This window comes from Oncorhynchus keta, chromosome 34 (genome assembly GCF_023373465.1).
Source record: "Oncorhynchus keta strain PuntledgeMale-10-30-2019 chromosome 34, Oket_V2, whole genome shotgun sequence".
NCBI lineage: Eukaryota > Metazoa > Chordata > Actinopteri > Salmoniformes > Salmonidae > Oncorhynchus > Oncorhynchus keta.
The window spans coordinates 11,043,325-11,187,503 of record NC_068454.1 but is presented as its reverse complement, the minus strand read 5'-3'; the positions used below and the strand labels follow the sequence as shown (position 1 = coordinate 11,187,503).

Below are 144,179 nucleotides of genomic sequence, written 5' to 3'. Positions count from 1 at the left end.
TTTCCAGCCTTATTTCAGTCTTCATTTAGGAGATTGATTTGTCTTCATTTAGGAGATTGTCTTCATTTAGGAGATTGATTTCCAGCCTTATTTCAGTCTTCATTTAGGAGATTGATTTCCAGCCTTATTTCAGTCTTCATTTAGGAGATTGATTTCCAGCCTTATTTCAGTCTTCATTTAGGAGATTGATTTCCAGCCTTATTTCAGTCTTCATTTAGGAGATTGATTTCCAGCCTTATTTCAGTCTTCATTTAGGAGATTGATTTCCAGCCTTATTTCAGTCTTCATTTAGGAGATTGATTTCCAGCCTTATTTCAGTCTTCATTTAGGAGATTGATTTCCAGCCTTATTTCAGTCTTCATTTAGGAGATTGATTTCCAGCCTTATTTCAGTCTTCATTCAGGAGATTGATTTCCAGCCTTATTTCAGTCTTCATTTAGGAGATTGATTTCCAGCCTTATTTCAGTCTTCATTTAGGAGATTGATTTCCAGCCTTATTTCAGTCTTCATTCAGGAGATTGATTTCCAGCCTTATTTCAGTCTTCATTTAGGAGATTGATTTCCAGCCTTATTTCAGTCTTCATTTAGGAGATTGATTTCCAGCCTTATTTCAGTCTTCATTTAGGAGATTGATTTCCAGCCTTATTTGTCTTCATTCAGGAGATTGATTTCCAGCCTTATTTCAGTCTTCATTTAGGAGATTGATTTCCAGCTACATGAAAAAAGGAAAAGGGCCCATCATTTGGGGAGATTTATGTTGACCGGTGCGCAACAGACAAACAGGCCTGTTCGCCTCCAAAATGGGCTCTACCGGGAATGATAGTCTAAATGAAAATAGTCTCCTAGAACTAATTTACAGCCGGTGTAGAATAACTTCTCTTCATTTAAGCAGCTAGAACAATGTTATGCCCACTCGCTGCCAAAGACAACCTGTGTGTGCGTGTGTGCGTGCACGTACATTTGATGAGTGTACCAGGTTTGACTGAGCGTCGGGGGATAGACTTCTACTGAAGTGTTCAGAACCTTTTAGGCGGAGGTAGTAAATGGATAATGACTGTTACGGGAACAAAATGTCAAAGAAATGGAGAATTGTCTGAAGAAGTAGGGTATTTTCGCTGATTTGCTCCCAACACACACACACACACACACACACACACACACACACACACACACACACACACACACACACACACACACACACACACACACACACACACACACACACACACACACACACACACACACACACACACACACACACACACACACACACACACCTTATCTCCACAGAGCAGTGATATTCAGAGAGAAAACGGAGAAAGATATATTATTTTAAAAGAGCAAGGAGAGAGAGATCCAGAAAAAAAAGTATTCACAGAGAGAGAGAGAGAGAGAGAGAGAGAGAGACAAATATAAAGAGTAACTGTTTCCCCATGTGCACCTGGCATTGGTTGACACCTTGAAAGTCTGGTCTTAATCCTGTCCCCCTAGCCCTCCTCCCTGCTCCGCTGCCAACACCTATAGGTACTGAGGAAATACAGGAAGGGATAAAGGAATGAAGCACAGCAGCCAAAACCAGCCTCCTAAAGTCTCTTAATCTCTCCCCTTATCTCTCTTTATCTCTCCCCTCATCTCTCTTTATCTCTCAATCTCTCTTCATCTCCCTCTTTATCTCTCCTCATTAAATCAAATGTATTTATATAGCCCTTCGTACATCAGCTGATATCTCAAAGTGCTGTACAGAAACCCAGCCTAAAACCCATAACAGCAAGCAATGCAGGTGTAGAAGCACGGTGGCTAGGAAAAACTCCCTAGAAAGGCCAAAACCTAGGAAGAAACCTAGAGAGGAACCAGGCTATGTGGGGTGGCCAGTCCTCTTCTGGCTGTGCCGGGTGGAGATTATAACAGAACAATAATCACAGGCAGAACAGTTGAAACTGGAGCAGCAGCACGGCCAGGTGGACTGGGGACAGCAAGGAGTCATCATGCCCGGTCGTCCTGAGGCATGTTCCTAGGGCTCAGGTCCCCCGAGAGGGAGAAAGAAAGAGAGAAAGAGAGAATTAGAGAGAGCATACTTAAATTAACACAGCACACCGGATAGGACAGGAAAAGTACTCCAGATATAACAAACTGACCCTAGACCCCCGACACATAAACTACTGCAGCATGAATACTGGAGGCTGAGACAGGAGGGGTCAGGAGACACTGTGGCCCCATCCGATGACACCCCCCGACAGGGCCAAACAGGAAGGATATAACCCCACCCACTTTGCCAAAGCACAGCCCCCACACCACTAGAGGGATATCTTCAACCACCATGAGACAAGGTCGAGTATAGCCCACAAAGATCTCCGCCACGGCACAACCCAAGGGGGGGAACGCCAACCCAGACAGGAAGATCACATCAGTGACTCAACCCACTCAAGTGACGCAACCCTCCTAGGGATGGTATGAAAGAGCCCTAGTAAGCCAGTGACTCAGCCCCTGTAATAGGGTTAGAGGCAGAGAATCCCAGTGGAAAGAGGGGAACCAGCCAGGCAGAGACAGCAAGGGCGGTTCGTTGCTCCAGAGCCTTTCTGTTCACCTTCACACTCCTGGGCCAGACTACACTCAATCATATGACCCACTGAAGAGATGAGTCTTCAGTAAAGACTTAAAGGTTGAGACCGAGTTTGCGTCTCTCACATGGGTAGGCAGACCATTCCATAAAAATGGAGCTCTGTAGGAGAAAGCCATCAACTTTCTTCATCATCTCTCGTAAATTCATCTCTCTTCACCTCTCCTCATCATCTCTCTTTATCTTTCCTCATCCCTTTCTTCATCTCTCTTTGTCTCCATCTCATTCTCTTTATCTATCTTCATCTCTTATCTCTCTCTTCATCTCTTATTTAATCTCTCTTCATCTCTCTAATTAGCTCTCTTCATCTCTATCTTTATCTCTCTTCATCTCCAATTCATATCTCTTCATCTCTCTATATCTCTATCTTCATCTCTCTCTCAATCTCTCTCTTTACCTTTCATCATCTCTCTTCATTTCTGTCTTTGTCTCTCCATCTCTCTCTTCCTCTCTTCATATCTCAATTCATAACTCTTTAAATCTCTCTTCATCTTTCTTTATCTCCTTCTCTTCATGTCTCATCTTTCTCTTATCTCTCTCTTCATATTTCTGTTCATATCTCTTCATCTCTCTCTTTATCTCTCTCCATCTTTCAATTAATCTATTTTCATCTCTCTCTTCATTTTCCTCTTTATCTCTCTCTCCATCTCTCTCTGTATCTCCATCTCCATCTCTCTTTTTCTTATTTTTCTCAATTCATCTCTCTCTTCATCTTTGGCTTTCTATCTCCATCTCTCTCTCTCTCTCTTTATCTCTCTTTATTGCTCTTCATCTCTCATTAGAACTGCTCCTCTGTTTCAGCTGTAGAATATGCATATAACTAAAAGCATCGTAATCTCTTCTCCAGCAGGGGCCTATTTTATTGAATAGTAATGCAGTTACTAAGGCTTCCCTAAATGCAAAATTGGATGAAAAAACATCAGGCTGGCGTTATTTTGTGACGGTGTGGTCAGGTTGAATGCTGGTTGAAAAAAATGATGTTTTAACTACCACACAAAAATGTCTGACCCAGACTGTAATATGAACTTTCTGTAGTTAGCTATGTGCATATTCCACATGCAGGGCTGTATGTCAGATTAAATATCAGATAGATGAACCTATTCATCGACCTTTGACCTATCCACAGTTATCTGTAGGGCAAGGTGTCACACAAAAATCAGAATCAGCTGGAACGCAGCCTCTCCTTGTGTTTGTCTCCTGTTAAAGGAGTAGGTACTACGAGAAAATAGTCTGTCGTTAAACACGCTAGGAAACTTTCCGCTATCGTTCACTGGGGTCTGTAACGAGTCAGTCCTTCCAACATTGGCCCTGGCAGTATCAGGCCTGCATTCTTCTGTTAGTACATGTAGCTAACACGCACACGCACGCACGTGTTCACAGGAGACCTTTTAACCCCAGAGACTTTTATGACCTTTTCCGGCGTATCGGATTTTACAGTGTTTTACAGCCAGTACCGAGGGAGAGAGCAGGACGACAGTAAAGTTAAACAAGGAAAGGACAACATTACACACTCCCCACCCGGGTATGTTTTCGTCTGTCTTCTCCTTTCCCACTCCCCAGGTCACACCACCATAGCATCTGGAGGGAGGTCAGTCTGACCTGTGAAATGTGACCTGTGCTTTTTCTATGTCCTGGTAACTTTGTCTTTGGTCCAGTGACTGTGTTACATAGTCCGATGGGAGGGGGAGGAGGGAAGGATGTGAGGGTTATTGTCCCTCCTCACACTCTGTTTTGGGATGCAAAAAAAGGCCAAGTATGCACTCAAGCCTCCCCTTCCTCCCCCTTCCTCCAGATGACGTCAAGAGTTTTTTTTAGTTTGTTTAAGCGGGTGGCGGTGGAGGCAGCGGACAGGAGGGTGTGTGACTCGGGAGGGTAATATTTGAGTAGGTGTGAAAGCAGACAGTGAAGACCCAATAATGCCCTAGAGGTGATGTCATACACTCGTTCTGAACTCCGAGGGGGGGATTGCGTGTGTGTGTGTGTGCTGCGCACGTATGTGTGAGTGTGTTTGCGTTGATGGATTGGGATCTCTCTGTTCCCTGTTTAAGATGCGGGGGATTGGATGGTTGATTAGCAAATGTTTGAGTTATCCCCTGGACCAGAGAAACATGTCAGTGACATAGATGAAGGCTCTAATTTCTCTAATTTGGCTCTAATTTGACCTGCCGATCAACCGGTTACTTTTTATACCCCGACACCACACACACACACACACACACACACACACACACACACACACACACACACACACACACACACACACACACACACACACACACACACACACACACACACACACACACACACACACACACACACACACACACACACACACAGGCCGCCCCAGATCCCAAGAATATCATGATCATCATGGGAAATAGAGGGTAGTCCACTGAAACTGGGACGAGGATGAGAGGAGAAGACGAGAGGAGGTGAAAGGAGAGAAGGTGAGGACAGAGAAGAGAACGAGAGGAGGTGAAAGGAGAGAAGAGGAGGACAGAGAAGAGAACGAGAGGAGAGGAGGTGAAAGGAGATAAGAGGACAGAGAAGAGAACGAGAGGAGGTGAAAGGAGAGAAGAGGACAGAGAAGAGAACGAGAGGAGAGGAGGTGAAAGGAGATAAGAGGACAGAGAAGAGAACGAGAGGAGGTGAAAGGAGAGAAGAGGACAGAGAAGAGAACGAGAGGAGGAGGTGAAAGGAGAGAAGAGGACAGAGAAGAGAACAAGAGGAGGAGGTGAAAGGAGAGAAGAGGACAGAGAAGAGAACGAGAGGAGGTGAAAGGAGATAAGAGGACAGAGAAGAGAACGAGAGGAGAGGAGGTGAAAGGAGAGAAGAGGACAGAGAAGAGAACGAGAGGAGAGGAGGTGAAAGGAGAGAAGAGGACAGAGAAGAGAACGAGAGGAGGTGAAAGGAGAGAAGAGGAGGACAGAGAAGAGAACGAGAGGAGAGGAGGTGAAAGGAGATAAGAGGAGGACAGAGAAGAGAACGAGAGGAGGTGAAAGGAGAGAAGAGGACAGAGAAGAGAACGAGAGGAGGTGAAAGGAGATAAGAGGAGGACAGAGAAGAGAACAAGAGGAAAAGGTGAAAGGAGAGAAGAGGACAGAGAAGAGAACGAGAGGAGAGGAGGTGAAAGGAGAGAAGAGGACAGAGAAGAGAACGAGAGGAGGTGAAAGGAGAGAAGAGGACAGAGAAGAGAACGAGAGGAGGTGAAAGGAGAGAAGAGGACAGAGAAGAGAACGAGAGGAGGAGGTGAAAGGAGAGAAGAGGACAGAGAAGAGAACGAGAGGAGGTGAAAGGAGAGAAGAGGACAGAGAAGAGAACGAGAGGAGGAGGTGAACGGAGGGAAGAGGACAGAGAAGAGAACGAGAGGAGGAGGTGAAAGGAGAGAAGAGGACAGAGAAGAGAACGAGAGGAGGTGAAAGGAGAGAAGAGGAGGACAGAGAAGAGAACGAGAGGAGGGGAGGTGAAAGGAGAGAAAAAGAGAGAAGATGAGGACAGAAAAGAGGATGAGAGGAGAGGAAAGAAGAAGAGGGGGACAGAGGAGAGAGGAGAAGAGGACAGAGAAGAGGACAGAGAAAGAAGGAGGACAGAGGAGAGAGGAGAAGAGGACAGAGAAGAGAAGGACAGAGAAAGAAGGAGGACAGAGAAGAGAAGGACAGAGACAGAAGGAGGACAGAGGAGAGAGGAGAAGAGGACAGAGAAGCGGACAGAGAAAGAAGGAGGACAGAGGAGAGAGGAGAAGAGGACAGAGAAGAGAAGGACAGAGAAAGAAGGAGGACAGAGGAGAGGAGGGGAGATAAGTACAGATGAGAGAAAATGAGAGGAGGGGAGAGAAGAGGAGGACAGATGAGAGGAAAGAGGAAATGAGATGAGATGAGAGAAGAGGACAGAGGAGAGAAGTGGAGGACATAGGAAAGGAAAGAAGAGGAAAGGAGATGAGAGAAAAGGACAGAGGAGAGAATAGGACAGAAGAGAAGAGGACAGAGGAGAGAAGGAGAGAATGAGAGAAGAGAAGGACAGAGGAGAGCAGAGGACAGGAGAAGACTGAGGACAGAGGACTGTGGCGATTGTCATAAAGTCATACATCAAGTCTTGCCTGATTATTCATGTCCTGACATTGATTAACACCTGTTAATTTTTAGAAGCACATTTATTGATGTGTGAATGTAGTGGAAGAATGAGAGAAGGTGATATACTCGCAACTAGTGATTTATGACATTGTTTGGATGGCAGACCATCTGTGGGCTATCACTGGGGTCAAACACACCTTATCTGTGGAAATCTCAAGGAAGAGACGTTCTCACGGAAGTCCTGGGGTCACTGACGCTAGGAGAGGTGTGAAGACTGATGAAAATGTGGAATAACAATAACGACACAGGAGGTGAACTCCTATCATTTAAATGGAGTTGATTAGATTACAATCTGGGTGTGCTTGTTTTCACTAGCAAAGTGCTAAGAAATGTTAATTCAGGTTGGGGGTGCATTCCTTTTGGTTAAAAAGGGCAGTGAATTTGTTCATATTTAGAGCTCTTGCTATCAAGCTCCTGTGTGTATCAGACACACATCGTTTTTTTCCTCTGAAGAGATTATTCTGAAATAAAGACACCTGGAACCCACATTAAGTCTTAACCTATTGGTGATAGTCATTTACTCTGAGTAGTCTGGAATGTAGCATGTATTTCATGTACACTGGAATCGTTTGAGCGTTAATTATTTTTAATAAATTATATTAGTTGAATTGAGTAAATGCAGCCCTGGTTTTACAAAGTAATGATTTGATTGACCATAACGCTTATAATTGAGCAGGTCTATTGGTAGTTGTTATTTACACTATACATAGCACATGCTCGGGTTCCACCTTGACGTCTCTGATCTGCTTGCCTCAATAACGCAATGCTAAAACATTGGTCGCCAGGATTAGCTACTTGTATCTAGTCTCTTAATAATTTCATAATGGTGCAAGAAAGACACATGTTCATTATAATCATACTGAGAGGTGATGTAAGGCTATTTTTTACACTGCTGCTACTCAGTGTTTATTATCTATGCATAGTATGTACAAATTACTTAGACTAATCTGTACCCCCGCACATTGACTCTGTACCAGTACCCCCTATATAAAGCCTCGTTATTGCTATTTTATTGTGTTACTCTTTATTTGATTTTTTCCTTTAGTTTATTTAGTAAATATTTTCTTGACTATTTCTTGAACTACATTGTTGGTTGAGTGCTATTGCAACAACACATCATCAGTAGGGTTAAACTAACCTGTCTCACGACGGTCTCATCCCAGCTCACGTTCCCTATTAGTGGGTGAACAATCCAACGCTTGGTGAATTCTGCTTCACAGTGACAGGAAGAGCCGACATGGAAGGATCAAAAAGCGACGGCACTGTGAACGCTTGGCCGCCACAAGCCAGTTATCCCTGTGGTAACTTTATGACACCACTTTTGCTTAAAACCCAACAAGTCAGAAGCATTTCACGGTAAGGTTGTATTCGGCGCCTGTGACAAACACAATTTGATTTGATTGGTTAGGAACTATAAAACAGCAGCCATCCCCCTCCGGCGTCAATTATCCACAGGCAGACAGGCACGCTTCTGATTACACTGGATCCCCTGTATTCCCTCTGCTGTGCCGAGTAGATAAGTGGGGAACGGCCTGATAAGGGATAAGCTTCTGACAAGGCAGAGGCATCCAAACTTAGCTTACAATCCAGAGAGCTATAACTACAGTCAGGCACAGGCTGCGGTCCCATTCTCTACCCTTCTCCCCTATTTTGTGTGTTTTGTCAAGTTGTTTGTAACTTATTCTGTACATAATGTTTCTGCCACCGTCTATTATGACCGAGAAGAGCTTCTGGATATCAGAACTTCTGGATATCAGAACATCTGGATCTTTTTTCCTTTAATTAGTCTGACGCGAAGGATATACTGTTGCTCCGGACCAGGCCCATCCCAGTCATTCGCATGAAGAAAAGATGGAGATACTGGGAGCGCAGAACCGGGTGCTTTGTGAGAATTCCTCAGCGAGTAGGTAACCCGCCTCTAACATCCGTTTTATTGGCCAACATGCAATCACTGGAGAATAAACTGGATGAGCTCCGTTCGAGACTATCCTACCAATGGGACATTAAAAACTGTAATATCTTATGGTTCACACATATAATATACAGTTGGCTGGGTGTTCCATGCATCGGCAAGACAGAACAGCTACGTTCGGTAAGACGAAGGGTGGTGGTGTGAGTCTATTTGTCAATAACAGCTGGTGCACAATGTCTAATATTAAGGAAGTCTCGAGGTATTGCTCATCTGAGGTAGAATACCTCATGATAAGCTGTAGACCACACTATCTACCAAGAGAGTTTTCATCTATATTTTTGTGTAGCTGACTATTTACCACCACAAACCAATGCTGACACTAAGATCGCACTCAAGGAGCTGAATAAGGCCATAAGCGAACAAGAAAATGCTCATCCAGAAGCGGCACTCCAAGTGGTCGGGGACATTAATGCAGACAAACTTAAATCCGTTATACCTCATTTATACCAGCATGTCACATGTGCAATCAGAGGAGAAAAAAAACCTCTAGACCACCTTTACTCCAAACACAGAGACACATACAAAGCTCGCCCTTGCCCTCCATTTGGCAAATCAGACCAAAATTCTATAATCCTGATTCCTGCTTACAAGAAAAAACTAAAGCAGTACCAATGACTTGCTCAATACAGAAGTGGTTAGATGACAGGCATGCTACGCTACGAGATTGTTTTGCTAGCACAGACTGGAATATGTTCCGTGACTCATCCAATGGCATAAGAAGTATACCACCTCAGTCACTAGTTTCATCAATAAGGGTCGTCCCCACAGTGACCGTACGTACATTTCCCAAACAGAAACCATGGATTACAGGCAACATCCACACCGAGCTAAAGGCTAGAGCAGACACTTTTAAGGAGCAGGACACTAATCCGGACACTTGTAAGAAATCCCGCTATAACCTCAGACGAACCATCAAACAGGAAAAACGTCAATACAGGACTAAGATTGAATGATACTACACCGGCTCTGACGCTCATCAGATGTGGAAGGGCTTGCAAACTATTACGGACTACAAAGGGAAACCCAGCCGGGAGCTGCCCAGACAAGCTACCAGACAGGCTAAATGCCTTTTATGACCAACTGGGAAGTGTATTCACTGACATTTTCAACCTCTCCCTGACCGAGGCTGTAATAACTACATGTTCCAAGCAGACCACCATAGTCCCTGTGCCCAAGAAAGCGAAGGTAACCTTCCAAAATGACAACCGCCCTGTAGCACTCACGTCGGTAGCCATGAAGTGCTTTGAAAGGCTGGTCATGGCTCACATCAACACCATCATCCATAGACCCACTCCAATTCGCATACCACCCCAACAGATCCACAGAGTATGCGATCTCAATTGCACTACACACTGCCCTTTCTCACCTGGACAAAAGGAACACCTATGTGAGAATGCTGTTCATTGACTACAGCTCAGCGTTCAACACCATAGTGTCCACAAAGCTCATCACTAAGCTAAGGACCCTGGGACTAAACACCTCCCTCTGCAACTGGATCCTGGACTTCCTGACGGGCCGCCCCCAGGTGGTAAGGGTAGGCAACAACACATACACCACGCTGATCCTCAACACGGGTGCCCCTCGGGGGTGCGTGCTCAGTCCCCTCCTGTCCTCCCTGTTCACCCACGACTGCGTGGCCAAGCACGACTCCAACACCATCATTAAGTTTGCTGACAACACAACAGTGATAGGCCTGATCACCGACAACGATGTGACAGCCTATACGGAGGACGTCAGAGACCTGGCAGTGTGGTGCCAGGACAACAACCTCTCCCTCAACATGAGCAAGACAAAGTAGCTGATTGTGGACGACAGGAAAAGGAGGGCCGAACAGGCCCCCATTAACATTGACGGGGCTGTAGTGGAGCGAGTCGAGAGCTTCAAGTTCCTTAGTGTCCACATCACCAACAATCTATCAGGAACCAAACACACCAAGACAGCCATGAAGAGGGCACGACAATGCCTATACCCCCTACCCTAACCCAGACAACACTGGGACAATTGTGTGCCACCCTATGGGACTCCAGATCACGGCCGGTTATGATACAGCCCGGGATCAAACCCAGGCCTGTAGTGACACCTCTAGCACTACGATGCAGTGCCTTAGAGCGCTGCGCCACTAGGGAGGCCATAATCCATGTCTTTTATTGAAAGAGGATCATATATACAGCGAGCAGTGAGGTGATTGATTTCATAGGCTGATGATCTATCTGTCGGTTTTCTTCTCCATATCTTTGTCTCTGTGTTGCCTGTGTTGGGTCGGTTAGAGTGTTGGGTCGATGTTGGTCTGGACACTACGAACATGTCTTCCAGGAGGACAGAGTAGTTAATGCTCTTCACCTACAGTCCATGTCCAACTGTGGACAATCAATTAAGTTGATTCAATTCAACAATAGCAGAACAAAGGGCTCAAGGCAACACACAATATAGGACTGGACAAGTCCCTCATTGAGGATGACAGTTGACTTGTTTGGTTAAATAAAGGTTCCCACTGGGCACAGATGTCAATTCAACATCTATTCTACATTGGTTCAATGTAATTTCATTGAAATGGCGTGGAAACAACTTTGATTCAACTAGTGTGTGCCCAGTGGGTTAGAAGTCCTAAATTAAATTATTGTCACACTAGTAACATCCCTGAATTTAAATAGATGCAGATTAAATGCATTCGCAAAACATAAAAGCTTTTGCTTTGACAAAGTGCAATGTTAGTGGTAACAAAACTAAATCAAAACTGAAAAAATGTGTTCAAACAGGAGTCCCAGGAAGACATAGGTACTGTAGATGCCAGGCATCAGGAGAAGCGGACAATCAGGAAAATAAAAGAGCCTGGATGATGGGGCAAACAACCCAAAGCAAGTCCACAAGCAGAATCAAGCAACTCTTCTGATGTCATCACTATGAGACAGAGACGTGAGGACGTGATGATGCAAAGTCACGGCAGCCATTGTTACTCTCTGGTGGGTCCGTGTAGCTGGTTTAGAAAGGCAGAGTAGCGCCCAGCAGAGCGTAAAAATCGCCTGTCCTCTGTTGCAACACTCACTAGCGAGTTCCAAACTGCCTCTGGAAGCAATGTCAGCACAATAACTGTTAATCGGGAGCTTCATGAAATGCGTTACCATGGCCGAGCAGCCAAGCGTCGGCTGTAGTGGTGTAAAGCTCGCCGCCATTGGACTCTGGAGCAGTGAAAACCATGCTTCATCTGGCTGTCTGACGAACAAATCTGGATTTGGCGGATGCCAGGAGAACGCTACCTGCCCCAATGCATAGGGCCAATTGTAAAGTTTGGTGGAGGATGAATCATGGTCTGGGGTTGTTTTTCATGGTTCGGGACTAGGCTCCTTAGTTCCAGTGAAGGGAAATCTTAACGCTACAGCATATTCTATGACATTCTAGACCATTCTGTGTTTCCAACTTTGTGGTAGTAGTTTGTGGTAGGCCCTTTCCTGTTTCAGCATGACAACATGTTTGTCGACATCGGTGTGGAAGAACATGAGTGGCTTGCACACTCAACCCCATCGAACACCTTTGGAATTAATTGGAACACTGACTGCGGGCCTAATCGGCCAACATCAGTGCCCGACCTCACTAATGCTCTTGTGGCTGAATGAAAGCAAGTCCCCGCAGCAATGTTCCAACATCTCGTGAAAGCCTTCCCAGGAGAGTGGAGGCTGTTAAAACAGCAAAGGAGGGACCAACACCATATTAATGGCCATAATTTTGTAATGAGATATTCGACCAGCAGGTGTCCAAATACCTTTGGTCATGTAGTGTACGCGTCTCTAATATGGTCATACATTTGGCAAGAGGTTGGAAAGTGCAGCTTGGATTCCACCTCATTTTGTGAGTTGTGGGCACATAGCCTGAGAATCAGGTCTTGCTCACTGAGTCTGTACATAGTCAAATCTTCTCTTAAGTTTGGGTCAGTCACCGTGGTTAGGTATTCTGCCACTGTGTTCTCTCTGTTGATGCTTTCCAATGCTGTCCGGGGGCTCTACAGGCTCTGTTTGTGAACAGAGTATCTCTCTCCCCCCTCTCCCTCCCCCCTCTCCCTCCACCACCCCCCTCAGCCTTCTCTCCCTCCCTCTTTCTACCTTTCCCTCCCTCTCTCCGTTCCCTTCCCTATCTCTCTCCCCTCTCCGTTCCCTCTTTTTCTCTATCCATTCCCTCCCCCTATCTCTCTCCCCTATCTCACTCCCTCTTTCTCTCCATCCCACTTTCCCTATCCACCTTTCCCTCCTCCCTCACTCTCCCCCTTTCCCTCCATGTCTCTCCCGACCAGACGAGCGCAGAGATTAGACAAGGGAGACCAGACGAGCACAGATGAGAAATCATCATTGATGCCAAGCTTGAAAGAGGAGATGCAAGACTTGTGTGCACGTTTTTGTGCGAGGACACAGCTGTTTTCCGTGTGTTGTTGAGGAGTCTGGAGCCAGTCCTTGACATTATGACATACCATCTTCATTACAGCAGCATTGGATAAGGAGGAGGAGGACATTTAAGACAAATCTGAAACTAACCCAGGGTAACCACATGGCCACATAAACAAGCTGATTTACCCTGTGGCGTGGATAGACATTTCCTACATGCTACAATCCACTGTGTGTGTGTGTGTGTGTGTGTGTGTGTGTGGCTCCTGACATGCTGGTCTGTGGGGATCTTCTGGTTCCAATGCTTCACTCACACTGCTGGAACTAATGGCTGCTACTCAAACCCCAAACCCAAACAGACAGAACCACACACACAGGCAGCGACACGGCCTGCCAACAATCACCTGGACAATGGCCCCAGATCCCCAGCAATTAGTTCAAGCAGTGTGAGTGAAGCATTGGAACCAGAAGATCCCCACAGACCAGCATGTCAGGAGCCACACACACACACACACACGCACACACAATAACCAACCAGTAACATTTGATTCAAACACCATAGTTTGTTGAATACTAAATTGGTACTGGGGTTCTAGTTCCTGAGTCCAGCATTTCCTACCTGAATGTTTTCTTAGGGAATCAGTCCAGCATTTCCTACCTGAATGTCAGCAGGCCCTGGCAGGAGCAAAGAGAGTCCTACTCAGAGACAAAACCATTGTAGGAAGGTACAGGCCAGGAGGGCTCAGGGGCAGGGGAGCCTTGTACTTTACTTGACAGAAGTCCTCTGAGAGAGGGGCAGAGAGAGATATAACAGAAAGAAATAGAGAGAGATCGATAGGTAGAATGATAGGGAGAGAGAGAGACAAAACATTTGAAGGAAGAGAGAGGAGAAAGTAGTAGAGATGGAGAGAGAAGGCAACAGTGGGTTAGGTGATCCATCCCTAACAGACCTGAGCCTCAGACAATAACCTACACAACATTTGACCCCCTGATGTCCCCATCAGGTCTCTCCATCATTGGGGGGCCCCTGGGATAGTCTGTGACTAATACAGGGAGCCCCCCCCAGTCAGTTTAACCTTGCCAAGACACCTAGGAGGGGAAGCAGAATGGGGTGGAGTGACCAACACACATCCACAGACAAGAGTTAGATTACTGCAGACTGGTCAAACCCCACCTCTCCTAAACCCTCCCGTCTACAGAAATGTGAGCCCCATTTGGATGGTGCAATACGGCGGACATGTTACTGAAAAAACAAGCGCATGAATCATGATGATAGCGGATTCATTTCAAAGCTTCTCGCTCACAGTGGCGAATCATCAGGTGGAGGTGGGGTATCTACTGTCAGTCAGGGACAGGAGACTGACAGGCCTGGAGCTGCTGCTTTGGTGTTGGAAAAAGTTATAAATGACATCTGGAATTCCACAGCCTCCAGGACTCCAACTATGGGTAAGACTATGTTCACACAGGCGGCTTGAACTGCTGATATCACCATGAGTCAAAGCTTTGTTTACTATGATGTCAGTGCTGGAAACGCCGCTCTATCACCCAAGGTTCCAGGCCTGGTTACTGTAAACGCTGCTCTATCACCCAAGGTTCCAGGCCTTATTACTGTAAACGTCGCTCTATCACCCAAGATTCCAGGCCTGGTTACTGTAAACGCTGCTCTATCACTCAAGGATCCAGGCCTGGTTAAGGTAAACGTCGCTCTATCAACCAAGGATCCAGGCCTGGTTACTGTAAACGCTGCTCTATCACCCAAGGTTCCAGGCCTGGTTACTGTAAACGTCGCTCTATCACCCAAGGTTCCAGGCCTGGTTACTGTAAACGCTGCTCTATCACCCAAGGTTCCAGGCCTTATTACTGTAAACGTCGCTCTATCACCCAAGATTCCAGGCCTGGTTACTGTAAACGCTGCTCTATCACTCAAGGATCCAGGCCTGGTTAAGGTAAACGTCGCTCTATTAACCAAGGTTCCAGGCCTTATTACTGTAAACGTCGCTCTATCACCCAAGATTCCAGGCCTGGTTACTGTAAACGCTGCTCTATCACTCAAGGATCCAGGCCTGGTTACTGTAAACGCTGCTCTATCACTCAAGGATCCAGGCCTGGTTAAGGTAAACGTCGCTCTATCAACCAAGGATCCAGGCCTGGTTACTGTAAACGCTGCTCTATCACCCAAGGTTCCAGGCCTGGTTACTGTAAACGTCGCTCTATCACTCAAGGACCCAGGCCTGGTTACTGTACACGTCGCTCTATCATCCAAGGTTCCAGGCCTGGTTACTGTAAACGCAGCTCTATCACTCAAGGATCCAGGCCTGGTTACTGTAAACGCAGCTCTATCACCCAAGGATCCAGGCCTGGTTACTGTAAACGCTGCTCTATCACCCAAACGTCCAGGCTTGGTTACTGTAAAGCATTTTGTGACATATGTTGTTGTTATATACAGTATATAAACACATTTTGATTTATTGACAGTGATTATTCTAAGAGTTGCATGGTTTTGATGCAATGGAGAGATTTCCATAAAAAATTAGTATCACATTGATGGTAAAAATGATTATAATTATGTTATTATAATCTCCAGCTGGTCCCAAATTGAACCTTCACTAAATATGACAAATATGACAAAATCTAAATTCAGATATGGAGAGCATCTTGGGGTCAATCTAAAACATTTAAAGATGATGGAAATAATTGACATTGAAAACAACAAACATGGATGAACTTGAGTTTGCCAGAGCCATGCAGTGAAGTTTTTATTATACTTATACTGACATCATGTGGTTATACACCAGAACTGCAGGCGATGGACTAAGGTATGGGATAAAACAGATTAAGCTTTGCTGAAGTTGTCACAGATGACCACCCTGCACCCCCACACATTGACCACACCTCCCAGTGTCCCCCTTCTTATAGAACTTCTCATGGACAGCACCCATCTGACAGAGGAGAGGAGAGGAGAGGAGAGGAGGAGAGGAGAGGAGAGGAGAGAGAGCAGCGAGGGGGAGCTAGAGAAAGAGAGAGAGAAAGAGACAAAGTGAGAGAGATACAGAGAGACAGAGGAATACAACAGTAAAATATGATGGATCAAACTGACCCTGTACACTCTAAAGAACAGAACTGTGTTTCTACAACATCCCATACAGGTCACCAAATTATAGGGTTCTTCTCTATTTCACATTCAAAATGTTACTGTGTAAAATCTCCCTAGCAACACCTAACTTTGAGGGGATCCAGGATGTAGCACCCTGCCTGGCCCATAGGACCAAACATGTTGAGTACCCTTCGGTCTGTGATCTCTCCGGGCTGACGCTTGGGAATGGGAGCATGCTGCAGGAGAGAACAGAGAAGAAAACCCACAGATGGAGAAGAGTCAGAATTAAAAACACACACACACTTATACGCACACACACGTGCCAAGCTAAAACCCACACACACAAGTGGCTGGTTCTTGCCCCCTAGTCCTTGGGAATGGAAGCAACATAACAGGGAGAAAGAGAAAGAAGACAAACAGACCAAATCCTTATAATTTGTCTTGAGGGACAGGCTTAATTTTCTATCTGGGGAAAATCCTTTTGTGCCACTGGCTAGGAGGTTCAGATGCAACCTTTCAGGATGACATTTAGAGAGAGGCAACCGAAAGGAACAGCCTGACAATCTCTGGAGAAAAAAATAAGGAAAACAAACAGCAGTGGCCATTTTTTTACGGTGAGTTAGTGTCTGAACAGTGACAGCTAAATGTTTTTTTTTTTTTTTTACCTTTATTTAACTAGGCAAGTCAGTTAATAACAAATTATTATTGACAATGACGGCCTAGGAAAAGTGAGTTAATCGCCAGGGGTAGAAAGACAGATTTTTACCTTGTCAGTTCAGGGATTTGATCTTACAACCTTTCAGTTACTAATCCAACACTCTAACCACTAGGCCAGTCTCATTACAGCACACCTGTCAGGTTGGATGAGAGCTATGTGAGGGTGGTAAGGAGAGATTGAGGGAGGGAGAGAGAAAGTGATAGAGAGAGAGAGAGACCTGTCTGGGAAGGAGTGCGGGAGAAGACATCCAAGCACAGAGAAAGAGGCACTTTTCCTCTTGACTACACTTCTGTCATGATATGACGAAATCAAATGAATATGTTGTGCATTCTACCAGGAAATGGCTTGCTCTTACTCTTTATTTACATGTGTATTGTATGATTTCACTTATGTTTTGGAGTGTCACTAAGTGGATTCACAGGAGCATTGCCTATATTCACTGGAGATTAACAACGGGAGGAAAGCAGAGGAACTCATGGACCTGTTGGCACACCAATCCCCTTGTGAGAATGCAGATACAATCATTCAGATGTATTCCCATTGGTTCACTGCATATTGTAGCCTGTATTTAAACCCTTCTAGAAGCAGCATGGAGGCAAAACGTCTCAGGGCGCCGATGAGGAAGCATCACAAATGAACATGGAAAGGGGTGGAGGCAAATGGAAAGGGTGGAGCGCTCGGCAGATGGAAAGCGGGTGGAGCGCTGGCCATCATTGATGGAAAGGGGGGTGATCATTGATGGAAGGGGGTGGAGCTGCGATGGCATCATTGAATGAACACGATGGAAAGAAATCATGATGGAAAGGGGTGGAGCGCTGGCGGCATCATTGATGGAAGGGGTGGCATCATTGATGGAAAGGGGGTGGAGCGCTGGCGGCATCATTGATGGAAGGGTGGAGCGCTGGCGGCATCATTGATGGAAAGGGGTGGAGCGCTGGCGGCATCATTGATGGAAAGGGGTGGAGCGCTGGCGCATCATTGATGGAAAGGGTGGATGGCGGCATCATTGATGGAAAGGGGTGGAGCGCTGGCGGCATCATTGATGGAAAGGGGTGGAGCGCTGGCGGCATCATTGATGGAAAGGGGGTGGAGCGCTGGCGGCATCATTGATGGAAAGGGGGTGGATTGATGGAAAGGGGGTGGAGCGCTGGCGGCATCATTGATGGAAAGGGGGTGGAGCGCTGGCGGCATCATTGATGGAAAGGGGGTGGAGCGCTGGCGGCATCATTGATGGAAAGGGGGTGGAGCGCTGGCGGCATCATTGATGGAAAGGGGTGGAGCGCTGGCGGCATCATTGATGGAAAGGGGGTGGAGCGCTGGCGGCATCATTGATGGAAAGGGGGTGGAGCGCTGGCGGCATCATTGATGGAAAGGGGGTGGAGCGCTGGCGGCATCATTGATGGAAAGGGTGGAGCGCTGGCGACATCATTGATGGAAAGGGGGGAGCGCTGGCGGCATCATTGATGGAAAGGGGGTGGAGCGCTGGCGGCATCATTGATGGAAAGGGGTGGAGCGGGTGGAGCGCTGGCGGCATCATTGATGGAAAGGGGTGGAGCGCTGGCGACATCATTGATGGAAAGGGTGGAGCGCTGGCGGCATCATTGATGGAAAGGGGTGGAGCGCTGGCGGCATCATTGATGGAAAGGGGGTGGAGGGGTGGAGCGCTGGCGGCATCATTGATGGAAAGGGGGTGGAGCGCTGGCGACATCATTGATGGAAAGGGGGTGGAGCGCTGGCGACATCATTGATGGAAAGGGGTGGAGCGCTGGCGGCATCATTGATGGAAAGCGGGTGGAGCGCTGGCGACATCATTGATGGAAAGCTGGGGTGGAGCGCTGGCGACATCATTGATGGAAAGGGGGGTGGAGCGCTGGCGGCATCATTGATGGAAAGGGGTGGAGCGCTGGCGACATCATTGATGGAAAGGGGGTGGAGCGCTGGCGACATCATTGATGGAAAGGGGGTGGAGCGCTGGCGGCATCATTGATGGAAAGGGGTGGAGCGCTGGCGGCATCATTGATGGAAAGGGGGTGGAGCGCTGGCGGCATCATTGATGGAAAGGGGTGGAGCGCTGGCGGCATCATTGATGGAAGCGGGTGGAGCGCTGGCGACATCATTGATGGAAAGCGGGTGGAATCATTGATGGAAAGGGGTGGAGCGCTGGCGACATCATTGATGGAAAGGGGTGGAGCGCTGGCGAATCATTGATGGAAAGGGGTGGAGCGCTGATGGCGGCATCATTGATTGGAGCGCTGGAATCATTGATGGAAAGGGGGTGGAGCGCTGGTGACATCATTGATGGAAAGGGTGGATCATTGATGCTGGTGGCAGCTGGCGGCATCATTGATGGAAGGGTGGAGCGCTGGCGACATCATTGATGGAAAGGGGGTGGAGCGCTGGCGGCATCATTGATGGAAAGCGGGTGGAGCGCTGGCGACATCATTGATGGAAAGGGGTGGAGCGCTGGCGGCATCATTGATGGAAAGGGGGTGGAGCGCTGGCGGCATCATTGATGGAAAGGGGGTGGAGCGCTGGCGGCATCATTGATGGAAAGGGGTGGAGCGCTGGCGACATCATTGATGGAAAGCGGGTGGAGCGCTGGCGGCATCATTGATGGAAAGGGTGGAGCGCTGGCGACATCATTGATGGAAAGGGGGTGGAGCGCTGGCGGCATCATTGATGGAAAGGGGGTGGAGCGCTGGCGGCATCATTGATGGAAAGGGTGGAGCGCTGGCGACATCATTGATGGAAAGGGGTGGAGCGCTGGCGGCATCATTGATGGAAGCGGGTGGAGCGCTGGCGACATCATTGATGGAAAGGGGTGGAGCGCTGGCGGCATCATTGATGGAAAGCGGGTGGAGCGCTGGCGACATCATTGGAAAGCTGGCGACATCATTGATGGAAAGGGTGGAGCGCTGGCGACATCATTGATGGAAAGCGGGTGGAGCGCTGGCGACATCATTGATGGAAAGGGGTGGAGCGCTGGCGGCATCATTGATGGAAAGGGGGTGGAGCGCTGGCGATCATTGATGGAAAGCGGGTGGAGCGCTGGCGGCATCATTGATGGAAAGGGGGTGGAGCGCTGGCGACATCATTGATGGAAAGGGGGTGGAGCGCTGGCGGTGATGAAAGCGCTCATTGATGGAAAGCGGCATCATCATTGATGGAAAGGGGTGGAGCGCTGGCGGCATCATTGATGGAAAGGGGTGGAGCGCTGGCGACATCATTGATGGAAAGCGGGTGGAGCGCTGGCGCTGGCGACATCATTGATGGAAAGCGGGTGGAGCGCTGGCGGCATCATTGATGGAAAGGGGTGGAGCGCTGGCGGCATCATTGATGGAAAGGGGTGGAGCGCTGGCGGCATCATTGATGGAAAGGGGTGGGCTGGCGACATCATTGATGGAAAGTCGGCATCATTGATGGAAAGGGGTGGAGCGCTGGCGGCATCATTGATGGAAAGGGGTGGAGCACTGGATGGAAAGCGGGTGGAGCGCTGGCGACATCATTGATGGAAAGCGGGTGGACGCTGGCGGCATCATTGATGGAAAGGGGTGGAGCGCTGGTGACATCATTGATGGAAAGGGGTGGAGCGCTGGCGGCATCATTGATGGAAAGGGGGTGGAGCGCTGGCGGCATCATTGATGGAAAGCGGGTGGAGCGCTGGCGGCATCATTGATGAATGGAGCGCTGGCGGCATCATTGATGGAAAGCGGGTTTCAATGGAAAGGGGTGGAAGGATTTGATGGAAAGGGGTTGGCGGCATCATTGATGAAAACACAGACTGGGGAGTAGACTGGACAGGAATGGTTTATGTTGTAAATATATACTCAAAGACAATTGTGTGGCATTGTGCTGCTCAACATTTCTTTGTTTCTCAGGTCTAACCCAGAGGAGGTGGAGAGGACAGAGCAGAAGGAAAACCATGATCGAACTTCCCCACCCCTTAAACTGCACCAAGACCTTTTCTCTTTTTGTGGAACGAAATTCCATTTCAGCCCATTAGTAGGTGGCTTATATTTGTACGTGTTCAAAATAAATGTCCATACTTTTTGCTGAAATCACGCCTCCTTGTGTTTTATGATTAGTGTGGTTCCCAACTGCTCACGACAACCTTATACGTTTAAGAGTCCTGGTCTCCAAAACTCCATCGGGTGGTTTTGTGGCAGGATTGTGACTACTGTATTTGGAACCCAGGACAGTAACAATTAGTGAAATTGCAGAAGAAGCCCCATGAGTGTAAAGGTACGGCTGCACCATTTTTATTGGAGCACCATGGGTGCCAACATTCCAAGGCTCAGATGTGCCCTATGAAGACTGGAAAGATCAGATTCAAGCCATGTTGCGCGCAAATGTGGTCGGAAGCTCAGCAATGTGGTTTCATCATGAGTGCATTGGAAGGAGAGGCCCGTAGAGAAATCTTCATTCTTGAAGAGGACGTACGAGCTACCCCGAAACTCATTTTCCAATATTTGATATATCTACTGGTGCTTTACGTGCTCTGTTTTTTAATTGGAGAGAGAAGCCTGAGGAGTCTGCACGTTCATATGCCCTGCGCCTATGTGAGCTGGCGCAGTGCTTTCAAAACTGAGACCCACAGGACCACTGCCAAGCAGACAGACACACATGACCAGTACATCCTCGGGTCTGCTAGAAAGGTCAGAAACTATGACCCCGACCATAAGTTCCATCAGCTGCGCCAGTAGGCCCTGTACCTTGAGGAAGATGGGCGTGGCCAATATGAAGATGAACCAACCTGCGCAGTGGTTTGGGATCTTCCAAATAACCCAAACATTATTCTTGGGAAAAAGAGCTAAAAAGAGAACCGCTGGCTGAGATGAAGGAGAAAATGGCAGAGCTCAGCTGAACCATCTGGGAAAAGCTTTGAGGAACCAGGGTGAGGTATGAGGACACTTCTTTGTAAATGCACAATGGGTCCCTAGTTACCCTTATGACAGAGGGACCGTGCAGAAAACAGGACTAGTAAGGGAAGCACAAGCCCCAGGGACACACCAACTGTCTTAGTCAGAAAGAAGAACGGAGAACTTTGAATTTGTGATATCAGAAAATGAAAAATGTAAACTCATAAAAGATGCCCATCCGTTGCCCAGAATTGAGGAAGCACCGAACACACTCACAAAAGCCAGTTACTATTCCACCCTAGATTTGGCCAGGTGGAAGTGACAGACCAATACTGTGAGAAAATGTCTTTATGAACCCTGCTTGGCCTTTAGGAGTTTGAACACATGCCCTTTGGGTCGTGCAATGCCCCCGCAATCTTCCAAAGACTAATGCAAAGCTGTTTGGGTTACTTCGTAGCAAAGTCCCCTTTGGTCTCCCTTGACAGCTTCATTGTGTATTTAGCAGACTTTGAAACACTTAACCTGGATATAGTGTTTGAAAGGCTGAAGAAATTTGGCTTGAAACTGCACCCTGACAAATGTACTTTGTTTCACAAACAGGTCAAGATCCTGGGACACATTTTCAGTGGAGATTGGGTTGCCCCCGATCCAGAGAAGATTGCCATCGTCCAGAGCTGGCTGGGCCGTCTCTCAGACAGTAAAACAAGTGCAGTTTTTCCTCTGATTTGCTGGTTATTACAGTAGACCCATACCTGGTTTTGCAAGCTTGGCCCGGCCATTCAATTGTCTCCTAGTCCCACTGTTCTTGAATTCTGGATCTACCACCTGGATGGCGTTGTCCAACAGATAGAAACAGATCTTACACGCAGCCGGTAGAGCATGAGACTCTTAATCTCAGGGTTGTGGGTTCGCGCCCCACATTGGGCGCTCTTGTTTTTTTGGGGGGCGGCAGGTAGCCTAGTGCTTAGAGCGTTGGGCCAGTAACTGAAATGTTGCTGGGTCGAATCCCGAGCTGACAAGGTAAAAATATGTCTTTCTGCCCCTGAACAAGGCAGTTAACCCACTGTTCCCCAGTAGGCCGTCAATGTAAATAAGAATTTTTTCTCAACTGACTTGCCTATGTAACAGTATAACTTTAAACCGTCCCCTCGCCCATACCCGGGCGCAAACCAGGGACCTTCTGCACACATCAACAACAGTCACCCTCGAAGCATCGTTACCCATCGCTCCACAAAAGCCGCGGCCCTTGCAGAGCAAGGGGAACTACTACTTCAAGGTCTCAGAGCAAGTGACGTAACCGATTGAAACGCTATTTAGCGCGCACCGCTAACTAAGCTAGCCGTTTCACTTAACCTTTATTTAACTAAGTAAAACATTTTTTAAAATGACGTGATACTTCTCTCGCTTCTGAGGCACAGCCTCCCAAAATAATGTGTCGAAGCTCAGCACCTGAAGGGGAGAGATGGTGAAAATATAGCAGTCTGTCTGTAGTCATCCTTCTTGACAACAATTAACCACAATGTGTATGCACTTTCCAAGATTCTTTGGAAAGCCCATAACAGTTCCATGACAGACCTGTCAAAAGCCACTCATGACAGAGTGTCACTGCCCTCTCCTTTGGGGAAGACAAGAGTAGTTTGGTTGTGCCTTCTGGCCCAGCAGCAACTCCCCTTCAATGCCTGGCTTCCCTGAACCCACCATCATAGGGACCCCCTTTGGAACAGTCAAAATACTAGGACTTGTGGAATTTGTCTTTCCCCAACTGTAGGATAAGGAAGTCACAAATTAGTCAAGAAAAGACAACAGAGCCAATTGCAGGGGAATATTATGGTTTGTTGTAAGAGGATAAAGTCAGACAAGCAGGAATTCATAACATGCAAATTGCTGCCCTAATTTCCTCGCAGCAAACAGCAATGCACTATATAAGGCAAAGCACTTGCACAATCTGTGGACGCAGCTAATCGATATATAACGTTGGCGTGAGCTGTTTTTTTCCGTTCGCTTCAATTCGCCAAGCATAGAGTATATATATATATATGGTCATTCAATAAACAAAATAAAGTAAAAAATATCCACTACAAACCTTACGTTTTTTATAAGAGAATTGCCAGGCGGCATCAGCAGCGCAATAGAGGCAGTATTTGGAATATAAATGTACTTTATACTTCGTCCAACTCGTGAGAACAACTTCCGTTCTTCACCAGTTTTAGGTTGCCATGGAGCGTGCCGGTTATCGTCCGTTGCCCGGCAACGGTGCAGCGACAGTCTAGGGTTTCAGTTTGATTTTTTTGCAACATTCTTCTCTGAAAATGGTAACACCGCACAGGAACATTTTTGCAATGTTGCAACAACATTTGGAAATAATATACAATTTCAATGACATAGTAACGATGACTTGAAAGATAAATGCTTGCTCATTCAAGTAATTTAAGTCAAATTGGAGGGCAGGAAATGATCTGCCCCCTAAACTCAAAGTACTGAAGGAAGTTTAGTTTATTGGGATCCCTATTAGCTACTGCACTCTTCCTGGAGTCCACATGAAACACTCAAATACATGACAAAGTACAGAACAGTAATAGACAAGAACAATATAAGATTTTAAATTAAATACATTACACTAAATAAAAAACAAGTTATATATAGGAGACACCAAGAGACAACAAAAATAGAATTTACACACTATACATACATATTCATATTCTTATATACAGTACAGGTAAATTCGATCTTTAGAAATAGTGCTGTGGTGCTGTGATACAATGTTTTTTTAAATCTGTTTTTTAAAGCTAAACTTGACACAGACATAGGGCTATTCTTTCATTTGAAATAAAGAAAGCCATGATTGTTGGTTGCATTTGGTATTTTATATTAAGAATATATACACAAACTACAACAGCATTGTAATTCAATAACAAAGGTAAATTGCTTTCCTGTGAAAGAGAAAACACAAAAGAGGCTAAATTACCTCCAAGCAAATATTGCACCGCCCGTAAAGGCAAAATAAAGATAGTCATGTTAATCCTAAATCAATAAATATAATGTGATTGAAGTATTAACTCATACAAATGAATGAAAAGGGCATATATTGTGCAAACATGGTGCACTGCATGACTTGGGTATACTTGCGGAGTAGGACTATATTGACCAGAAAACACTCGAAAGAACTAGACCCAAATGTAATCAATAAGTTCCCGCATTGCAGCCCAATTAGGTGTGTATGTGTAACAAGTGCAACAGTACACTGTACACATGCATGAAGTTCTGCTGAAGACCACACAGTCAATCTGAATAAATACAGCATCAATCTCAGTGTTTTTCATCTTCCTATCCTTTTTTACATATGTACATACGTCCATCTCCAGCAGCAGCTCAGAGCCATTGGAAGTGAGTGTGTTTCTATCTCTCATATGATGAATATATGAATCAGAGTGAGCCAGGAACACCGGATCCCATCTACAGGGTCGCAACACCTGTGTGCTCTTATCGCATTTAGATTAATAACTGTTTTGTAGACCAGCGTTTCCCACACAACCCAAAAGGCTAGTTCCTTTTGGGTTGTACCCAATTGCCTTGAGTTGGGGGCTAAAAGCCTAGCTGGAAACACGGTTTTGTTTATATGGTGGAGCAGCAGGATATCTTGGTTCCAGTTTCTATCAGGTGGTGCTAAAACCATGCAATTACATGGTAGATAGACAGGTGGATATTGTGAAACAGCATAGTAAGTACACATTACAGAGTATTTACAACTACATTACCTTTTTTTGCGGGTTGTGTAATTGGCTCAATTTGATATATTGTGCTGTGCATCTGTTCTTGTTGTTCCCACCACGTTTTAAAAGGGCATTTCACTTCACAGCCAGACCTCTCAAGTGATTCTTATCTCAAACTGCAGGCCCCTGTGGTGTTCTTAGGATGCCAGCCCAAGCAAGAAGCCTCCAAAGAATCCACTGGTGACGATCATGTTTGTCTTCACAAACTCTGTGGACTGGGAGGGATTGAGATAAATAACAGTATTCAAATGTAAGAAAAGTGCAATATCCTTTTAAGACGAATAACAAATCTGAATGCATATGGATAATTGATCCCTTGAATTAGCAGCCTAGTCTGTACAAGTAGGCATAATTTGTATTATGTCAGTATGAATGTAGTTCAATTCACACTGCTTTGTCATGCACAAATCAAATCAAATCAAATGCTATTTGTCACATGTGCCGAATACAACAGGTGTAGGGCTACCTGGTCGATAAAAGAGTTGAGCTCTGGTACAGCCCTGTCGGCTTTCTTCTTCAGGTGCCTCTTGGCTTTGTTGACATCCTTCTCCACTCTCTTCCAGTCCACCTGCACATAGCCACTGTGGTTGGCTATCTGGAGAATATAATATACATTTTTATTTATTTTAGGGACTATTAATAAAACTAAGCAAAAATGCTATGTAAAATAATCCATGACAATAAGGATTTTAGCTAATAGTATTGTAGCTAAAGAGCAAGCTTCTCTTCGCAGTGGGTGACCAGCATGTGAAATAACTAATTTAGACTTTTATACTGTACATTAAAAACTTGTGTTGAGTTCCCACCTGTAACAAGAGGAATCCTCCACCCACAGCGGTGGCTGCGATCTTCCCCACCTTCTGGAAAAGATATCCCGCACACCTGGCAGCGAGAGACAATGCAAAACTCAAATTAAACCCTATCCTGCATGTAGTACACTAAACAGGGCAATAGAATCCTCTACAGAGGAAGCCTGTATTTTGATCATACCATGCATTAAAGTACAGTAGCATTGACTACCATGAGAGAGATGCATCAAATGATAAAGAACAGTCCTGAGGATGCTCCGTTGTATAATCAACATAGGCTACCTTGGCCTGCAGGACTTACCAGCCACTCACACCACCCAGTGCTATTTGTGTGGCCACCGAATACTTCTCAGCCATAGGACCCGAATTGTTCCCACCAAATAGGCAGCCCCACCATTGTTGACGCCTAGCATATTGTGTCAGGTCGACCACCTCATATGTGTCCTCATTCTCTGGGTCTTGGGGCGGGAGACACAAAGTAGAGCACTTTATGTACAAGAGGCGAACAATTGGCAGTTTCACAGGTATTAATATCCCCGTCAGACGTGTTGGATGATTGTGCCATATTCCATTGGCAACAGTACAAATGAAGTCACGTCAAACCATGTTGGAAGGAGAGGATTATGAGTCTAATTTCTTACAGGCACATCTTGGCATAATAATCCATTCGCGTATGTGGGGAAATAGCAGTCTAAAACGTCAAAATTGCATGGTGTTATAACGTGGTAACAATGTTGCAACTGTAGCCATTCCTACTTATCTTGATATAATCTATGACGTTGATACATTGAAACATACCGAGTGAGTGCGATCAGAGACCGAAAGAGTAGACCTGATCGTTTTTTAGCGAGTAGGTTGCCACATATATGACATATATGGGTATGATTTAATGCTCTATAGCGTACATCTAAGATGGAAATATGGGACCAAATATGGAAACATAAAGGTCGTTTTTTGGTTTGAGAGCGACACTTACCCTCTTCACGATCCGCCATTTTGGAGTGTCTTGACTTGAATGTTGTTGACAAATGCTGTCACAGGCGTGATGGGATACATGGTTTGCATAGTTTGTCAGACAGTCAAACAGAATTTCATGCATTTAAAAGAAATATCACTCGAATTATTTATCTTATTAGAATGTCTCAATACAGTTTCTAATGTAATGCAGCTTTCATAAATGTAGGTTGCCTCACAAATAAACAAAACTGACAAATAAAATGTTTTACCCCCCAAAAAATGTATAGTTTGCAAAGTATATAACTGTACACAGTAAATGTAACAGCACAGAATGGGCTACTTCAGTCTGTTATTTTGGAGCAGGATTATAGCTATAATAGAGTCGGGTCTGTAGCCTTTGCAATAAATGACTGATTGTTTTTTGTGCATTTCATATTAACATTCATCAGAGTGATTTATGGATAATATACCCTGTGGTACTATTGTATGGTATGTGATATGACAACTGTACAGTATGACAAGTGACCTGGTATTCTGGGAGATGTTTTAGGATTACACATAACCTAACTCAATGTCTCCGATATCTAAGAGCTCTTGAGCTTTATGTAACTCAGCCTATTCTATGACTTCATGGTCAGTTATTATTTCCTTTATATTGAAAAGACACAATCTGGAGTCTGTGTTTCATCCCTTTGGCAGCCCACACATTTCATGGACAGATTTTATTAGATAAACTCCCATGTGCAAAAGTTACGTGTTTCTACAGTATATCTAAAATGCTAAATGATGTACTGTTGAATCTTGGGTAAAATAATTAGCAGATTTGGTAGGCCTATGTATATTGGGCTTGCTGCCTATGTGTTTGATAACCATTATGGTTCATTGATTTAATTGAAACCAGGAGATTAATTTGATCCCTTTCTTTTCCACTCAAATTACAATGCTTCCTGTTACAAGACGGCGACAGGTGGCCATCTATCTCTGTCACCATGACAGTGATGACAGATTTACAGCCCAGCCTATATTTTGGTGCGGGGGGCATTCCAATCGAACTGGAAAGTGACCTCTGCTCTGAGTTATCAAGTCTGATGGACGAAGCCACACCGTCTGCAGGAGACAACAACAACAGCCAGCAGGATCAAGGCTCCCCATATACTTCATCCAATATCCAAATCTTCACCTTGTGTCATTATGAGTTGAACATTGGTAACAACCCCAACTCCCCAAAGCCTGTTGTGTTGTGATGGAGATGTTTAGTCAGCTCCAATATGAGTACTCCAGCATCAGACCATTTAGAGAAGCTTCAAGTTTCACTGTTACGTGCACAAGTACAGTGAAATGCCTTTCTGGCAAGATCTAGTTTGGCATATGTCTGAAGATACAGCATCTTGTCTACAACGTCATTGGCATCTTGCAAAAATAAACACATTTGTCTATGCTAACACTTGTAACACTTAGCACTTATATACAGTACAAGTCAAACGTTTTGACTCACCTACTCATTCAGGGGTTTTCTTTATTTGTATTATTTTCTATATTATAGAATAATAGTGAAGACATCAAACTATGAAATAATACATATGGAATCATGTAGTAAACAAAAAAGTGTTAAACAAATCAAAATATATTTTAGATTCTTCAAAGTAGCCACCCTTTGCCTTGATAACAGCTTTGCAAACTCTTGGCATTCTCTGAAGTATTATAAACTATAATTTTGTAAATCACACACTACATTGTTATAGCAAACAGCGATAACAAAGCAATCACATCAGATTTTTTTTTTTTACCTTTATTTTACTAGGCAAGTCAGTTAAGAACAAATTCTTATTTTCAATGACGGCCTAGGAACAGTGGGTTAACTGCCTGTTCAGGGGTAGAACGACAGATTTGTACCTTGTCAGCTCAGGGATTACGAACTTGCAACCTTTCGGTTCCTAGTCCAACGCTCTAACCACTAGGCTACCCTGCCGCCTCTACACTCTAACCACTAGGCTACCCTGCCGTAATAGTAATAGCAACACTGGAGCATTCATGCATAATCCTTGGCAACCAACTGACCTGTACCCCATCCCATCCCTGCTCTCCAGAATCCTTGGGACGTCCATACCCCCATGTAGTTTATGTTTCAAATGGTCAAGGTAAGGGTTAACATTAGGGTTAGGTAACTATACTTTCCTAGTAAAAAAAAAGGGTAAGGGTTATGTTAAAAGTTTATAGTAAAGGTTAGGATTAAGGTTTAGTGTATGGGCGCCCCAAGGATCCCAAATTATCACTAACCATACTGGCAACCCTTGAAAATGACAGTTACCTTAACCAATAAGATACCTCAAAGTAGACTTAGAAAAACGTAATGCTTATCACAATACAATATGGGAAACGAATCGAAAGAACCTGTGGAACTGCGTAAAGTTGAGGGGTTGTTATTCGTGTGTGTGAGGAACGACACCCAAGAAAAATGAAGTCACATGATTACACACAGATACATTCGTTGGTCACAGTGAGGAGAGGGCGTTCCTACGGTGGCGGCGTGCATTCGCCTATGTGACACAATTACAACAACTTTGAGCTGGTGTGGGGGGAAGTTTACTATATTACCAAATAACGCCCTATCGTAAAAACCGGCATCAACTCTACTCCTTGCATTATTTGGCAAATACATACATGTAGTATTTTGTGTACAATCATGCGATAAGGCTGTTTTTGGACGGGTCTTGTTTTCCTTCAGGATTTGGCAATCACTCGGCTGAGCTAGCAACGTTTTCAGTACTACATACGGTGGTGTACTTTCGTTCTTATATTTTGGGGGATTTTTGTCGCCCGCTTCCCTGTTCCTTTTCTATGAAATCGTGCGGAGTGTCGCTCGACGCGGCTGCTGCTCGAAGTCTCGGCGCTGCTGGTGATGAGGAAAAGAAAATGGCGGCGGGAAAAGCGAATGAAATAGAATTGGACTTTCTGAAGCTAACAGCGCAGGAGAGAGAGAGCTTGGTCGAAATTGACAGGTTAGCGAATGAGCAATGCATTTGCTTTCTTTGTCTACGTTTTTGTGTATTGAATTTTCGTCCATTAAAGTATTTTAAAACGACCTATATGCCCCAAGTAATACGGAACCTCCTGTGTTGTCCTCTGCTTGCAGTTCACTATTTGGATTTCAGAGGCTTCATGAAGATGGCGCCAGAACGAAGGCCTTGCTGTTAAAGGTATGCCACAGATAGGACCAGAGTCGCCACTCCGCTGTCACTCCTGATTCGTGCATATCTGGAATAAGTGTCAGGGACCTGCTGGACATTTAACCACGAACCCCCTCCATTAGCTAGAAGCCAGGCGCACAAGTGGGTGGATATTACGTTAATGAATTCCCTTTCCAGTCAGTGTGAATTATAGTTGTATCTAGACAAAATGTGGAAAAGTGACACCGGCAGCATTTTAATTTAACTAATGTTACAGGACATTTGAGAAATGCATTGGGTGCGTAACCTGATTATGGCGTCCACCCACGGTGCTCATAATGACACAAGTCACATTTTGATGATCGTAATTAATTTTAACAGAACATGCAACTGTAGGATGCAACTGCGTGCGTCCTTTACCAAATGTCCGATGGCTGTTAGAGTAACTGACACATTGACTTCTCCTCAGCCAACAAGACCAGTAATGCACAGCAAAATCACTAGCCTATGTCAATCTACTATCCCCGTAAGTAGACAAGTTTACACTCTATTGGTCAGTTTTTCGTTATGTGCGAGAAAGAAATATACTATTCCAAACCGACTCAGGGACAGTTGTGGGAAGATGGATCCTAAATTCATATTACCAGAACCTAGGCTACATCTGGCAAAAATGTGACAGCAATGATGCTGATGCAACAGAACATTTAGCTTAAAATGTTGATAAAACTATTATTTCATCTCATTATAAGCGCAGCAATGTGTACAAGTCAGTAGGCTACATACTAATGTGTGTTCCTTAAAGTGGAACTGAAGGCGTTTTAACTACTTTGCAGATATGAAACAGACAATCATATCAGTCAAAAATATACATTTCCCAGTTTATGCTCCAAAACCAACTTTATAAGAGGTTTTAATAATAGGTTCTGTTTTCCTCAACATTCCATGACATACACGAAGGTATTGTGGGCAGAATAGATGGATGTATTTCAATGTTTGATTAATATAATTCACCAATACATTTAATTCACCAACACTATCACTCCAGTGTTTAATTGCTAAATTGTAATTACCTTGCCACCATGGCCTATTTATTGCCTTACCTCCCTAATCTTACCTCATTTGCACACACTGTATATTGTGTTATTGACTGTATGTTTGTTTTACTCCATGTGTAACTCTGTGTTGTTTGTGTTGCACTGCTTTGCTTTATCTTGGCCAGGTCACAGTTGTAAATGAGAACTTGTTCTCAACTGGCCTACCTGGTTAAATAAAGGGGAATAAAAAAAAATAAAAAAAATCTTGGTGGTCCAAAATATTGCTATCAGGTTGTAAATCACAGCTGGCCTGGTACATTGTCTGCTGCCTCCATTGGGATGCACTGTTTGAGTTTGAATAATGGCTCAATAAAAAAATGGAATAATGTACACTGGGGCAAAAAAGTATTTAGTTAGCTACCAATTGTGCAAGTTCTCCCACTTAAAAAGATGAGAGGCCTGTAATTTTCATCATAGGTACCCTTCAACTATGACAGACAAAATGAGAAGAAAAAAATCCAGAAAAAAAAATCCAGAAAATCACATTGTAGGATTTTTTTATTAATTAATTTCGCTACACTTGCATTATCACCTGCTAACCATGTGTATGTGACAAACATTTGATTTGATTTAGGAAGTTAAGGGTTGGTTGCAAATCGGTCTTCCAAATGGACAATGACCCCAAGCATACTTCCAAAGTTGTGGCAAAATGGCTTAAGGGCAACAAAGTCAAGGTATTCGAGTGACCATCACAAAGTCCTGACCTCAATCCCATAGAAAATTTGTAGGCAGAACTGAAAAGCGTGTGCGAGCAAGGAGGCCTACAAACCTGACTCGGTTACACCAGCTCTGTCAGGAGGAATGGGCCAAAATTCACCCAACTTATTGTGGGAAGCTTGTGGAAGGTTACCCAAAATGTTTGACCCAAGTTCAACAATTTTAAGGCAATGCTACCAAATACTAATTGAGTTTATGTAAACTTCTGACCCACTAGGAATGTGAAAGAAGAAATAAAAGCTGAAATAAATAATTCTCTCTACTTTATATTCTGAAATTTCACATTCTTAAAATATTGCCAAGAAACTGAAGTTCTCGTACAATGCTGTGTACTACTCCCTTCACAGAACAGCGCAAACTGTCTCTAACCAGAATAGAAATTGGAGTGGGATGCCCTGGAGCACAACTGAGCTTGAGGACAAGTACATTAGTGTCTAGTTTGAGAAACAGATGCCTCACAAGTCCTCAACTGGCAGCTGGGACCAACACTTTACATTTTATGTTTATATTTTTGTTACCTGAGTTTGTGCCTGTGAGATTGAGTCCGACTAGTGGAAGCGTCGTCTTCTCTTCCCTTGCAGTTGAAACTCAAACAGAAAAGCAACAGAAGTTGTGATCAAAACATTGTAAATAGCCAAGAAACACAAGGACAAAGTTTCACTTCAGTAGACTTTCGTCTCATGTCAATTAGACTAACTTTTATGCCTGTTCACAGGGCTTATATAAAGGAATCTTTCACTCAGCTCTTTACGTGTGCACAGATCCCCAGCCAGGCAGTTGCAGCGCCAGGGGGAATAGGCTATATAGGATTCGTAGTTTGACTTTCATTTACCAGCTATTAAATTAAACGGCTACTGCAGCATTTATTTGACTATAAATGTGATCATACTCAACTTTTTTATTTTATTGAAGAAATGATCACACTGTGGAGCCCTGAACACCCTCCAACGTGGCTGGTGAATAGATATCTTACCCGCCAATGCCAAAATCAACCCGCTGGCTGTTAATTTCATACCCTGCCCCTGCACATCGACTACTGGTTCCCCCTGTATATAGCCAAGATATCTCACACTGTATTTTATGCATTTTTAGTGTTTCACTGTTCTATTAAATGGTTTTTTTAGATATCATTTTCTCTTTTCTGTCTCTCTGCATTGTTGGGAAGGGCCTGTAAGTAAGCATTTCGCTGTTAGTCCACACCTGTTTTATGAAGTATGTAACATTTGTTTTGATATACCTTTGCCTGGAAGTATATATATATTTTTTTACCCTGCAATAGAATTGAATCATGTCGAGGAAATTTGAACATTTCTGTGGGACCGTACTTCATACCGTCCTATTGTTTCCCATCCCTGTTCTTCATTAGACTTCTCATGCTATGGAGCCTAGATGCAGTGCCTGATTGGACGGCTGGCTCTTCATCTGGCAACTCGGGACAGAGCACTGTACCCAGGGGTATATGGGAAATATAGCCCACATAGGGTGGTCAAATAGTGCTCTGGAGTGGTGTGTTATTTGGGGGGGTGACCTGCAATGGTGTGGTATTTGGGGGGTGACTGCAATGTCATGTTATTTGGGGGAAGGGGTGACTACAATGATGTGTTGTTTGGGGGAGGGGTGACCTGGAATGGTGTGTTATTTGGGTGCGTGACCTGAAATGGTTTGGTGTTTGTATAACAGTATAATTTTAAACCGTCCTGGAATGGCGTTTCTGCACACAACGACAACAGTCACCCTCGAAGCATTTACCATCGCTCCACAAAATGCCGCGGCTCTAGCAGAGCAAAGGAACTACTACTTCAAGGTCTCAGAGCAAGTGACGTAACCGATTGAAACGCTATTTAGCGCACACCGCTAACTAAGCTAGCCGTTTCACATCCGTTACATTTGGGCGGGAAGGGGTGACCTGGTGTGGTGTTTGGGGGGGGAAAGGGGTGACTGGAATGGCGTGGTGTTGGGGGGTGTGACTGGAATAGTGTGGTGTTTGGGGGGGTGACACTTGTCTGGTTAATATCAGCCACTGTCTGCTTCAGTCAGGTCTTGAGTGATCCTGTAGCACAGTGTCTGGGATGTCTGTCTGGCTAGATCTGAATGAATGAGACAGGGCTGTGGTGTGACGATTGAGACTACGCTGTCTGTGTGTCTCTGTCTCCCCTCAGGACTGCACTGACCTCTCTCCTCTCTTTCTCCTTTATTTTTCTCACTCACTCACTCACTCACTCACCCACTCACCCACTCACTCACCCACTCACTCTGTCTGACACTTGGCTGCCGGACTGACTCTGAGATCCCCCTCCTAGTCAATACAGCTCTACAGTGTCACCTGCTCTACATTGTGCGTCAAATGAGGAACACATGACTACCGCTTCACCCTGGTTCCTGGTATGCCATTGCTCCTGCACTGTAATAACAATCCTAACAAATGCAAATGTCGTTTTGATATCAAGTTGGAGGATTTGATATGGCTCGACCGAACTGCTCCCTTTTCTCTCTCTGAGTGGCTCGGCTATATCCCGGCCACTGGTCCTGGTGATATACAGCTGGGGTGCACATACTTTTTATTCAGCCAGTGACTCTCCATCCTCCAGCTCACTGCCTGTTTCTAGGTGCCGCTCTCTCATTTGGCCCTCAGCCAAACTGGGTAGGCACACCTCCCTCTTCCCTCTTTGAAAGTCTGTGGTGGTGATTTTGTGTCGCTGTTATTTATTTTTGCCAGGCTGTAACCCCAACTTTGGCATGGGAGCCTTCGCTTGTCACCTTGCCAAACGACTTGGTCGGTGAAAAGCCTTGCAATGCAACCTCCCACTGAAAGGTGGGAGGGGACACCTGTGTGTCTGGGGCGACCTGCCAGAAACCTGTATCTATTTTTATGAGAGGTACAGCGATATGGTTCAGTGATGATCAAGTTGTTTTAGGGACTTGTAGTTGCTGTTTTGTAACATGTTAGATGGCTGTTATTGTTTTCATATGTTCCTCATCAGGATTTTTTGCCATTAGACAGACCGTAACCAACGTGTTTAGTGTTTAGGAAACTTAGGCCTATAAGCTCAAACTGATTTGGTGTGGACTTCTAAAAGTTGGGGCATTCTTTAGGCCACCATTTTTAATACGGGGTGTTGAAATGATTTCCCCCTCTCCCTCTCCCCTCTTCCCCCTCTCCCTCTCCCACTCCCCTCCCTCCCTCTCCCCTCTCCCACTCCTCTCCCTCCCTCTCCCCTCTTCCCTCTCCCCATAGGCTGTAAGCTGCTATGACTCTGCCATCCTGAAGTCAGAAGGGAAAGTAGAGCCAGAGATGTTCTGCCAGCTGGGCCACTTCAATCTTCTCCTGGAGGACTATCCAAAAGGTGATCAACGTACACGTACACACACACACACACACACACACACACACACACACACACACACACACACACACACACCAGATCACATCCTTAATTTAGTAATAACAATGCTTTTGAAATTGTATGTTTGGCAGAATGTAGAATTTCGGTGTTGGAATTTGTCCTTTAAAAGTAGCAGCAGCTGCCAGACAGACTACACGCCCTCCCTCTTATTCTTCCCAAACCCTGTAAAAGGTGTCTGGAAATGACAAATAATAGTAGGCAGTTATGTTTGTGTGTGGCATGCTCTGCTGTCCCTGTTGTCACACGGAGTCCTTCATTTCTCTGCTGTCCCTGTTGTCACACGGAGTCCTTCACTTCTCTGCTGTCCCTGTTGTCACACGGAGTCCTTCACTTCTCTGCCGTCTCTGTTGTCACACAGAGTCCTTCACTTCTCTGCTGTCCCTGTTGTCACACGGAGTCCTTCACTTCTCTGCTGTCCCTGTTGTCACACGGAGTCCTTCACTTCTCTGCCGTCCCTGTTGTCACACGGAGTCCTTCACTTCTCTGCTGTCCCTGTTGTCACACGGAGTCCTTCACTTCTCTGCTGTCCCTGTTGTCACACGGAGTCCTTCACTTCTCTGCTGTCCCTGTTGTCACACAGTCCTTCACTTCTCTGCTGTCCCTGTTGTCACACAGAGTCCATCACTTCTCTGCTGTCCCTGTTGTCACACCTTCACTTCTCTGGTCCCTGTTGTCAGTCCTTCACTTCTCTGCCGTCCCTGTTGTCACACGGAGTCCTTCACTTCTCTGCTGTCCCTGTTGTCACACGGAGTCCTTCACTTCTCTGCCGTCTCTGTTGTCACACGGAGTCCTTCACTTCTCTGCCGTCGTTGTTGTCACACGGAGTCCTTCACTTCTCTGCTGTCCCTGTTGTCACACGGAGTCCTTCACTTCTCTGTCGTCCCTGTTGTCACACGGAGTCCCTGTTGTCACACGGAGTCCTTCACTTCTCTGCTGTCCCTGTTGTCACACGGAGTCCTTCACTTCTCTGCTGTCCCTGTTGTCACACGGAGTCCTTCACTTCTCTGCCGTCCCTGTTGTCACACAGAGTCCTTCACTTCTCTGCTGTCCCTGTTGTCACACGGAGTCCTTCACTTCTCTGCTGTCCCTGTTGTCACACGGAGTCCTTCACTTCTCTGCTGTCCCTGTTGTCACACGGAGTCCTTCACTTCTCTGTCGTCCCTGTTGTCACACGGAGTCCCTGTTGTCACACGGAGTCCTTCACTTCTCTGCTGTCCCTGTTGTCACACAGAGTCCATCACTTCTCTGCTGTCCCTGTTGTCACACAGAGTCCATCACTTCTCTGCCGTCCCTGTTGTCACACAGAGTCCTTCACTTCTCTGCTGTCCCTGTTGTCACACGGAGTCCTTCACTTCTCTGCTGTCCCTGTTGTCACACGGAGTCCCTGTTGTCACACGGAGTCCTTGTTCTCTGCACAGAGTCCCTGTTGTCACACAGAGTCCCTGTTGTCACACAGAGTCCCTGTTGTCACACAGAGTCCCTGTTGTCACACAGAGTCCCTGTTGTCACACGGAGTCCATCACTTCTCTGCTGTCCCTGTTGTCACACAGAGTCCATCACTTCTCTGCTGTCCCTGTTGTCACACAGAGTCCATCACTTCTCTGCTGTCCCTGTTGTCACACAGAGTCCATCACTTCTCTGCTGTCCCTGTTGTCACACAGAGTCCATCACTTCTCTGCTGTCCCTGTTGTCACACAGAGTCCATCACTTCTCTGCTGTCCCTGTTGTCACACAGAGTCCATCACTTCTCTGCTGTCCCTGTTGTCACACGGAGTCCCTGTTGTCACACGGAGTCCCTGTTGTCACACGGAGTCCCTGTTGTCACACGGAGTCCCTGTTGTCACACGGAGTCCCTGTTGTCACACGGAGTCCCTGTTGTCACACGGAGTCCCTGTTGTCACACGGAGTCCCTGTTGTCACACGGAGTCCCTGTTGTCACACGGAGTCCCTGTTGTCACACGGAGTCCCTGTTGTCACACGGAGTCCCTGTTGTCACACGGAGTCCCTGTTGTCACACAGAGTCCATCACTTCTCTGCCGTTATGTAATTCCACTGCCATTTTTTGTGGATGTCTCTGGGCTTTATATGACTACGAGTCTGGGGGAGTTTCTTGAGGAAATGTAGGTCGTGTGCGTTTTCATGCTTGAGTGTTTAAGTTTGAAGAGCTGTTTTATTGTTATGCTTTGAGTTTTATTTGGCCTGTGTTGCTGATGAGGTAGTGGCACCACAAGATTGTGTGTTGAGTGGATGAAGATGATGTAATGTTGGCTAATTGTTACAGCATTGTTTTGATCTGTTCACTAACTGGTCTCTCCTCTCAGCATTATCTGCATATCAGAGGTACTACAGTTTACAGTCGGACTACTGGAAGGTGAGTGGCTACTTTCTGAAACACCATGTATCCAAGTAGATGTAGCTGTAGACTGCTACTTTCTGAAACATCATGTATCCAAGTAGATGTAGCTGTAGACTGCTACTTTCTGAAACACCATGTAGCTGTAGACTGCTACTTTCTGAAACATCATGTACCCAAGTAGATGTAGCTGTAGACTGCTACTTTCTGAAACATCATGTATCCAAGTAGATGTAGCTGTAGACTGCTACTTTCTGAAACACCATGTAGCTGTAGACTGCTACTTTCTGAAACACCATGTAGCTGTAGACTGCTACTTTCTGAAACATCATGTACCCAAGTAGATGTAGCTGTAGACTGCTACTTTCTGAAACATCATGTACCCAAGTAGATGTAGCTGTAGACTGCTACTTTCTGACACATAATGTACCCAAGTAGCTGTAGACTGCTACTTTCTGACACATAATGTACCCAAGTAGCTGTAGACTGCTACTTTCTGAAACATCATGTACCCAAGTAGATGTAGCTGTAGACTGCTACTTTCTGACACATAATGTACCCAAGTAGCTGTAGCTGTAGACTGCTACTTTCTGAAACATCATGTACCCAAGTAGATGTAGCTGTAGACTGCTACTTTCTGACACATAATGTACCCAAGTAGCTGTAGACTGCTACTTTCTGAAACACCATGTAGCTGTAGACTGCTACTTTCTGAAACGCCATGTATCCAAGTAGATGTAGCTGTAGACTGCTACTTTCTGAAACACCATGTAGCTGTAGACTGCTACTTTCTGAAACACCATGTAGCTGTAGACTGCTACTTTCTGAAACATCATGTACCCAAGTAGATGTAGCTGTAGACTGCTACTTTCTGAAACATCATGTACCCAAGTAGCTGTAGACTGCTACTTTCTGAAACACCATGTACCCAAGTAGATGTAGCTGTAGACTGCTACTTTCTGAAACACCATGTAGCTGTAGACTGCTACTTTCTGAAACATCATGTACCCAAGTAGATGTAGCTGTAGACTGCTACTTTCTGAAACACCATGTACCCAAGTAGATGTAGCTGTAGACTGCTACTTTCTGAAACACCATGTAGCTGTAGACTGCTACTTTCTGAAACATCATGTACCCAAGTAGATGTAGCTGTAGACTGCTACTTTCTGAAACACCATGTAGATGTAGCTGTAGACTGCTACTTTCTGATACATCATGTATCCAAGTAGATGTAGCTGTAGACTGCTACTTTCTGAAACACCATGTAGATGTAGCTGTAGACTGCTACTTTCTGAAACATCATGTAGATGTAGCTGTAGACTGCTACTTTCTGATACATCATGTACCCAAGTAGATGTAGCTGTAGACTGCTACTTTCTGAAACACCATGTAGATGTAGCTGTAGGACTGCTACTTTCTGAAACACCATGTAGATGTAGCTGTAGACTGCTACTTTCTGAAACACCATGTAGATGTAGCTGTAGGACTGCTACTTTCTGATACATCATGTATCCAAGTAGGTCTAAATGTTGACTGCTGACCCCTTGTTTTCTTGGCATTCAACTACAATACTTGACGTTGACAGTCTGTTCATAAAGGAAAGGTGTTAGACTAGGGAAGCTGTTCTCCAGTGTCTAGGTCATATTCAGTTGACCGTTTGACCCGGACAGGCCAGCCACCAGCTCTTATCATGCGGTGTGTCCACTCCCTGCCCAGTGTGGGTGGATAAGGGGGGGATGGATGTTAGTTCCAGTCTGCCGTGGTGCCCATTGGCGTGTGAGTGGAGATGAGGTGTTGGGGACCTGACCGTGTTGGGGACCTGACCGTGTTGGGGACCTGACCGTGAAACACCATGTACCCACAGCGTTGTGTATCTGCCCCTGTTCACTGCAGTTCTGGTTCTGTGACTGGGCCTGCTTGGGAGAAAGGGCTATGGCTTTAGACTGGAGTAAGGAAGGGCTACCTGGGACTGGGAAGAGGGCTGAAGCTGGGGTGTAGGGTTGGAGCTTGATCGAGGCTTTCTGGACTGAGCATCAGGTTGGGCTTAGGGTTGGGTGTAGGGTTGGAGCTTGAGTCTCACGACTGTTGGTGAGGAGCCAGGTCTCGGGTAGAGGACTTGACTGAGCTATGCTGAGACTGGGAGGAGCAGGGAGGTAGGCTGTACTCCCTGAGTCTGTGGAAGAAATGGTCAAAACATTGACTGAACTTGACTGAGTCGGTCTGTCTCATGGGAGGTGAATGTGAAGGGTAGGCTGCCAGGCTGTCAGAAACATTCTTACTCAGACTCTCGCATCCTCTCTCACTTTCTCAACTCTCACATCGTCTTACTCTAGGGACCGATGCATATCGATGAATTATTACTGGTGTTGCATGGTATACTGAAACTTCTGTACTTTTTCCGATACTAGAACCTGAAAAATAGTTTGATACTAAAATGTTTGTTGCTTTCGGTACTTCTGTCAAATGTGTCTCAAGTTTACTGATTGAGAGAGGATCAAGTCTGTCAGTGCAGCCGATGTCCTCTTATCGTCTGCTCCACTTACTCATTGCTAGTTCTAGCGGCTAGAGTATGTCTGTTCTGAGGAACCACTGCACTCACTGGGAGTCTGGGCTGCATCAGTTAACTCTAATAATGCATGTAGAAATGTTGAAAATATTTAATTACTGTTCGCAAAACAATGACCATTATATAACTTTATTCATTCACTTAATCTCCCCCGCCTCACCTCTTTCCCAGTCAAGATCATCTTAGTTTGAGCATCGCTGTCTGAGATGTCATGGGTCTTAAAGAGACAGTGCAGACTTTTATAAAATAACAGATTACTTCTCTTCTATGCAGATGTTGTTGATCAATAAAATAAGTCCCAAATGGAAAGGAAACAGTTTGTCAAATTGACTGTGTGATTTATATAATTGATTCATTAATGCACACATTCAAATCTTAAAAGTCAAATGTAATGATATTGACCTCGTGTGGAAACCCTCAGCCATGCTGTCTGTCTGATCCTCTCCTAACTCCTCAGCCATGCTGTCTGTCTGATCCTCTCCTAACTCCTCAGCCATGCTGTCTGTCTGATCCTCTCCTAACTCCTCAGCCATGCTGTCTGTCTGATCCTCTCTCCTCCTAACTCCTCAGCCATGCTGTCTGTCTGATCCTCTCTCCTCCTAACTCCTCAGCCATGCTGTCTGTCTGATCCTCTCCCCTCCTAACTCCTCAGCCATGCTGTCTGTCTGATCCTCTCCCTCCTAACTCCTCAGCCATGCTGTCTGTCTGATCCTCTCCCTCCTAACTCCTCAGCCATGCTGTCTGTCTGATCCTCTCCCTAACTCCTCAGCCATGCTGTCTGTCTGATCCTCTCTCCTAACTCCTCAGCCATGCTGTCTGTCTGATCCTCTCCTCCTAACTCCTCAGCCATGCTGTCTGTCTGATCCTCTCCTAACTCCTCAGCCATGCTGTCTGTCTGATCCTCTCTCCTCCTAACTCCTCAGCCATGCTGTCTGTCTGATCCTCTCCTCTCCTAACTCCTCAGCCATGCTGTCTGTCTGATCCTCTCCTAACTCCTCAGCCATGCTGTCTGTCTGATCCTCTCTCCTCCTAACTCCTCAGCCATGCTGTCTGTCTGATCCTCTCTCCTCCTAACTCCTCAGCCATGCTGTCTGTCTGATCCTCTCCTCTCTCCTAACTCCTCAGCCATGCTGTCTGTCTGATCCTCTCTCCTCCTAATTCCTCAGCCAGATCTGCTCTCTTGTTTTCTGGTTGATTGGTATGTCTGTATGAGTAGGAGGTTCTGTGCTTAGAGGCTTTCGGTTGTGACTGATACCGGTACTACAGTGTCATGTGAAACTATGGCACAATGGTAACCTCAAAGGTGAATTACTGGGACACAATGGTAACCTCTGAAAGGTGAATTACTGGGACACAATGGTAACCTCTGAAAGGTGAATTACTGGGACACAATGGTAACCTCTGAAAGGTGAATTACTGGGACACAATGGTAACCTCTGAAAGGTGAATTACTGGGACACAATGGTAACCTCTGAAAGGTGAATTACTGGGACACAATGGTAACCTCTGAAAGGTGAATTACTGGGACACAATGGTAACCTCTGAAAGGTGAATTACTGGGACACAATGGTAACCTCTGAAATGTGAATTACTGGGACACAATGGTAACCTCTGAATTTCACTATTTGGAAATGAACTGCAGTAGGTATTTAGGCCTCTACTCTGCCATTGACCTTATGGGCATAGAATGCACTTTAATCCTGAGAGGGATGAGGAGCTGCTGTTTTTTGGCTAGGCCAACTAAACACTTTCCATTTAGATGACTCAGTCAGGACTGTATGTTAGTGATATCAATCCCTCCAGGATTGCATTATCATTTTTTTGTGGGCAAAATCAACAATTCCCTTCATATTAGGCTGTGCGAGGGCCTGCAAACTTGACTAGTCACGGCACTATTTCCTCAAAACAGTAAAATCATATCAATTTTTGTGCTTTTTCGTGACAAATTGGATCTTTGCATATTGCAATGCAGAAAATGTCAATTGGCACTGCAAAATTAAGTGTCCCCTTCTCTGCAAATATCACAACAAAATCCCAGCTAAATCCTAGAGGGACTGTGACGTGTCCTTTTTTGTTGAAACTTGACTGAGCAATGTGTTGTTCAGACAGTATCTTTTTTTAAATGTTAAAATTTAAAATGTCATTTTTTACCAGTGCCGTTTGAGAAATGGACTAAATGTTCCTGCCACTAATGTTTTTTCTCCCTCTCTCAAGAATGCTGCCTTTTTATATGGTCTTGGTTTGGTCTACTTCCATTACAACACATTTCACTGGTAAGTACGCATGGACAGTATTTTCCTTTGGACTGTAGTGTGTTTTTATGAGCTTGGCCTCGTGGATCTGTGTCGTGATACACGGCCTATATAGTACATTACATTTGTGTAGGTATTGTATGTTTCTTACTGTGTGTATGTTTTCATTGAACCCTGGTGGGATTGACTGTTGAATAGTCAATCATGCTTCTTTCATTCTATAAACTCATAGTTTAAAGTCCAATAACATTTTATTGGTCACGTACACATGGTTAGCAGATGTTTAGCAAAATGCTTGTGCTTCTAGTTTTGACAGTGCAGTAATATCTAACAAGTAATATAACAATTCCCCAACAACGACCTAATACACACAAATCTAAATGGGTGAATGAGAATATGTACATGTAAGTATATGGATGAGCGATGGCCTTACGGCATAGACAAGGTGCAGTAGATGGTATAAAATACAGTATATACATGTGATATGAGTAATGTAAACATTATTAAAGTGGTATTATTTAAATTGGCATCGTTTAAAGTGACTAGTGATCCATTTATTAAGTGTCCAGTGATTGGGTCTCGATGTAGGCAACAGTCTCTCTGTGTTAGTGATGGCTGTTTAGCAGTCTGATGGCCTTAGACAGAAGCCGTTTTTCATTCTCTCAGTAAATTCTGTTTATCAGTGCTGCCATTGCTTTGTATGACACTTGTTTTTCTAAGAATGTTGCGATTTACTGCCTCTGTCAATTGTAGGTCAGACATAGCCCAGAATACTACTTACAGTAAATATAGAAGATTTGATATGCAGTAAGACTGGAGCCTGTTTGAGTTTTGGGCGGGGGGTGGAATGAGGAAGTTAGGCAGCTGACAGTTCAGGGAAAGGAAATCCATTTACGTTCATACACTCAAGAGCTTAAGTTACGATGAAAAGGTTAAAGCGTGGGGAGAGGGCGTAGTGTGATAGGGGTGCGACCAGTCTCAACGTCAACAGTGAAGAGGCCATTCCGGGAAGCTGGCCTTCTAGGCAGAGTTCCTCTGTCCAGTGTCTGTTATTTTGGCCATCTTAATATTTTCTTTTTATTGGCCGGTCTGAGATATAGCTTTTCTTTGCAACTCTGCCTAAGAGGCCAGCATCCTGGAGTCGCCTCTTCACTGTTGACGTCGAGACTGGTGTTTTGCGGGTACTATTTAATTAAACTATTTAATGAAGCCACCAGTTGAAGACTTGTGAGGCATCTGTTTCTCAAACTAGACACTCTAATGTACTTGTCCTCTTACTCAGTTGTACACCGGGGCCTCTTCTCTTTCTATTCTGGTTAGAGCCATTATGTGCAATGGTGAAGTTAGTAGTACACTGCATTGTACAAGATCTTCAGTTTCTTGGCAATTTCTCACATGAAATAGCCTTCATCTCCCAGAACAATAATAGACTGACAAGTTTCAGAAGAAAGTTCTTTGTTTCTGGACATTTTGAGCCTGTAATCAAACTCACAAATGCTGATGCTCCAGATACTCAATTAGTTGAAAGAAGGCAAGTTTTATTGCTTCTTTAATCAGCACGACAGTTTTCAGCTGTGCTAACATAATTGAAAAAAGGTTTTCTAATGATCAATTAGCCTTTTAAAATGATAAACTTTGATTAACTAACACAACGTGCCATTGGAACACAAGTCATGGATGCTGATAATGGGCCTTTCTACTAGAGGTCGACCGATTTTTATCTGAATGGCCTATTAATTAGGGCCGATTTCAAGTTTTCATATCAATCGAAAATCGCTATTTTTGGACACAGATTTTTATTTAATTTTTTAAATTATTATTTTTTACACCTTTATTTAACCAGGCAAGTCAGTTAAGAACACATTCTTAGTTTCAATGACGGCCTAGGAACGGTGGGTTAACTGCCTTGTTCAGGGGCAGAACGACAGATTTTTACCTTGTCAGCTCGGGGATTCAATCTTGCAACCTTACGGTTAATTTGTCCAACGCTCTAACCACCTGCCTTACATTGCACTCCACAAGGAGCCTGCCTGTTACGGCGAATGCAGTAAGAAGCCATGTTAAGTTGCTAGCTAGCATTAAACGTATCTTATACAAAACAATCAATCAATCATAATCACTAATTAACTACACATGGTTGATGATATTACTAGTTTATCTAGCGTGTCCTGCGTTGCATATAATCGATGCCGTGCGGATTCGCGAAAAAGGACTGTCATTGCTCCAACATGTACCTAACCATAAACATCAATGCCTTTCCTGCAATCAGTACACAAGTATATGTTTTTAAACCTGCATATTTAGTTAATATTGCCTGCTAACATGAATTTCTTTTAACTAGGGAAACGGTGTCACTTCTCTTGCAACAGAGTCAGGGTATATGCAGCAGTTTGGGCCGCCTGGCTCGTTGCGAACTGTGTGAAGACTATTTCTTCCTAGCAAAGAAAGCCAACTTCGCCAAACGGGGGATGATTTAACAAAAGCGCATTTGCGAAAAAGCACAATCGTTGCACGACTGTACCTAACCATAAACATCAATGCCTTTCTTAAAATTAATGCACGGGTTTATATATTTTTATACATGCATATTTAGCTAAAACAAATCCAGGTTAGCAGGCAATATTAACCAGGTGAAATTGTGTCACTTCTCTTGCGTTCATTGCACGCAGAGTCAGGGTATATGCAACAGTTTGGGCCGCCTAGGCTTGTTGCGAACTAATTTGCCAGAATTTTACGTATTTATGACATAACATTGAAGGTTGTACAATGTAACAGCAATATTTAGACTTATGAATGCCACACATTAGATCAAATACGGAACAGTTCCGTATTTCACTGAAAGAATAAGTTTTGTTTTCAAAATTATAGTTCGCGGATTCGACCATATTAATGACCAAAGGCTCATATTTCTGTGTTATTATGTTATAATCCCTAAAGCCAACACTTCATTTGGCCGCCGTTCGTTCCAGTTCTCTGCTGCCTGTGACTGGAACGAATTGCAAAAACCGCTGAAGTTGGAGACTTTTATCTCCCTCACCAACTTCAAACATCAGCTATCTGAGCAGCTAACCGATCGCTGCAGCTGTACATAGTCTATCGGTAAATAGCCCACCCCTTTTTTTTTTACCTACCTGATCCCCATCCAGTTTTTATTTATTTACTTTTCTGCTCTTTTGCACACCAATATCTCTACCTGTACATGACCATCTGATCATTTATCACTCCAGTGTTAATCTGCAAAATTGTAATTATTCGCCTACCTCCTCATGCCTTTTGCACACAATGTATATAGACTCCTTTTTTTTCTCTACTGTGTTATTGACTTGTTAATTGTTTACTCCATGTGTAACTCTGTGTTGTCTGTTCACACTGCTATGCTTTATCTTGGCCAGGTCGCAGTTGCAAATGAGAACTTGTTCTCAACTATCCTACCTGGTTAAATAAAGGTGAAATAAAAAAATAATAATAATTAAGTCTATGATTTGATATTTGATAGAGCTGTCTGACTGAGCGACGTGTACGAGTCTGCTGCTGCCTACCATTCATTCAAACAGCACTTTAGTGCGTTTCGCCAGCAGCTCTTCGCTGTGCTTCAAGCATTGAGCTGTTTATGACTTCGAGCCTATCAACTCCGCAGATTAGGCTGGTGTAACCGATGTGAAATGGCTAGCTAGTTAGCGGGGTGCGCCCTAATAGTGTTTCAATCGGTGACGTCACTCGCTCTGAGACTTGGAGTAGTTGTTCACCTTGCTCCGCAAGGGCCGTGGCTTTTGTGGAGCGATGGGTAACGCTGCTTCGAGTGTGGCTGTTGTCGATGTGTTTCTAGTTCGAGCCCGCCGAGGAGAGGGACGGAAGATATACTTTTACATTGGCAATACTAAAGTGCCTATAAGAACGTCCAATATTCAAATGTATATGAAATACAAATGGTATAGAGATAAATAATCCTATAATTCCTATAATAACTACAACCTAAAACTTCTTAGCTGGGAATATTGAAGACTCATGTTAAAAGGAACCACCAGCTTTCATATGTTCTCATGTTCTGAGCAAGGACCTTAAACGTTAGCATTTTTACATGGCACATATTGCACTTTCTTCTCCAACACTTGTTCAATTTGTTTTAAATAATGCAAAAAAACAAGTTTCATTATTCAGAAGCTAGCCAGAAGCTGGCTAACTAACGTTAGTATTCAGCTAACTACAGTTGGCGGTCATCAGCTATCCTTTAGCTCGAAAAGCTATCGCCAGTTTTGTACAACGCGACTCAGACCAGAGCATACCGGACCTATTTTCTATCCATACCCCCGGATTTCTACCGCAAGCTCTGGACATTTACACCTGGATCTTGCAGCTAGCTAGCTGGTATGCGAGTGACTATTGGCTTACGTCGGTCCCGGAGCAAACATCAATTATTCTGGAGCTAGCCAGCAGAAGAGTTCCATCAGCCACTCCTGGGCTACAATCACCTATCCGGACCCGTTTGAATGCCGATACGGGGCCCCACCGGGCCTTCACGACTGGACTACCGACGTTATCTACACGAGGGAGTTATCCAACTGGCCCCTCCGTCGCTACGCCTACCTGGCTACGCCTACCTGGCTACGTCAACAGCACTGCACCCCCAACAGCAACTCGCCCAAGCCTTCCCCATTTCTCCTTGTCCCAAATCCAGTCAGCTGATGTTCTGAAAGAGCTGCAAAATCTGGACCCCTACAAATCAGCCGGGCAAGACAATGGACCCTTTCTTTCTAAAAATGATCTGCCAAAATTGTTGCAACCCCTATTACTAGCCTGTTCAACTTCTCTTTCGTGTTGTCTGAGATTCCCAAAGATTGGAAAGCAGCTGCGGTCATCCCCCTCTTCAAAGGGGGGGACACTCTTGACCCAAACTGCTACAGACTTATATCTATCCTACCCTGCCTTTCTAAGGTCTTCGAAAGCCAAGTCAACAAACAGATTGCCGACCATTTCGAATCCCACCCCACCTTCTCCAATGCAATCTGGTTTCAGAGCTGGTCATGGGTGCACCTCAGCCACGCTCAAGATCCTAAACGATATCTTAACCGCCATCGATAAGATACAATACTGCGCATCCGTATTCATTGACCTGGCCAAGGCTTTCGACTCTGTCAATCACCACATCCTCATCGGCAGACTCGATAGCCTTGGTTTCTGAAATGATTGTCCTGGCCGCTGGCATTCTCTATGGGGGTGCCACAGGGTTCCAATCTTGGGCCCACTCTCTTCTCTGTATACATCAATGATGTCGCTCTTGCTGAGTCTCTGATCCACCTCTACGCAGACGACACCATTCTGTATAATTCTGGCCCTTGTTTGGACACTGTTATCAACCCTCCAGATGAGCTTCAATGCCATACAACTCTCCTTCCTTGGCCTCCAACTGCTCTTAAATACAAGTAAAACTAAATGCATGCTTTTCAACCGATCGCTGCCTGCACCTGCCCGCCCGCCCAACATCACTACTCTGGATGGTTCTGACTTAGAATATGGGGACAACTACAAATACCTAGGTGTCTGGTTAGATTGTAAACTCTCCTTCCAGACTCACATGCAGCATCTCCAGTCCAAAGTTAAATCAAGAATTGCCTTCCTATTTCGCAACAAAGCATCCTTCACTCATGCTGCCAAACATACCCTCGTAAAACTGACCATCCTACCGATCCTCGACTTCGGCGATGTCATTTACAAAATAGCTTCCATTACCCTACTTAATCATTTGGATGCAGTCTATCACACACAGTGCCATCCTTTTTGTCACCAAATCCCCATACACTACCCACCACTGCGACCTGTATGATCTCGTTGGCTGGCCCTCGCTTCATACTCGTCTCCAAACCCACTGGCTCCAGGTCATCTACAAGACCCTGCTTGGTAAAGTCCCCCCTTATCTCAGCTCGCTGGTTACCATAGCAGCACCCACCTGTAGCACGCGCTCCAGCAGGTATAACTCTCTGGTCACACCCAAAACCAACTCCTCCTTTGGTCGCCTCTCCTTCTAGTTCTCTGCTGCCAATGACTGGAACGAACTACAAAAATCTCTTAAACTGGAACCACTTATCTCCCTCACTAGCTTTAAGCACCAGCTGTCAGAGCAGCTCACAGATTACTGCACCTGTACTTAGCCCATCTATAATTTAGCCAAAACACCTACCTCTTCCCCTACTGTATTTATTTATTTTGCTCCTTTGCACCCCATTATTTTTATTTCTACTTTGCACATTCTTCCACTGCAAATCTACCATTCCAGAGTTTTACTTGCTATATTGTATTTACTTCGCCACCATGGCCTTTTTTGCCTTTACCTCCCTTATTTCACCTCATTTGCTCACATCGTATATAGACTTATTTTTCTACTGTATTATTTGACTGTATGTTTTTCACTCCATGTGTTACTCTGTGTATCTGTATCTGTCGAACTGTTTTGCTTTATCTTGGCCAGGTCGCAATTGTAATTGAGAACTTGTTCTCAACTTGCCTACCTGGTTAAATAAAGGTGCTCTCAACTAGCCTACCTGGTTAAATAAAGGTGCTCTCAACTAGCCTACCTGGTTAAATAAAGGTGCTCTCAACTGGCCTACCTGGTTAAATAAAGGTGTTCTCAACTGGCCTACCTGGTTAAATAAAGGTGTTCTCAACTGGCCTACCTGGTTAAATAAAGGTGTTCTCAACTGGCCTACCTGGTTAAATAAAGGTGTTCTCAACTGGCCTACCTGGTTAAATAAAGGTGTTCTCAACTGGCCTACCTGGTTAAATAAAGGTGTTCTCAACTAGCCTACCTGGTTAAATAAAGGTGTTCTCAACAGGCCTACCTGGTTAAATAAAGGTGTTCTCAACAGGTCTACCTGGTTAAATAAAGGTGTTCTCAACTAGCCTACCTGGTTAAATAAAGGTGTTCTCAACAGGTCTACCTGGTTAAATAAAGGTGTTCTCAACTGGCCTACCTGGTTAAATAAAGGTGTTCTCAACTGGCCTACCTGGTTAAATAAAGGTGTTCTCAACTGGCCTACCTGGTTAAATAAAGGTGTTCTCAACTTGCCTACCTGGTTAAATAAAGGTGTTCTCAACTGGCCTAGCTGGTTAAATAAAGGTGTTCTCAACTTGCCTACCTGGTTAAATAAAGGTGTTCTCAACTGGCCTAGCTGGTTAAATAAAGGTGTTCTCAACTTGCCTACCTGGTTAAATAAAGGTGTTCTCAACTAGCCTACCTGGTTAAATAAAGGTGAAATCAAATAAAACATTTGAGGCTAAATGTATTTTATTGATGTATTATATTAAGTTAAAATACGTTTTTCATTCAGTATTGTTGTAATTGTCATTATAACAAACAGATGTTCCAAAAAAATCTGCCAATTAATCGGTATCGTTTATTTTTTTCCCCCAGTAATCGGTTTCGGTGTTGAAAAATCATAATCGGTCGACCTCTACTTTGTACGCCTATGTAGATATTCCATTGAAAACCAGCTGTTTCCAGCTCCACCAGTCATTTACAACATTTAACAATGTCTACACTGTATTTCTGATCAATTTGTTATTTTAATGGACAAAAAATGAGCTTTTCTTTCAGGAACAAGGCTATTTCTAAGTGACCACAAACTTTTGAACGGTAGTGTATATAGTGTATATAAGATTTATGAGAAGGGGGAGATGAATAGAATATGACGTTCATCTAAACTGGAGGGGTAAATGATTGTCTAAACACCCAGCAATGATAGTGAATATGCACAGTGCTCACTCACCGGGAATATGGCTGCTGCTTTCCACTGGTGCCAATAAGATGTTGTTCGATCAATTAAGTTGAGAATTTTGATAATTAAAAATATAGCTTAAGCATTTGAATGGCGAATGAGAAGCACACTTTGTAATCATGGCCCCAAAAACTTTTTTTAACACACGATTGCATTTAGAAATGTTGCGCTATGATTGGGCTTATAAAAGCGTTGTCTGGCGGTTTTTGCGTTCTGTCTGTCTGTATGCTGTGTGCATGTGATCAATAAGATGCATAACGAATACACACCAATCTAGTTCCTTTAAATTATGCAAATTAATTCATAGACAGATTTACATCAACTGGTATTTCCATCGATGAATAGGCTAAAAAGCATTATTTTTGCAATGGGATGTTATTTTTCTCCTGGACAATTTTATTTGTCTGCTCACAGTTTGCTTCTGCAGTGGGGTGCTCTGTGTGTGGAATCCAGTGTTCAGTCTTCGTATCTGTCTCAGCCAGGTAACCAGTTACCAGACCCTGCTGTGTTGTTAACAGTACTGTGTCTCTTCACATGCTTACCTCACTGTTTTCTACCACTTTCCAAGCCTGTAAAGTGTACAGATGCCACTATAACCGAATAAGCCTAACTACATAATTTTAAATCACAAAATAAAAAGTACCCCAGAAGCTTTTTACCAAAATACTCTCTCTTGGGAGAGTTGGGTCCTCTCTCTTGGGAGAGTTGGGACCTCTCTCTTGGGAGAGTTGGGTCCTCTCTCTTGGGAGATTTGGGACCTCTCTCTTGGGAGATTTGGGACCTCTCTCTTGGGAGAGTTGGGACCTTGTTGAGTAAGTACTTTGCTGTGTAGTGGTGTTGGGCATCTGTGGCATTGCCTGATATTGACTACTGTAGGTGCCCTTTCTCCCTGTCTAGGTCAGTGCAGCCCTCCTCCTCAGAGGCCCAGGCAGGACAGAGAAGGTAGGCCCGCTATGTTGGTTTCCATATGGAGAAATTCTGCTAGAATGTGTCTTTGACGCAACTTGATGCCATCTTGAATCTCCATGTTGTCTAGGTAGTCATTATGCATCTACATTTGAGTAATTCCATAGAGAATAATGCAGCTAGGAAGGTCATATTGCACTGACTAGGAGCCATCTTGAATCTCCATGTTGTCTAGGTAGTCATTATGCATCTACATTTGAGTAATTCCATAGAGAATAATGCAGCTAGGAAGGTCATATTGCCCTGACTAGGAGCCATCTTGAATCTCCATGTTGTCTAGGTAGTCATTATGCATCTACATTTGAGTAATTCCATAGAGAATAATGCAGCTAGGAAGGTCATATTGCCCTGACTAGGAGCCATCTTGAATCTCCATGTTGTCTAGGTAGTCATTATGCATCTACATTTGAGTAATTCCATAGAGAATAATGCAGCTAGGAAGGTCATATTGCCCTGACTAGGAGCCATCTTGAATCTCCATGTTGTCTAGGTAGTCATTATGCATCTACATTTGAGTAATTCCATAGAGAATAATGCAGCTAGGAAGGTCATATTGCCCTGACTAGGAGCCATCTTGAATCTCCATGTTGTCTAGGTAGTCATTATGCATCTACATTTGAGTAATTATATAAAGAATAATGCAGCTAGGAAGGTCATATTGCCCTTACTAGGAGCCATCTTGAATCTGTTGTCTAGGTAGTCAATGAGGATCATATTGCCCTGACTAGGAGCCATCTTGAATCTACATGTTGTCTAGGCAGTCATTATGCATCTACATCCACGGTAGAGAACTCCAGTGTCGCCCTCCCAGAGTGCAAAGAAACTTGGCGTGTCCCTGGAGAAACACCCTGTCGTTCTCTGCAAACATCGAAGCAGTGACCTGCTCCTGCAGTTTTATGCTCTACAACATCCGTAGAGTACGACCCTACCTCACACAGGAAGTAGCACAGGTCCTAATCCAGACACTTGTTCTCTCCTGTCTGGACTACTGCAACTCACTGTTGGCTGGGCCATCAAACCCATGCAACTTATCCAGAACACTGGAGCTCGCCTGGTCTTTAACCTCATAGTCCGCCCCATCCCGCATGCGGTCGCGTTACTACAGCCTCAAGCTCATTACCATAACACAACGTTAGAGATTTCTAAAAATCGCAAATGAAATGAAATAAATATGCCTGCTCTCAAGCTTATCCTTTTCTTAACAATCCTGTCGTCTCAGATTTTCAAAATATGCTTTAGAACCAGAGAAAATCAATAATTTGTGTAAGAGTGGTGATAGCTAGCTTAGCATTTAGCGTTAGCATTTAGCACGCAACATATTCACAAAAACCAGCAAAGGGATCAAATAAAATAATTTACCTTTGAAGAACTTCAGATGTTTCAATGAGGAGACTCTCAGTTACATAGCAGATGTCCAGTTTTTCCTGAAAGATGCTTGTGTAGGACACAACGTTCCGTTTTGTTACTATGCATTTGGCTACCGAAACTAACCGAAAATTCAGTCACCTACACGTCGAACTTTTTTCCGAATTAACTCCATAATATCGACTGAAACATGGAAAACGTTGTTTGAATCAATCCTCAAGGTGTTTTGTCATATATCTCTTCATTGAAATGCCGTCCCTGGAAGCCTGCATTCTTCTCTGATTCGGATGGAAAAATACTGGTAGCTGACTTTTTGCGCACCAATTTCCACGCAGACACCGTGCGGGACACTTGGCAATTGTAGTCTCTTATGGTCAATCTTCCAATGATATGCCTACAAATACGTCACAATGCTGCAGACACCTTGGGGAAACGATAGAAAGTGTCCGTTCATTCCTGTCGCATTCACAGCCATATAAGGCGATCATGGAAAACGTAGCTTCAGAAATCCTGTTCATTTCCTGGGCGCTCAAACATCTTGGTTTTGCCTGAAGCTTTTGTTCAACGGCACTCACAGTGAAAATCTTGGCAGTTCTGGAAACGTCAGAGTGTCTTCTTTCCAAAACTATCAATTCCAAGCATAGTCGAGCATCTTTTCGTGACAAAATATTGCGCTTAAAACGGGCACGTCTTTTTTATCCAAAAATGAAATAATGCCCCTAGTGGACTAACAGGTTAACCTTCCTAAGTTCTCTCATGTCACCCTGCTCCTCCGTACACTCCACTGGCTTCCAGTCGAAGGTCGCATCCACTACAAGACCATGGTACTTACCTACGGAAGAGGAAGAGGAACTGCCCCTCCCCACCTTCAGGCTATGCTCAAACCCTGCACCCCAATCCAAGTACTCTGTTCTGCCACCTCAGGTCTCTTGGTCCTCCCACCCCTAAGGGAGGGCAGCTCCCGCTCAGCTAGGACAGCAGAGCCCTGGCCATCTTCCGAAAACATCTGAAACCCTAACCTTCAAACAATATCTTAAATAATTCTCACCTCGACCTGGATTATATATATATTGTTCTATTGCTAGGTCTTACTGCCCTGTTGGAGCTAGAAACAAAAACATTTCTGCAAATCTGTGTACGCAAACAAACTTTGATTAGGGGGCTACAGGGAAGCATGTAATCTGGGTTCCCTCTATGTACTACAACTTACTTTAAACAGCTAGAGGCTACAGAGGAATGCAGCACTATCAAATATAATGTTACCAGATGTCTCCAACCAACCCTGGTCCTAGAGAGCTACAGGGCGAGAGCTGTGGTCTTCAACCAACCCTGGTCTGAGAGAGTTACAGGGCTAGAGCTGTGGTCTCCAACCAACCCTGGTCCTAGAGAGCTACAGGGCTAGAGCTGTGGTCTTCAACCAACCCTGGTCCTAGAGAGCTACAGGGCTAGAGCTGTGGTCTTCAACCAACCCTGGTCCTAGAGAGCTACAGGACTAGAGCTGTGGTCTCCAACCAACCCTGGTCCTAGAGTTACAGGGCTAGAGCTGTGGTCTTCAACCAACCCTGGTCTGAGAGAGTTACAGGGCAAGAGCTGTGGTCTCCAACCAACCCTGGTCCTAGAGAGCTACACAGCTAGAGCTGTGGTCTCCAACCAACCCTGGTCCTAGAGAGCTACACAGCTAGAGCTGTGGTCTGCAACCAACCCTGGTCCTAGAGAGCTACACAGCTAGAGCTGTGGTCTCCAACCAACCCTGGTCCTAGTAGAACAGTAGTCTGATCCTAGAGAGCTACAGGGCTGGACTAGTAGAGCAGTAGTCTGGTCCTAGAGAGCTACAGGGATGGACTAGTAGAGCGGTGGGACATATTCCCTACATTAGATAATACAACAGGATTTTGTCAGTAATAGCATAATTATAGTATTATTGGGGTTCAGTCAGAGAACATTTTGCATTGTTTAATGTTCTCCCTCTGTCTTTGTCGTCTGTCTGGCCTGGGGACTGTTTAATGTTCTCCCTCAGACTGGTAGAGACAGACTGGTAGAGACAGTCTGGCCTGGGGACTGTTTAATGTTATGCCTCCTGTCTCTACCAGTCTGTCTGGCCTGGGGACTGTTTAATGTTCTCCCTCGTGTCTCTACCAGTCTGTCTGGCCTGGGGACTGTTTAATGTTATTCCTCCTGTCTCTACCAGTCTGTCTGGCCTGGGGACTGTTTAATGTTATTCCTCCTGTCTCTATCAGTCTGTCTGGCCTGGGGACTGTTTAATGTTATTCCTCCTGTCTCTACCAGTCTGTCTGGCCTGGTGACTGTTTAATGTTATTCCTCCTGTCTCTATCAGTCTGTCTGGCCTGGGGACTGTTTAATGTTATTCCTCCTGTCTCTACCAGTCTGTCTGGCCTGGGGACTGTTTAATGTTATGCCTCCTGTCTCTACCAGTCTGTCTGGCCTGGGGAATGTTTAATGTTATTCCTTGTGTCTCTACCAGTCTGTCTGGCCTGGGGACTGTTTAATGTTATTCCTCCTGTCTCTACCAGTCTGTCTGGGGACTGTTTAATGTTATTCCTCCTGTCTCTACCAGTCTGTCTGGCCTGGGGACTGTTTAATGTTATTCCTCCTGTCTCTACCAGTCTGTCTGGGGACTGTTTAATGTTATGCCTCCTGTCTCTACCAGTCTGTCTGGCCCGGGGACTGTTTAATGTTATTCCTCCTGTCTCTACCAGTCTGTCTGGCCTGGGGACTGTTTAATGTTATGCCTCCTGTCTCTACCAGTCTGGTTTTCTGTTAGCTTGTCTGCTGTGCACTCATTTTCACTGCCAATCTGTTCCAGCCTAGAGAAGCTAATGTGCCTACCACTCTGGAAGGAATGAATAAGAGGGAGGGAGGGAGGGATGAAGGATTGGAACAGGGAAGGGAGGGGGAGGGAGGCCAATGGGTTCAGAATGTTTATCCTGTGAGTTTGTGTGTAGTGAGATCAGTGTTTATACTGTCGTCTCTCGTGCTGTGGCCCTGACATGCGATAGCCTTTGTTTTCACAACTGCACTGTGAGTGGATTGTTTTGGTTTGTGTAGGTTCTTGTAATTGTTTGTTTATGTGTTGAATACGGGTATTTGTATATCAGAGGGGTGAAGCAGTAGAGTGGGTCAGGTTTATTTTGCAGCCTATATAGTTTGTTTATGTGGTTTACATCAGTGTTGTTATGGATGGGGGTTATGTTGCCACGGTAACAGCGCTGCTTGTTCTCTTGCTTCTGTTCATTCTCTCTCATTCTCTGTGGCTCAATCCAGAGATGCTCTAGCAAGGCAGAGAGCTGCAGGACTCTTCCACGCCTCTGAATGTAAAATACAAATGTATTTTACAATAGTAGGAGCATGTCAAGGTTTTTGTTTGTGGATTTTTATCCCAGAAAAAAAGCAGCCTCATTTAACATATCGTTATTTCTACACATTTTTGCTTTTGTGAATTCTTTTTTTTTTGTGTGTGTTTTGTTCCATCCTATGTTTAACGCTCTCCTCCTGTTTCTCTCTGTATGCAGGGCGATAAAAGCATTTCAGGATGGGCTCTATATTGACCCCAGTTTCTCCCGAGCCACAGAGATCCACATGAGACTGGGCCTCATGTTTAAAGGCAACACCAATTACGAGTCCAGTCTGAAGGTATGTAGTATTAAAGGGCTGATCCCAATTAGTCGACTGCATTTGATTTTTAGTCTATATCACTTCCCCATTACATGTATCATCAGTAGTACGTTTACCGTACTTCCTATCGTTTCTAATCTATGTTTGTTCGATTATGGTAATTTATGTTAATGCATTCAATTTATGATTATTTGAATGAGTCCAGTCTTACTGTTCACATTGTTGGAGTGGACACAGTGTTTGCAGAGTGAACAACCTGTGCTACGCTTGCAAGAAACACGTTTTTGTTTATTTTCATTCCATTTACAAGTTTTGTCAATTCAATTTAGTCATTATGTTTAGTTTGGAGCGATTCTGTCAATGTTGAGTAAGGACGCGCACCTGATTATGCATAGAAGTATATAGGCTATCTGGGCTGCGAGCAAGTGTATATGGGGATGTGATGGTGTTCCTGATTTGCTTCACCTGCCACCACTAATGACCTGTGGAGCTTCTCAGAGTAATGTTTTCTTCACCTCAAACATCAAGCAAACAAATTCTGTTTTTACATCCATTGAGAATGACAACCAATTCCTCAATGTATTTGAAAAATCTTTCCAGTGCTCTCCCTTTCAAAAACCTCTCAGCGTGAAAGAGAAAAATGTCATGTTCTGATCCAGTGGAAACATCATAGAACAGGCCTACCTGATTACTTGTTGTCAGTGCTTGACTTGGACTGAAATAGGATTGGGTAGTGATGCACCGATATGCCCTTTTTGGCCGATACCGATATCTGATATTTTCCTTGCCAAAAAAAAGATACCGATAACTTTAAATTAAACATTTTTGCTGCCTTTTGAAGCATTCTAGTATAGTTAAATAGTTAACACACATGGACACAGCGGTCTAAGGCACTGCATCTCAGTGCAAGAGGCATCACTACAGTCCCTGGTTTGAATCCAGGCTGTATCACATCCGGCTGTGATTGGGAGTCCCATAGGGTGGCGCACAATTGCCCGCCCGCCCGCCACTCTCCTCTCACTCTCACTCTCACTCACACTCACACACGCTCACACACACACTCACACTCACACTCACACGCACACACACACACGCCCACACTCACACTCACACTCACACACTCACACTCACTCACACTCACACTCACACTCCCGGCCACACACTCACACGCACACTCACACTCACACACTCACACTCCCGGCCACACACACACGCCCACACACACTCTCACTCTCACACTCACTCACACACTCACACTCACTCACACGGATGGATTTCTGTGGGAACGCTGTTTGGGTCTTTGCTTGTCAAAAAATATACATGTTAAATAACAGTATTTGACGTGTCAAATAAGCTTTTGACCAATCAGGACCTGAATATGACTGCACGTCACATAATAATTTAACGCATTCATGCATTTCTTACGTAGTTATTACACATTGATTACACTATCACTCGTATTTCACGTCACAATGGTTCATATGCCTTGATGCTGGTAAAGTTGTCTCGCGCACCTACAGTGCTGGTCATAAAAAAAAAAGAAAAGCTAGCTCATTCATACAAACAATGTTTTTCCCCAGAAACATAGCAAAACGGCAATCTAGGTGTCATCATCTAAAATAACCCTAATTTATAAGACAGTTCTTATTTATTATTTGATTGATGGTGGTTGGACCCATCGATGTGAAGCTAGACACAATACGGATTAGTCACAATAGTGGAGTTTGCAGTTAGCCATCAAAATAAAAGTATGACATAATTCTACCTTTTGTATTAATTTGTATCACTGTCGATGACATACCTTTATTTTGAAGGCAAACCACAAATTCCTCTCTTGTGCCTAATCCTTATTGCGAGCAAATCAAGTGCACTCTAAATCTACCGCTGGCATAAAAGAAAGCTACAGCAAAGTTTATCTTGTGAGATTTCAAAACGTTTAAAGCAATGACTAGAGAGAGACTGTCAAAGAATACAGTGAAGACCTGTTGTTTTTGAGTGAATTCGTGTTTTTTAGTTCTTACACAGCACTTTCAACACTTCTTTTATAAGACATGAAATGTTTTCCCTATTTTTCCACTCAGTGCTACATCAGGCACTGCAGCAGTAATGAATGATCGGAAAAGTGTATCATGAGGCATGTGTTATTATTATTGGCTTGGGTCTTTTTTTAGAATATCTACAATATCGAGAATGTCAACATATCTAGATCTCTGCCTCTCTCTTGAGTCATTTTGTCTTATTTCATCAAACTTTAAGCTTAAAAGAATCAGACCAGCTCAATGCATATCGTTGATTCTATTAAAAACACACAGGGTGTGTCTATATATGTAAAAATACACTTTTAAAAATGTAAACCAATCGATTGGTTGAAAGAACACACAACTTTTGGTCGACCAAGATTTTCTTTAGTCAGGGACAGCCTGCTGCTGTATAAGCCTAGGTATCTATCAGTGCTCTCCTTTATGACTGTTCTGTGAAATAAGAGACAGACTATCTTCCCTACTGGAGTATGTGTAGAAAATAATAGCCTGTCTGGTGGGTGTATAGGCCTGTCTGGTGGGTGTGTAGGCCTGTCTGGTGGGTGTGTAGGCCTGTCTGGTGGGTGTGTAGGCCTGTCTGGTGGGTGTGTAGGCCTGTCTGGTGGGTGTGTAGGCCTGTCTGGTGGGTGTGTAGGCCTGTCTGGTGGGTGTGTAGGCCTGTCTGGTGGGTGTGTAGGCCTGTCTGGTGGGTGTGTAGGCCTGTCTGGTGGGTGTGTAGGCCTGTCTGGTGGGTGTGTAGGCCTGTCTGGTGGGTGTGTAGGCCTGTTTACATGGGTGTGGGAGGCCTTTCTGGAATGGGTGTGTGGCCTGTGGGTTTACATGGGTGTGGGACGGCCTGTTTGGTGGAGTGTGGGATGCCTGGGTTTGGTGGGTGTGGGAGGCCTGGGTTTGGTGGGTGTGGGAGGCCTGTTTGGTTGGTGTGTGGGACTGTCTGGTTTACATGGTGTGTGGGCCTGTCTGGTGGGTGTGGACGGTGGGTTTACTGGAATGGAGTGTGGAGGCCTGTTTACTGGTGGGTGGTGGGCCTACATGGAATGGGTGTGGAGGCCTGTCTGGTGGGTGGTGGGCCTTCTGGTGTGGTGTGGGTTTAGGCCTGTCTGGTGGGTTTACATGGAGGCCTGTCTGGTGGGTTTACATGGCCTGTCTGGTGGGTTTACAGGCCTGTCTGGTGGGTTTAGGAGTGTCTGGGGTTTACATGGGTGTGGGACGGTGGGTTTAGGCCTGTCTGGTTTACATGGAATGTGTGGCCTGGGTTTGGACATGGAGTGTGGCCTGTCTGGTGGGTGTGTAGGCCTGTGGACTGGTGGGTGGAGTGTGGCCTGTTTACTGGTGGGTGTGGAGGCCTGTCTGGGACGGTGGGTTTACATAGGAGTGTGGACTGGTGGGTTTACATGGAATGGAGTGTGGACTGGTGGGTTTACATGGCCTGTCTGGTGGGTGGGTTTACATGGCCTGTGGACTGGTGGGTTTACATGGAGTGGGGTGGTGGGTTGTCTGGTAGGTGTGGTGGGTTTCTGGAGGTGTGGGACGGTGTTTACATGGAGTGTGGGACGGTGGGTTTACATGGAGTGTGGGACGGTGGGTTTACATGGAGTGTGGACGGTGGGTTTACATGGAGTGTGGGACGGTGGGTTTACATGGAGTGTGGGACGGTGGGTTTACATGGAGTGTGGGACGGTGGGTTTACATGGAGTGTGGGACGGTGGGTTTACATGGAGTGTGGGACGGTGGGTTTACATGGAGTGTGGGACGGTGGGTTTACATGGAATGGAGTGTGAACGGTGGGTTTACATGGAGTGTGGACGGTGGGTTTACATGGAGTGTGAATGGTGGGTTTACATGGAGTGTGGACGGTGGGTTTACATGGAATGGGTTTACATGGAATGGAGTGTGGACGGTGGGTTTACATGGAATGGAGTGTGGACGGTGGGTTTACATGGAGTGTGGGACGGGGGGTTTACATGGAGTGTGGGACGGTGGGTTTACATGGAGTGTGGGACGGTGGGTTTACATGGAGTGTGGACGGTGGGTTTACATGGAGTGTGGGACGGTGGGTTTACATGGAATGGAGTGTGGACGGTGGGTTTACATGGAATGGAGTGTGGACGGTGGGTTTACATGGAGTGGAGGTGGGTTTACATGGAGTGTGAACGGTGGGTTTACATGGAATGGAGGTGGGGACATGGAGTTGGACGGTGGAATGGAGTGTGGACGGTGGGTTTACATGGAATGGAGGAGTGTGGACGGTGGGTTTACATGGAGTGTGGGACGGTGGGTTTACATGGAGTGTGGGACGGTGGGTTTACATGGAGTGTGGGACGGTGGGTTTTACATGGAGTGTGGGACGGTGGGTTTACATGGAGTGTGGGACGGTGGGTTTACATGGAATGGAGTGTGGACGGTGGGTTTACATGGAGTGTGGGACGGTGGGTTTACATGGAATGGTGTGTGGACGGTGGGTTTACATGGAATGGAGTGTGGGACGGTGGGTTTACATGGAATGGAGTGTGGACGGTGGGTTTACATGGAATGGAGTGTGAACGGTGGGTTTACATGGAGTGTGGACGGTGGGTTTGGAGTGTGGACGGTGGGTTTAATGGAGTGTGACGGTGGGTTTACATGGAGTGTGGGACGGTGGGTTTACATGGAGTGTGGACGGTGGGTTTACATGGAGTGTGGACGGTGGGTTTACATGGAGTGTGGGACGGTGGGTTTACATGGAGTGTGGGACGGTGGGTTTACATGGAGTGTGGGACGGTGGGTTTACATGGAGTGTGGACGGTGGGTTTACATGGAGTGTGGACGGTGGGTTTACATGGAGTGTGGGACGGTGGGTTTACATGGAGTGTGGGACGGTGGGTTTACATGGAGTGTGGACGGTGGGTTTACATGGAGTGTGGGACTAAGTGTAAACTCTGACAGTCTATTAGCTAGAAAGGTATCATGGCGGTGGAGAGAACATGTTGCTGTTGTAAAGCACATTTTCTGCAATTCTATAAATGTTCCCATTGAGCTAAGAGAAAATGAGCCCTTTTTAAGCACATTTTTGGAAATCCTACCATTTTGGCATGGAGATGAGGGACCATTTTGCAATTCAAGCTCATTTCCCCCAATTCAATACATTTTGCCATGGCTAATGTTGTTCCTCTGTTCAAACATGGAACTAAATCAATGTGCATGTTCCCTGAATGTTCTATTCTCCCTGACTGTCCAGATTTGATTTGATTGTTAGTTATCAGAGATGGTATTATAAAAAAAATATAGAGATATATGTAGTTCAGTGTACTTTTTATCTGGTTTTGGTTGTTTAAGTTGACACAAACTGTTTGTACATTCTGAAAATTACCAGTAAGTCGGCCCACCTAAGAATTATCTATCCAGAAAAAACCCTGTAATTAACTCCATATTAAAGGGATAGTTTGAGATTTTGTCAATGAATCCCTTTATCTACTTCCCCAGAATTGGATGAACAGGAACAGCTAGCATGATAACTTCCTTCATTCTGGACGCAGAGACAAATAAGTGGTATCCACGATGGTATTCTGTTCCAGCTAGCGATATTTATAAAATAATGGTTTTTACATGGACAAATCCCTACAAATATTTTTTCAATAGTGGACACAGTTTGAAAACACCTGCGCTAGGCTTTTTACCATGTAACTATGGATTTGCATGCAGTATATTGGATTAGGGGAATAGTCCTCAGGGATCTGTCCAATAGAGGTAGACCGATTTTCTGATTTTTCAGCGCCGATAACGATTATTGGAGAACAAAAAAAAGCCGCTACCGATTAATCAGACTATTTTATTATTATTATTATTATTATTATTATTTATTTTTTTAAATATTTTTTTTGTACTAATGACAATTACAACAATACTGAATTAACACTTATTTTAACTTAATATAATACATCAATAAAATCAATTTAGTCTCAAATAAATAATGAAACATGTTCAATTTGGTTTAAATAATGGAAAAACAAAGTGTTGGAGAAAAAAGTGAAAGTGCAGCCATTTTGCATAAATTGATGTGCTTTTGACACCACATGCTACTGTATCTACAACAAACACACCCACCTCAGTCACTCTCTCAGCAGGTGCTAATGTAGACAGTGAGGGAGACCGAGGGAGAGGGTTAGGGATCACTAGAGGAATTGATTGGTACATATTAGTCAGCTGATGAGGATCCTTCTTCCTGGGGAGTGAGGGAGAGGGAGGGAGATCCTCTACTGCAGCAGTCTGGAGAGCTGTGGAGAGGGAGGGAGAGAAGGGGAAAGGAGGAGCTGTAGAGGGAGAGAAGGGGCAAGGAGGAGCTGTAGAGGGAGAGAAGGGGCAAGGAGGAGCTGTAGAGGGAGAGAAGGGGCAAGGAGGAGCTGTAGAGGGAGAGAAGGGGCAAGGAGGAGCTGTAGAGGGAGAGAAGGGGCAAGGAGGAGCTGTAGAGGGAGAGAAGGGGCAAGGAGGAGCTGTAGAGGGAGAGAAGGGGCAAGGAGGAGCTGTAGAGGGAGAGAAGGGGCAAGGAGGAGCTCTAGAAGGAGAGAAGGGGCAAGGAGGAGCTCTAGAAGGAGAGAAGGGGCAAGGAGGAGCTCTAGAAGGAGAGAAGGGGCTGTAGAGAGCTGCTGGAAGATATTATGATGCTTCAGGGAGGTCCTGCATCGTACAGAAGGTTTGGCATGCATGGAGGAGCTCATAGTTTAGGAGAGAAGGGTTTGTTTGTTCCGGAGCTCCTCAGCTCTGGAGCTCTGTGTGTGTGAAGCTCTGTGTGTGAGCTCTGAGCTCTGTGTGTGTGTGTTCTCCTCAGCTCTGTGAAGGTGTGTTCTCTAGCTCTGTGTGTGTGTGTTCTCCTCAGTGAGAGCTCTGTGTGTGTGTGTTCTCCTCAGGTTTGAGCAGCTCTGTGTGTGTGTTCTCCTCAGCTCTGTGTGTGTTCTCCTCAGCTCTGTGTGTGTGTTCTCCTCAAGCTCTGTGTTGTGTGTTCTCCTCAGGTGGAGCTCTAGAAGTGTGTGTGTTCTCATCAGAAGGGGCAAGGAGGAGCTCTAGAAGGAGTTCTCCTCAGCTCTGTTTGTGTTCTCCTCAGCTCTAGTGTGTGTTCTCAGGAGAGAAGGGGCTCCTCAGAGGTGTGTGTTCTCCTCAGCTCTGTGAAGGAGAGAAGCTGTGTTGTGTGTTCTCCTCAGCTGCTGGTGATATTATGATGCTTCAGCTCTGGTGTGTGTTCTCCCTCAGCTCTGTGTGTGTTTGACTGCATGGTAGAGTAGCTCTGTTTGTGTTTTCCTCAGCTGTTGAGTGTATGTTCTCCTCAGACTTTGAAGATGTGTGCTCTGTGTGTGTGTTCTCCTCAGCTCTGTGTGTGTGTGTTCTCCTCAGCTCTGTGTGTGTGTGTTCTCCTCAGCTCTGTGTGTGTGTGTTCTCCTCAGCTCTGTGTGTGTGTGTTCTCCTCAGCTCTGTGTGTGTGTGTTCTCCTCAGCTCTGTGTGTGTGTGTTCTCCTCAGCTCTGTGTGTGTGTTCTCCTCAGCTCTGTGTGTGTGTTCTCCTCAGCTCTGTGTGTGTGTGTTCTCCTCAGCTCTGTGTGTGTGTGTTCTCCTCAGCTCTGTGTGTGTGTTCTCCTCAGCTCTGTGTGTGTGTTCTCCTCAGCTCTGTGTGTGTGTTCTCCTCAGCTCTGTGTGTGTGTTCTCCTCAGCTCTGTGTGTGTGTTCTCCTCAGCTCTGTGTGTGTGTGTCTCCTCAGCTCTGTGTGTGTGTGTTCTCCTCAGCTCTGTGTGTGTGTGTGCTCCTGAGCTCTGTGTGTGTGTGTGTTCTCCTCAGCTGTGTGTGTGTGTTCTCCTCAGCTCTGTGTGTGTGTTCTCCTCAGCTGTGTGTGTGTGTGTTCTCCTCAGCTCTGTGTGTGTGTGTGTGTGTTCTCCTCAGCTGAGCTCTGTGTGTGTGTGTTCTCCTCAGCTCTGAGCTCTGTGTGTGTGTTCTCCTCAGCTCTGTGTTTCTCCTCAGGTGTGGGGTGTTCTCCTCAGGGAGCTCTGTGTGGCTGCTCTGTGTGTGTGTGTTCTCCTCAGGGAGCTCTGTGTGTGTGTGTTCTCCTCAGCTCTGGGTTCTCCTCAGCTCTGTGTGTTGCTCTGTGTGTTCTGCTCTGTGTGTTCTCCTCAGGGTGTTCTCCTCAGGTGTGGGGGAGCTCTGGAGGTTGGCTGAGGGAGCTCTGTGTGTGGGCTCTGTCTGTGTGTGGTGTGGTGTGTGTTCTCCTCAGGGTGGGAGCTCTGTGTGGTGTTCTCCTCAGGGAGGAGCTCTGTGTGTGTGTTCTCCTCAGCTCTGTGTGTGTGTGTCTCCTCAGCTCTGGGGGTTGTGTGTGTGTGTGTTCTCCTCAGCTGAGGTGTGGTGTTCTCCTCAGCTGTGGGTGTGTGTTCTCCTCAGGGAGTTTGTGCTGCTCTGGTGTGTGTGTGTCTCCTCAGCTCTGTGTGGGGTGTTCTCCTCAGCTCTGTGTGTGGGGTTCTCCTCAGGGATGTTGGCTGCTCTGTGTGTGTGTGTTCTCCTCAGCTCTGGAGCTCTGTGTGTGTGTGTTCTCCTCAGCTCTGTGTGTGGGTTCTCCTCAGCTCTGTGGTGTGGGTTCTCCTCAGCTCTGGTGTGTGTGTGTTCTCCTCAGCTCTGTGTGTGTGTGTGTTCTCCTCAGCTGGGGTGTGTTCTCCTCAGCTCTGGAGGTTGGCTGCTCTTGTGTGTGTGTTCTCCTCAGGGAGGTGTGTGTGTTCTCCTCAGCTGTGGGTGTGTTCTCCTCAGCTCTGTGTGTGTGTGTTCTCCTCAGCTCTGGAGCTGTTTGTGGGGTGTTCTCCTCAGCTGTTTGTGGTTGGTTCTCCTCAGCTCTGTGTGTGTGTTCTCCTCAGGTTTGTGTGTGTGTGTCTCTCAGCTGTTTGTGTGTGTGTTCTCCTCAGCTCTTTGTGAGCTCTTTGTGTGTGTGTTCTCCTCAGCTGTGGTGGTGTGTTCTCCTCAGCTGGGGTGTGTTCTCCTCAGGGAGTGTGTGTGTTCTCCTGAGCTCTGGAGTGTGTTCTCCTCAGCTGTTTGGGTGGGTTCTCCTCAGCTGTTTGTGCTGAGGGTGTGTGTTCTCCTCAGCTGGGTGTGTGAGCTGTTGGTGTGTTCTCCTCAGCTGTTTGAGCTGTGTGGGGGTTCTCCTCAGGGAGGTTGGCTGTGGGTGTGTGTTCTCCTCAGCTCTGTGTGTGTGTTCTCCTCAGCTGGGGGTTCTCCTCAGCTCTGGAGGTTGTGTGTGAGGGAGGAGCTGTGTTGTGTGTTCTCCTCAGGGAGTGTGTGTGTGTTCTCCTCAGCTCTGTGTGTGTGTGTTCTCCTCAGCTGGGGTGTGTTCTCCTCAGCTCTGTTGTGTGTGTTCTCCTCAGGGAGGAGCTCTGTGGAGAGCTCTGTGTGTGTGTGTTCTCCTCAGCTCTGGGGTGTGTTCTCCTCAGCTCTGGAGGTTGGCTCTGTGGGAGCTCTGTGTGTGTGTTCTCCTCAGCTCTGTGTGTGTGCTCTCCTCAGCTCTGTGTGTGTGTGTTCTCCTCAGCTCTGTGAGGGAGCTCTGTTGGCTGCTCTGTGTGTGTGTTCTCCTCAGGAGCTGTGTGGGGGGTTCTCCTCAGCTCTGTGAGGTGTGGCTGTGGGAGCTCTGTGTGGGGGAGGTTCTCCTCAGCTCTGGTTGGCTGTTCTCCTCAGGGAGGAGTGGGGGAGGTGAGGTTGGCTGTGGGAGGAGCTGGGAGTGTGTTCTCCTCAGCTGGAGTGTGTGTGTTCTCCTCAGCTGGGAGAGGGAGGAGTGGGGTGTTCTCCTCAGGGAGGTTGGCTCCTCAGCTCTGTGGTGAGTGTTCTCCTCAGCTGGGTGTGGGAGGTGTGTGTTGTTCTCCTCAGCTGTGGGTGTGTGTGTGTGTTCTCCTCAGCTCTGGTGTGTGTTCTCCTCAGCTGTTTGTGTGTGTGTTCTCCTCAGGTGTGTGTGTGTTCTCCTCAGCTGTTTGTGTGTGTGTTCTGCTCTGTGTGTGTGTGTTCTCCTCAGCTCTGGAGCTCTGTGTGGGGTTCTCCTCAGCTCTGTGTTTGTGTGTTCTCCTCAGCTCTGTGTGGTGTTCTCCTCAGCTCTCTGTGTGTGTGTTCTCCTCAGGGAGGTGTGTGTGTGTTCTCCTCAGCTCTGTGTGAGCTCTGTGTGTGTGTTCTCCTCAGCTCTGTGTGTGTGTGTTCTCCTCAGCTGTGTGGGGGAGGGAGGTTGGTGTGTGTTCTGCTGTGTGTGAGGCTGAGTGACTTACACTCTGACTGGGGTGGGGAGGGAGGAGTGGGGGAGGGGTTGGCTTGGGAGGTGAGGGAGGAGTGGGGGAGGGAGGTTGGCTGAGGGAGGTGTGGGGGAGGGATGTTGGCTGAGGGAGCCTGATTTTTATCTGCCTGACATTGACAAGTGACTCTGTGTGTGTGACACCGTTAAGTATGTTTATTTTAGACAGGCGCCTCTGTCTGTTATTTTTGATGAGGTGTTATGCCTTATCTCTTTGATTTGGGTTACATTCCTTTGCTTCCTGTTTCCAGTGTTGCATTACCAGTACAGAGTGTTCATATGTTACAGTATGTATTTTATTATAAACTGGGTGGTTTGAGCCCTGAATGCGGATTGGCTGACAGCCATGGTATATGTGACCGTATACCACGGGTATGACAAACATACATTTTTACTGCTCTAATTATGTTTGTAGCCAGTTTATAATAGCAATAAGGCACCTCGGGAGTTTGTGTCGCGCCTAACAGCCCGTAGCCATGATATATTGGCCATATACCACACCCCCTCGTGCCTTACTGCTTAATTATACTATGTTCTGTTGGTGTGTCACAGGCTGGTGATGGCAATAAGATGTTGTCTAAGACAAAGTAATAAGGCGTGCTGCAGAACATGTGATATGTTGTTTTTTTCTTGGAGCTTAAGCATTATTGTCATGGTGTATTTGAGTAGGGTATCTGTATCTGAGAGTATCTGAGCTGAGCGGTTGGAAATCAAAGCTCATGGAGTGGTGCTTGTGCACAACCTTTCCAACCGCTCTGCTAAAAAGCGCTCCCCCGAAGGAAAAAAACCTCTAAATTATTTTTTTTAAACTGACGCTCCGAATTTGCTCCATTCATTAAAATCACTCATTTCAAATAGGCTACATGTCGTTTTTAAAAAGCATATAAATACTCGAAATATTTCAGGATCCAGACAGGTAGTCTAAAAACGAATAAAAACTTATTTATGCTATTTTATTTCAATTATTTCTAGGCCATAGTCTACAAAACTACATTGTGAAGCAATTGCGAGAGAGCAGGCAGGCCAGCAGTAGAGACTACCCTCTCAGCGCTCGGAGAGCAGGCCAGCAGTAGAGACTACCCTCTCAGCGCTCGGAGAGCAGGCCAGCAGTAGACTACCCTCTCAGTGCTCGGAGAGCAGGCCAGCAGTAGACTACCCTCTCAGCGCTCGGAGAGCAGGCCAGCAGTAGACTACCCTCTCAGCGCTCGGAGAGCAGGCCAGCAGTAGACTCAGCGCTCGGAGAGCAGGCCAGCAGTAGAGACTACCCTCTCAGCGCTCGGAGAGCAGGCCAGCAGTAGAGACTACCCTCTCAGCGCTCGGAGAGCAGGCCAGCAGTAGAGACTACCCTCTCAGCGCTCGGAGAGCAGGCCAGCAGTAGACTACCCTCTCAGTGCTCGGAGAGCAGGCCAGCAGTAGACTACCCTCTCAGCGCTCGGAGAGCAGGCCAGCAGTAGACTACCCTCTCAGCGCTCGGAGAGCAGGCCAGCAGTAGAGACTACGCTCTCAGCGCTCGGAGAGCAGGCCAGCAGTAGAGACTACCCTCTCAGCGCTCGGAGAGCAGGCCAGCAGTAGAGACTACCCTCTCAGCACTTGGGGAGCAGGCCAGCAGTAGACTACCCTCTCAGTGCTCGGAGAGCAGGCCAGCAGTAGACTACCCTCTCAGCGCTCGGAGAGCAGGCCAGCAGTAGACTACCCTCTCAGCGCTCGGAGAGCAGGCCAGCAGTAGAGACTACCCTCTCAGCGCTCGGAGAGCAGGCCAGCAGTAGAGACTACCCTCTCAGCGCTTGGGGAGCAGGCCAGCAGTAGACTACCCTCTCAGCGCTCGGAGAGCAGGCCAGCAGTAGAGACTACCCTCTCAGCGCTTGGGGAGCCACTGGGGATGCTAAACAACCTTCAGGCCACTCTTACCAAGCTGGGCAGAGATGTGTTTTATTATTATTTTTCTCTCTTGGTAGACCTAAGGGTTATTTTACCTAATATCCTTATCAATATAGAAAATCTCCTTGAAAGAGGTAATATGCCAGGCATATTGGGCCGAAATCAATGATGGCCTATTGTATAGATAATAGAACAAATGAACGACACTTTTAGGAGATCTGATTTTTAGTTTAGAAATATTTTGCTACAATGACACACTAGCTACCCACCTGGTTACTTTATGTTATAGCATGTGCACGTACTAAATACACCATCATGCTGTTGGGATACTTGTCTTTTCAGATTTCACAATGATTCTTTAGTTGTGGACACTACATTTCCTCCTCATCTTTGACTACCAATGCATGCTGGGCCAGGCATGCCCTGAGCTCGTGAAGTGAAAGTTACTGGAGCGTAATTGGACCGGGCAAGAAGGTCAGCACTCCAGCCTTTGGGGAAATTGGCGCCACGCTCCAGTCAAATTGGGCACGCTCCATTGCTCGCTCCACTCCAGCTTCGCTCTGCTAGTAATACTCTGATAGGGGTGTAGCATGTGCAGGCTTTCGCTTCAGCCCAACACTAACACTTGGTGCCTAAATGTAGGTTGTGGTATCAGGTGTGGTATAGCTCGGCTGGAACAAAAGCCTGCAGCTCTCCAGCATTACTGGGTCATGACCAATACATGACACTGAAACCAGTAGAGGCCTGAACTATATGTTGAGACCAGGGCCTGCCGCCTACCTCGGGTACACTCACTTCACGAGCTCAGGGCATGCCCAGCCCAGCATGCATTTGTGGTCTACTTGTGTTCCGCTAAAGATTAGGAGGACCAAGAGCAAGAGAGGGAGTGTGGTGATGTAGTGTCCACAATTAAAGAATCATTGTGAAATCTGAAAAGATAAGTATCCCAAAAGCATGATGGTGGACATGGTACGTGCACATGCTATAACATAACGGAAGGAGGTGGGTAGCGAGCGAAGTGTGTCATTGTAGCAAAACAAAAAAAATCAGATCTCTTAAAAGTTTAATTAATTTTCGTTATATTATCTATACAATAGGCTGCCATTGATTTAGGCCCAATAGGCCTGGCAAGTTACCTCTCAAGAAGCTTTCTGTTTTGATAGGGTTATTTTGCCTATAATCCTTTAGGCTTACCAACAGGGAAAAAACAACTATACATCCCTGCCCAGCCTGGAAAGAGTGACCAGAAGGGTGTTTAGCATTCCCAGTGGCTCTGCAAGCTCTGATATTCTTCACTGCTGGTCTGCTATTCGGGCACCAACGCATGAGCCTGAAGCCACACTGGCCACACTCATGTTTTTTTATTTTATATTCAAAGGCACTGTAGATGGAGCCTAATAAGGCATTTTTCATTTCATTCTAAGTCACAGTTTAGACTCTAATGATTTAATACAACAAAATGTTGAAATAGTGTAGCCTTGAGAATGTTGATCTTCCATCTGGAAGGTTCTCCCATCTCCACCGAGGAACTCTGGAGCTCTGGCAGTGACCATCGGGTTCTTGGTCACCTCCCTGACCAAGGCCCTTCTCCCGTGATTGCTCAGTTTTGCCTGGCAGCCAGCTCAAGGAGTGGTCTTGGTGGTTCAAAACTTTTTCCATTTAAGGATGATGGAGGCCACTGTGTTCTTGGTGACCTTCAATGCTACAGAAATGTTTTACATCTGTTTCTCGACACAATCCTGTCTCTGAGCTCTATAGACAATTCCTTCGACCACATGGCTTGGTTTTTGCTCTGACATGCACTGTCAACTGTGGGAACTTATATAGACAGGTGTGCCTTTCCAAATCATGTCCAATCAATTGAATTTACCACAGGTGGACTCCAATCAAGTTGTAGGAACATCTCTCGAATGATCAATGGAAACAGGATGCACCTGAGTTCAATTTCGAGTCTCATTGCAAAGTACTTGAATACTTATGTAAATACGGTATTTGTTTCTTATTTTAAATACATTTACAAAAGTCTAAACCCTGTTTTTGCTTTGTCACGATGGTGTATTGTGTGTAAATTAATGAGGAAAACAATTAATTTAATACATTTTAGAACAAGGCTGGAACTTATCAAAAGGGGGGAAAGGTCAAGTGGTCTGAATACTTTCGAATGCGTTACATGTAGGGCAGACAATTGACTACTCATATTCCACATCAATCTGGCCGTGCAATTTTGGGTTACATTACTTTGTGCCCCCCAGGCATTACTTTTTACTGTTTCAGATATGGGTGCGTGTCTAAATATCTATAGATTTAACCGCTTTTGCAGTAAAATAGTTTAACACAACCATCGTTTTGATATATGGGAGACCTTGGTGGAATTTTGATATATGGGAGACCTTGGTGGAGTTTTGATATATGGGAGACCTTGGTGGAGTTTTGATATATGGGAGACCTTGGTGGAGTTTTGTTATATGGGAGACTTTGGTGGAGTTTTGATATATGGGAGACCTTGGTGGAGTTTTGTCATATGGGAGACCTTGGTGGAGTTTTGTCATATGGGAGACCTTGGTGGAGTTTTGATATATGGGAGACCTTGGTGGAGTTTTGTCATATGGGAGACCTTGGTGGAGTTTTGTCATATGGGAGACCTTGGTGGAGTTTTGTCATATGGGAGACCTTGGTGGAGTTTTGATATATGGGAGACCTTGGTGGAGTTTTGATATATGGGAGACCTTGGTGGAGTTTTGATATATGGGAGACCTTGGTGGAGTTTTGATATATGGGAGACCTTGGTGGAGTTTTGTCATATTTGTTATATGGGAGACCTTGGTGGAGTTTTGATTTGTTGGTGGAGTTTTGTTATATGGGAGACCTTGAGTTTTGATATATGGGAGACCTTGGTGGAGTTTTGATATATGGGAGACCTTGGTGTTTTGTTATATGGGAGACTTTGGTGGAGTTTTGATATATGGGATACCTTGGTGGAGTTTTGATATATGGGAGACCTTGGTGGAGTTTTGTTATATGGGAGACCTTGGTGGAGTTTTGTTATATGGGAGACCTTGGTGGAGTTTTGATATATGGGAGACCTTGGTGGAGTTTTGTTATATGGGAGACCTTGGTGGAGTTTTGTCATATGGGAGACCTTGGTGGAGTTTTGTCATATGGGAGACCTTGGTGGAGTTTTGTTATATGGGAGACCTTGGTGGTGTTTGTTATATGGGAGACCTTGGTGGTGTTTGTTATATGGTAGACCTTGGTGGTGTTTGTCATATGGGAGACCTTGGTGGAGTTTTGATATATGGGAGACCTTGGTGGAGTTTTGTTATATGGGAGACCTTGGTGGAGTTTTGTTATATGGGAGACCTTGGTGGTGTTTGTTATATGGGAGACCTTGGTGGTGTTTGTTATATGGGAGACCTTGGTGGGGGGGGGACTTGCCACTTGCCTATAGACCGAGCCATCTCCATATCTCCATATCAAATCATATGTTATTGTGGTTGTAGTGAAAATGCTTGAGCTCCTAGCTCCAACAGTGCAGTAATATCTAACAATTGATAAAAATACACATCTAAAAGTAAAATAATGGAATTAAGAAATATATAAATATTAGGACGAGCAATGTCGGAGTGGCTTTGGCTAAAATGCAGTAGAATAGAATACAGTATATACACATGAGATGAGTAAAGCAGCATGTAAACACTATTAAAGTGACCAGTGATTCCATGTCTATGTAAATAGGGCAGCAGCCTCTAAGGTGCAGGGTTGAGTTGCCGGATGTTAGCCGGCTAGTGATGGCTATTTAACAGTCGTCTGGCCTTGAGAAAGAAGCTGTTTTTCAGTCCCTCGGTCCCAGCTTTGATGCACCTGTGCTGACCTCGTTTTCTGGATGATAGCGGGATGAACAGGCTATGGCTTGGGTGGTGGTTGATCTTTTTAGCAATTGTGCATCTGTAAAGTTTCTGAGGGTCTTAGGGGCAAAGAAGAATTTCTTCGGGCCCCTGAGGTTGAAGAGGCGCTGTCACGCCTTCTTCACCACACTGTCTCTGTAGGTGGACCATTTCAGATCGTCAGTGATGTGTACGCCAAGGAACTTGAAGCTTTCCACCTCCTTCGCTGCTCTCCTGTCAATATGGATAGGGGCGTGCTCCCTCTGCTGTTTCCTGAAGTCCACAATCAGCTCCTTTGTTTTGTTGATGTCTAGAGAGAGGTTATTTTCCTGGCCCCACTCTGTCAAGGCCCTCACCTCCTTCCTGTAGGCTGTCTTGTCATTGTTGGTAATCAGGCCTACTAATGTTGTCTCATTTGCAAACTTGATGGTTGAGTTGGAGCTGTGCGTGGCCACGCAGTCATGGGTGAACAGGGAGTACAGGAGGGGGCTGAGCACGCAACATTGTGGGTCCCCAGTGTTGAGGATCAGCCAAGTGGAGGTGTTGTTTCCTACCTTCACCACCTGGGGGCGGCCCATCAGGAAGTCCAGGACTCAGTTGCACATGGCGGAGTTCAGACCCATGGGCCTCGAGCTTAATGATGAGCTTGGATGGTACTATGGTGTTGAAGGCTGAGCTGTCGTCAATGAACAGCATTCTGACATAGGTATTCCTCTTGTCCAGGCGGGACAGGACAGTCTGCAGTGCGATGGCATCGTCTGTGGATCTATTGGGACGTTAAGCAAGTTGAAGTGGGTCTATTGTGTCAGGTAAGGTAGACGTGATATGATCCTTAACCAGCCTCTCAAAGCACTGCATGATGACAGAAGTGAGTGCTACGGGGTGATAGTCATTTAGTTCAGTTACCTTTGCTTTCTTGGGTAGGAACAATGGTGGACATCTTGAAGCAAGTGGGGACAGCAGACTGGGACAGAGAGAGATTGAATATGTCCGTAAACACTCCAGCCAGCTGGTCTGCGCATGCTCTGAGGACTCTAGGTTTTGAGTAGGTTTTAATGGTCACCATGGGAACAACATACCCTATACACATATCCAGTCCCAATCAGGTCTACACACAGGACTAGGGGAGTTGGGGAAATGATATTTTCTAAGGCAGGGCTTTCCAACCCTTTCACTGGAGAGCTATCCTCCTGTATATTTTCACTTCAACCCTGTCCTCTACCCTCCTGTATATTTTCACTTCAACCCTGTCCTCTACCCTCCTGTATATTTTCACTCCAACCCTGTCCTCTACCCTCCTGTATATTTTCACTCCAACCCTGTCCTCTACCCTCCTGTATATTTTCACTCCAACCCTGTCCTCTACCCTCCTGTATATTTTCACTCTACCCTCCTGTATATTTTCACTCCAACCCTGGTGTAACTAACCGGATTCAGCTTATCAACCAGCTAATTATTAGATTTGTATGTGCTAGATTCGGGTTGGAAAACTCCCCCACAGGACTGTAGCTCTCCAGGAACCGGGTTGGAGAGGCTGGTTGTCAGGCCATGTGCGTCCGCGGAGAGTTGGGTCTGCTGTTGAGGAGACACTTCAGCAGGGTTGTGCAGGCTAGTCACATGGTCAATCCGGTCTTTGAACGTCCTCTCTGTCCGTTGCGCTGTCATACTTTAGCTGTTGTTTGTAAGCCTGGCGGGACCAGACATGTTTTGTCTACTTCATGTGAAATGCTAACCTTTTGTCATAATGGATGAACTCTGCATAGAAACCCTCCTTAATGACATGCATTCTCTCTCTGCAGCATTTTCAGCTGGCTTTGATTGACTCCAACCCCTGCACTTTGTCCAAAGCTGAAAGTAAGAACCATTACATCCCCATTTCTCTCTTCTACACTCACACTCAAGCACACCATTCCCCTCCTGTTTGGTACCGTCACTGAAACCCCAATGAATTCCCCTTCCTGTTTTCCCCAGTATGTGGAGTTGCGTACTCACTGGCTATGTGAGATGATGCATTATCCATAATGACAGTGTCAGGTTGACTTTGTCATTTGTCAGTGTTAACCCACGTAAAGGAAAGGGCACAGAACGCTGTCTGGGTATTTTTATAATTTCAAGATATACTCCCGGTTGCCGTGCCATTTCCCCGTGGTCTGTATGCCTGACCCTGGGGTTTTCAAGGCGACACACACACACGCTCATTCCGACCACCTGCCTTAGATTGAGTTGCCTAGGAGACCACATTAGAAGGGATCGGCAAAGAGCTGCTCGCTAGAGCTCAGACACTGCCACACGTACATGTGAGCAATTTTATGCATACACACGCACACACACACACACACATTGGGGACCTAACCTCTCTCCTATCTGTTGCCACACACCATGCAGAGTCCTTCTGTCTGCGCCCAGGGACTCAGAAGCAGTACCACAGGGGGGAGTCAGAAGCATTACCACAGGGGGAGTCAGAAGCATTACCACAGGGGGAGTCAGAAGCAGTACCACAGGGGGGAGTCAGAAGCAGTACCACAGGGGGGAGTCAGAAGCAGTACCACAGGGGGAGTCAGAAGCAGTACCACAGGGGGAGTCAGAAGCATTACCACAGGGGGAGTCAGGCAGTACCACAGGGGGAGTCAGAAGCAGTACCACAGGGGAGTCAGAAGTCAGTACCACAGGGGGAGTCAGAAGCAGTACCACAGGGTACCACAGGGGAGTCAGAAGCAGTACCACAGGGGGAGTCACCACAGGGGGAGTCAGAAGCAGTACCACAGGGGGAGTCAGAAGCAGTACCACAGGGGGAGTCAGAAGCAGTACCACAGGGGGAGTCAGAAGCATTACCACAGGGGGAGTCAGAAGCAGTACCACAGGGGGAGTCAGAAGCAGTACCACAGGGGGAGTCAGAAGCAGTACCACAGGGGGAGTCAGAAGCAGTACCACAGGGGGAGTCAGAAGCAGTACCACAGGGGGAGTCAGAAGCAGTACCACAGGGGGAGTCAGAAGCATTACCACAGGTTGGGAGTCAGAAGTATTACCACAGGGGGAGTCAGAAGCAGTACCACAGGTGGAGTCAGAAGCAGTACCACAGGGAGTCAGAAGCATTACCACAGGGGAGTCAGAAGCAGTACCACAGGTGTAGGGGGAGTCAGAAGCAGTACCACAGGGGGTCAGAAGCAGTACCACAGGGGGAGCAGTACCACAGGGGGAGTCAGCAGTACCACAGGGGAGTACCACAGGGGGAGTCAGCAGTACCACAGGGGGAGTCAGAAGCAGTACCACAGGGGGAGTCAGAAGCAGTACCACAGGGGAGTCAGTACCACAGGGGTACCACAGAGTCAGAAGCAGTACCACAGGGGGAGTCAGAAGCAGTACCACAGGGGGAGTCAGAGTCACAGAAGCAGTACCACAGGGGGAGTCAGAAGCAGTACCACAGGGGGGAGTCAGAAGCAGTACCACAGGGGGAGTCAGAAGAAGTCAGAAGCAGTACCACAGGGGGAGTCAGAAGCAGTACCACAGGGGGAGTCAGAAGCAGTACCACAGGGGGAGTCAGAAGCAGTACCACAGGGGAGTCAGAAGTACCACAGGGGGAGTCAGAAGCAGTACCACAGGGGGAGTCAGAAGCAGTCAGGGGGGGAGTCAGAAGCAGTACCCACAGGGGAGTCCACAGGGGAGCAGTACCACAGGGGAGCATTACCACAGGGGAGGCAGAGGCAGTACACAGGGGAGGCAGTACCACAGGGGAGGCAGCAGTACCACAGGGGGAGTCAGAAGCAGTACCACAGGGGGAGGCAGAGGCAGTACCACAGGGGGAGGCAGAGGCAGTACCACAGGGGGAGTCAGAAGCAGTACTACAGGGGGAGGCAGAGGCCGTGCATGGATACATTTGCCATAGCTCTCGCTGTAAAAAAAAAAGTGTTTTTCTCCATTTCATGAATTTCTACCAGCTGGAGCTTCTGTTTGGTTTCATCTCTAAGGGGAAATGTGAGAGAGCACACTATGTAAGTGATTTAATAACCTCCAGTCCTTTAACTCTGTCTTTCTATTTACAGTTCAGTTCCACATCGCTCATTTATATGAGATTCAGGTAAGAAATCCTTCCTTATTTCCCCCTTTTCTCTGGTGCTGGTAGTGAAGGCTGCTGAGAAGTCTGCTGTACATTTTGGTGGTGGATAGGTTGAGTTGACCTTGTATAGATCTTCGAGTGACCTAGTATCACTATATACCTTATAATATGGCCTATCTTCTAATCCCTTATCAGTTGTTGTCATTACTCCTAAAAGGGAAGGTAGCTGTGGTCTGTTTACCTTGTGGTCTGTTTACCTTGTGGTCTGTTTACCCTGTGGTCTGTTTACCTTGTGGTCTGTTTACCCTGTGGTCTGTTTACCCTGTGGTCTGTTTACCCTGTGGTCTGTTTACCCTGTGGTCTGTTTACCTTGTGGTCTGTTTACCTTGTGGTCTGTTTACCTTGTGGTCTGTTTACCTTGTGGTCTGTTTACCTTGTGGTCTGTTTACCTTGTGGTCTGTTTACCTTGTGGTCTGTTTACCTTGTGGTCTGTTTACCCTGTGGTCTGTTTAGCTTGTGGTCTGTTAACTTGTGGTCTGTTAACTTGTGGTCTGTTTACCCTGTGGTCTGTTTACCTTGTGGTCTACACAAACCGTTATTGCTTTGTCCTCTGTGACAGCAGGAAGTAGAGGCATATGCAAACTGAAACAAGGCAACAGTCAACATGTCGTCCGCCTCGAATGGGCCTGTTAGTGACAACTAGAAACATTAACAACATTTATTGGCAGCTGTATCTGTATGGAATTAAAGTACCAACACATAGTCTACACACACTTATAAAATGCTAACTTTTTGTGAATGCGCTTATCGAGTCAGTCAAAGGTTTGGACCTACTCATTCAAGGGGTTTTTCTTTATTTTTAATATTTTCTACAATGTAGAATGATAGTGAAGACATCTATGAAATAACACATATGGAATCATGTACTAACAAAAAAAGTGTTAAACAAATCTAAGTAGATTTTTGATTCTTCAAAGTAGCCACCCTTTGCCTTGATGACAACTTTGCACACTCCTGGCATTCCCTCAACCAGCTTTACGAGGAATGCTTTTCCAACAGTATTGAAGGAGTTCCTACATATGCTAGCTTGTTGGCTGCTTTTCCTTCACGGTCCAACTTATCCCAAACCATCATCAATTGGGTTGAGGTCGGGTGATTGTGGAGGCCAGGTCATCTGATGCAGCACTCCATCACTCTCCTTTTTGGTCAAATAGCCCTTACACAGCCTGGAGGTGTGTTGGGTCATTGTCCTGTTGAAAAACAAATGATAGTCCCACTAAGCCCAAACCAGATGGGATGGCGTATCGCTGCAGAATGCTGTGGTAGACATGCTGGTTAAGTGTGCCTTCAATTCTAAATAAATCACTGACGGTGTCACCAGCAAAGCACCCCCACACCATCACACCTCCTCCTCCATGCTTCATGGTGGGAACCACACATGTGGATATCATCCTTTCACCTTCTCTGCGTTTCATAAAGGCACAGCGGTTGGAACCAAAAATCTCACATTTGGACTCATCAGACCAAAGGACAGATTTCCACCGGTCTAATGTCCATTGCTCGTGTTTCTTGGCCCAAGCAAGTCTCTTCTTATTGGTGTCCTTTAGTAGTGGTTTCTTTGCAGCAATTTGACCTATAAAGGCCTGATTCACACAGTCTCCTCTGAATAGTTGTTGAGATGTCTGTTACTTGAACTCTGATTTCCCGGATTGACCGACCTTTGTCTTAAAGTAATGACTGTCGTTTCACTTTGCTTATTTGAGCTGTTCTTGCCATAGTATTGACTTGGGTCTTTTACCAAATAGGACTATCTTCTGTATATCACCCCTGCCTTGTCACAACACAACTGATTAGCTCATGCATTAAGAAGGAAAGAAATTCCACAAATCAACTGAAATGCATTCCAGGTGACTACCTCATGAAGCTGGTTGAGAGAATGCCAAGAGTTTGCAAAGCTGTCAACAAGGCAAAGGGTGATTACTTTGAAGAATCTCAAATATAAAATATATTTTGATTTAACACATTTTTTTTGGATTACACAAATAGTAAAAAAAATAGAGAAACTTGGAATGAGTAGGTGTGTCCAAATAGTAAAAATAGAGAAGCCTTGTAATGAGCATATTTCAGTCTGCTTCTTCCTGTTTGAGTTTTTGCTTTTAAGCAGGAATCAGGAGGATAGAGTTATGGTCAGATTTGCCAAATGGAGGGTGAAGGAGAGCTTTCAATGCGTCTGATTGATTGTGCCAGTAAAGGTGATCTAGAGTTTTTTTTCACATCTAGTTGGACAGGTGACATGTTGGTAGAAATGGGGTAAAGCGGATTTCAGTTTTCCTGCATTAAAGTCACAGGCCACTAGGGGGCGCCTCTGGGTGAGCATTTTCTTGTTTTCTTATGGCCCTATACATCTCATTGAGTGTCGCCTTAGTGCCAGCATCGGTTTTGGTGATAAACCAGCTACAAACAATATAGATAAACTCTCTTTCCAGATAGTGAGGTCTACAGCTTATCATGAGGTATTCTACCTTAGGCAAGCAGGACCTTGATACTTCCTCAATATTATAGATGGTGCACCAGCTGCTGTTAACAAAGAGACACACCCCCTCTGAGCTTCCCTGATTCAACCGTTCTGTTCCGCTGATGTATAGAAAACCAGCTAGATTTTTATTTAATGTGTCCTTGTTCAGCCACGACCCAGAGAAACCTAGGATATTACAGCTCTTCAGGTCACGTTGATAGGATGGACTAGAACGGAGCTGATCCAGTTTTACTCTCCAGTGATTGCATGTTCGCCAATAGAACTGTAGAGGCGTTTTATCCACGCTCCGACATTGTCTTGTTAGTTATCTCGCCCGGTGGTCTCTGTAGCGACGTCTTCTCCTTTTGAGTGTCAGTGTTTGGGCCTGGTCTGCGATAATCAATGTCCTTCTCCTCCAAATCATTGAAGTAAAAGTTATTGTCCAAATGGAGGTTAGTGATAACTGTTCTGATGTCCAGAAGCTCTTCTCAGTCATAGGATGGAAGAAACATTATGTAAAAAAAATAGTTACTATCAGCTCCCGAAAATACACAATGGTTTAATTGGTCAGGAGCGTAAAATGGCTGCTATTCCCTCCTGCGCCATTATCCCATTTTGGACCACAGTGAGCCTCTCTCCACTAGCCTGCCTATTGTTCTAGCAGTGAGGAGAATCCACCATATTTATATTTAGAATGTTTTCATCATTTATCTGCAGATAATTGCCAAAAGCCTACCAGTATGCAAATTAGGGAGCCAAATGAACAGCTCTCTTACCGAGACAATTCGGTAGGCTACTGACAAGTCACTCACTTCGATGTCACTTTCTGGCAAGTCCGGATGGACTTCATATCGAAAAATGCAAACAAGATCTTTAGAGTACTTGTCTGGATGCGATACCATGGACATATAACTAGGTTGTATGATTTAGGATATGAGAGAGACTTTATTCAGTCAGTCTGACAACGTTTATAAACAAGTCAAGCTGGCTGTTTGTCAATCAGAGCACAGTAAATAGTATGGGTTTGCCCACATGGCCTTTTACTCGTATCCATACATTGACAGTTGATAATAGGATGGAATAATAGCTGGCTGTTTGTCAATCAGAGCACAGTAAATAGTATGGGTTTGCCCACATGGCCTTTTACTCGTATCCATACATTGACAGTTGATAATAGGATGGAATAATAGCTGACTGTTTGTCAATCAGAGCACAGTAAATAGTATGGGTTTGCCCACATGGCCTTTTACTCGTATCCATACATTGACAGTTGATAATAGGATGGAATAATAGCTGGCTGTTTGTCAATCAGAGCACAGTAAATAGTATGGGTTTGGCCTTACCGTATCCATGACAGTTGATAATAGGATGGAATAATAGCTGTCTGTTTGTCAATCAGAGCACAGTAAATAGGATGGGTTTGCCCACATGGCCTTTTACTCGTATCCATACATTGACAGTTGATAATAGGATGGAATAATAGCTGTCTGTTTGTCAATCAGAGCACAGTAAATAGTATGGGTTTGCCCACATGGCCTTTTACTCGTATCCATACATTGACAGTTGATAATAGGATGGAATAATACTTGTGAATGAAAACAACAGAAGTGTTTTAATATGCTTAAGTAGATGTTGGCAAAATAACTACGTGCCCATTTTAACAGCTGCGGATTATTAGGTGCGGGTGCGTGTGTCCTCCAACTTGCAGCCGGCAGCCAAGTTTGCTGTCACTCAGTCAGAATCCGCATCACCTTTTCATATTTTTCCCTACCCATGCCTCGCTTGTTATATGTTATGCAAAATGATAGCTTGATAGCAAATGTTCTTCAGGCATGTGATCTACCATAGTTACAGGCAGCGGCATTCTGAATGATCAGACTGAAAACATGCGAGGGAATAGTGATTGGGTGAAATTATGAAGCGAGCGAATGGAGAAATACATCTTCACTCTTTGCAATCAGAGCAGCAGGATCAACGTACAGCCCGTCCTTCTCTTTACAATCAGAGCAGCAGGATCAACATACAGCCCGTCCTTCTCTGTACAATCAGAGCAGCAGGATCAACATACAGCCGTCCTTCTCTTTACAATCAGAGCAGCAGGATCAACATACAGCCCGTCCTTCTCTTTACAATCAGAGCAGCAGGATCAACATACAGCCGTCCTTCTCTTTACAATCAGAGCAGCAGGATCAACGTACAGGCCGTCCTTCTCTTTACAATCAGAGCAGCAGGATCAACATACAGGACAATCAGAGCAGCAGGATCAACGCCCATCCTTCTCTTTACAATCAGAGCAGCAGGATCAACGTACAGCCCGTCCTTCTCTGTACAATCAGAGCAGCAGGATTACAATCAGAGCAGCAGGATCAACGTACAGCCCGTCCTTCTCTTTACAATCAGAGCAGCAGGATCAACGTACAGCCCGTCCTTCTCTTACAATCAGAGCAGCAGGATCAACGTACAGCCCGTCCTTCTCTTTACAATCAGAGCAGCAGGATCAACGCATGACAGCCCGTCCTTCTCTTTACAATCAGAGCAGCAGGATCAACATACAGCCCGTCCTTCTCTTACAATCAGAGCAGCAGGATCAACATACAGCCCGTCCTTCTCTTTACAATCAGAGCAGCAGGATCAACGTACAGGCCGTCCTTCCCTTTACTATCAGAGCAGCAGGATCAACGTACAGCCCATCGTTCTCTTTACAATCAGAGCAGCAGGATCAACATACAGCCCGTCCTTCTCTTTACAATCAGAGCAGCAGGATCAACGTACAGCCCGTCCTTCTCTTTACAATCAGAGCAGCAGGATCAACGTACAGCCCGTCCTTCTCTATACAATCAGAGCAGCAGGATCAACGTACAGCCCGTCCTTCTCTTTACAATCAGAGCAGCAGGATCAACGTACAGCCCGTCCTTCTCTTTACAATCAGAGCAGCAGGATCAACGTACAGCCCGTCCTTCTCTTTACAATCAGAGCAGCAGGATCAACGTACAGCCCGTCCTTCTCTTTACAGACAGAGCAGCAGGATCAACGTACAGCCCGTCCTTCTCTTTACAGACAGAGCAGCAGGATCAACGTACAGCCCGTCCTTCTCTTTACAGACAGAGCAGCAGGATCAACGTACAGCCCGTCCTTCTCTTTACAGACAGAGCAGCAGGATCAACGTACAGCCCGTCCTTCTCTTTACAGACAGAGCAGCAGGATCAACGTACAGCCCGTCCTTCTCTTTACAGACAGAGCAGCAGGATCAACGTACAGGCCGTCCTTCTCTTTACAGACAGAGCAGCAGGATCAACGTACAGCCCGTCCTTCTCTTTACAGACAGCCACATGACTGATTGACATGAGAAAGATGTGCTTTCACCCCAAAATGTATTAGTTTCAGATGATTCTGGAAAAAAAAGAACAACATCATAGTCGTATACAGTAAATGTCCAGTTTTGTCCGACTATTTGGAATACCATTAGTAAATAACCTATACACCACCACGTGGCATTCGGAAAGTATTCAGTAAGTATTCCCTCAACTTTTTTGTTTACAGCCTTATTCTAAAATGGATGAAATAGTTTGATTTCCCTCATCAATCTGCACAAAATAACTCATGGCAAAGCAAAAACAGGTTTGATTTTTTTTTTTTTATGATTTTTTAAAACTAAATCACATTTAGTGTTAAGTGCTCAGACCCTTTATTCAGTACTTTGTTGAAGCACCTTTGGCAGCGATTACAGCCTGGAGTCTTCTTGGGTATGACGCTACAAGCTTGGCACACCTGAATTTGCGGAGTTTCTCCCATTCCTCTCTGCAGATCCTGTCAAGCTGTCAGGTTGGATGGGTAGCATCGCTACACAGCTATTTTCAGGTCTCCAGAGATGTTAGATCAGGTTCAAGTCCGGCCTCTGGCTATTATGTACCCTACTCAGGGGGCGTGGTCAAGTTAACCCCTGCCTCACTGTGTATCAATGCTACAGTCGGTGTCTTTCTAGCCTTCTTTTTACAGACCTATCAACCGTAGCATATTTTGTTCACTATTAAAGGTTTATTTTTGGAAATTACTTTTTCTAAAATAAGCTCAGCAAGTAGATTGATGGGGACTTGATTTTGCTCTGAACAGCTGACGTGTGCTGTGTGAAGGGTTATAAACTCATGTACTGCTCCAGAAGTTGTGACTAGCGACAGCGTGGTGGTGCTTGGACGAACGGCCAGTCATATTGCTCAAATTCAAATGGCATGACATTTACACGTGTAGTCTTCAATGTTTCTTCAATGTTTTTAATGATAGACTGTGACAGAGCAGGTAAATGTTCAACTGGAATGCAAAAACACTTCTGTACTCGGCGGTCCCGTTCTGTGGGCTTGTATGGCCTACCAGTTAGTGGCTGAGCCGTTGTTGCTCCTAGACGTTCCCACTTCACAATAACAGTACTTACAGTTGACCGGGGCAGTTCTAGCAGGGCAGAAATTTGACGAACTGACTTGTTGGAAAGGTGGTATCCTATGATGCTGCTACATTGAAAGTCACTGAGCTCTTCGGTAAGGCCATTCTACTACCACTGTTTGTCTATGGAGATGGCATGGCTGGGTGCTTGATTTTTATACACCTGTCAGCAACGGGTGTGGCTGAAATAGCCCAATCCACTAATTTGAATGGGTGTCCACATACTTTTAGCCTGTAGTGTATCTGGTGGTGGTCTGAGGTGTCCAAACTTCTGTCTCTGACCAGTGAGACCATAAAACACACTGACTCTTTGGTCTGGCTTTAAACATCCTTCCCCTCTCTCTTCCCCTCTCTATCACTCTTTCCCCTCCTCTCTAACTCTTTCTGTCTCTGAACATCACTGAGACCATCAAACACACTGACTCTTTGGTCTGGTTTATTAATCATCCTTCCTTTCCCCCCTCTCTCACTTCCCCCCTCTCACTATCACTCTTTTCCCACTCTTTCCCCCTTCTCTCTATCACTCTTTCCCCCTCTCACTATTCCCCTCTCTATCACTCTTTCCCCCTCTCTATCACTCTTTCCCCCACTCTTCCTCCCCTCTATCATCACTCTTTCCCCCTCTATCACTCTCCCCCTCTATCACTCTTTCCCACCCCCCCACTCTATCACTCTTTCCCCCTCTCTCTATCACTCTTTCCCCACTTCTCACTCTTTCCCCCTTCTCTCTATCACTCTTCCCCCTCTCTCTATCACTCTTTCCCCCTCTCTCTCTTTCCCCCTCTCTATCACTCTTCCCCCCCTTCTCTCTATCACTCCCCCCTCCCTTTCACCCCCCCTCTCTCTATCACTCTTCCCCCCTCTCTATCACTCTTTCACCCCACACTGTCATTCTGCAGAATCAAATTCAGAACAGCAAATCACTCTTTCCCCCTCTCTATCGTCTCCCCCCTCTCTCCATCAGATCATTTATCACTCTTTCCCCCCCTCTCTAGACAGAGAATCTTCCTGCACAGGTGAAGGCTGCTACACTGCAGCAACTAGGTAAGTCCCCCTCTCTCTTTCTCTCTCCCCCCCTCTTATGTACTACGGCATTGAAGCAAAAGAAGCGTATGAGAATTTACTCCAGACAGAGAATCTTCCTGCACAGGTGAAGGCTGCTACACTGCAGCAACTAGGTACGTCCTCTTTCCTCTCTCCTATGTACTACGGCATTGAAGACGATGCATTTGGGCCCACTTGTTACAAGCAATATGTCACTTGTCCTTTTGATAACATGAACCTATATTTTTCTTTGCGTCTTGTTGAATATGTATCCTAGTTTGTTCTTGAAGGTTCTATTTAAAAAGTGCAGTCTTTTACATGTTATGTACAAAAAGTGTTTAACTTTCTAGAGCAGTGTCTATAGGACGAGTGTGTGGTGTTTTGAGTCAAGTTACTTTACCACATTTATGCCTCTGTAGTATTTTTTATTTTATTTTTTATAAACAATACAAAACATACAAACATTACTGCATCACACCTGCCCATATCCACTAGCCCCATCTCCAGCACCCTAATACATTTCTTCCACATGTCCTCAAACGGCACCATTTGTTGCTGAAGGTACTACTATGTACCAGGTGTATAAGGCTGATGACACAGGATTGCATTGCATTGTGGGAGAAGTTGTGCTCCTTGTTGTTTACCATATTCCCAACTGGACAGTATTCCCAGATCCCCACCTCTTCCCTGCTCCCATCACACGTTTCCCAAGTCTCTCTCTGCCCTGGCCTGACTAATGCAACTGCTCATTATGGAGGTGTTTGTGTCTGTGTGTATGTGCCCGTCCTTAGGGAAGTGTGTTTGTGTCTGTGTGTCTGCCAGTCCTTAGGGAGGTGTGTTTGTGTCTGTGTGTGTGTGCCCATCCTTAGGGAGGTGTGTTTGTGTCTGCCCGTCCTTAGGGAGGTGTGTTTGTGTCTGTGTGACTGCCCGTCCTTAGGGAGGTGTGTTTGTGTCTGTGTGTGCCCATCCTTAGGGAGGTGTGTTTGTGTGTGCCCGTCCTTAGGGAGGTGTGTTTGTGTCTGTGTGTCTGCCCGTCCTTAGGGAGGTGTGTTTGTGTCTGTGTGTGTGCCCGTCCTTAGGGAGGTGTGTTTGTGTCTGTGTGTGTGTGCCCGTCCTTAGGGAGGTGTGTTTGTGTCTGTGTGTGTGTGCCCGTCCTTAGGGAGGTGTGTTTGTGTGTGTGTGCCCGTACTTAGGGAGGTGTGTTTGTGTCTGTGTGTGTGTGCCCGTCCTTAGGGAGGTGTGTTTGTGTCTGTGTGTGTGCCCGTCCTTAGGGAGGTGTGTTTGTGTCTGTGTGTGTGTGCCCATCCTTAGGGAGGTGTGTTTGTGTCTGGGAGGTGTGTTTGTGTCTGTGTGTGTGTGCCCGTCCTTAGGGAGGTGTGTGTGCCCATCCTTAGGGAGGTGTGTTTGTGTCTGTGTGTGTGTGCCCATCCTTTAGGGAGGTGTGTTTGTGTCTGTGTGTGTGTGCCCATCCTTAGGGAGGTGTGTTTGTCTGTGTGTGCCTGTCCTTAGGGAGGTGTGTTTGTGTCTGTGTGTGTGTGCCCGTCCTTAGGGAGGTGTGTTTGTGTCTGGTGTGTGCCCGTCCTTAGGGAGGTGTGTTTGTGTGTGTGTGCCCGTCCTTAGGGAGGTGTGTTTGTGTCTGTGTGTGTGCCCGTCCTTAGGGAGGTGTGTTTGTGTCTGTGTGTGTGTCTGTGTGTCCCCGTCCTTAGGGAGGTGTGTTTGTGTCTGTGTGTGTGTGCCCGTCCTTAGGGAGGTGTGTTTGTGTCTGTGTGTGCCCGTGTGTGTTTGTGTGTGTGTGTGTGTGCCTTAGGGAGGTGTGTTTGTGTCTGTGTGTGTGCCCGTCCTTAGGGAGGTGGTTTGTGTCTGTGTGTGCCCGTCCTTAGGGTGTGTTTGTGTCTGTGTGTGTGCCCGTCCTTAGGTGTGTTTGTGTCTGTGTGTGTGCCCGTCCTTAGGGAGGTGTGTTTGTCTGTGTGTGCCTGTCCTTAGGGAGGTGTGTTTGTGTCTGTGTGTGTGCCCGTCCTTAGGGAGGTGTGTCTGTGTGTGTGCCCGTCCTTAGGGAGGTGTGTCTGTGTGTGCCTGTCCTTAGGGAGGTGTGTCTGTGTGTGTGCCTGTACTTAGGGAGGTGTGTTTGTGTCTGTGTGTGTGCCCGTCCTTAGGGGTGTGTCTGTGTGTGTGCCCGTCCTTAGGGAGGTGTGTCTGTGTGTGTGCCCGTCCTTAGGGAGATGTGTTTGTGTGTGCCTGTCCTTAGGGAGGTGTGTTTGTGTCTGTGTGTGTGCCCGTCCTTAGGGAGGTGTGTCTGTGTGTGCCTGTCCTTAGGGAGGTGTGTTTGTGTCTGTGTGTGTGCCCGTCCTTAGGGAGGTGTGTCTGTGTGTGTGCCCGTTCTTAGGGAGATGTGTTTGTGTGTGCCTGTCCTTAGGGAGGTGTGTCTGTGTGTGTGCCCGTCCTTAGGGAGGTGTGTCTGTGTGTGTGCCCGTCCTTAGGGAGGTGTGTCTGTGTGTGCCTGTCCTTAGGGAGGTGTGTCTGTGTGTGTGCCCATCCTTAGGGAGGTGTGTCTGTGTGTGCCTGTCCTTCACCCTGCTAACTCCCCTGGTCTCCTCCAGGCTGGATGCATCACACAGTGGAGCGGTTAGGGGACCCAGGCTCCAAGGACAGCTATGCCATCCAGTGTCTGCAGAAGTCACTAGAAGCAGACCCCAACTCTGGACAGTCCTGGTACTTCCTCGGCAGGTAAAAGCATTTTCTTTCATAGTGAATTCCTGCGGGCTCTTGTTTTCCTTTTAGCGAGTGTGTAAAAACCTTAAACCGCTGTGTGTTGAATAAGACTCGGCCCTGAAGGTCTTTTCTCTCTGCAGCTCCTGTTTCAGCTGTTTCTCTACAATCTATAGGCCTAGAAACTGGAGCGGTTTCAGAGCTGCTCCTCCTCTGATTATTATTGATCCAAGTCTGTACTCTCTGGGAAGACAGCGTTGTTACACAGAGACCTATTGATTAATAGCTCTGTAAATCTGAGCTATTAATTAGATGGAATTGTTCCTTTCTGTTATTCCACACGCTTTTATAAAAGCTTTTATATAGTGCTTACTTATTGAATCCACTTGTTTTAGTATAGATCATTAGACCACAGTTGACCTGGTGTGGCAGACAGTGTTGCAGTGGATAGATGGCCTCCTGTCTGTCAATCCTGAAGTACAACTAAGGGCTGCAGCAGTATGATGTTGTGTTAGCGGTTGTGAGAGAAGTTAATGGCTAGCAAGTAGGGTTTGGTAGGTTACTTTATAAATGTAATATGTTAGTTACTAGTTACCTGTCCAAAATTGTAATCGGTAACGAACCTTTTGGATTACCCAAACGCAGTTATGTAATCTGATTACATTCAGTTACTTTTAGATTACATTCCCCTTAAGAGGCATTACAAGAAGACAAAATGTATGTTACCAATTGAACAACATCTATTGCAGGATAAATCCGTGTTAAAGTTCACATGGCTATATCTGGATGTTCAATTTTACTATATGGGATGGTTATGTAGGCTTCTTGAAACCCATCGCTTTCTACTACATAAATAATACAATTGAATGATATCTTTACATTAATAATAATAATAATAATATATGCCGTTTAGCAGACGCTTTTATCCAAAGCGACTTACAGTCATGTGTGCATACATTCTACGTATGGGTGGTCCCGGGAATCGAACCCACTACCCTGGCGTTACAAGCGCCATGCTCTACCAACTGAGCTACAGAGACCACATTAAAAACCAAAGTCTATCAGAATGCCAGACATTCCAATACATGTTATACCCCTAGATCTTCAAGAATAGCACTTGGAAATATGAAGGTATAGATTAGTCAAATTGTTTTGCCTGAGCATGACCCAAAACAAAGGATTTATTAGCCAGCCCTACTCTGTTGTTTATGATTGTGTTGTCATTGAGGACTGATTGGGCTCATTGATTTGAGTTGATAAATAAATGCTGTTCTCATGGAATGGCATGTTTTGAGCACTACTGAAAAGTGCTATTTACATGTGAAAAATTAATGCCATATGCTGCATTTGCTATAAACAGGTTTACCTCTTTGTTGGGGACACTGATATCTTGATAATACGCAGCTGTTTAAAGGGCAAGTCAACATCTGTTTTGGTAAAACGCTGAGGGATGGGCCTGGAGAAATGTTACCACTCAGATGAATAGACAGCGCTATTAATGCAAGGACCGACCATCCATGATATGAAAATTATTGTTTTAACCATGTTAAGAGGCTATACAGTATTTATTTACACTACCGGTCCAAAGTTTTAGAACACTTACTCATTCAAGGTGTTTTCTTTATTTTATACTATTTTAAACATTGTAGAATAATAGTTAAGACATCAAAACTATGAAATAACACATATGGAATCATGTGTTAAATAGGGGTAAGTGTTAAACAAATCAAAGTATATTTTATATTTAAGATTCTTCAAATAGCCAAATTTGACTTCACGACAGCTTTGCACGCTCTTGGCATTCTCTCAACCAGCTTCTCCTGGAATGCTTTTCCCAACAGTCTTGAAGGAGTTCCCACATATGCTGAGCACTTGTTGCCTGCTTTTCCTACACTCTGCGGTCCAACTCACCCCAAACCATGTTATATTTGTGGTTCTGATGGAGTTTGACAGTTGAAGTAAGCTTATTAAGTGCTTGTAGGTTATATTATTCAAGAATCAGTGGGTATATATCCAGTGCCTTCAGCAGGGTTGTACATTTTGGGGAGTATTTAGGGGTGGAAACTTTCCATGGGAATTAACGGGAATATATGGGAATTAACGGAAATATATGCAAATTAATATGAATACCATTTAAATGTAGATGTTTTTTGCATTGGATCTATTTACCATATCATATGGAGACAGAAACATAAACCGTTTACCTTATCAAAATTAGACATAATTGCAAATGATTAAATCCTTCCCGTAGAAAAAAAAACTGTTTAGTTACGATTTTAACTTTCATTAAAAGAGCTGACTCTTCACATGGGATGATTTCACTGAACAACAAAAGGGAATATTGAATGATCCCCAATGATCCAGGAGTTTCAGGCTGCTTACCACTCTCTCCCAAAATACATCATCCAGGAGGATCCTCTTGATGGGGCTGTCCATATAGGCAGACTGTGATATGACCATTTCTCGGAGAGGCTCCTTCCCCTCTAGGAGACTGTCAAACATGATGACAACACCACCCCCAACGGGTGTTGCTTCAATGTGGTGCTCTTATTCTTCTCACTTTGCTTGGTGAGGTAGATTGCTGCTTTAACTTGATTATCCTTCACATACCTAATCAACTCATTGGCTGTCTTGTAGAGTGTATCCATTGTTTTCAGTGCCATGATGTCCTTGAGGAGCAGATTCAATGCATGAGCAGCACAGCCAATGGGTGTGATGTGAGGGTAGGACTCCTCCACTTTAGACCAAGCAGACTTCATGTTCGCAGCATTGTCTGTCACCAGTGCAAATACCTTCTGTGGCCCAAGGTCGTTGATAACTGCCTTCAGCTCATCTGCAATGTAGAGACCGGTGTGTCTTGTGTCTGTGCTCTTGTAGAATACTGGATGAAGTAGTAGAGATTATGTAGTTCATTCTTCCTTGCCCACGAACATTCAACCACCCATCAGAGATGATTGCAATACAGTCTGCTTTCTCTATGATTTGCTTGACCTTCACTTGAACTCTGTGGAACTCTGCATTCAGTAAATGAGTAGATAAAGCATGTCTGTTTGGAGGGGTGTATGCTGGGCGAAGAACATTCAGAAATCTCTACCAATACACATTGCCTGTGAGCATCAGGGGTGAACCAGTTGCATACACAGCTCGAGCAAGACATTCATCAGCATTTCTCTGTTTCTCCATTAAGTCAAAAACCTTCAGATTCCAGGAGGACCATGAGCTGTGTCTGATTCATACTTTTCACCTCGAATAGAAGTAGAGGGACTTTTGTCAGAGGTTGCTTGTTGTGAGCGCAGAGGGAACTTCATGCACTTGGCCAGATGATTCTGCATATTTGTTGCATTCTTCACAAATGATTTGGCACAGTATTTGCAAATGTACACAGCTTTTCCTTCTACATTAGCTACAGTGAAATGTCTCCACACATCAGATAGGGCCCGTGGCATTTTCCTGTAAAAATGAGAAAAACCCCAAATACAATTCCATGTACAGATAAATAGTTAAGCAGTTAGATTAAACAACTCCTTTGTAAGATCATGTTTTAAAATGAAACATGTATTGAAACACGTGAATTAACACTCCTCAGTTAGCAGGCTCAAGCAGGCTAAAACTAACTAGCAGAAATTGTTTTGATTTAAAATGATTTAGAAATTATTTAAACACACTTTGCTGTAGGCTACTATTTACTAATTAACAAGTTAAGGACTAATCGAATGAAGCAAAGCACAGGCAAAATCCTAGAGGAAAACCTGGTTGTCTGCTTTCCTCCAGACACTGGGAGATGAATTCACCTTTCAGCAGGACAATAACCTAAAACACAAGGCCACATCTACACTGGAGTTGCTTACCAAGATGACAGTGAATGTTCCTGAGTGGTCCAGTTACCGTTTTGACTTAAATCTACATGAAAATGTATGACAAGACCTGAAAATGGTTGTCTAGCAACAATCAACAACCAATTTGACAGAGCTTGAAGAATGTTGAAAAGACCAATGAGTAAACGTTGGTGTGGAAAGCTCTTAGAGACTTACCCAGAAACACTCACAGCTGTAATCGCTGCCAAAGGTGCGATTACAAAATTTTGACTCGGGGGTGTGAATACAGATATTTCTGTATTTCATTTTCAATAAATGTGCATTTCTAAAATCATGTTTTTACTTTATCATTATGCGGTATTTCGTGTAGATGGGTTGTGTTGTAGCAACAAAATGTGCAATAAGTCAAAGGGTATGAATACTTTCTGAAAGCACTACAGATTGACCTTTTTTTGTTTAGAATTTTACCCCTTTTTTCTCCCCAATTTCATGGTATCCAATTGTTTAGTAGCTACTATCTTGTCTCATCACTACAACTCCCGTACGGGCTCGATCTTGTCTCATCACTACAACTCCTGTACGGGCTCGATCTTGTCTCATCACTACAACTCCCGTACGGCTCGGGAGAGACGAAGGTTGAAAGTCATGCGCCCTCCGATACACAACCCAACCAAGCCGTACTGCTTCTTAACACAGCGTGCATCCAACCCGGTAGCCAGCCGCACCAATGTGTCGGAGGAAACACTGTGCACCCGGCAACATTTGGTTAGCGCGTGCTCTGCGCCCGGCCCGCCACAGGAGTCGCTGGTGCACGATGAGACAAGGATATCCCTACCGGCCAAACCCTCCCTAACCCGGACGACGCTATGCCAATTGCGCGTCGCCCCACGGACCTCCCGGTCGCGGCCGGTTACGACAGAGCCTGGGCACGAACCAAGAGTCTCTGGTGGCGCAGCTGGCGCTGCAGTACAGCGCCCTTAACCACTGCGCCACCCGGGAGGCCCCCAGATTGACCCTTTTTTCTTGTTTTTATTTTATTTAACATTTAACTAGGCAAGTCAGTTAAGAACAAATTCTTATTTACAATGACGGCCTACCCCGGACAAACCCTAACCCGGACTACGTCGGGCCAATTCTGCGCCGCCCTATGGGACTCCCAATCACTGCAGGATGTGATTTAGCCTGGATTCCAACCAGGGTCTGTATTGCACAGAGATGCAGTCCCTTAGACCGCTGCGCCACTCGGGAGCCTGAGCTAGGTGAGATCGCGAGGTGAGACGACCACATCACAGTCGTAGCAAGTACATTTTCTCTCTATAGTAGTTATTATCGTAAAGTTGGAGCAAGTAGGAAAAGTCAAGTGCAGGCCGTGGGATTTTTTTCTATTGGTTGTTGTGTGGTAGAGCCACTGAATGCAACGGCTAATGGTTCTGCATGAGCTGTAGTCACCCTTTTGAGCTTGTAGATGTGCAGTTGCACAACTGTGTGTAGAGTGTTAGCTTTAGGGCTGACCCCATTTAGTCAACCGGTCAATTGTTTTGTTGATAGACTGTTGGTCGACCAAGATTTCTTTAATGGAGCACTAGCAACAACAACAAAAAATATGGTATTCAAGACATCTGTCTGATTGGCTCCTGTTTGAGTGGACTGGTCCATTGTAATGAGCTTTTTGGGACATGGGAAGCATATGTCCACATTGCTAAAGCAAGTGGAATAGATAATAAACAGAAGTGAAGAAGAGAGAAAAAACAGTAAACATTACACTTCCAAAAGTTCCAAAGGAATAGAGACATTTAAAATGTCGTATGTCAATATACCGTGTTGTAACAATGTGCAAATAGTTAAAGTTAAAAAGGGAACATAAATAAATATGAATGTGGGTTGTATTTACAATGCTGTTTGTTCTTCACTGGTTGCCCCTTTCTTGTTGCAACAGGTCACAAATCCTGCTGCTGTATTTCACCCAGTGGATATGGGAGTTTATCAAAATTGGATTTGTTTTGTAATTCTTTGAGGGTCTGTGAGGGAAGTATGTCTCTAAAATATGGTCATAGATTTGGCAGGAGGTTAGGAAATGCAGCTCAGTTTCCACCTCATTTTGTGGGCAGTGTGCACATAGCCCGTCTTCTCTTGAGAGACAGGTCTGCCTACGGCGGCCTTTCTCAATAGCAAGGCTATTCTCACTGAGTCTGCACATAGTCAAAGCTGTCCTTCATTTTGAGTCAGTCACAGTGGTCTCGGTCTCACTCTTGCTCCCTCTCGGTCTCACTCTTGCTCCCTCTCGGTCTCACTCTTGCTCCCTCTCGGTCTCACTCTTGCTCCCTCTCGGTCTCACTCTTGCTCCCTCTCGGTCTCACTCTTGCTCCCTCTCGGTCTCACTCTTGCTCCCTCTCGGTCTCACTCTTGCTCCCTGTCGGTCTCACTCTTGCTCCCTCTCGGTCTCACTCTTGCTCCCTCTCGGTCTCACTCTCGCTCCCTCTCGATCTCACTCTCGCTCCCTGTCGATCTCACTCTCGCTCCCTGTCGGTCTCACTCTCGCTCCCTCTCGATCTCACTCTCGCTCCCTCTCGGTCTCACTCTCGCTTCCTGTCGGTCTCACTCTCGCTCCCTCTCGGTCTCTCACCTCTTGGTCTCTGACGGTCTGACAGTATCTCTCTCTTCATACTCATATTGACAGTACTAAGCATAATGTGTGTTCTCTCCAGGTGCTACTCCAGTATTGGGAAAGTCCAGGATGCCTTCATCTCCTACAGACAGTCCATTGACAAGTCTGAGTCCAGCGCTGATACCTGGTGCTCCATAGGGTAAGACCTGACACTGCAGCCAGCGTGTACTCACCTATCATCTGTCTGTAGGATCCTTGGAGAAGTCTTAAAGGATTGCTCAATCTGAAGGCTTGTAGGTGTTGGCCATGGCAACAGGAGGGAGGTAGTGGTCCCTAGAGTTAAATATGGATAGACTTGGCGTGTGGCCACTCGAGGGAGAGAGGACACTAAAAACTCCATGCACTCCCCCCTCTCCCCATCACTTGCTCTTTCTCACGTTCTCTCTTCCTTCTTCCCTCCCTCCCCTCTCTCCCACCCCCTCCCCCCCTCCTTCTCTCTCCCGCCCCTCTCTCCCCTTCCTTCCTTCCTTCCCCTCTCCCTCCCTCCCCTCTCTCTTCACGTCCTTCATTCCTTCCTTCCTCCCCCTCTCCCTCTTTCCCTCCTTCCCCTCTCTCCCTCCCCCAGTGTTCTGTACCAGCAGCAGAACCAGCCTATGGATGCTCTGCAGGCGTACATCTGTGCAGTGCAGCTGGACCACAGTCATGCGGCTGCCTGGATGGACCTGGGCACGCTCTACGAGTCCTGCGGGCAGCCGCACGACGCAATCAAGTGTTACATCAACGCCACGCGCAGCAAGGCCTGCACCAACACCGCTGCCCTCACACACCGCATTAAGCTGCTCCAGGTAGGCAGGGACGCAGAGAGGGAGGGATACATACACACACACATGCAGAGATATGTAAACACACACACATACCGAGCAGAAACAAATGATTTGACTGGCTGTTTTCTGTTAAACGTAGTGCTGTGTGTTGTGTTGCAGTGTGTGTATGTGTTTTAAAGACAATGACATTATTCACTCTCTGAAAGAGTTGTATTTTATACATGTGTGTCCCTGTTTATTGTACAGGCTGTGATTATTCTATTTTTTTTATTTGAATCATTGAGATATGATCACTGATTCATATTGATGTCATACTACACATTCTCACCAGTAATCGTAAGACATAATGTCATGACATTGACCATTCTTTGAGTGATTCTTTTCATTTGACCTCATCTCATCTCTGGAGAGGCTGTATTTAATGTGCAATTACCTAATAGTGTAACAAGGTGCTCGGTCAGCAGTGTCAGTGGGTTGTCCTACCATAACGTAGAGCAGTACTGAAATACTGAAACGTGTCTTTATGCCCCCCCCCCCCTCCTATAGGCTCACCCTCAGACAGGTAGTGTTGCGGGGGGGAAGGGTGGTAAAATGCTTCCTAGTATTGAGGAGGCGTGGAGCCTGCCCATCCCCGCTGAGCTCACCTCCAGACAGGGGGGCCTGAACACTGCAGCAGGCAGCCCAGGGCCACAGGCACAGCAGCAGGTGAGACCTCTAGAGACCCCCCCCAGATAACAAACCCCTGCTACTACTACTACCTAAACTAACCTGTCCCGGTGCATCTTAATAGCCTTCATCTTTCCTCGTCTTCCTCCCCTCATTGGCACTGATCGGCAAATTCAGCATAGTTGAATAGAGTGGATGCTCTGTAGCCTTCTCTGCATTCGCCTGACCGTTTAGAAACGTTTTGTATCAGTGCAGACAAAGCAAAGGAGTTGAGAGAATCCCCCTCACAAACACTAAGCTCACATACGGTACATTTACTAGGTGTGGTTCATAATACAGTAGGTTTACTAGGTGTAATTCTCTGTGTGGTTCATAATACAGTAGATTTACTAGGTGTAATTCTCTGTGTGGTTCATAATACATTAGATTTACTAGGTGTAATTCTCTGTGTGGTTCATAATACATTAGATTTACTAGGTGTAATTCTCTGTGTGGTTCATAATACAGTAGATTTACTAGGTGTAATTCTCTGTGTGGTTCATAATACAGTAGATTTACTAGGTGTGGTTCATAATACAGTAGGTTTACTAGGTGTAATTCTCTGTGTGGTTCATAATACAGTAGATTTACTAGGTGTAATTCTCTGTGTGGTTCATAATACATTAGATTTACTAGGTGTAATTCTCTGTGTGGTTCATAATACATTAGATTTACTAGGTGTAATTCTCTGTGTGGTTCATAATACAGTAGATTTACTAGGTGTAATTCTCTGTGTGGTTCATAATACAGTAGATTTACTAGGTGTAATTCTCTGTGTGGTTCATAATACAGTAGATTTACTAGGTGTAATTCTCTGTGTGGTTCATAATACAGTAGATTTACTAGGTGTAATTCATAATACAGTAGATTTACTAGGTGTAATTCTCTGTGTGGTTCATAATACAGTAGATTTACTAGGTGTAATTCTCTGTGTGGTTCATAATACAGTAGATTTACTAGGTGTAATTCTCTGTGTGGTTCATTATACAGTAGATTTACTTGGGGTAATTCTCTGTGTGGTTCATTATACAGTAGATTTACTAGGTGTAATTCTCTGTGTGGTTCATAATACAGTAGATTTACTAGGTGTAATTCTCTGTGTGGTTCATTATACAGTAGATTTACTAGGTATAATTCTCTGTGTGGTTCATAATACAGTAGATTTACTAGGTGTAATTCTCTGTGTGGTTCATTATACAGTAGATTTACTAGGTGTAATTCTCTGTGTGGTTCATTATACAGTAGATTTACTAGGTGTAATTCTCTGTGTGGTTCATTATACAGTAGATTTACTTGGGGTAATTCTCTGTGTGGTTCATTATACAGTAGATTTACTAGGTGTAATTCTCTGTGTGGTTCATAATACAGTAGATTTACTAGGTGTAATTCTCTGTGTGGTTCATTATACAGTAGATTTACTAGGTATAATTCTCTGTGTGGTTCATAATACAGTAGATTTACTAGGTGTAATTCTCTGTGTGGTTCATTATACAGTAGATTTACTAGGTGTAATTCTCTGTGTGGTTCATTATACAGTAGATTTACTAGGTGTAATTCTCTGTGTGGTTCATAATACAGTAGATTTACTAGGTGTAATTCTCTGTGTGGTTCATAATACAGTAGATTTACCAGGTGTAATTCTCTGTGTGGTTCATAATACAGTAGATTTACTAGGTGTAATTCATAATACAGTAGATTTACTAGGTGTAATTCTCTGTGTGGTTCATAATACAGTAGATTTACTAGGTGTAATTCTCTGTGGTTCATAATACAGTAGATTTACTAGGTGTAATTCTCTGTGTGGTTCATTATACAGTAGATTTACTTGGTGTAATTCTCTGTGTGGTTCATTATACAGTAGATTTACTAGGTGTAATTCTCTGTGGGTTCATAATACAGTAGTTTGAGGTGTAATTCTCTGTGTGGTTCATTATACAGTAGATTTTTGTAATTCTCTGTGTTTCATAATACAGTAGATTTACTAGGTATAATTCTCTTGCCATAAAAAGTAGATTTACTAGGTGTATTTCTCTGTGTGGTTCATTATACAGAGATTTAGGTGTAATTCTCTGTGTGGTTCATTATACAGTAGATTTACTAGGTGTAATTCTCTGTGTGGTTCATAATACAGTAGATTTACCAGGTGTAATTCTCTGTGTGGTTCATTATACAGCAGTACAGGTCATAAGTCAAGTCACTTTTCTCACCCCATCTCCTCACCCTGACTAGCTGTTGGACATGACATGTACAGAATGAATGTAAACTACTGATATGCTGTTTATCTGTTAGTGACTATGAATATTTCATTCATTGTCAACTTGCATGTCTTGTCTTTTTTTCTTGGATGACTGTTTGACATTAAAACTACCTTGGCACCAAAGGTTTGATGGTAAACGGTGGTAAAGCCAGATAATTTTGTTCCTTATGTTTCATCGCATTCCTCTTGCCAAGAAAAAAAGACTTCACACAGTTTGTTGGCTCTGAGATTCCTGATGAGAAGTATCACTTAGGTTGTTGTCAGGATTGTGGCATCTGCTCTGACCCCCCTCCTCTCTTCCCTCCCCCCGTAACCATCCCACTCCTCTCCTGCCTCCCCCCTATACCCTCCTCTCCTTCCTGCCGCCCTATCCCCCCACACTCCTCACCTGCCTCCCCCCTATACCCTCCTCTCCTTCCTGCCGCCCTATCCCCCCACACTCCTCACCTGCCTCCCCCCTATACCCTCCTCTCCTTCCTGCCGCCCTATCCCCCCACACTCCTCACCTGCCTCCCCCCTATACCCTCCTCTCCTTCCTATCCCCCACCCCCCACTCCTCACCTGCCTCCCCCTATACCCTCCTCTCCTTCCTGCCCCCCCACCACCCCTCCCACTCCTCGCCTGCCTCCCCCTATAACTCACCCACTCCTCGCCGGTCTCTCCTGCCCCCATACCCCTCATCTCCTGCCCCCTCTATAACCCTCCACTCCTGCCTTCCCCCTCCTCTCCTGCCTCCCCCTATAACCTTCCTCTCCTCTCCTGCCTCCCCCCTCCTCTCCTGCCCTCCCTCCCCCCTCCTCTCCTGCCCTCCCCAGGCATGTAAGCCCCACCAGGGAGGTGAGGGAGGCCAGGTACAGACACAGGTCTCTCCCCATCCCAGCCACACTGACAGTCAGGCCAGCCCTGCCAAGAGAAAATGCACCACCAGCCCAGCTAAGGTAGGGTTCAGTCTTTTACCCACCCAACTGACCCTATTCATTAAGGCATTCATTCAAATGTGTTTCAACGGATAACTAAAGTGAGTGTTTCTTATTAGACATGTCCAGGTAGTCCTGCCCTTTTTCAGTAAGTTTTCATCCATGTGGTGCCTTAGTACCAGCTCTGGTACTAAAGCCTGGGAACTGTCCACTCCATCACACAACTGGTGAACGCATAAAGGAATGACGCTGAATGAAACATTTAGATTGCCGAGCGTCTCTCTTTTCTCTGAGCACAGAGTGGTGTCGACTTGTGGACAAACGACCCGGTACAACAGCAGATCCCCAGCTGGTACCTAACGCCACAGAGACTACAGGTGGGTATTTGTTAACCCCTATAGGTCTAAGCCCATAAATTGCAATATCTACTAAGTTAACATATGTAATTGTTTTAAGATGATGATGAAGCCATTTGATTGTGAAATAAAACATAAATATATCTATTAGAGGTCGACCAATTATGATTTTTCAACGCCGGTACTGATTATTGGAGGACCAAAAAAAGCCGATACCGATTAATCGGCCGATTTTATTTATTTATTTGATTTTTTTTAATTTTTTTTTATTTGTAATAATGACAATTACAACAATACTGAATGAACACTTATTTTAACTTAATATAATACATCAATAAAATCAATTTAGCGTCAAGTAGATAGTGAAACATGTTCAATTTCGTTTAAATAATGCAAAAACCAAGTGTTGGAGAAGAAAGCAAAAGTGCAATAAGTGCCATGTAAGAAAGCTAATGTTTCAGTTCCTTGCTCAGAACATGAGAGCATATGAAAGCTGGTGGTTCCTTTTAACACGAGTCTTGAATATTCCCAGGTAAGAAGTTTTAGGTTGTAGTTATTATTGGAATTATAGGACTATTTCCCTCTATACCATTTGTATTTCATTAACCTTTGACTATTGGATGTTCTTATAGGCACTTTAGTATTGCCAGTGTAACAGTATAGCATCCGTCCCTCTCCTCGCTCCTCCCTGGGCTCTAACCATCAACACAACGACAACAGCCACCATCGAAGCAGCGTTACCCATGCAGAGCAAGGGGAACAACTACTAGAAGGCCCAGAGCGAGTGACGTTTGAAACGCTTTTAGCGCACGCTAACTAGCTAACTAGTTACACCAGCCTCATCTCGGGGAGTTGATAGTTGATAGGCTTGAAGTCATAAACAGCGCAATGCTTGACGGACAGCGAAGAGCTGCTGGCAAAACGCACGAAAGGGCTGTTTGAATGAATGTTTATGCGCCTACTTCTGCCTACCACCGCTCAGTCAGATACTTAGATACTTGTATGAGCAGTCAGATTATATGCAACGCAGGACACGCGAGATAATATCTAGTAATATCATCAACCATGTGAAGTTAACGAGGGATTATGATTGATTGTTTCTATAAGATAAGTTTAATGCTAGCTAGCAACTTACCTTGGCATACTGCAGTCTCCTTTTGGAGTGCAACGAGAGAGAGGCAGGTCGTTATTGCGTTGGACTAGTTAACTGTAAGGTTGCAAGATTGGATCCTCCGAGCTGACAAGGTGAAAATCTGTCGTTCTGCCCCTGAACAGGCAGTTAACCCACTGTTCCTAGGCCGTCATTGAAAATAAGAATGTGTTCTTAACTGACTTGCCTAGTTAAATAAAGGTATATATAAAAAATGGCAAATCGGTGCCAAAAATACCTATTTCAGATTATGAAAACTTGAAATCGGCTCTAATTAATCGGCCATTCCGATTAATCGGTCGGCCTCTAATATATATATATAATCTCAGCAAAAAAAGAAACATCCTGTCAACTGCGTTTATTTTCAGCAAACTTAACAACTGCTACATAAACTGAACATGTTCCATAGACATGTGAATAACAGAAATGAAATAATGTGTCCCCGACCAAAGGGGGGCAAAATCAAAATGAACAGTAACAGACAGTATCTGATGTGGCCACCAGCTGCATTAAGTAAGGCAGTGCATCTCCTCCTCATGGACTGTACCACTTTTGCCAGTTCTCGCTGTGAGATGTTACCCCACTCTTCCACCAAGGTCCTAGCCCTCACCCTCCATTCCAACAGGTCCCAGCCCTCACCCTCCATTCCAACAGGTCCCAGCCGTGCTCAATGAGATTGAGATCCGGGCCCTGCGCTGGCTATGGCAGAACACTGACATTCCTGTCTTGCAGGAAATCACGCACAGAACGAGCAGTATAGCTGGTGGTATTGTCATGCTAGAGGTTCATGTCAGGAAGAGGGAGGAGGATGTCTTCCCTGTAATGCACAGCGTTGAGATTGCCTGCAATGACAACAAGCTCAGTCCGATGATGCTGTGACACACCGCCCCAGACCATGACGGACCCTCCATATCGATCCCGCTCCAGAGTACAAGCCTCGGTGTAACGCTCATTCCTTTGAAAATAAACGTGAATCCAACCATCACCCCTGGTGAGACAATACCGCGACTCGTCAGTGAAGAGCACTTTTTGCCAGTCCTGTCTGGTTCAGCGACGGTGGGTTTGTGCCCATAGACTACGTTGTTGCCGGTGATGTAAGGCAGGTCCTCACCAGACAACAGGCCTACACGCCCCCAGACCAGCCTCTCTCAGCCTATTGCGGACAGTCCGAGCGCTGGTAGAGGGATTGTGCGTTCCTGGTGTAACTCGGGCAGTTGTTGTTGCCATCCTGTACCTGTCCCGCAGGTGTGATGTTCGCATGTACCGATGTTGTTTACACGTGGTCTGCCACTGTCCGTCCTGTCTCCCTGTAGCGCTGTCTTAGGCGTCTCACAGTACAGACATTACCATTTATTTCCCTGGCCACATCTGTGGTCCTCATGCCTTGTTGCAGCATGCCTAAGGCATGTTCACGCAGATGAGCAGGGGCCCTGAGCATATTCCTTTTGGTGTTTTTCAGAGTCAGGAGAAAGGCCTCTTTACTGTCCTAAGTTTTCATGACTGTGACCTTAATTGACTACAGTCTGTAAGCTGTTAGTGTCTTAATGACCGTTCCACAGGTGCATGTTCATTAATTGTTTATGCTTCATTGAAGAAGCATGGGAAACAGTGTTTAAATCCTTTACAATGACGATCTGTGAAGTTATTTGGATTTTTACGAACAATGTTTTAAAGTGTTTGTATCTGAGAGATGTATAAGTAGTCAGGATTTGTAGTTATATATTTTAGATCCATATTTTGTCATCATATTTTTGGCTCATTTTACCTGCGATTTGAAAAAAAATCAATTTGACGGACATTCTGACTTTGAAGAAGTCTTCTCACAAAACTAACTGGCCAGACCAAATTGTTGGAGCTACAAACAAATGTCACCAATAACACAAATAGGGACACTCTCAATGGTAGGTCTCTAGTATAAACACACAGGGGGAGCTGCAGCTCAACGGTATGCCTCTAGTATAAACACAGGGGGAGCTGCAGCTCAACGGTATGCCTCTAGTATAAACACACAGGGGGAGCTGCAGCTCAACGGTAGGTCTCTAGTATAAACACACAGGGGGAGCTGCAGCTCAACGGTAGGTCTCTAGTATAAACACACAGGGGGAGCTGCAGCTCAACGGTAGGTCTCTATAAACACACAGGGGGAGCTGCAGCTCAACGGTATGCCTCTAGTATAAACACAGGGGGAGCTGCAGCTCAACGGTATGCCTCTAGTATAAACACACAGGGGGAGCTGCAGCTCAACGGTAGGTCTCTAGTATAAACACACAGGGGAGCTGCAGCTCAACGGTAGGTCTCTAGTATAAACACACAGGGGGAGCTGCAGCTCAACGGTAGGTCTCTAGTATAAACACACAGGGGGAGCTGCAGCTCAACGGTAGGTCTCTAGTATAAACACACAGGGGGAGCTGCAGCTCAACGGTAGGTCTCTATAAACACACAGGGGGAGCTGCAGCTCAACGGTAGGTCTCTAGTATAAACACACAGGGGAGCTGCAGCTCAACGGTAGGTCTCTAGTATAAACACACAGGGGGAGCTGCAGCTCAACGGTAGGTCTCTAGTATAAACACACAGGGGGAGCTGCAGCTCAACGGTAGGTCTCTATAAACACACAGGGGGAGCTGCAGCTCAACGGTAGGTCTCTATAAACACACAGGGGGAGCTGCAGCTCAACGGTAGGTCTCTATAAACACACAGGGGGAGCTGCAGCTCAACGGTAGGTCTCTATAAACACACAGGGGGAGATTCAGGATTCAAAATGACATCAGTGTTTGACGCTGTGGAGCATCAATCAGCTTTACTGGGTTTTAATGCGAGTAATTTTAGACTCTGCCCTTTTCCAAAGCAACTTGAGGACTGAATAGTAAGAATAAAAGTCTTAAGCGAAACAATACAGAATGTAAATAGTTAAGGATGGTTCTAAATACCTTTCCCTCCACCTCTAGCTCCTGGATCAGCTCCGGACCAACCGGACCAGTCTGAAACCACCACAGGTACAGATGCTGGATCAGCTGGAAAACCAGTTCTCCCTCATGCAGCAGCATCAACATCAGGTACATACACACACTCAAACAAACCTGTGGCTTTATGTATGAATAACTTAAGCCATCGTTCCATTCCAGTGTTTAAAGACATTTGGAGTGCTATATATAAGAAAAGGACGTGCTAGTACAGGTTTTCTGTCTCTCTTCCATCTCTCCGTTTTTATTTTCTAGGTGAAACAGCAGGCAGCAGGCCAGTTGTGGCCCACACAACCCAACGGCCCCTCGCTATCCCCAAACTCCCTCCCCTCACCTCACCCCCTCTCCCGGACTTCACCTGTCAGTCACACCACAGCCCACCCTCCCTGCACTCCTCAGCCAATGGCCAACGGACCTTTATCTTTAAGTCACCTGGGACAGCTGGGTAATCAGGAGGCGGGGACCATGGGCAATAATCACACTCCCGGTTTACCGGGTGCAGGGACTTTACCGGGGGGTCTAACGGAAAGTGGCAGGAGTAACAGAAACGTGCCTTACCTGCAGCAGAACTGTCTACCTCACAACTGCACAGCCGCTAGTGATACCAGTACCCCTACCAGCAACAACACTAGTAGTACCAATACCCCCACCAGCAACACCACCAGTCACCGCAGTAACAGTACCAGTACCAGTAATGCAGAGGAGGCCTGGAAGAGCCAGCAACACACCAACTCCCCAGAGGTACATATTGATGGTACTGTCTCAGTTGAGCTGCTCATATTGTCTGTCTAATCTCCTTTGTTCTAGCTCTCTTTTAGCACTCACTCTTTCTAGCACTCACTCTTTCTTGTTTCGTCTCACCCTCTAATGTTCATTGCTGTTTTGTCTCACTCTCTAATGTTCGTTGATGTTTTGTCTCACCCTCTAATGTTCATTGCTGTTTTGTCTCACCCTCTAATGTTCATTGCTGTTTTGTCTCACTCTCTAATGTTCGTTGATGTTTTGTCTCACCCTCTAATGTTCATTGCTGTTTTGTCTCACCCTCTAATGTTCGTTGCTGTTTTGTCTCACCCTCTAATGTTCATTGATGTTTTGTCTCACCCTGTAATGTTCATTGCTGTTTTGTCTCACCCTCTAATGTTCATTGCTGTTTTGTCTCACTCTCTAATGTTCGTTGATGTTTTGTCTCACCCTCTGTTTGTTGATGTTTTGTCTCACCCTCTAATGTTCATTGCTGTTTTGTCTCACCCTCTAATGTTCATTGCTGTTTTGTCTCACTCTCTAATGTTCGTTGATGTTTTGTCTCACCCTCTGTTTGTTGATGTTTTGTCTCACCCTCTAATGTTCATTGCTGTTTTGTCTCACCCTCTAATGTTCATTGCTGTTTTGTCTCACCCTCTAATGTTCATTGCTGTTTTGTCTCACCCTCTAATGTTCATTGATGTTTTGTCTCACCCTCTAATGTTCATTGCTGTTTTGTCTCACCCTCTAATGTTCATTGCTGTTTTGTCTCACCCTCTAATGTTCATTGATGTTTTGTCTCACCCTCTGTTCGTTGATGTTTTGTCTCACCCTCTAATGTTCGTTGATGTTTTGTCTCACCCTCTAATGTTCGTTGATGTTTTGTCTCACCCTCTGTTTGTTGATGTTTTGTCTCACCCTCTAATGTTCGTTGTTGTTTTGTTTCTCCGTCAGGGGCTTCACAAAGGTCCAGGGTCATATTCGGCAGGTCCCAATGGAGAACACCCTTCCTCCCCCTCCCATCCCACCCAGGCAGCTGGCCCTGGTGCTCAAAGTCTAAATCAGGTCGGACATTCCACCGGGTCCTGCCCTGCCTCCTCTTCCTCCTCCTGTTCCTCCCTCTCCTCCTTCTCCTCTTCGCCACAGAGGGGTGGTGCCCCCAACTATCTCCCTTCCTCTCCCCTCCCCTCCACCACCACTACCTCAGGGGCCCAAACCAAAGAGACCACGCCTTTAGGAATCAGCAGCGGATTGGCTACCCCTGCAGGGACACTACTCAGTCCCAGTCTAACCGCCCTTACACATGGATTGGCTACCCCTGCAGGGACACTACTCAGTCCCAGTCTAACCGCCCTTACACATGGATTGGTTAATCACATCCAGCAGGGGGCGGTGACCACCACGTACAGCTCGGGGAGCCAATCCCAGCCCGGCTCTCCTCCTCCGGACGCGTTCAGTTCAGACGACCCTCAGCTCTCAGCCTTGCTCAGAGGAAAGGACAATAATAAGGATGATGGAAACCACGATAGTAATAATCATCATCATCATCGTGGCGTTAATCAAGGAGCCACCACGGACGATAACATCAAGGTCAACAACATCCCCTCGGGTGTCCACCATGGAGGTCCCAAACCCCTGTCGGAACACTCTGTGGCGTCCTCGCCCCTCTCAGCCATGTCCGTCACCACCCCCTCCTCCCACCGCTCAACTAACCCCCCGACAGCCAGCAACCTCGCCAGCCTTAACAGCAGCCCACCCAACAGAGGAACCACCGGTACCACCACTACCCCACAGGTCAATGGTAAGGGGCTAGAGGACTCTCGCAGCCCAGTCAAAGTGGATCCCACTGAGCTGTCTCACAGAAGGCCAGCCCTGGCCTCATGGTCCTCAGTATCCATCTACCCCAGCTCAAACCAGGTGCTCAAAGCATGCAGGTAGGACATCATATCCTTCTGTCACATCACACTTCAATTGTAGCCCATTTGTGTTTTCATCGGAGTGTATGTATGGATGTGGTAAAGGCTGTGCGTTTTGATCGGAGTGTATGTATGGATGTGGTAAAGGCTGTGCGTTTTGATCGGAGTGTATGTATGGATGTGGTAAAGGCTGTGTTGTTATGCAGTGTTTCATGATAAATGTCATACTAACTAGAGTTCACTGTCTGAGTCAAATGGAGCTGACTGGTGTGGCTGACTGATTGGTGTGGCTGACTGACTGACTGACTGGTGTGGCTGACTGACTGACTTGACTGGTGGTGGCTGACTGACTGACTGACTGGTGTGGTTGACTGACTGACTGACTTGTGTTGCTGACTGACTGACTGACTGGTGTGGCTGGACTGACTGGTGTGGCTGACTGACTGACTGACTGGTGTGGCTGACAAATGGACTGACTGGTGTGGCTGACTGACTGACTGGTGTGGCTGACTGACTGACTGACTGGTGTGGCTGACTGACTGACTGACTGGTGGTGGCTAACTAGAGTTCACTGTTCACTGTCTGAGTCAAATGGAGCTGACTGGTGTGGCTGACTGATTGGTGTGGCTGACTGACTGACTGACTGGTGTGGCTGACTGACTGACTGACTGACTGACTGGTGTGGCTGACTGACTGGTGTGGCTGACTGACTGACTGACTGGTGTGGCTGACTGACTGACTGGTGTGACTGACTGACTGACTGACTGGTGTGGCTGACTGACTGACTGGTGTTGCTGACTGACTGACTGGTGTGGCTGACTGACTGACTGGTGTGGCTGACTGACTGGTGTGGCTGACTGACTGGCTGACTGACTGGTGTGGCTGGCTGACTGACTGACTGGTGTGGCTGACTGACTGACTGGTGTGGCTGACTGACTGACTGACTGACTGACTGGTGTGGCTAACTAGAGTTCACTGTCTGAGTCAAATGGAGCTGACTGGTGTGGCTGACTGACTGGTGTGGCTGACTGACTGGTGTGGCTGACTGACTGACTGACTGACTGACTGGCTGACTGACTGACTGGTGTGGCTGACTGACTGACTGGTGTGGTTGACTGACTGACTGACTGACTGACTGGTGTGGCTGACTGACTGACTGGTGTGGCTGACTGACTGGTGTGGCTGACTGACTGACTGGTGTGGCTGACTGACTGACTGGTGTGGCTGACTGACTGACTGACTGGTGTGGCTGACTGACTGACTGACTGACTGGTGTGGCTGACTGACTGACTGGTGTGGCTGACTGACTGACTGGTGTGGCTGACTGACTGACTGACTGACTGGTGTGGCTGGCTGGCTGACTGACTGACTGGTGTGGCTGACTGACTGACTGGTGTGGCTGGCTGGCTGACTGACTGGTGTGGCTGGCTGACTGACTGACTGGTGTGGCTGGCTGGCTGACTGACTGGTGTGGCTGACTAACTGGTGTGGCTGACTAACTGGTGTGGCTGACTGACTGGTGTGGCCGGCTGACTGACTGGTGTGGCCGGCTGACTGACTGGTGTGGCTGACTGGTGTGGCTGGCTGACTGACTGGTGTGGCTGACTGACTGACTGGTGTGACTGACTGACTGGTGTGGCTGACTGACTGACTGGTGTGGCTGACTGACTGACTGGTGTGGCTGACTGACTGACTGACTGGTGTGGCTGACTGACTGGTGTGGCTGACTTACTGGTGTGACTGACTGACTGGTGTGGCTGACTGACTGACTGGTGTGGCTGACTGACTGACTGGTGTGGCTGACTGGCTGGTGTGGACTGACTGACTGGTGTGACTGACTGACTGACTGACTGACTGACTGACTGGTGTGGCTGACTGACTGACTGACTGGTGTGGCTGACCGACTGGTGTGGCTGACTGACTGGGTCTGGCTGGCTGACTGACTGACTGGTGTGGCTGACTGACTGACTGGTGTGGCTGGCTGACTGGTGTCCGGCTGACTGGTGTGGCCGGCTGACTGACTGGTGTGGCCGGCTGACTGACTGGTGTGGCTGACTGACTGACTGGTGTGGCTGACTGACTGACTGACTGACTGGTGTGGCTGACTGACTCACTGACTGACTGGTGTGGCTGACTGACTCACTGACTGACTGGTGTGGCTGACTGACTCACTGACTGACTGGTGTGGCTGGCTGACTGACTGGTGTGGCTGACTGATGTGGCTGGCTGGCTGACTGACTGGTGTGGCTGACTGACTGACTGGTGTGGCTGACTGACTGACTGGTGTGGCTGGCTGACTGACTGGTGTGACTGACTGGTGTGATTGACTGACTGGTGTGGCAGGCTGGCTGACTGACTGGTGTGGCTGGCTGGCTGACTGACTGACTGGTGTGGCTGGCTGGCTGACTGACTGACTGGTGTGGCTGGCTGACTGACTGACTGGTGTGGCTGGCTGGCTGACTGACTGGTGTGGCTGACTGACTGACTCACTGACTGGTGTGGCTGACTGACTGACTGACTGGTGTGGCTGACTGACTGACTGACTGGTGTGGCTGGCTGACTGACTGACTGGTGTGGCTGGCTGGCTGACTGACTGACTGACTGGTGTGGCTGACTGACTGACTGACTGGTGTGGCTGACTGACTGGTGTGACTGACTGACTGACTGGTGTGGCAGGCTGGCTGACTGCGGTGGCTGGCTGAGTTGCTGATGACTTATTTATTTTGGTGAAAAAGACAACTGTGGTTTGAGTTGCCTCTTGAAGGTCTTTGTGCTGTAGCCAGCCAGCCTGGCCTTAAGGGCCTGTAGCCCTTAGTTAGCCTTTAGTTGGTGGCAGGTAGCCTAGTGGTTAGAGCGCTGGACTTGTAACCCGAAAGGTTGCAGGTTTGAATCCCCGAGCTGACAAGGTAAAAATCTGTCGTTCCGCCCCTGAGCAAGAATTCAGAGGGGTTTGGTTAAATGTGGAAGACACATTTCAGTTAAATGCATTCAGTTGTACAACTGACTAGGTATCCCCCTTTCATTAGTTAGCCTTCTAGTTAACCCTTGGTTAGCCTTCTAGTTAACCCTTGGTTAGCCTTTTAGTTAACCCTTTAGTTGGCCTTTTCGTTAACCCTTTAGTTAGCCTTTTAGTTAACCCCTAGTTAGCATTTTAGTTAACCCCTAGTTAGCCTTTTAGTTAACCCTTTAGTTAGCCTTCTAGTTAACCGTTTAGTTGGCATTTTAGTTAACCCTTTAGTTGGCCTTTTAGTTAACCCGTTAGTTAACCCTTTAGTTAGCCTTTTAGTTAACCCCTAGTTATCCTTTTAGTTAACCCTTTAGTTAACCTTTTAGTTAGCCTTTTAGTTAACCCCTAGTTAGCCTTTTAGTTAACCCTTAGTTTGCCTTTTAGTTAGCCTTACCTGTTACGTTCCGCTCTGGGTTACCAAATAGTTGCATCATTGTTGTGCTCATTAGGGGGCGGCAGGTCGCCTAGTGGTTAGAGCTTTGGACTAGTAACTGAAAGGTTGCTAGATCGAATCCCTGAGCTGACAAGGTAAAAATCTGTCATTCTGCCCCTGAACAGGGCAGTTAACCCACTGTCTTTGTAAATAAGAATTTGTTCTTAACTGACTTGCCTAGTTAAATACAATCAATAAAAAGTGTAGATCTGAAGGACCTGGACATGATGAACATGGCAGATCTCCACTAGCTTTCCTCTCTGATAGGCTAGGGGGATGTCCTCGGGTGGACACCAGTGACTAGGCTGGGCCCTAGGGGATGTGTCTGGATGGATGGGTTATTTGTTAATAGCACATCTGTTTAGTGTCTACAGGAAGTGGCCAGGAACTGACAGGGTTGTAGAGTTCCTGAGCAGTAAGCCCTGTGTGTACACAACCTAAGCCATAGCTGTTATTCTACTGTACATCTAGAGTTCTGTATATGACTGGAGCTTTGGTTAACTGCTTCTCTCGGCTTCTTTCTCTTACTGAAGCACGTCAATAGGCTGTTTACACAGGCAGCCCGATTAGAATCTTTTTTTCCCCTCACTATTTGGTCTTTAGACCAAATTTTCACATCAGATTTATTTTTTCCCCAAAGCACAGGGGGAGCTTTTTCCCCAAAGCTGATCTGATTTGTCAAAAGTCAAATAAAAACTGTTTATCTGACTGCCTGTGCAAACAGCCATAGTACCAGTTAATCTGGAATCTGTTTTAACAGTGATCTGTTTTCCGCTCCACAATGCATGTCTAGACTCCAGATTCATCGTGTTAGTTTGTGCTGCTGCTCTTAGCTGAAAAGTGATCTGTGCTGTCTCACCAAGCCAATTAAAGAGGAGAGATGGGAGAGATACAACAAAAAGCATTGTTATTGGAACAGTTTAAAAACACTGTTTCTGAGACCTGGTGTTTTCTCTATCACCCCCCCCCTGTGTCTTTAGGAACCTGGGGAAGAATGGCCTGTCCGGCAGCAGTATCCTCCTTGATCAGTGTCCCCCGCCTAGGCCCCCCCTGCCCCCCTCACCCTCGCTGCCGAAGGACAAACTCAACCCCTCCACACCCAGTATCTACGTGAGTAAATAGCTGTGAGGGTTTTTACTCATGTCTGTATGTTGGGATTAGGGTTTCCGTTAGCCTGTAATAGTCGGCTTTTGGACTATTTTTATTTTTAGAAAAGCAGATGAATGAAATTGGCGCTGGCCAATTGTCCGGGAGAAGAAGAAAAAATCCCACTGTGAAATGAGGCTTTTTAGCCTCTTGAATTTGCAGAATTTAGTGGAATTAAATTGGTGTGTGTGTGTGTGTGTGTGTGTGTGTAGGCTACAGTATATTCATTACATATCTTATTTATCACACGCATACAACATACAGATACAGAGGAGCAGTAAATCTGTCAGACAGCGTGAGAGCTGCTGCTGCAGAATCTCAAACAACCATCAGAAGGCAGGTTTCATCAGCGTGAGAGCTGCTGCTGCAGCATCTCAAACAACCATCAGAAGGCAGGTTTCATCAGCGTGAGAGCTGCTGCTGCAGCATCTCAAACAACCATCAGAAGGCAGGTTTCATCAGCGTGAGAGCTGCTGCTGCAGCATCTCAAACAACCATCAGAAGGCAGGTTTCATCAGCGTGAGAGCTGCTGCTGCAGCATCTCAAACAACCATCAGAAGGCAGGTTTCATCAGCGTGAGAGCTGCTGCTGCAGCATCTCAAACAACCATCAGAAGGCAGGCTTCATCAGCGTGAGGGCTGCTGCTGCAGCATCTCAAACAACCATCAGAAGGCAGGCTTCATCAGCGTGAGGGCGCTGCTTCAGCATCTCAAACAACCATCAGAAGACAGGTTTCATCAGCGTGAGGGCTGCTGCTGCAGCATCTCAAACAACCATCAGAAGGCAGGTTTCATCAGCGTGAGGGCTGCTGCTGCAGCATCTCAAACAACCATCAGAAGGCAGGCTTCATCAGCGTGAGAGCTGCTGCTGCAGCATCTCAAACAACCATCAGAAGGCAGGTTTCATCAGCGTGAGGGCTGCTGCTGCAGCATCTCAAACAACCATCAGAAGACAGGTTTCATCAGCGTGAGGGCGGCTGCTTCAGCATCTCAAACAACCATCAGAAGGCAGGCTTCATCAGCGTGAAGCTGCTGCTGCAGGGCAGGTTTCATCAGCGTGAGGGCTGCTGCTGCAGCATCTCAAACAACCATCAGAAGACAGGTTTCATCAGCGTGAGGGCGGCTGCTTCAGCATCTCAAACAACCATCAGAAGGCAGGTTTCATCAGCGTGAGGGCTGCTGCTGCAGCATCTCAAACAACCATCAGAAGACAGGTTTCATCAGCGTGAGGGCGGCTGCTTCAGCATCTCAAACAACCATCAGAAGGCAGGTTTCATCAGCGTGAGAGCTGCTGCTGCAGAATCTCAAACAACCATCAGAAGGCAGGTTTCATCAGCGTGAGGGCTGCTGCTGCAGCATCTCAAACAACCATCAGAAGACAGGTTTCATCAGCGTGAGGGCGGCTGCTTCAGCATCTCAAACAACCATCAGAAGGCAGGTTTCATCAGCGTGAGAGCTGCTGCTGCAGCATCTCAAACAACCATCAGAAGGCAGGTTTCATCAGCGTGAGAGCTGCTGCTGCTGCATCTCAAACAACCATCAGAAGGCAGGCTTCATCAGCGTGAGAGCTGCTGCTGCAGCATCTCAAACAACCATCAGAAGGCAGGCTTCATCAGCGTGAGAGCTGCTGCTGCAGCATCTCAAACAACCATCAGAAGGCAGGCTTCATCAGTGTGAGAGCTGCTGCTGCAGCATCTCAAACAACCATCAGAAGGCAGGTTTCATCAACGTGAGAGCTGCTGCTGCAGCATCTCAAACAACCATCAGAAGACAGGCTTCATCAGCGTGTCACACGCCACTTTGCAATGAGCTGACGGCAGTAGGCTGTGACTACTTAAGTGTTTGAAACCTGAACATTTTAAAACACATGAGGCATGTCTTCAAAGTAGCCTATTAGATCTCTTTTCTTTCTACATTTCTAACAGATATTTGAATCTCTGTCACCGTTTGTGTGACAGGCGCCCTTTTGACACTGGTTTCCTGCCATTTGCATTATGGAACAAACATTCACTTGTAGCCTACTACTGCCTTGTGCGCATTGCTGCGCTTGTAATGTGAATAAATAATAGCTTATTCATATTTTAAGATGAACGTTCTGATCTGTTGCGTCAGACTCATTACTTTTTAAAGTTGCATCCTCGACCTGCATGTTCTGTTAATATGAATTACCATATTCTAAGTGTGATGTCACTCTGAGCACTGTGGGTGGACGCCCTAATCAGGTTATGCATATGGGTCCGGCAGATTTCTCCTATGTCCGGTAAATTTATAATGTTGCCGGTCAAATATCCTGCGCCTCATTTTCCTAACAGAAACCCTGGTTGGAATTTCATTCCTGTGCTTTTTACTCTCTCAGATAAATGTAGTTGTCGTTCCTACTAGCCTGGGCTCTATGGCTGGCCTGGGCTCTATGGGTGGCCTGGGCTCTATGGCTGGCCTGGGCTCTATGGCTGGCCTGGGCTCTATGGGTGGCCTGGGCTCTATGGCTGGCCTGGGCTCTATGGCTGGCCTGGGCTCTATGGGTGGCCTGGGCTCTATGGGTGGCCTGGGCTCTATGGCTGGCCTGGGCTCTATGGCTGGCCTGGGCTCTATGGGTGGCCTGGGCTCTATGGGTGGCCTGGGCTGGCCTGGGCTCTGTGGCTGGCCTGGGCTCTGTGGCTGGCCTGGGCTCTGTGGCTGGCCTGGGCTCTATGGCTGGCCTGGGCTCTATGGCTGGCCTGGGCTGGCCCTGGGCTCTGTGGCTGGCCTGGGCTCTGTGGCTGGCCTGGGCTCTATGGCTGGCCTGGGCTCTATGGCTGGCCTGGGCTGGCCTGGGCTCTGTGGCTGGCCTGGGCTCTATGGGTGGCCTGGGCTCTATGGCTGGGCTCTGTGGCTGGCCTGGGCTCTGTGGCTGGCCTGGGCTCTATGGCTGGCCTGGGCTCTGTGGCTGGCCTGGGCTCTGTGGCTGGCCTGGGCTCTGTGGCTGGCCTGGGCTCTGTGGCTGGCCTGGGCTCTGTGGCTGGCCTGGGCTCTGTGGCTGGCCTGGGCTCTGTGGCTGGCCTGGGCTCTATGGTCTTAGTGTTTATTACAACTAATGGTCTAGTTTGCATTTCAAGTCAACATTTAGGGCAGCAGGTGGGCTGGTGGTTAGAGGTGGGCTGGTAGGCTAGTGGTAAGAGCGTTTGGCCAGTAACTGAAAGGTTGCTGGTTCGAATGCCCGAGCTGACGAGGCTCTGTCGACGTGCCCTTGAGCAATGCACTTAACCCTAATTGCTCCTGTATGTTGCTCTGGATAAGAGCATCTGCTAAATGACTTAAATGTAAATCATTTGGTAGTCAGTTGGTTACAGTTTGGTAGTGTGGTTTGGCTATACTCGACATTAGAGTGTGTGTGTGTGTGTGTGTGTGTGTGTGTGTGTGTGTGTGTGTGTGTGTGTGTGTGTGGTCTCTGATCTGTCTGTTTCTCCCATGGTGTGTAGCTGGAGAATAAGAGAGATGCCTTCTTCCCTCCGCTTCACCAGTTCTGCACCAACCCCTCCAACCCTGTCACTGTCATCAGAGGGCTGGCCGGGGCGCTCAAACTGGGTGAGTTACACACACGGCTGGCAGTCATATACCGCCATTACACACAATACTGCTGCTGGTCGCATTCCAGTCAACTGTCTAGTCCTTCTGTCTCATTTTTGTTTAACGTAGTAAAGCTATATATGTGTGTGTGTGTGTGTGTGTGTGTGTGTGTGTGTGTGTGTGTGTGTGTGTGTGTGTGTGTGTGTGTGTGTGTGTGTGTGTGTGTGTGTGTGTGTGTGTGTGTGTGCGCGCATTCATTCACTGGCTTGGGGTGTGTGTGTGTGTGTATGCGCATTCATTCACTGGCTTGGGGGGTGTGTGTGTGTGCGCATTCATTCACTGGCTTGGGGGGAGTGTGTGTGTGTGTGTCTGTTGAACAACTTTTACATGTATGAGAACAGCACCACCTGCCGGCAGAGAGTGTCATTACATTCAATGTAGCATGTGGAGAAAAGTATTTGCTGCATAGAAAATATATTGACTCCCTCACGCCATCAGTTCTCTACTGTTGCATCAACACACACTGGATAGGTGTAGTGTAATGTGTTGTTTTACAGGGTCAGTCATAGTAGTATGATAGGTGTTGTTTTACAGGGTCAGTCATAGTAGTATGATAGGTGTTGTTTTACAGGGTCAGACATAGTAGTATGGTAGGTGTTGTTTTACAGGGTCAGTCATAGTAGTATGATAGGTACAGTGTAATGTGTTGTTTTACAGGGTCAGTCATAGTAGTATGATAGGTGTTGTTTTACAGGGTCAGTAGTAGTATGATAGGTGTTGTTTTACAGGGTCAGTAGTATGATAGGTGTTGTTTTACATCAGTAGTATGATAGGTGTTGTTGTACAGGGTCAGTCATAGTAGTATGATAGGTGTTGTTTTACAGGGTCAGACATAGTAGTATGATAGGTGTTGTTTTACAGGGTCAGACATAGTAGTATGATAGGTGTTGTTTTACAGGGTCAGACATAATAGTATGATAGGTGTTGTTTTACAGGGTCAGTCATAGTAGTATGATAGGTGTTGTTTTACAGGGTCAGACATAATAGTATGATAGGTGTTGTTTTTTACAGGGTCAGTCATAGTAGTATGATAGGTGTTGTTTTACAGGGTCAGTCATAGTAGTATGATAGGTGTTGTTTTACAGGGTCAGTCATAGTAGTATGATAGGTGTTGTTTTACAGGGTCAGTCATAGTAGTATGATAGGTGTTGTTTTACAGGGTCAGTCATAGTAGTATGATAGGTGTTGTTTTACAGGGTCAGTCATAGTAGTATGATAGGTGTTGTTTTACAGGGTCAGTCATAGTAGTACGGTGCCCCTAGTGTACCTGCTTGAAACTCACTCAAAATATCTGGATGGATAAATAGTTTGTATTTCATTAAGCTAGAGTGCTTCTGAACTCTTTGTTTAACTGCACTGGGAAAGACTTTTCAGCCATGCTGTCAGGAATTAGCTGAAGTGACATGTTTTTTGCAGATGCAAGTTGTGAGTTTACTAAACATCACCTTTCTCTTTTTATCTCTCCTCATTTCCCATCCCTTTCTCTGTCTCCCACTTCTTTCCTCTCCCTCGCTGTTTCCCTCCCTCCACCCTTCTCGCTCTCTGTCTCTCTCCCTCCACCCGTCTCTCTCTCTTGCTCTCTGTCTCTCTCTCCCTCCACCCGTCTCTCTCTCTTGCTCTCTGTCTCTCTCTCCCTCCACCCGTCTCTCTCTCTCTTGCTCTCTGTCTCTCTCTCCCTCCACCCGTCTCTCTCTCTTGCTCTCTGTCTCTCTCCCTCCACCCGTCTCTCTCTCTTGCTCTCTGTCTCTCTCTCCCTCCACCCGTCTCTCTCTCTTGCTCTCTGTCTCTCTCTCCCTCCACCCGTCTCTCTCTCTTGCTCTCTGTCTCTCTCTCCCTCCACCCGTCTCTCTCTCTCTGCTCTCTGTCTCTCTCTCCCTCCACCCGTCTCTCTCTCTTGCTCTCTGTCTCTCTCTCCCTCCACCCGTCTCTCTCTCCCTCCACCCGTCTCTCTCTCCCTCCACCCGTCTCTCTCTCCCTCCACCCGTCTCTCTCTCCCTCCACCCGTCTCTCTCTCCCTCCACCCGTCTCTCTCTCTTGCTCTCTGTCTCTCTCCCTCCACCCGTCTCTCTCTCTTGCTCTCTGTCTCTCTCCCTTCCACCCGTCTCTCTCTCTTGCTCTCTGTCTCTCTCTCCTCCACCCGTCTCTCTCTCTCCTCCCTGTCTCTCTCTCCCTCCACCCGTCTCTCTCCCTCCTCTCTGTCTCTCTCTCCCTCCACCCGTCTCTCTCTCCCTCCACCCGTCTCTCTCTCTCCCTCCACCCGTCTCTCTCTCTTGCTCTCTGTCTCTCTCTCCCTCCACCCGTCTCTCTCTCTTGCTCTCTGTCTCTCTCTCTCCCTCCACCCGTCTCTCTCTCCCTCCACCCTTCTCCCCCACTCTGTCAGACCTGGGTCTGTTCTCTACTAAGTCCCTGGTGGAGGCTAACCCAGACCACCTGGTGGAGGTGCGGACTCAGCTGTCTCAGCCCACCGATGAGAACTGGGACCTGAGCGGCACCAGGAAGATGTGGCGCTGCCAGAGCAGCCAGTCACACACCACCATCGCCAAGTACGCCCAATACCAGGCGTCGTCCTTCCAGGATTCACTACGGGTTAGTAGAGGGAGCGGCTGAAGGATACAGGCAAATCAAATAAAATTTTATTTGTCACATACACATGGTTAGCAGATGTTAATGCGAGTGTAGCGAAATGCTTGTGCTTCTAGTTCCGACAATGCAGTAATAACCAACAAGTCATCTAACTAACAATTCCAAAACTACTGTCTTATACACAGTGTAAGGGGATAAAGAATATGTACATAAGGATATATGAATGAGTGATGGTACAGAGCAGCATAGGCAAGATACAGTAGATGGTATCGAGTACAGTATATACATATAAGATGAGTATGTAAACAAAGTGGCATAGTTAAAGTGGCTAGTGATACATGTATTACATAAGGATGCAGTAGATGATAGAGTACAGTATATACATATGAGATGAGTATGTAAACAAAGTGGCATAGTTAAAGTGGCTAGTGATACATGTATTACATAAGGATGCAGTCGATGATATAGAGTACAGTATATACGTATGCATATGAGATGAATAATGTAGGGTATGTAACATTATCTTAGGTAGCATTGTTTAAAGTGGCAAGTGATATATTTACATCATTTCCCATCAATTCCCATTATTAAAGTGGCTGGAGTTGAGTCAGTGTCAGTGTGTTGGCAGCAGCCACTCAATGTTAGTGGTGGCTGTTTAACAGTCTGATGGCCTTGAGATAGAAGCTGTTTTTCAGTCTCTCGGTCCCTGCTTTGATGCACCTGTACTGACCTCGCCTTCTGGATGATAGCGGGGTGAACAGGCAGTGGTTCGGGTGGTTGTTGTCCTTGATGATCGTTATGGCCTTCCTGTGACATCGGGTGGTGTAGGTGTCCTGGAGGGCAGGTAGTTTGTCCCCGGTGATGCGTTGTGCAGACCTCACTACCCTCTGGAGAGCCTTACGGTTGTGGGCGGAGCAGTTGCCGTACCAGGCGGTGATGCAGCCCGCCAGGATGCTCTCGATTGTGCATCTGTAGAAGTTTGTGAGTGCTTTTGGTGACAAGCCGAATTTCTTCAGCCTCCTGAGGTTGAAGAGGCGCTGCTGCTCCTTCTTCACGATACTGTCTGTGTGAGTGGACCAATTCAGTTTGTCTGTAATGTGTATGCCGAGGAACTTAAAACTTGCTACCCTCTCCACTACTGTTCCATCGATGTGGATAGGGGGGTGTTCCCTCTGCTGCTTCCTGAAGTCCACAATAATCTCCTTAGTTTTGTTGACGTTGAGTGTGAGGTTATTTTCCTGACACCACACTCCGAGGGCCCTCACCTCCTCCCTGTAGGTCGTCTCGTCATCAAGCCTACCACTGTTGTGTCGTCCGCAAACTTGATGATTGAGTTGGAGGCGTGCGTGGCTACGCAGTCGTGGGTGAACAGGGAGTACAGGAGAGGGCTCAGAACGCACCCTTGTGGGGCCCCAGTGTTGAGGATCAGCGGGGTGGAGATGTTGTTGCCTACCCTCACCACCTGGGGACGGCCTGTCAGGAAGTCCAGTACCCAGTTGCACAGGGCGGGGTCGAGACCCAGGGTCTCGAGCTTGATGATGAGCTTGGAGGGTACTATTGTGTTGAATGCCGAGCTGTAGTCAATGTACAGCATTCTCACATAGGTATTCCTCTTGTCCAGATGGGTTAGGGCAGTGTGCAGTGTGGTTGAGATTGCATTGTCTGTGGACCTTTTTGGGCGGTAAGCAAATTGGAGTGGGTCTAGGGTGTCAGGTAGGGTGGAGGTGATATGGTCCTTGACTAGTCTCTCAAAGCACTTCATGATGACGGAAGTGAGTGCTACGGGCGGTAGTCGTTTAGCTCAGTTACCTTAGCTTTCTTGGGAACAGGAACAGTGGTGGCCCTCTTGAAGCATGTGGGAACAGCAGACTGGTATAGGGATTGATTGAATATGTCCGTAAACACACCGGCCAGCTGGTCTGCGCATGCTCTGAGGGCGCGGCTGGGGATGCCGTCTGGGCCTGCAGCCTTGCGAGGGTTAACACGTTTAAATGTCTTCCTCGGCTGCAGTGAAGGAGAGTCCGCATGTTTTCGTTGCAGGCCGTGTCAGTGGCACTGTATTGTCCTCAAAGCGGGCAAAAAGGTTATTTAGTCTGCCTGGGAGCAAGACATCCTGGTCCGTGACTGGCACACAGACAGACCGACACAGAGAACCATCACCATTGCAAATGCTCTCAATACAATACCTTGTTGAGCTGGGTCCTGTTCTCTGAAAGGCCGTGTGTTTACTGTGCTGAGAACCAACCCCTGTCAGACACTGAATATTCACATGTTCTCTCCTGACTCTGTCACTCAAACGAAACAATGTAAATCTATATTGAATGTATTTCCCAGGAGGAGAAGAAGATGGAGTTGGAAGCAGAGGCAGCCAACGCAGAGAGGTAAGATGCCCTCTGTCTGTCTCTGTCCCTCCCTCCCTCCCTGGCCGTCTGTCGGTCTCTGTCCCTCCCTCCCTCCCTGGCCGTCTGTCTGTCTCTGTCCCTCCCTCCCTCCCTGGCCGTCTGTCTGTCTCTGTCCCTCCCTCCCTCCCTGGCCGTCTGTCTGTCTCTGTCCCTCCCTCCCTCCCTGGCCGTCTGTCTGTCTCTGTCCCTCCCTCCCTCCCTGGCCGTCTGTCTGTCTCTGTCCCTCCCTCCCTCCCTGGCCGTCTGTCGGTCTCTGTCCCTCCCTCTTTGTCTGTCTCTGTCCTCCCTCCCTCCCTGGCCGTCTGTCTGTCTGTCTCTGTCCCCCTCCCCTGGCCGTCTGTCGGTCTCTGTCCCTCCCTCCCTCCCTGGCCGTCTGTCTGTCTCTGTCCCTCCCTCCCTCCCTGGCCGTCTGTCTGTCTCTGTCCCTCCCTCCCTCCCTGGCCGTCTGTCTGTCTCTGTCCCTCCCTCCCTCCCTGGCCGTCTGTCGGTCTCTGTCCCTCCCTCCCTCCCTGGCCGTCTGTCGGTCTCTGTCCCTCCCTCCCTCCCTGGCCGTCTGTCTGTCTCTGTCCCTCCCTCCCTCCCTGGCCGTCTGTCTGTCTCTGTCCCTCCCTCCCTCCCTGGCCGTCTGTCTGTCTCTGTCCCTCCCTCCCTCCCTGGCCGTCTGTCTGTCTCTGTCCCTCCCTCCCTCCCTGGCCGTCTGTCTGTCTCTGTCCCTCCCTCCCTCCCTGGCCGTCTGTCTGTCTCTGTCCCTCCCTCCCTCCCTGGCCGTCTGTCTGTCTCTGTCCCTCCCTCCCCTCCCTGGCCGTCTGTCTGTCCCTCCCTCCCTCCCTGGCCGTCTGTCTGTCTCTGTCCCTCCCTCCCTCCCTGGCCGTTTGTCTGTCTCTGTCCCTCCCTCCCTCCCTGGACCTCTGTCTGTCTCTGTCCCTCCCTGGCCGTCTGTCCCTCTGTCTCGGTCTGTGTGTCATATCGCTCTGCTCGGTCTAAACTACATCTCCCATGATCCTGCAGTGTGGTGTGCCGGAAGAAAGGGCCCTTCAAACACATCAAGTTTGGCACCAACATCGACCTGTCCGACGATAGGAAGTAAGTGTTCCACACAACTCTCACTGACAACATTATGTAGTTCGGTTAACGAGAGACTTTAGTTTGACCTTTTCATGTAAACCAGATTATATCACATGGTCCAAAAACAGACTGGTTAGGGTCTACAGGTGGAGCTGTCTCCAGACCATTTGGTGGTAGAAACAGACACGAGGTATGGCTTAGGAAGAAGGGCTGGTTTTGGATTAGGCATTGTTATCATGATGAGGATCTCTGAGGTTGGGTGCGGTGTGTGTCTGTGCTGTAGAGTTTAGTGCTGACCCTTGTCCTCTGACCTCATCCAAGGTGGAAACTGCATCTGCAGGAGCTCAGTAAGCTGCCAGCCTTTGCCAGGGTGGTGTCTGCTGGAAACCTGCTCAGCCACGTAGGACACACCATCCTGGGCATGAACACTGTCCAGCTTTACATGAAGGTCCCTGGGAGTAGGACGCCAGGTACACACAGACACACACACACCTAAATGCAACACAAACACCAGACCTGGGTTCAGATACTATTTCAAATATCTACATTACTTTCACATTTCCATGTAAATATTGAAATGTTTTTCTTTTTTTAAGACGAGGAGTTGAATATTGGAATGTATTTAGAAATACTCAAATACACTGACTCAAATTAAGTCCCATGCATTTAACCCAGGTATTTGAGCAGTGGGCCAGTAACCGAAAGGTCGCTGGTTTGAATACCTGAGCCGACAAGGTGAAAAACCTGTCAACGTGCACTTGAGCAAGGCACTTATCCCTAATTTGCTCTAGGGACGCCATACTACTATGAATGACCCTGTAAAACAACACCTATCATACTACTAAGACTGACCCTGTAAAACAACACCTATCATACCACTATGACTGACCCTGTAAAACAACACCTATCATACTACTACTATGACTGACCCTGTAAAACAACACCTATCATACTACTATGACTGACCCTGTAAAACAACACCTATCATACTACTATGACTGACCCTGTAAAACAACACCTATCATACTACTGGACCCTGTAAAACAACACCTATCATACTACTAAGACTGACCCTGTAAAACAACACCTATCATACTACTAAGACTGACCCTGTAAAACAACACCTATCATACTACTATGGCTGACCCTGTAAACAACACCTATCATACTACTATGACTGACCCTGTAAAACAACACCTATCATACTACTATGTCTGACCCTGTAAAACAACACCTATCATACTACTATGACTGACCCTGTAAAACAACACCTATCATACTACTACTATGACTGACCCTGTAAAACAGCACCTATCATACTACTACTATGACTGACCCTGTAAAACAACACCTATCATACTACTACTATGACTGACCCTGTAAACAACACCTAATACTACTACTATGACTGACCCTGGGTCATACTATGACACCCTGTAAAACAACACCTATCATACTACTATGACTGACCCTGTAAAACAACACCTAATACTACTATGACTGACCCTGTAAAACAACACCTATCATACTACTATGACTGACCCTGTAAAACAACACCTATCATACTACTATGACTGACCCTGTAAAACAACAAATACTACTGACTGACCCTGTCAAATCATACTACTATGACTGACCCTGTAAAACAACACCTATCATACTACTATGACTGACCCTGTAAAACAACACCTATCATACCAACACTGACCCTGTAAACAACACCTATCATACTACTATGTCTGACCCTGTAAAAAACACCTATCATACTACTACTGACCCTGTAAAACAACACCTATCATACTACTATGAATGACCCTGTAAAACAACACCTATCATACTACTATGACTGACCCTGTAAAACAACACCTATCATACTACTACTGACCCTGTAAAACAACACCTATCATACTACTATGTCTGACCCTGTAAAACAACACCTATCATACTACTACTGACCCTGTAAAACAACACCTATCATACTACTATGACTGACCCTGTAAAACAACACCTATCATACTACTATGACTGACCCTGTAAAACAACACCTATCATACTACTATGACTGACCCTGTAAAACAACACCTATCATACCACTATGACTGACCCTGTAAAACAACACCTGTCATACTACTATGACTGACCCTGTAAAACAACACCCATCATACTACTATGACTGACCCTGTAAAACAACACCCATCATACCACTATGACTGACCCTGTAAAACAACACCTATCATACTACTATGACTGACCCTGTAAAACAACACCCATCATACTACTATGACTGACCCTGTAAAACAACACCCATCATACCACTATGACTGACCCTGTAAAACAACACCTGTCATACTACTATGACTGACCCTGACAACACCCATCATACTACTATGACCCTGTAAAACAACACCTATCATACTACTATGTCTGACCCTGTAAAACAACACCTATCATACTACTATGACTGACCCTGTAAAACAACACCTATCATACTACTATGACTGACCCTGTAAAACAACACCTATCATACTACTATGACTGACCCTGTAAAACAACACCTATCATACTACTATGACTGACCCTGTAAAACAACACCTATCATACTACTATGTCTGACCCTGTAAAACAACACCTATCATACTACTGTCTGACCCTGTAAAACAACACCTATCATACTACTATGACTGACCCTGTAAAACAACACCTATCATACTACTATGACTGACCCTGTAAAACAACACCTATCATACTACTATGACTGACCCTGTAAAACAACACCTATCATACTACTATGACTGACCCTGTAAAACAACACCTGTCATACTACTATGACTGACCCTGTAAAACAACACCTATCATACTACTATGACTGACCCTGTAAAACAACACCCATCATACCACTATGACTGACCCTGTAAAACAACACCTATCATACTACTATGACTGACCCTGTAAAACAACACCCATCATACTACTATGACTGACCCTGTAAAACAACACCTATCATACTACTATGACTGACCCTGTAAAACAACACCTATCATACTACTATGTCTGACCCTGTAAAACAACACCTATCATACTACTATGTCTGACCCTGTAAAACAACACCTATCATACTACTATGTCTGACCCTGTAAAACAACACCTATCATACTACTATGTCTGACCCTGTAAAACAACACCTATCATACTACTATGTCTGACCCTGTAAAACAACACCTATCATACTACTATGTCTGACCCTGTAAAACAACACCTATCATACTACTACTGACCCTGTAAAACAACACCTATCATACTACTCTGTCTGACCCTGTAAAACAACACCTATCATACTACTACTGACTAAAACTCATACTACTATGACTGACCCTGTAAAACAACACCCATCATACCACTATGACTGACCCTGTAAAACAACACCTATCATACTACTATGTCTGACCCTGTAAAACAACACCTATCATACTACTACTGACCCTAAAACAACACCTATCATACTACTATGTCTGACCCTGTAAAACAACACCTATCATACTACTATGTCTGACCCTGTAAAACAACACCTATCATACTACTACTGACCCTGTAAAACAACACCTATCATACCACTATGACTGACCCTGTAAAACAACACCTGTCATACTACTATGACTGACCCTGTAAAACAACACCTATCATACCACTATGACTGACCCTGTAAAACAACACCTGTCATACTACTATGACTGACCCTGTAAAACAACACCTATCATACTACTATGTCTGACCCTGTAAAACAACACATTACACTGCACCTATCTGTTGTATGTGACAATAAAACATAATAAAATACTTAAAGTGGTTGATTCACATTATTTGAAAGTACTCAAATACACAGAAAATGTGTATTTAAATAACAAATAATCATATATTTGATTCCAGGTCTGACACACAATTTTTTTTTTTTTTGTAATTTTGTTTTATGAGTTATTTGTCTTGTCTTTTAGGTCACCAAGAGAACAACAACTTCTGTTCAGTGAACATCAACATCGGCCCGGGGGACTGTGAGTGGTTCTCTGTGCCCCAGCCTTACTGGGGAATCATCAACGACTTCTGTGAAAAGTACGTCAACAAAAATCTCCTACCTCTGTCTGTTTACAGCCAATACAATCTGAAGTCACAGACACGTCTTACTCTGCTTTGACTATAGTGGACCTAATGCTAATAAAAGTAGAATCGTTTTTTCATATGTTCATTCATTGATGATGTAACAATCATTCATTGATGATGTAACAATCTATTTGACTTGATGAACTGCAAGGAGTCGGCAGTAATTGTATTTCTAACATCCTGTGTGTCTCTCTCCTCCAGGAACAACATCAACTTCCTGATGGGTTCATGGTGGCCCAACCTGGAGGACCTGTACGAGGCAGATGTCCCCGTCTACCGCTTCATCCAGCGCCCCGGAGACCTGGTGTGGCTCAACACGGGCACCGTCCACTGGGTCCAGGCCATCGGCTGGTGCAACAACATCTCCTGGAACGTAGGACCCCTCACTGGTAAGACGGGGAAAACAAGGGGATATACTTTCTATGAACATGCACTGCTGTTTTATGGGTTTTAATGCTGAATTCGTTGGAGCATCATTTAAATATGATAGATGGATTCTGACAAGCCTTGACATTGTGAAATTGAAATGATATTGTCATTAATACCCCCCTTCTACCTTCTCCCTCTCCCCCTCTGTCTCCCTCACTTTATCTTTCTCCCCCGCTCTCTCTTGATCTCTCTTGCGCTCTCTTTCTGTCTCTCTTTCTCTCCCTCCCTCCCTCCTCAGCGTACCAGTATAAGCTGGCAGCAGAGCGATATGAATGGAATAAGCTGCAGAGCGTCAAGTCCATTGTCCCCATGATACACCTCTCCTGGAACATGGCCAGGAATATCAAAGTCTCCGACAGCAAGCTCTTCCAGATGATCAAGTGAGTCTCTCTCACACACACACACAATTCCCTTTTGCTCGGCCTCTCACACACACACAATTTTCTTTCGCTCGGCCTTTCACTCATAAACACCTGCGCTCGTGCACGCACACACACACCTAACCCCTGTGTGTCTCGGTCTCTGCTAGGTACTGTCTGCTGCGGACATTGAAGCAGTGTCAGATGCTGCAGGAGCTACTGCAGGCGTCAGGCAAGGAACTGGTGTGGCACGGCAGGACCAGGGACGAACCCGCACATTACTGCAGCATCTGTGAGGTACACACACACACACTGTCCTTGTGGGGCCCAAACAATTGATTCCAATTCAAAAATCCTATTTTCCGTAAGTGGGGTTTCCGTTAGCCGGTGATGATTTTAAAAAAGGAGGTATAGCCGATTATGTAAAACTGTTGCCGACCAAAACGACCGGGAGAAACAATTATCCCCTTGCAAAATAATGCTTTTTATTAATTGATGGTAATACCACTTCATAGAAATACAGTTGACCGTCATGCTTATCAGTCTATTGGTTAATTTGCCTAATTTACTAGAAATAAATTGGCAATTTTTTTTTTTCTTCTTTAGTCACCATCTTATTTGTCCAACACAACTATCACATGCACACAATATACAGAGTCTATTCTGAGTGGGATTTCTCCTGCTGCTCCTCAGCTGGTTGCTGCTGGAGTAAAACATGTGGTTCTCCTACTGCTCCTCAGCTGGTTGCTGCTGGAGTAAAACATGTGGTTCTCCTGATGCTCCTCAGCTGGTTGCTGCTGGAGTAAAACATGTGGTTCTCCTGATGCTCCTCAGCTGGTTGCTGCTGGAGTAAAACATGTGGTTCTCCTACTGCTCCTCAGCTGGTTGCTGCTGGAGTAAAACATGTGGTTCTCCTGATGCTCCTCAGCTGGTTGCTGCTGGAGTAAAACATGTGGTTCTCCTACTGCTCCTCAGCTGGTTGCTGCTGGAGTAAAACATGTGGTTCTCCTGATGCTCCTCAGCTGGTTGCTGCTGGAGTAAAACATGTGGTTCTCCTACTGCTCCTCAGCTGGTTGCTGCTGGAGTAAAACATGTGGTTCTCCTGCTGCTCCTCAGCTGGTTGCTGCTGGAGTAAAACATGTGGTTCTCCTGCTGCTCCTCAGCTGGTTGCTGCAGGAGTAAAACATGTGGTTCTCCTGCTGCTCCTCAGCTGGTTGCTGCTGGAGTAAAACATGTGGTTCTCCTGCTGCTCCTCAGCTGGTTGCTGCTGGGGTAAAACATGTGGTTCTCCTGCTGCTCCTCAGCTGGTTGCTGCTGGAGTAAAACATGTGGTTCTCCTGATGCTCCTCAGCTGGTTGCTGCTGGAGTAAAACATGTCGTTCTCCTACTGCTCCTCAGCTGGTTGCTGCTGGAGTAAAACGTGGTTCTCCTGCTGCTCCTCAGCTGGTTGCTGCTGGAGTAAAACATGTGGTTCTCCTGATGCTCCTCAGCTGGTTGCTGCTGGAGTAAAACATGTGGTTCTCCTACTGCTCCTCAGCTGGTTGCTGCTGGAGTAAAACATGTGGTTCTCCTGCTGCTCCTCAGCTGGTTGCTGCTGGAGTAAAACATGTGGTTCTCCTGATGCTCCTCAGCTGGTTGCTGCTGGAGTAAAACATGTGGTTCTCCTACTGCTCCTCAGCTGGTTGCTGCTGGAGTAAAACGTGGTTCTCTTGCTGCTGGAGTAAAACGTGGTTCTCTTACTGCTCCTCAGCTGGTTGCTGCTGGAGTAAAACATGTGGTTCTCCTGCTGCTCCTCAGCTGGTTGCTGCTGGAGTAAAACATGTGGTTCTCCTGCTGCTCCTCAGCTGGTTGCTGCTGGAGTAAAACATGTGGTTCTCCTGCTGCTCCTCAGCTGGTTGCTGCTGGAGTAAAACATGTGGTTCTCCTACTGCTCCTCAGCTTGTTGCTGCTGGAGTAAAACATGTGGTTCTCCTGCTGCTCCTCAGCTGGTTGCTGCTGGAGTAAAACATGTGGTTCTCCTGATGCTCCTCAGCTGGTTGCTGCTGGAGTAAAACATGTGGTTCTCCTGCTGCTCCTCAGCTGGTTGCTGCTGGAGTAAAACGTGGTTCTCCTGCTGCTGGAGCAAAACATGTGGTTCTCCTACTGCTCCTCAGCTGGTTGCTGCTGGAATAAAACATGTGGTTCTCCTACTGCTCCTCAGCTGGTTGCTGCTGGAATAAAACATGTGGTTCTCCTGCTGCTCCTCAGCTGGTTGCTGCTGGAGTAAAACATGTGGTTCTCCTGATGCTCCTCAGCTGGTTGCTGCTGGAGTAAAACATGGTTCTCCTGATGCTCCTCAGCTGGTTGCTGCTGGAGTAAAACGTGGTTCTCCTGCTGCTCCTCAGCTGGTTGCTGCTGGAGTAAAACATGTGGTTCTCCTACTGCTCCTCAGCTTGTTGCTGCTGGAGTAAAACATGTGGTTCTCCTGCTGCTCCTCAGCTGGTTGCTGCTGGAGTAAAACATGTGGTTCTCCTGATGCTCCTCAGCTGGTTGCTGCTGGAGTAAAACATGTGGTTCTCCTGCTGCTCCTCAGCTGGTTGCTGCTGGAGTAAAACGTGGTTCTCCTGCTGCTGGAGTAAAACATGTGGTTCTCCTACTGCTCCTCAGCTGGTTGCTGCTGGAATAAAACATGTGGTTCTCCTACTGCTCCTCAGCTGGTTGCTGCTGGAATAAAACATGTGGTTCTCCTGCTGCTCCTCAGCTGGTTGCTGCTGGAGTAAAACATGTGGTTCTCCTGATGCTCCTCAGCTGGTTGCTGCTGGAGTAAAACATGGTTCTCCTGATGCTCCTCAGCTGGTTGCTGCTGGAGTAAAACGTGGTTCTCCTGCTGCTCCTCAGCTGGTTGCTGCTGGAGTAAAACATGTGGTTCTCCTGATGCTCCTCAGCTGGTTGCTGCTGGAGTAAAACATGTGGTTCTCCTACTGCTCCTCAGCTGGTTGCTGCTGGAGTAAAACGTGGTTCTCCTGCTGCTCCTCAGCTGGTTGCTGCTGGAGTAAAACATGTGGTTCTCCTACTGCTCCTCAGCTGGTTGCTGCTGGAGTAAAACGTGGTTCTCCTGCTGCTCCTCAGCTGGTTGCTGCTGGAGTAAAACATGTGGTTCTCCTGCTGCTCCTCAGCTGGTTGCTGCTGGAGTAAAACATGTGGTTCCCCTGATGCTCCTCAGCTGGTTGCTGCTGGAGTAAAACATGTGGTTCTCCTACTGCTCCTCAGCTGGTTGCTGCTGGAGTAAAACGTGGTTCTCCTACTGCTCCTCAGCTGGTTGCTGCTGGAGTAAAACGTGGTTCTCCTACTGCTCCTCAGCTGGTTGCTGCTGGAGTAAAACATGTGGTTCTCCTGCTGCTCCCCAGCTGGTTGCTGCTGGAGTAAAACATCTAGTGCACAATTTAACCAGATCTATTTTTATTTCTCGACTGGTAGTTGAAGCACGCCTCCCATTCACAATTCAGGTGCAGGCAACAGGATATCAGCGTTTCACCCACCATTTAACAATGTGAGCTGGAGGCAGTATGTATTTTAAAACATACTTTGTTTGTATCCTGACTGTTTTACTTAATGTTATGAGGCATGTCCTACCTTGCTTCAAATCCGACCATGGAAACGAGGCATTTCTTTCATAAAGAGTTATAGGAGGTGCGTGAGTTAAGTTTGGGGACGCTTAGCATTGGTTTTCATATAAACTTGATTTCGTTGTCCAGAAGCCAAAGGCACAATCCTGTCCGTATTAGCAAACCATCCTCATTGTTACATCATCAGATTACCACTCTTTCTAAATTTCTAACTGTTCAGATATGGAACCACTATAACGTGTGCTGTTCAGATATGGAACCACTGTAAGGTGTGCTGTTCAGATATGGAACCACTGTAAGGTGTGCTGTTCAGATATGGAACCACGATAACGTGTGCTGTTCAGATATGGAACCACTGTAAGGTGTGCTGTTCAGATATGGAACCACTGTAAGGTGTGCTGTTCAGATATGGAACCACTATAACGTGTGCTGTTCAGATATGGAACCACTGTAAGGTGTGCTGTTCAGATATGGAACCACTGTAAGGTGTGCTGTTCAGATATGGAACCACTGTAAGGTGTGCTGTTCAGATATGGAACCACTATACGGTGTGCTGTTCAGATATGGAACCACTATACGGTGTGCTGTTCAGATATGGAACCACTATACGGTGTGCTGTTCAGATATGGAACCACTATAAGGTGTGCTGTTCAGATATGGAACCACTATAAGGTGTGCTGTTCAGATATGGAACCACTAAGGTGTGCTGTTCAGATATGGAACCACTAAGGTGTGCTGTTCAGATATGGAACCACTATAAGGTGTGCTGTTCAGATATGGAACCACTATAAGGTGTGCTGTTCAGATATGGAACCACTAAGGTGTGCTGTTCAGATATGGAACCACTATAAGGTGTGCTGTTCAGATATGGAACCACTAAGGTGTGCTGTTCAGATATGGAACCACTATAAGGTGTGCTGTTCAGATATGGAACCACTATAAGGTGTGCTGTTCAGAAGGGTGTTTTTTTTTTTACCGCAAATTACATTTTGGCAAATGTTGAACGTTTTCTTGGCTGCTTCATTACGCGTGTTGCATGTTCTGTTAAGATGCATTATCATATTGTAAATGTGATTTGTGTCATTCCGAGCACTATGGGTGGACACCGTCATGGGCTTATGCACCCAATGCATATGGTTCAGTAGAATTTCTCAAATGGACAGTAAATTAAAATCTTCCCGGTCGCATTGTCTGGCGTCACCTTTCCCAAATGGGAACTCTGCCCCTAATTAGCGTTAGCGTAATGAATGGAAGCCTGTGGGTATCTGCTAGAATGCTTGTCAATGCTAGCAGATACCATAGACTTTCAGTCATTCCGCTAACACTAGACACTGAGGCATGCAAATTGTGGGGATGACTCTGGGGAAGTAACTAAAGGGCCTCGTTGCCACAATCCCGAAGTATCCATTTAACCCCTAAACCTAAAATAGCCCTTTTCCTTGTAGGGGCTGGCGAAATGTCCCCTCTTGTCTGAATTGTCCTTGTTTTACTCTCCTTGTGAGGACTTCTGGTCCCCACAAGGAGAGTAAAAGCAAAACAAACACATCTACCTCTCCTCACACACTCACTTTCGCCCTATTTCCAGGTGGAGGTGTTTGCCCTACTGTTTGTAACCAGTGAGAGCAACAGCAGGAAGACTTACGTGGTGCATTGTCAGGACTGTGCCCGTAGGGGGAGCTCTAACCTGGACAACTTTGTGGTGCTGGAGCAGTACAAGATGGACGACCTCACACAGGTCTACGACCAGTTCACACTCGTAAGTCAACAAGGACACGAGTGACTATATGATGACCAGTAGGTTAACACTAGACCAGCTAAAGCAGCCATTTTGACTGCTCGTGAATTTAAAACCATTTATTACTCTGCCCGTCTTTGACTTATCCTTTAATCCACACTGTCATTGTTAGAATCTTAATGTCACAAACAGAACTGGCGTTCTAACCAGCATGCCATTTTATGAATGGTTTTCCTCCTCCTTCCCGACAGTAGGGCATGCTCTGCTCCTTCTCACAACAGTGGAAGGTACGGTGCCCAGTTGATACCCTGGGCTCCTGAATGGCGCAGTGGTCTAAGGCACTGCATCTCTGTGCTGAAGGCGTCACTACAGACCCTGATTTGATTCCAGGCTCTATCGCAACCTGCCGTGATTGGGAGTCCCATAGGGCGAACCTAATTTCACACATATAACAGATTAAATAAATGAAGAAACAAGTATGATGGATGAGAACGAGGGAGAATGGATGAGCGAGGAGACACAAACAATGCATTACTGTGTAATCACCAATTGTGACCGACCGTCTCGATTCGTTCGGTCTTATGTAGCAAAATTTGAAATTGTGTTTTTTACAATCGATAAAAGTAGAGACTCGGAGCTCTAAAATTATATTTCATACACTACAGTTGAGGAACAATGGGAAAGTAATTCTGCTTTGAAAGTTGATACATTTGTAAAATCACTTTTGTGAAAATGGCCTTTGAATGTTTTGGCACTACTACTGGAGAGCTCATCTTTGTCTACAACCATTCAGTATCGTTCACACCATCTTAAGCTTTAACCCCACCCATCTCTTTAAGAATTCACATGTGAGGCTGTGAGACTAAACAACCAAAGATTAAAAGACTAAAGGTTGATTTATACTACGGGTGTGTTCGTAAATTTCATCTGGAGGGCCAGAGTGTTTTCTGGGAGTGTTCTAACAGAGCTGGGTAGGCTGTTTTTATGTTATCCAGAGGTTTGGTGACTGCAACTGTGCTGTTGGCAACAATTTAATTATGCTTTTTTGCCAACGTTCACTGACACCGGCCATATTCAACGGGTGTTGAGCGTTCGTAAATGTGCCAGTTATTCTGTGCTCTAGCTAGCTAGCTAGGTAAACAATGAACCATAATCCCAACTCAAAACAACCAGGTGCAATGTTAGCTAGCTAACATTAGGTTATAATTAGCAATGCAAATGGATTTGAATATGTAATCCGGAGACGGGTGATTTATACAACCGCCTGCTGTGTGTTCACTTTTCGTTTGCATATTTGCAATCAAACAGGCAGAATTTTCTGCATTTCCTTAGCTGTCATACTCTAATTCCACTGATTTCAAATCTTGGTCCTCCAGACAGTGGAGAGCAACACTTATGTAGTTCTACTTTGTAGAAAGGATTACCTACACATACTGACCAGCTAATATTATAGACAGAAGCGAGCTACATGGCAGACCAATCCGAACTCATCTCTCATCTCATGTCCAGCCCACTCATTATCTCAGCCAATCATGGCTTGTTGTATGCCATCTAGCGCGCGGAACCCCTCAACAACATTCAGCTGAAAAGGCAGTGCGCGAAATTCAAAAATATTTTTTTGAAATATGTAAATTTCACACATTAACAAGTCCATCACAGCAAATGAAAGATAAACATCTTGTTAATCTACCCATTGTGTCCGATTTGAAAAAAAAATGCTTTACAGCTAAAGCACAACATATGATTATGTTAGATCACCGCCAAGTCAAAAAAACACAGCCAGTCACAAAAAGCAGAAATATAGATAAAATGAATCACAAACCTTTGATGATCTTCATCAGATGACACTCATAGGACATCATGTTACATGTATTGTTTTGTTCGATAATGTGCATATTTATATCCAAAAATCTGTTTACATTGGCGCCTAACATGCAGTAATGTTTTGATTCCAAAACATCCGGTGATTTTGCAGAAATACTCATAATAAACATTGATAAAAGATACTAGTGTTATTCTCAGAATGAAAGATAGACTTCTCCTTAATGCAACCGCTGTGTCAGATTTCAAAAAAACTTTACGGAAAAAGCCTAATCTGAGAACGGTGCTCAGAACCCAAAACAGCCAGAGGAATATCCGCCATTTTGGAATCAACAAAGTTAGAAACAACACCATAAATATTCACTTACCTTTGATGATCTTCATCAGAAGGCACTCCCAGGAATCCCAGTTCGACAATAAATGACTGATTTGTTCCATAAAGTTCCATCATTTATGTCCAAATAGCCACTTGTTGTTAGCGTGTTCAGCCCTCTAATCCATCTTCATGAGGCGCAGGCACTTCATCCAGACAAAAACAGTCCTTCAGAAACATGTCAAACGATGTATGGAATCAATCGTTAGGATGTTAACATAAAACATCAATAAAGTTCCAACCGGAGAATTCCTTCGTCTTCAGAGAAGCACTGGAACGAGAGGTAACTCTGTCAGGAGCGCGCGTCATGAGACCAAGGCTCTCTGCTCAAAGAGGTCTCATGAGCCCCTCCTTTATAGTAGAATCCTCATTCAAGTTTCAAAAGACGGTTGACATCTAGTGGAAGCCCTAGGAAGGCAAAGCTTTGAAAAACTACTAACCTCCGATGTCCCACTTCCTGGTTGGATTTTTTTCAGGTTTTCGCCTGCCATATGAGTTTTGTTATACTCACAGACATCATTCAAATAGTTTTAGAAACTTTAGAAACTGTTTTCTATCCAATACTAATAATAATATGCATATATTAGCTTCTTGGACAGAGTAGGAGGCAGTTCACTCTGGGCACGCTATTCATCCAAAAGTGAAAATATCCCAAAAAGGTTTTTAAGGCACATCAAAGTTCACATATTCCAGAAGGTATTTCTGCCAAAAAACGGATAAAAAAAAATATGTAATTAAAGTTTAAGTTCAAATGGCTCTCCTGTGACGTGCGACATACACCTAGTTTCCTGAAATGAGTCATATTTGTGATTGAAAAACAGGAAGGGCCATTCTTTTGTGTTGGTATATTCTAATTATAATCTCAATGTTATCTACACAGTATCAGTAGTTTTCGGTCTACTGACTTACTTAGAGTATATAGTGAGAGTGTGTGTAATTTGCAATGGCAAGAAGACCAAGATGCTGCTACAAGATATTGATAAAAATGCCAAGAGTATACAAAGCTGTCTTCAAGGCGGTGGCTACTTTGAAGAATCTAAAATCAAAAATATATATATAAATTATTTTTGATTTCACGTGTTATTTCATAGTTTTGATGTCTTCACTATTATTCTACATTGTAGAAAATAGTTTTAAAAATCAAGAAAAACTCTTGAATGAGTAGGTGTCCAAATTCTTTGACTGGTACTGTATATACATGCATAGTTAATTCGGGTAGTTTTCAAACCCCTTCCCTTTTTTCACATTTTCTTACGTTACAACCTTATTCTAAAATGTATTTAATGTTTTCCCTCTTCAACGTACACAATACCCCATAATCACGAAGCGAAAACAGTTCTTTAGATTTTTTTGCAAATACATTATAAATAAAAAACAGACCTTATTTACTGAAGTACTCAACCCTTTGCTATGAGACTCAAATTTGAGCTTAGGTGCATCCTGTTTCCATTGATCATACTTAATGTTTCTACAACTTGATTGGAGTCCACCTGTGGTACATTTCTTTTGATTGGACATGATTTGGAAAGGCACACACCTGTCTATATAAGGTCCCACAGTTGACAGTGCATGTCAGCAAAAACCAAGCCATGAGGTCGAAGGAATTGTCTGTAGAGATCCGGGACAGGGTACCTAAACATTTCTGCAGCATTGAAGGTCCCCAAGAACAATGGCCTCCATCATTCTTAAATGGAAGGATTTTGTAACCACCAAGACTCTTCCTTGAGCTGGCTAAACTGAGTAATCGTGGGAGAAGGGCCTTGGTCAGGGAGGTGACCAAGAACCCGATGATCACTCTGACAGAGCTCCTCTGTGGAGATGGTTGTCCTTCTCCGATGGGAGAACCTTCCAGAAGGACAATCGTCTCTGCAACACTCCACCAATCAGGCCTTTATGGTAGAGTGGCCAGACGGAAGCCACTCCTCAGGTACATGACAGCCCGCTTGGTTTACCAAAAGGCATCTAAAGGACTCTTAGACAATGAGAAACAAGATTCTCTGGTCTGATGAAATCAAGATTGATTGCCATGTGTCACATCTGGAGGAAACCTTACTACTACTGTGAAGCATGGTGGTGTTTGCATTATGCTTTGGGGATGTTTTTCAGCGGCAGGGACTGGGAGACTAATCAGGATTGAGGGAAGAATGAACACAGCAAAGTACATGGGGTGGCAGGGTAGCCTAGTGGTTAGAGCGTTGGACTAGTAACCGGAAGGTTTCAAGTTCAAACCCCCGAGCTGACAAGCTACAAATCTGTCGTTCTGCCCCTGAACAGGCAGTTAACCCACTGTTCCTAGGCCGTCATTGAAAATAAGAATTTGTTCTTAACTGACTTGCCTAGTTAAATAAAGGTAAAATTTTAAAAAAACATCGAGATCCTTGATGAAAACCAGCTCCAGAGCGCTCAGGACCTCAGACTGGAGCAAAGGTTCCCCTTCCAACAGGACAATGATCCTAAACACACAGCCAAGACAATGCAGGAGTGGCTTCGGGACAAGTCTCAATGTCCTTGAGTGACCCGGCTAGAGGCCGGACTTGAACCCAATCGAACATCTCTGGAGAAACCTGAAAATAGCTGTGCAGCGATGCTCCACATCCAACCTTACATACCTTGAGAGGATCTGCAGAGAAGAATGGGAGAAACTCTCCAAATACAGGTGTGCCAAGCTTGTAGCATCATACACAAGGCTGTAATCGCTACCTACGGTGCTTCAACAAAGTACTGAGTACTGAGTGCCTGAATACTTATGTAAATGTTATATTTCAGGTTTATTGTTAATACATTTGCTAAAATGTCTAAACAGTTTTTGCTTTGTCATTATGGGGTATTGTGTGTAGTAGATACTCTGCCTGTCTTGAGCTCTCGCTAGCAAATTTGCAACATTGTATCAACTCTGGGTTTCGGCCATTGAGTCTGTGACAGAGATATTTATTTGCACACAGGAGAGAAGTGTTCTGGTATTTTCAATACATTTGGATAGATTCATCGCCCTGAAAGAGAATTGTTATGTATTAAAACATGTAAAAATGTTGTACAAGTCCACCAAGGAGGAGTATTTAGATGAAGTAATATTTAGTTAGTATAGTTTGCATAGAAATGCTACAAAATGTAAAAATCAAGCTTTCTAAACTCGGCAAGGAAAAAAATTAAGTCTTTCTAAGATAATTCGTAAAAATCCAAATAACTTAACAGATCTTCATTGGAAAGGATTTAAACACTGTTTCCCATGCTCTTTCAATTAACCATAAACATGCACCTGCACCTGTGGAACGGTCGTTAAGACAAGAACAGCTTACAGACGGTAGGCAATTAGGTCACAGTTATGAAAACTTAGGACAGTAAAGAGGCCTTTCTACTGACTCTGAAAAACACCAAAAGGAAGATGCCCAGGGTCCCTGCTCATCTGCGTGAACGTGCCTTAGGCATGCTTCAAGGAGCCATGAGGACTGCAGATGTGGCCAGGGCAATAAATTGCAATGTCCGTACAGTGCGACGCCTAAGACAGCGCTACAGGGAGACAGGACGGACAGCTGATCGTCCTCGCAGTGTCAGACCACTTGTAACAACACCTGCACAGGATCAGTACATCCGAACATCACACCTGAGGGACAGGTACAGGATGGCAACAAAAACTGCCCGAGTTACACCAGGAATGCACAATCCCTCCATCAGTGCTCAGACTGTCCGCAATAGGCTGACAGAGCCTGGACTGAGACCTTGTAGGCCTGTTGTAATGCAGGGGTGATGGTTGGATTCACGTTTATTGTCGAAGGAATGAGCGTTGCACCAAGGCCTGTACTCTGGAGTGGGATCGATTTGGAGGTGGAGGGTCCGTCATGGTCTGGAGCGGTGTGTCACAGCATCATCAGACTGAGCTTGTTGTCATTGCAGGCGATCTCAATGCTATGCGTTACAGGGAAGACATCCTCCTCCCTCATGTGGTACCCTTCCTACAGGCTCATCCTGACATGCCCCTGCAGCATGACAATGCCACCAGCCATACTGCTTGTTCTGTGTGTGATTTCCTGCAAGACAGCAATGTCGATGTTCTGCCATGGCCAGCTAAGAGCCTCGATCTCAATCCCATTGAGCACGCCTGGAACCTGTTGGATCAGAGGGTGAGTGCCAGGGCCCCACCTGCCCCCCCAAGAAATGTCAGAGAACTTGCTGGTACCTTGGTGGAAGAGTGGGGTAACATCTCACAGCAAGAACTGGCAAATCTGGTGCAGTCCATGAGGAGGAGATACACTGCAGTACTTAACTTCTTGCGGATCATTGGGACGCTACCGTCCCACCTGGCCAACATCCAGTGAAATTGCAGAACGCCAAATTCAAATGACAGAAATCTGAACATTAAACATTCATGAAAATACAAGTATCATACATAATTTAAAAGCTTCTTGTTAATCCAGCCGCTTAGGCATGCTGCAACATCTGAGGACAGCGCCCCACACACAAAAGCATTACATACATTTTCCAACCAAGCAGATGCGTCACAAAAGTCAGAAATAGCGATAAAATAAATTGCTTACCTTTGAAGATCTTCATCTGGTTGCAATCACAAGGGTCCCAGCTACATAACTAATGGTAATTTTGTTCGATAAAGTCCTTTATATCCCCAAAAAGTATGTTTCAATGGCACGCTTGACTCAGTAATCCACCGGTTTCCCTCATTCAAAATGCATACAAAATTAATAAACTTCTTCAAAACAAGTCAAACAACGTTCCTAATCAATCCTCAGGTACCCTAATATGTAAATAAACAATCAAATGTAAGACTGAGAATAGTATTGTCATTACCGGAGATAAATAATGAAGTGCACGCCCTCACCAGAACGCACTACAAACACTGCAGCCAAAATGAGAGCCACAAAATTCTAGATAATTTTTCAAAAAACAAGCCTGAAACTCTTTCTAAAGACTGGTGACATCTAGTGGAAGCCCTAGGAACTGCAATCTGGAAGGACTTCCTTTTATATTCCCATTCCAACCATTGTATATAAAAAAAATCTTGGATTGATTGTCCTCCGGGTTTTTGCCAGTTCTGTTGTACTCACAGATATTATTTTAACAGTTTTGGAAACTTTAGAGTTTTCAATCCAATACTACCAATTATATGCATATCCTAGCTTCTGGGCCTGAGTAACAGGCAGTTTACTTTGGGCGCCTCTTTAATCCAAACTTCCGAATACTGCCCCCGAGCACTAAGAACTTAATGCTGCTGGTGGTCAGATACTGTCTGTCACTTTTGATTTCGCACCCCCCCCTGTTAAGTTTGCTGAAAATAAACGCAGTTGAAAGTGAGAGAACGTTTCTTTTTTAGTTTAAGTTACTGTTCCAAGGATGGAAGTTTAAACAAGTGGAAAAATTGACACAAACAGGATATTGACAATCCAGATGCAGAAGGAAATGTGCATTATGCAAGGAGCCAACATTCACTTTCACTAAGCAATCATTCTTCCTTGCATAATTACTGCAGTCACTTCCACCCCTTACAAAGCATTACCCTACATATGATGTCAATATGTGGACATCCCATAAAAAGCATTACCCTACACATGGTGGCATTCACAGTAGTAAGTCTACACACTAGTGAGTTAAATTCATTAGTTGTTTTTTCGAAAAAAGGTACTAGCTTGTTCATTAGTAAGTCTTCAACCAATTTACATGAATCTCATCTCTCTCTCTCATCCCTATCTCGTTCTCCCTCCACAGGCTCCTCCTTTGCCATCATCCTCTTGACGGTAACATTCTGTTGTTCTGAGGACAATAAGAATCCATGCTGTACTCCCAGAAGCCACCGGAAGCCCCTTTTCTGATATTCAGGAAGTGAGCCAGCAGTCCTCTTCTGCTTTCTGTAGATATTCCACAAGGCAGCTGGGTGAAAAGCTGTGTGTCTATGCAACCTGCCCAGAGTGGAGGTAAGGTGTCTCCTCCTAGAGGACTGGAGGGGGAGGGCATTACTGCTGCCTTCTCCACCAGCCGTGGTGGAAAAAGTACCCCATTGTCATACTTGAGTAGAGGTAAAGATACCTTGATAGAAAATCACCAGCCACCAGTAAAATACTACTTGAGTAAAAGTCTACTATATGGTTTTAAATATACTTCAGTATCAAAAGTAAATGTAATTGCTAAAATATACTTAATCAAGTATAAATAATTACACATTTCTTATATTATTTATATATTATATTGTTATTATATTATATTATTATATTAGGCAAAGCAGATGGACACATTTTATTTTTTAATTTACAGATAGCAAGGGGCACACTCCAACACTCAGATATCATTAACAAATGAAGCATTTGTGATTAGTGAGTCTGCCCGATCAGAGGCAGTAGGGATGTTCTAAAAGATAAGTGTGTGAGTTAGACCATTTTCCTGTCCTGCTAAGCATTTCAAGTGTAACGAGTACTTCTGGGTGTCAGGCAAAAATGTATGGAGTAAAAAGTACTTTTTTTTATTTTATTTTTTTTAGAAATGTAGCGAAATAAAAGTTGTCCAAAATATAAATAGTAAAGTACAGATACCCCCCAAAAAACTACTTAATTGCTGTCTGGCACAATAGCTGACAAAAATGATGACCGCATTTCTATTGTATATATATTTTGTTAAAACTGGCAACAACATCACACAAAGACTACTGACTTGATACACATTTCCCTTTTTTAATGATGTTTGTGGGCTGATACAAACGTGCTCTTGGTGTCCCCCCCTTGAGTCTACGTCCTAGAATCACTGGTCTTTTGTATGTTAGTAAATAGAAGTCGTCTTTGGGCAAGAAAATAAGAAGAAGAAAACAATTTGTAAAGTAATATATATATTTTTTACTGTTTTTGTTATTTTGGAACCATGTGGTTTGGTTCTGTAGGTAAAATAGTATTCCAATGAGAGAGAAATTAACAGCCAAGTCACCAAGAGACTTTTATGGAATAAACTTTTTTTTTCTAACCTTTGTTGTAAATTTACACTATTTATAAAATTTATATTTATTGCTTGAAAATAGTTGTTGATCGAATGCTGTAATTTTTTCTCCCACAGATGACCTGCCATTTAAAGGAGTTTTGTACACGACCCTTCCTACGTTTTCTATACGAATAAAACTGCTTTAGCAAAGCATTTTTCCAGAGACTCCTTGAAATGGTTTTATTGTTTGAAGGATGTTTGAGTCATTAAACAGAAGTTGTATTCATTTACATCTGGAACTTCTCTCGTGTTTCTTCTCTAGTTTCATCTCTCCTCTGATGCACAGAGATGCTGACCGCTTCACTACCTGATACTGGCTAGCCAAGGTCAGCTGCTGACTGCTTCACTACCTGATACTGGCTAGCCAAGGTCAGCTGCTGACCGCTTCACTACCTGATACTGGCTAGCCAACGTCAGCTGCTGACCACTTCACTACCTGATACTGGCTAGCCAAGGTCAGCTGCTGACCACTTCACTACCTGATACTGGCTGCTCAGCTGCTGACCACTTCACTACCTGATACTGGCTAGCCAAGGTCAGCTGCTGACCGCTTCACTACCTGATACTGGCTAGCCAAGGTCAGCTGCTGACCGCTTCACTACCTGATACTGGCTAGCCAAGGTCAGCTGCTGACCGCTTCACTACCTGATACTGGCTAGCCAAGGTCAGCTGCTGACCGCTTCACTACCTGATACTGGCTAGCCAAGGTCAGCTGCTGACTGCTTCACTACCTGATACTGGCTAGCCAAGGTCAGCTGCTGACCGCTTCACTACCTGATACTGGCTAGCCAAGGTCAGCTGCTGACCGCTTCACTACCTGATACTGGCTAGCCAAGGTCAGCTGCTGACCACTTCACTACCTGATACTGGCTAGCCAAGGTCAGCTGCTGACCGCTTCACTACCTGATACTGGCTAGCCAAGGTCAGCTGCTGACTGCTTCACTACCTGATACTGGCTAGCCAAGGTCAGCTGCTGACCACTTCACTACCTGATACTGGCTAGCCACGGTCAGCTGCTGACTGCTTCACTATCTGATACTGGCTAGCCAAGGTCAGCTGCTGACCGCTTCACTACCTGATACTGGCTAGCCAACGGCTGCTGACTGCTTCACTACCTGATACTGGCTAGCCAAGGTCAGCTGCTGACTGCTTCACTACCTGATACTGGCTAGCCAAGGTCAGCTGCTGACCACTTCACTACCTGATACTGGCTAGCCAAGGTCAGCTGCTGACCACTTCACTACCTGATACTGGCTAGCCAACGTCAGCTGCTGACTGCTTCACTACCTGATACTGGCTAGCCAAGGTCAGCTGCTGACTGCTTCACTATCTGATACTGGCTAGCCAAGGTCAGCTGCTGACTGCTTCACTATCTGATACTGGCTAGCCAAGGTCAGCTGCTGACCACTTCACTACCTGATACTGGCTAGCCAAGGTCAGCTGCTGACTGCTTCACTATCTGATACTGGCTGCCAAGGTCAGCTGCTGACCGCTTCACTACCTGATACTGGCTAGCCAAGGTCAGCTGCTGACCGCTTCACTACCTGATACTGGCTAGCCAAGGTCAGCTGCTGACCGCTTCACTACCTGATACTGGCTAGCCAAGGTCAGCTGCTGACCGCTTCACTACCTGATACTGGCTAGCCAAGGTCAGCTGCTGACCGCTTCACTATCTGATACTGGCTAGCCAAGGTCAGCTGCTTACCGCTTCACTACCTGATACTGGCTAGCCAAGGTCCAATTGTGCAGTGGTGGGTATACCCACTTTGTTTTGTCGGCATTGAGTATACTCCTTAATCCCCACGATGCGTGTCAAAGTAGTGTAGTGGAGGTATATGCCATATAAATGAAGACTGATGGAACAGATCAGAACTTTTAGCTTATAGTGTTGATAAACTACTTCACATTTTTAGCACAGCGATGTGCACACGGTGGTAGGCCTACTCACAAATGTTTCTAAATGCAATTTGCGGGAAGACACTTCTAAAATGCACACCACACATGCGAGCAGTTTCATGGACAGAGATGGAAATATCCCATTAGAAATTTAGAAAGAGGGGAGATCCAAAGATGCAAAAAGTACATTTGGGTTGCTAATATAACTAGGATAATGTATTTGGTTATGAAAGAAAGTTGATTTGAAAACCAAAAGAACAGGAGAGCGCATATGAGGAAGTCTTTATTAAATAATTGCCTCCACGTTTCTATGGTGGGATTTTGGCTATAGGCTGCTTTGAAACAAGGTAAGACATAGCGATGCTAATGAATATAGCGATGCTAATGATAGGCCTTAACACTCTTCTGGTAGATGGAATGGCTTTCCCGAAATCCTCCATTCAACGTTAACTGCTGTATCTCCCAAAGTAGCATATACTTACCTGGCACACTGATATGGTGATTGTTTGCGTCAGTAATCCATCTCGTGTCCACTACAGAAACCAAACAACAGTGCTAGGTGCCTGCACGGTTGAAATAAAGGGTAACTACACTCAAATCTACTTTTCTAAGATTTTCCCGATGTGGTTTAAGGATTGTTGTGGACTTAAAACATCCTATATTGTTTTTCTAGAAAAATAAGTGGAACTTTGAGGGAGAGAACCTGAAGAAAAATAAACCTCTGAAGCCTGTGAATTTCTGACTCATTTGACAGCTCATGTTTCAATAGTAGGTCTACTAAAAACCAATTATGGGATTGATAATTTTAGGTCATTCAGCGTGTGTTTTGTGAGATTTTGGGAAAAATGAAGAGTATACCCACTTCTCCAATACACCACTGCTGAGGTCTGACGAAGGCAAGCATTACTACTAAGGGCTATCAAAATGAAATTGAGTTCATCTCTGGATTCACATACTGACACCACACCATACTTTCCCACTCATAAACGCTGCTGCTACTGTTCCTTTTGTTACTCATAGCCATACTCTGGCTACAGTGCCTTTTTAGAAAGTATTTACACCCCTCGATGTTTGTTGGTGCTTTTCCAATGCCTCGCAAATGAAGGGCACCTATTGGTAGATGGGTATAGAAAAAAGCAGACGTTGAATATACGTTTGAGTATGGTGAAGTTATTATTTACACTTCGGATGGTGTATCAATATACCCAGTCAATAGATACAGGAGTCCTCCCTAATTGTTTCTGTAGAGGAAGGAAAACCTCTCAGGGATTTCATTTTAGTATTGTGGAGTAACTACCATGTTGTTGATCCATCCTCTGTTGACTCCTATCACAGCCATTAAACTCTGTAACGGTTTTAAAGTCACTATTGGCCTCGTAAACGACATAGTGAACAGAAGGAAGTCTTTCCATTCCAAAACAATAAGGCACTAATGTAAAACTGCAAAGAAATGTGGCAGAGAAATAAACTTTGTCCTGAATACAAAGCATTTTGTTGGGGGCAAATCCAACACATCAGCACACTTCATACACTAAACAAAAATATAAACGCAACATGTAAAGTGTTGTTCCCATGTTTCATGAGCTGAAATAAAAATATTCCATACGTACCAAAAGCTTGTTTCTCTCAAATGTTGTGCACACATTTGTTTACATCCCTGTTAGTGAGCATTTCTCTTTTGCCAAGATAATCCATCGACCTGACAGGTGTGACATATCAAGAAGCTGATTAAACAGCATGATCATTACACAGGTGCACCTTGTGCTGGGAACAATAAAAGGCTACTTTAAAATGTCACATATCTCAAGTTTTGAGAAAGTGTGCCAATGATATGCTGACTGCAGGAATGTCCACCAGAGCTTTTGCTAGATAATTTATTGTTCATTTCTCTACCATAAGCTGCTTCCAAATGTCGTTTTAGAGAATTTGGCAATACGTTCGACCAGCCTCACAACCGCAGACCACGTTGTACCACACCAGCCTAGAACTCCACGTTTCTTCACCTGCGGGATCGTCTGAAACCAGCCCCCCGGACAGCTGAGGAAACTGTGGGTTTGCACAACCGAATCATTTTTGCACAAACTGTCTGAAACAGTCTCTGGGAAGCTCGTCGTCCTCACCAGGGTCTTGACCTGCCTGCAGTTTGGCGTCGTAACCAACTTCAGAGACGTGTGCTCTTCATGGGCAGAAGGCAAACAGCCATATATGGCGTCGCGTGGGCGAGCGGTTTGTCAATGTTGTAAACATATTGCCCCATGGTGGAGTAATGGTATGGGCAGGCATAAACTACGGACAATAAACACATACTTTTTTTGACGGCAATTTCAATGCACAGAGATACAGTGACGAGATCCTGAGGCCCATTGTCGTGCCATTCATCTGCCGCCATCACCTCATGTTTCAGCATGATAATGCACGGCACCATGTCAAAAGGTCTGTACACAATTCCTCAAAGCTGAACATTTCCCAGTTCTTCCATGCCCTGCATACTCACCAGGTATGTCACCCATTGAGCCTGTTGGGGATGCTCTGGATCGACGTGTATGACAGCGTGTTCCAGTTCTCGCCAATATCTAGCAACTTCACACAGCCATTAAAGAGGAGTGGGACAACATTCCACAGGCCACAATCAACAAATTGAAAATCTCTGGCAAGACTTAAAAATGACTTTCTACCAATGATCAACAACCAACTTGACAGAGCTTGAAGAATTTTAAAAGAATAATGTGCAAATATTGTACAATCCAGGTGTGCAATGCTATTAGAGACTAACCCAGAAAGGTAATTCTAACATGTATTGACTAAGGGGTGTGAATACTTATGTAAATGAGATATTTCTGTATCTCATTTTCAATCCATTTGCTAACATTTATTAACATGTTTTCACTTTGTCATTGTGGAGGGCAGCCTGCATGCAGAGGGCTCTAAATTACCACAATATTCCATCTTCAT

The 144,179-nt window shown here is 45.7% G+C and overlaps 2 protein-coding genes and 3 long non-coding RNA genes across 12 annotated transcripts; 3 read left to right on the top strand and 2 right to left on the bottom strand.

Annotated features, from left to right (window-relative positions):
• Positions 1 to 24,235: 24,235 nt before the first annotated feature.
• Positions 24,236 to 27,415, bottom strand: LOC118366719 (FUN14 domain-containing protein 1-like). The gene is made up of 5 exons (XM_035749319.2): positions 27,316 to 27,415; positions 26,641 to 26,797; positions 26,337 to 26,412; positions 25,997 to 26,125; positions 24,236 to 25,745 (listed from the first exon to the last, which is right to left on the bottom strand). The coding sequence occupies exons 1-5, from the start codon at positions 27,332 to 27,334 to the stop codon at positions 25,668 to 25,670; spliced, it is 459 nt and encodes a 152-aa protein (XP_035605212.1). The 5' UTR covers positions 27,335 to 27,415; the 3' UTR covers positions 24,236 to 25,667.
• A 2,343-nt stretch (positions 27,416 to 29,758) lies between these two features.
• On the top strand, positions 29,759 to 139,496 carry LOC118366587 (lysine-specific demethylase 6A-like). 6 transcript variants are annotated; one of them, XM_052493077.1, is made up of 31 exons: positions 29,759 to 30,295; positions 30,430 to 30,493; positions 35,510 to 35,618; positions 38,000 to 38,049; positions 42,812 to 42,870; positions 56,480 to 56,600; positions 74,448 to 74,502; positions 76,689 to 76,723; positions 81,231 to 81,246; positions 84,752 to 84,829; positions 87,293 to 87,419; positions 93,922 to 94,020; positions 94,447 to 94,666; positions 95,192 to 95,350; positions 98,423 to 98,545; positions 98,824 to 98,901; positions 102,976 to 103,083; positions 103,246 to 103,731; positions 104,686 to 105,665; positions 110,068 to 110,197; positions 113,691 to 113,796; positions 116,219 to 116,424; positions 118,756 to 118,802; positions 119,832 to 119,906; positions 120,210 to 120,358; positions 123,878 to 123,992; positions 124,242 to 124,429; positions 124,708 to 124,849; positions 124,999 to 125,125; positions 130,019 to 130,189; positions 138,078 to 139,496. In XM_052493077.1, exons 1-31 carry the CDS (start codon positions 30,135 to 30,137, stop codon positions 138,102 to 138,104), a joined length of 4,611 nt encoding a protein of 1,536 aa, XP_052349037.1. In that variant the 5' UTR covers positions 29,759 to 30,134; the 3' UTR covers positions 138,105 to 139,496. The 6 variants fall into 6 exon arrangements, 3 of the variants coding, with proteins under 3 accessions (XP_052349037.1, XP_052349034.1, XP_052349036.1); XR_008089746.1 differs by lacking the exons at positions 29,759 to 30,295; positions 30,430 to 30,493; positions 35,510 to 35,618; ... (4 more) ...; positions 76,689 to 76,723; positions 81,231 to 81,246 and having other exon boundaries at positions 84,756 to 84,829; positions 138,078 to 138,191; positions 139,407 to 139,496; XR_008089745.1 differs by lacking the exons at positions 29,759 to 30,295; positions 30,430 to 30,493; positions 35,510 to 35,618; ... (4 more) ...; positions 76,689 to 76,723; positions 81,231 to 81,246 and having other exon boundaries at positions 84,756 to 84,829; positions 138,078 to 138,283; positions 139,407 to 139,496.
• Positions 95,735 to 98,112, top strand: LOC127914989 (uncharacterized). 3 transcript variants are annotated; one of them, XR_008089748.1, is made up of 4 exons: positions 95,735 to 95,872; positions 96,029 to 96,196; positions 96,899 to 97,024; positions 97,494 to 98,112. It is a non-coding gene; the product is annotated as an uncharacterized LOC127914989 (long non-coding RNA). The 3 variants fall into 3 exon arrangements; XR_008089750.1 differs by lacking the exon at positions 97,494 to 98,112 and adding an exon at positions 96,227 to 96,310 and having other exon boundaries at positions 96,983 to 97,128; XR_008089749.1 differs by lacking the exon at positions 97,494 to 98,112 and having other exon boundaries at positions 96,029 to 96,310; positions 96,983 to 97,128.
• On the bottom strand, positions 120,641 to 122,526 carry LOC127914988 (uncharacterized). The gene is made up of 3 exons (XR_008089747.1): positions 122,351 to 122,526; positions 121,789 to 121,839; positions 120,641 to 120,906 (listed from the first exon to the last, which is right to left on the bottom strand). It is a non-coding gene; the product is annotated as an uncharacterized LOC127914988 (long non-coding RNA).
• On the top strand, positions 129,068 to 130,011 carry LOC127914990 (uncharacterized). Its single transcript, XR_008089751.1, has 3 exons — positions 129,068 to 129,105; positions 129,164 to 129,225; positions 129,315 to 130,011. It is a non-coding gene; the product is annotated as an uncharacterized LOC127914990 (long non-coding RNA).
• Positions 139,497 to 144,179: the final 4,683 nt, after the last annotated feature.

Bases quoted from the DNA above. Each gene is read 5' to 3' on its own strand.
- LOC118366719 (XM_035749319.2), bottom strand. The intron at 26,413-26,640 runs GTAAGTCCTGCA...TCTCGCTGCCAG, and splicing joins CTGGGTGGTGTGAGTGGCTG to GTGTGCGGGATATCTTTTCC. The intron at 25,746-25,996 runs GTAGCCCTACAC...AATCCCTCCCAG, and splicing joins TCAACTCTTTTATCGACCAG to TCCACAGAGTTTGTGAAGAC.
- LOC118366587 (XM_052493077.1), top strand. From the start codon at position 30,135: ATGAAATCGTGCGGAGTGTCGCTCGACGCGGCTGCTGCTCGAAGTCTC. The intron at 103,084-103,245 runs GTACATACACAC...TTTATTTTCTAG, and splicing joins TGCAGCAGCATCAACATCAG to GTGAAACAGCAGGCAGCAGG. The intron at 103,732-104,685 runs GTACATATTGAT...TTTCTCCGTCAG, and splicing joins AACACACCAACTCCCCAGAG to GGGCTTCACAAAGGTCCAGG.